Below are 144,179 nucleotides of genomic sequence, written 5' to 3'. Positions count from 1 at the left end.
AATAGATAGAAGGAAGGAAAGAATAAACTTTTACTAAGCACCTACCGTGTGCTAAGCACTGGGTTAAGCACTTTACACATATTATCATATTTAATTAGATAGAGATAATTACTCCCATCTAAGACAGATTAGGGTTTATTCTTAATTCACATATGTTGTAAAAGGATTCTAATACATGTCCAGATTGGACCTGATGCCCTCATATTTCTTTCAGCTCCGAGTCTGTTATTGGAGGAAAGGTTTCTTTTTTGTTTGTTTTCTGAAGCATTTATCAGCCTTCATTGCCTATAATAAAGTAGGAATTGTTCTGTTCAAGAGGCTAACTTGCTGCCTTATGATAATCACGGGCAACTCTATTCCTATGCCTGTAGTTAAGAGAAATATTCCTAATCCTTAGTGACTGCAAAAGCAAGGATTTGGAAACTGTCTAGAAGGTGAAGATGCAAAGACAAAAGAAAAAAAAAATAGCCCTTGTCATAGTTCTGACTGTGCCCAAGGAAAACTGACCACAGGGCTACTCAAAGAAAGGCTGTGGTTAAGCTTTGCTTTAGACAGAGTTTTAGCTAGGGTGTGGTGACCAGAACTTTCTCTTAGGAAGCTTAAATTTAGAGGGCATATAGAAGCAACCCATTGGCAGGAATAATTAGTTAAAAAAAAGGAAACCACCATATATAAAACTACTATATAAAAATGCCAGCTACCACCAAATAATAGTAGCTACCTCCTTCAACCTCCCCAATGCCATGCCCTAAATTGAAAATGATTCCCCTTCAAAGGGGAAAGAAAAGACGTGGAATTCCTACTGACCTACATTTATTCTTGAAAGTTCACCCTTAGTAGTTGATAAATATACCTCTTCCTTGGAGAGTTGTTTTCTGAATCACCTTAGAGATTAGCTATCACAATCCTCTCATTTTAGATAAGGGACTTTAGAGATTATCTAATAACTTTCCCCCTCACTTTAGATAAGGCAGGAAAGATACTACACTCATGACTCCTTACAACACTTTATTTGGGGCCTGTGCTTTCTATACCCCCTTTTAAGTGAATCTGAAGCTACCTTAGAGCTAGGTGGTATCTGTATCTTGGTTTAACTTAGCATTCATTGTGTGTGGTCCACCTAGCATAGCACATTGTCTCAGAAGGATAATAAAGCAAAGAAAGGTCAAGAAATCTGTCCAAGGTCCTCAAGGATGAAACCACAACCCCCAGTTATTAAGTACCTACTTATTGTATAGGAGGCTCTGTGAAAAGCACCTATTGTGTGCAAGGAGAAAAACAAAAATTGAAAAAAAAAACAAAACAAACAAACCAAACTTCCTTGGTCTCTAAGAGCTGAGGGGAAGAGGGAATGCATCAGGGAAACAGATTAAAAAAAATACTAGGTGATTTGAGTAGGTCACTAAGAGCAGAACTGGTATTAAAACCCACATCTTCTAAATCCAATTCTGATGGTTTTTGTTTGTTTGTTTTTTCTTCTGGGAGCATTGGCTTGAACTGATGCAGAGTGAAGAGAGCAGAACCAGAAGAATAATTTATACAATATCAAGGCTTCCATAAAAATGAAGATGAAGCATGTGGCCTACCTCCTGACAGAGAGGAATCTGACTAATGATGCAGAATAAGAGATATTTTTCTGGAAATGGCCAATGTAGGCATTTGTTTTGCTTGACTTTGCATATTTGTTACAAGGGTTTTGGTTTTCTTCCTTCCCAAAATGGGGGAGAGAGGGGAAAAAAAACATAAATTTGTGTTGTTATTGTTCTTGTTCATTGAAAGAAAAAAACGAATTTAAAATAATACATCATAACCTATATCAAATTGTTTACCATTTCAGAGAGGGGAGATTTGTGGGAAGGAAATAGAAAATCTAGAACTCAACATTTTAAAATAAAGAATGTTAAAAAGTGTCTTTATATGTCATTGGGGGAAAAATAAAATATTTTTAAAAGTTAAAAAAATAAAATAAATACATCCACTTTCTCCCCTACGTTATAACACCTCTGCTGTGTGACATACTCTAGTCATCGAAGCCTTAATCCAAAAGACAAAATTCAACAAAATTTAATATTAGGAAAAGTAACTGAGGGAGGGAGACACAGGTTTGAGGGACAAATTTACAATCCCCAGCCGGCTGCACATTGTCACTGGGGCAGACTTGTGAGAGTACGGATGGTTCTGTGTACCAGGTCAAGTTTACTTCTGGCTGCTGGCCAGCCATTTGGCCTAGGGATTGAGTCCATCAATGCTGGCATTTTCTAAGCCAGAGGACCAAGATCAATGTATAAAATGCACACTCTGTTATTTCTTATGGTTATTAGAGGGTCACAATTTACAACTGCACCTCCGTTCAAGGAAAGTAAGGCAATGCTGAATCTGAACAATTGGTTTCCCCATGCCTTTCAGAAAGAGAGAGAAGCCAATTAATAGCTGCTTGTTTTTCTTTTTAATTAAACACGCTAAGTGCAGCCCCACTTGTCTGAGTGCCTTATCTGGCGAGCAGCTGGCTCCTATTACCAGAAGCTGATAATCCCCAGTAGAGAGCTGATTGTCAGCAAAGACAGGATGCTTCTGGACCAAGGACTGGGTACCCAAAATAAGGTAGAGAGTAATTTTTCCTCCTGGTCCCTTGAAAGATCAGGAATATCTTTGAATTTTTCCTCTCCCTTACCTGTACACTCCTCCCATCTAAAACCCGGCTAACATTTATATAACTCTTACTACATGACGCCAGGCACAGTGCTAAGCAACATCTATATATGTCTAAGTGTTCTGCAGCATCTCTCCTATCAGCTTCCTCCCTTTCGCTTTCACTCTGATGATCCTAATCTAGCCCTCATCTGTCCTTTCGTAGACTGTTAACATAACCTCCTATCTATTCTCCCTTACTCCACTCCAGGATTTTTTTTCCCAATTTTAATCCTCATACCAAACCCCAAATAATCTTCCTATAACTTAGAACTCTCAACACATTTTTCCTCCATTCAAAAACTTTCCATAGCTCTCCATTACCTACTGAGGATAATGAAAACCTGAATTCTGACATTCAAGGTCTTCCAAAATCAGGTATCATTGTACCTTCCCAAACTTATATCATTCACCTTCACACTCTCTAGGTTTTGTTAAAACTGTATCATTCAGGGGCAGCTAGGTGGCGCAGTGGATAGAGCACTGGCCCTGGAGTCAGGAATACCTGAGTTCAAATTTGACCTCAGACACTTAACACTTACTAGCTGTGTGACCCTGGGCAAGTCACTTAACCCCAGTTGCCTCACTAAACAAAACAAAACAAAACAAAACAGAACTGTATCATTCAATACCCCTCCCCGCCCCCCCCACACACACACCTCCTTCTTGTCCTGTCCTTGCTCATGTGCCCTCCATACTCAGAATGAGCTCCCCTTCCTCACCACCATTTCCATTGTTGAAATCCTTTGCCTTTCTTTAAGCTAAATTGAGATGCCACCAACCCCAAGAGGCCTTCCCTGATGAGCCCTAGCCTCCAGATGAAAGTGATTTCCTCTTACTCCGATTTGTCTGGACCTCTCTTGTGCCTTGACCGTACTCTTCCTCAAATCCTAGTCATTTGTGTGTATAGACACACACACACACACACACACACACACACATGCCTTATGCCAGAGATGTGCGGGTAAATTTTTAACAACTGCTGCCTGGGAGAAAAAAATATGTACTCACACTTTTAATTTTAATCTGTATTTATTAACATTCTCCCCATCACTTTATTAAGTCCAAACAATCAAGAAAACAAGAAATCAAGGCCTGATTTGGAGCTTTGCTGATTTCAGGTGTAAATGTTCACACTAAAATTTAACAGTGACTCTGGGAGTTGGCTCCAGCAGGCCTCAGTCCTCTTTCCAGATTATAAATCCTTGAGGGCAAGAACTAGGTTGCTTTATTAAGCAATACTAAGTGTAAGACATTGTGGTGGGTGCTAGGGATATAAAGATGTAATAGTTGCTGGACTTGTTGAAAAGGCTACATTCCTTTCTTAAATCCTCTCACTCCTGTCCCAATACCAACATCATCTTTGTAGAATGCCAACCCCTTACTTAGAACAAATACTTAAATACTATATAAAGTTCATATAAAATCCCACCTCCTACAAGAAGCCTTCCCCAATCTCTCTTCATTCCAGTACCTTCCTCCAGTTAATTGCTTCCTATTTATCCTGTATGTAGCTTGGTTTGTATATATTTGTTTGCATGTTGTCTCTCCTATTAGATTGTAAACTCCTTGAAGGCAGGGACTGTCTTTTGCCTTTTTTTGTAAACCCAGCACTTAGCACAACAACGCACATGGTAGGCACTTAATATTTATTGTCTTATAAACTCAATATGCACTTTAAAAAACTACATAGAAGTTCAGTTTTATATGTGTTCCCTTTTTCTGTTCTCTGTATATTAACACATGCATGTATTGATAATTTTTAAGTTCGTTATAATTTTTTAAATAAATTATGTCATTTGGTCCTGACAGTACCCCTGTGAGATAGGTAGTATTATACACACACACATATATAATATATGTAGACATATATTTATTTATGTTTATATTGTATCTATATTATTTATGCTTATATGTGTGTATGATATTCCTTATTACCTCTCTCCTCTTTCCACATCACCCCTACATGTCTGAAGCAGTTCACAGGCTAGGGGAATTTATACTAATAAATAAATTTATACTAATTTATACTAATACTAATTTATAATCCTCGAGCAAAAACAACCACCACCTCTTCCTTATAGAAAGTTTTTGAACAAACCTTCCCTATTCCTTTTCCTCATCTTCAATGTGTTTTTCTGGGTCTCCTTTTTGCCTTCCCAAAGTCATAAATACAGTGCTGGGGGTGATGAGACTTCTTAGTTCTATTAACTTCTCTGAAAGGGACTTTTTTCTATTCTAGATATATTGGTATTGGGCTGAATTGGATTCCAAGAACTGACATCCATTTTCCTCTCACCTTTATTACCCCCACCCCTAACATATCTATCTTCTTATGTCACTTTTCACATTTCTTCTTCCTTATTACAGACTTGCCTCATTTTATTGTGCTTTATTGCACTTTGCAGATATTGCGGGGTGGGGGGGAGAGGAGGGAGGAGTTAGTTTTGGGTTTTTTTTTACATATTAAAAGTTTATGGAAACCCTGCATCAAACAAATCTATGGCATCATTTTTCCGCCAGCATTTGTCCACATTCTGTCTGGGTGCCGTATTTTAGTAATTCTTGCAATATTTCAAACTTTTTATTATTATCATATCTGTTATGATGATCTGTGATCAGTGATCTTTAATGTTACTATTGTAATTGATTTGAGATGCCACAAACTGGCCCATAAAAAGACTGTGAACTTAATCGATAAATATTGTGTATATTCTGACAGCTTCACTAAGCTACAACCTTTTGTCTCTCTCCCTCCCCTCCAGTCTCCCTATTCCCTGAGACACAATAATATGGAAATTAGGCCAATTAATAACCCTACAGTGGCCTCTAAGTGTTCAAGTGAAAGGAAGAGTCGATCGATGAGGCAAACTTCATTGTCTTATTATAAGAAACTGCCATAGCGACCAGGACCTTCAGCAACCATTTCCACCAGCAAAAAAGATTATGACTTGCTGAAGGCTCATAGAACAGTTAGCATTTTTTTTTAGTAATAAAGTATTTTAAATTAAGGTACATACATTGGTTTTTAGACATAAACCCATTGCCTACTTAATAGACTACAGTATAGTGTAAACATAACTTTTATATTTACTGGGAAACCAAAAAATTCATGTGACTCACTTTATTGTGATATTTGCTTTACTGGGGTGGTCTGTAACCAAACCTGCAACATCTCCAAGGTATGCTTGTATTTCTAATACTTCAGACAAGTAGGAATAATACGCCTGCTGGTGATTGGGAGATAGAGGAGGGAGGATTCATTATTGTCTAAGGGTCAATATCCCTTACCCACAGCTGCCCTGGAAAGAGAGAGGTCTTGGCTTTTGTGCCCAGGCAACTCTCTCTGAATACAAAAAGACTGAGCAGCTGGGTAACAGCTGGAAAGAGTTGCTAGTGTTTAGCTAGGGCAGAGTATTGTCTTCCCAAGCTATATGTACGTATGTGAGCAATTATTAATTTTTCTGTCTTTTAATTTTTTCAATTAACAAGCATTTATTTTTCTATCCTCCCCCCATCTGGAAAAAAGAAAAAAAAAAACCCTTGTAATAATCCCAGTCAAGCAAAACAAATTCCCACATTAGCAGTGATTAAAAATGTATGTCTGGGGGCAGCTAGGTGGCACAGTGGATAAAGCACCAGCCCTGAATTCAGGAAGACCTGAATTCAAATCTGGCCTCAGACACTTGACACTTACTAGCTCTGTGACCCTGGGAAAGTCACTTAACTCCCATTGACCCACAAAAAAAACAAACAAACAAAAACAAAAACAACAAAAAAAGTATGTCTCATCGTGAATCTGTCATCTCTCTGTCAGGCTGTGGGTAACACACTTCATCTTCAGTCCTCTGGATTTATGATTGGTCAGTGCATCAATTTGAGTTCTTAAGACTTTCAGAGATGTTTGCCTTTGTACTATGGTTATTGAAAAAAAATTCTTCAGCTGACTTCACTACATCAGTTAATAATCTTCCCAGGTTCTTCTGAAACTGTCCATTTCACAATTTCTTTCAGCACAATAGTAATGCATTATATTCATATACCAAGATTTGTTTAGCCATACCCCAACATATGGGCACCCCCTTAGTTCTTAGTTCATTGATACCTCCAAAAAAAAGCTGCTATACTTTTGTACTACATATGGGACCCAAATATGGGTCCTATTCCTTTTTCTTAAAATCTCTTTGGGACATAAGTCTTAAAGTAACTTCACTGGGTCAAAGGGTGTACGCACAGTTTAGGGAGCTGGGAGGGGGCAGAGTTCCAGATTATATAAATAATTATTTCTCTGAGTCTTTCACCAGTTCTCTTTCCAGGGTCAGGAACAGAAGACTATGAATCCTCCTCCATCATTCTCTCTACCTTTAGATGAACAATTTTATCCACATCGGTTCTTTAAGCCCACCCCCACTGCCGAAAAGCATCTACCTTCAGAGCATATCTTTGGAAAAACTGTACTTCAGGCAGCCTGCTACATGTCTGGATGAAACTCTCCTCCTCTTTCAGAAACAAAGCCAGGTGTTTGGGTCCAACATTTACACTGAGTCTCTCTCCCCACCCCCAACCCAAAGCAGCCCCTTTCACCCACCCTTTGTCAGCTGTCTAGCAGACAGATGGATAGAGTAGAAATGTCTCTCTACCCTCCCCTGCTATACTGGTACCTCAAAAGCAAGGATAATGTGGGCCCCATTCACACCTACGATTGGGCCTCAGGGTATGGAATTAGGCGTGGCCCACCTGGGCCCCAGTCCTTCCTCCATCTGTGGGTCTCCGTCACAGACAGGAGATCAGGCAGGCAGAGTTTAGCTAGTGGGCAGGAGTGAGAAGCTGCCCCTATTCTGGGGATGATAGAGGCCATCTGTGGCTATGCTTCAAGAATTGGGAAGGCTGTGCCCTGGGCCTCTAGAGGCCGGCAGGCTGTGAAGAGATTATGCCAAAGCCCAGGCCCCCACCTACTCCCCTACAGAGTGCGACACCAGCAGCTTACTCTGCCCTCCCCCACCCTCCTGACGCCCAAGAACAAGTGCCAAGCCAATCTAATTTCCAGGAATTCACCCTGGGGAAATCCAGGGTACATTGAAGGAAAGCTGATAAACCCATCTCTTTGATTCTCCAGCTCCTGATAGCTATTCATGCATTTCTGGTTGCTGATTTCTGAGAATGGGGAAGAGGGAGGAAGCTGGGTGAGGGGTTAGGGAGTGCTTATCAGGAGAAAGACCTCGGCTTTTGGGTGCAATCTCACATTCAATCAGTCATTGTACTCCCCAGTTAAGGAAAGCCAGACTCTTGGGTTCATTTTGTTTTTTACTTTTTATCACAATGATGTCACTCTGTCAGCATGGCCTAGTAGATACAGGGCCAGTCTTGGACACAGGAAGGCCTGGGTTCAAGTTATTCCTCTGAAACAAACTAGCTGAGCTGGGTAATCAGCAAGCCACTTAATTTCTTACTGATCCCAGGAAACCCTGTAAACCAGTTATTTACAGTAGAATTGCTGGTATATTGATGGAAGAAGACTTGCCTTTTTTTTGTAGCAGGGAAGGAATGAGGGTTCCTAAATGTTAAAGCACAGGTCCTTAATGAAGATTGGTTGAATTGCCTCAATTTTAATTGAATTAGCTTCTGAAATGAGAACACACAGTAGGAGTTTCACAAATGTTCATTGAATCAACTCCAATAGAACTGAATTGAATTGAATTATACTTGGCAGAACAGCCCAAATGACAACTGCTCACTCACTGTATATCTCCCTGCCACTAGCAAGGACAAGAGAGCTCTCCAAAGCCTTCTTCTCCCTTCCAGAACCAGATATAGTACTGGCAGCTTGCCAGTGGGTTTGGACCTGCTGAGTCCCCTCATAGGCTAAACCTTCCTCAAGCTCTTGGCAAGCAACAGGACCAGGGATATAAACAATGGACTACCACCCTATAGGCCCAGCTTCTGATCTATTTCCAAGCTACCAAAAGAAGAAAGTATGGAGGAGAGCAAGAGGATTGGAAAGATTAGGTACCTGAGGAAAGACTTGTATCAAAACATGTATCACCGGAATCCTTATATATTGAATTTTTAGAGAATATAGAGTTGGAAGGGACTTCAGGGAAATGAAATAAATATGTAGAAGAGGGTTTACATTTGGCTTATTTGGACCCAGATGGTGGCACTAGAAAAGATGGTATGGTTTAGAATTATCTTCAGAAGAGCAGATTTTGACTTAGTCACTATAAGGAAAATCTTAACCATTGTGTTTGAAGAATCCAAGAAGAATTCACCAATTAGAAAAGGGGGCCAATGGAGCAGAGGGATATACTAGAGTGAGGAGGCCTCAAGTGCTAAGGGAACTTTCCACCTTCCAGAGTGGGAAGGAGCAGAGCCATGATGGCAAAATACAGAGAAAACTGTGAGAGAGAACACCAGAGAGCAAGTGCCAGAGACGGAGACAGAAAGAGAAAGGCAGAGACAGAGACAGAAAAAAAACTGGCCAAAGTCCTAAAAACTGCTTTTATACTTGCTTTGCCAGGATCAATACACTTGGGGGCAAAGTTAACCCCAAATATTCTAGTTCTTCCCCACAACTTCCTTGCTTGCAACAATCCTGGCTGGTGTTGTAGGAGTTGGTCGTCTGAGGGGGTGAGGGTGGCAGTTAACTTATGCCTCTCCAGTTCTACCTGTACGCTAGCCCACACTCCTACCTCTTAGAGTGGTTATGATGAAACACTATAGAAATATAAATAATTATTCATCATTGGAGCCATTCAATAATAGAAAAGTCCGAATTGAAAGGCCATAAGCTTCCAACACTAGAGATCTTCAAAAAGAGACTTATTGACCAATTGTTAGGCAAATAGTAGCATGAATTATGCAAGTATGCATCAGTTAGACTAGATGACCCCCCCTTAAGCCTCTTCCAATTCTCTGACTGTAAGGCCAATTCTTTTTTCTTTCTTTTTTTTTTTGGGGGGGGGGGTAATGAGGATTTAGTGATTTTCCCAGGGTCACACAGGTAGTTAAGTGTCAAGTGTCTGAAGCCAGATTTGAACTCAGGTCCTCCTGAATCCAGGGCCGGTGTTTTATCCACTGTGCCACCTGGCTGCCCCCATAAAGATAATTCTAAACCATACCACTACCCTGTTCAAAAACCGTTAATATCTCATCTTAAATTTATGAAGAGCATGTGAAGCTCTTCATAATCTGGCTCCAACCTACTTTCCCAGGATCATTTTGCACAACTCTGCTTCCCCACACTCAATATTCCATCCAATTTAAGTTAATTTTCTTTTCCCTATCCCCTTCCTTCCCTTTCCTTTTGTTGTTGTTCAGTCATTTTCAGTCATGTCACGTCCAACTCATGACCTAATTGGGAGTTTTCTTGGCAAAGATCCTGGAGAGGTTTGCATTTCCTTTTCCAGGTCATTTTACAGATGAAGAAACTGAGGCAAATAGGGTGAAGTGACTTGCCCAGGGTCATACAGCTAGTGTCTGAGACCAGATTTGAACTCAGGAAGATGATGCTTCCTGACTCCAGGCTCAGCACTCTATCCACAGAGCCACTTAGCTACTCCAAAGTAGGTGCCTGGATTTCTCATCTACTCACTCTTTCTGGACTTTCTGGACTATCTACTCACTCCCTTTCCTAAGTCACTGTATTTATTCAGGCTGGTCTTCATTCCTGGAGCACACCCCGTCCACATCTCCACGTGCTGAAGTCCTCTTTTCCCTTCAGGGGCCAGTTCATGAGGGCTGCCACCTCCATGAAGTTTTCCCTTTCCTTCCAGCTGAAAGTCACTTCTCCCTCATCACATTTTCTCCTCTTTGTCCTCAACAAATTGTATCTCACAGGCTACTTGTTTTTGTCATATGTTTTCTATTATAATAGAGGAGCTTCTAGGTGGTGCAGTGGGTAGAACCTGGAGTCTGAAAGACCTGAATTCAAGTCCAAATTTCTATACTTACTAGCTGGGTGACCCTGGGCAAGTTTTGCTTCAGTTTCCTAATCTGTGAAATTGTGATAACAATTGCACTTACCTCTAGGGGTTGTTGTGAGGATCAAATGAGATAATCATTGTAAAACTTAGCACAATGCCTGGCACATAGTAAGCACCATATAAATGTTAGCTGGTAATAGCAGTATCAGCAGAAAGAGGAGGAGAAGGAGGAGGAGGAGGAGGAGGGCAAGGAGGATGACCAGGATAACCAGGACAACGAGGTGGTAGTGGTGGTGGTGGTAGTGGTGGTGGTGGTGGTAGTGGTGGTAGTAATGTGAGCTTCTTGAGGGCAGGGACTATATGATTTTTCATACTGATAGACCTAAGACTTATAGACTACACATCTTGTGCAGAATAGATACTTAATGTTTATTGCATCAAATAAAGAAGAATAAGGGAACACTACATAGTTGGAAAGATTACAAAAACGCTCATGCCTTTTTCTTTCTTTTTTTTTTTTTTACAAAGATTTGCTAAAAGCTACTATGGGAGCAGCAAGGTGGCACAGTGGATAAAGCACCAGCCCTGGAATCATAAGGACCTGAGTTCAAATCCAGCCTCAGGCACTTGACACTTACTAGCTGTGTGACCCTGGGCAAGTCACTTAACCCTCATTGACCTGCAAACAAACAAAAGAATGAATGAATGAATGAATGAATGAATGAATGAATGAATGAATGAATGTTACTATGTTGGTTGCTTTTCCACACTGAGATGGAGATCTGGTTTCAACAATAAGGACTTGCTAAAAGCTTGAAGTCTTTCCCCTCCTAATTTATTTCCTTTGTCTTTTTTTTTTTTTTGCAGGGCAATGAGGATTAAGTGACTTGCCCAGGGTCACACACCTAGTAAGTGTCAAGTGTCTGAGGCCAGATTTGAACTCAGGTCTTCCTGAATTCAGAGCTGGTGCTTTATCCACTGTACCACCTAGCTGCCCCCTCCTTTGTTTTTTGAAAAATAAATCCTTGTTGACAACTTTTGTGTAAAGGAGTATGAGGTAGAGCTGGTAATCAACATGCTCAATTGATCCAATCCCTGACATGGAAGGAGACTGAGGAACCTATTTCCACTGAGGGATGATGGTATATAATGGACATTCCTTGGAAAGATTTAGAGCATGTACAAATATTCTCTAACTGGTTCTGGTCTATTAGCCACTTGCTTAAGAATAGCCTCTTTGGCTATGCAGCTGGAATTGGGCTGCACTTAGAAAGAATCTAGGCTCTTGATGAAGTCTCTTTTTTGAACTTATTTGTGTTGGAAGAGGAGAAGCAGCTGAGGACTTCCATTTAATGTAGCCCAATTGTGGCTCCATCACCAGACAAAAAGGTTCCTACTAGCAGACTGGAACCACTTAGAGACTATCTGTACATGCTCCAAATCTCTCCAAAGTACTTCCATTAAATAGCATGATGTCTCTTAGGAGAAATGTCATCAGACTCTTCCACGTGGCAGATTGTAGCATTTGAGCACACCCACGCCCCCACCAGCCACATCACCTATGCTTCCCAATGTTTCCAACTCCTTACACTTCTAAGAAATCCATACCTTATAAAAAAAAGAAGAAAGAAAAAAGTTCAACAAATCTGTAACAACAACAATAATAAACACTAACATGTATAGGATGTCTGCTGTGTGCCAGGGATTTTATGAATTTTATCTCATTGAATCCTCACAACAGCCCTGGCAGGTGGGTATTATTATATCCCCATGTTAGAGTTAAGGAAACTGAGGCAAACAGAAGTTAAATGAGTTACTCTAAGTCACACAGCTAGTAAATATCTGAGGCTGGATTTGAATGCAGGTCTGCCTCACTCCAGGCCCACTATTCACACTGCTACTTAGGTGCCAACATCAAAAAAGCATGATACTGCGTTTATTGTTTCACACTTATAATCCTCCACCTCTGCAAAGTAGTGGAATGAGGGGGGTCTTCTCATCTCTTCTATGGTGTCAAGTTTGGTCCCTTAACTTACATAACTTATTTTCCCTATGACAACTAAAGCCCACCCTTGACCCCCTTCATAGAGTAAGTTTATATTAATTCCACAAACATTTGTTGAGCTCCAACTCTTTGCAAAGCTCTGTCCTAGGTGCTGGGGAGAGACAAAGTTTAACACCCTACACAGATAAACTGTCGTTCAAAGGAATACATGATAAGTTATTTAGAGGAAGGTAAATAATGGACCATGTACAGTTTGAAGAAGGAAAAGCACTATCAACTGGAGGAAAAGTTTCTTAGAGGAGGAGATTTTTGCATTGAAAGTTAGGAAGGAATTCAACAAACGGGAGGAGGAAGGACATTTCAGGCATACTTAACAACTTTGTGGGAAAGTATAGGGTATCTTTGAGGGATAGTTCATAATACAATTTAGCTGAAGCTTCAAGTATAGGGGGGGAGATTAATAGGCTGGAAGACTGGAAAGAGAGGGGTGTGCCAGATTGTAGAGTACCTTGAATACCAAACAAGAATGAATTCAATTCAGTAGGCAATGGGAAGCCATTGGTATGCAGAAGAGCAACAGGACTAGAGCTATACATAAGAAAAACTTATCTGGCGATTATATGAAGGACAGATGGGAGGGAGAAGAAATGGGAGATTGGAAGACAGATTGGAGGCTTTTGTAATAGTCTAGTTGGGTGCTAATGAAACCTCAGGGTGGCAGTCAAAATAGCAAAAGGGAAAGATGTGGGAATAGAAAGGACTTAGTAATATATAGGATATGAGAAAGATGATAGGGGAAACAGTCCTAGATAATATTAATATTTCAATTAAGATTTATTCAATTCAATTTTAATTAAGAAAAAAATGCACAGGAAGGCAGGCTAGCAGCACCAAATCTGAAGCTTTACTATAAAGAAACAGTCATCAAAACTATTTGGTACTGGCTAAGAAATAGAATAGGTTAGGCACAGGAGACACAGTAGCAAATGACTTTAGTGATCTACTGTTTGATAAACCCAAAGACTCCAGCTTCTGGGATAGGAACTCAGTATTTGACAAAAACTGCTGGGAAAACTGGAAGATAGTATGGCAGAAACTAGGCATAGACTAACATACTAAGATATACTAAAATAAAGTCAAAATGGATACATGATTTAGATCATGGGAAAGGGAAAAGGACCCACATGTACAAAAATATAACTGCTCTTTTTGTGGTGGCAAGGAATTGGAAATTATGGGGATGCCCATCAAATTGGGGAATGGCTGAACAAGTTGTGGTATATGAATGTAATGGAATACTACTTGTGCTGTAAGAAACAGTGAGCAGGTAGATTTCAGAGAAACCTGGAAGGACTTACATGAACTGATGCTGAGTGAGATGAGCACAACCAGGAGAACATTGTACACAGTATCAACAACATTGTGTGTTAATCAACTGGGATAGACTTGACTCTTCTCAGCAGTGTAATGGCCCAAGATAGTTCCAAAGGACTCATGATGGAAAATGCTCTCCAAATCCAGAAAAAAATGAACTGTTGAATCTGAATGCAGATCGAACCAAACTATTTCTGTTGTTTTTCTTGTTGTTGTTTTTCTTTTTTGAGGTTTTCCTTTTTGCTCTGATTCTTCTCTCATTACATGACTAATGCAGAAATATGTTTAATGTGATTGTATATGTATACCCTATATCAGATTGCTTGCTGTCTCGGGGAGGGAGGGAGAAAAACTTGAAACTAGAAATCTTATAAAAATAAATGTTGAAAACTATCTCTACATGTTACTGTAAAAAATAATTTTATGGGAAAAAAATTTTAAAATTAAAAAATTTTTAAAAAAGATTTCCCTTCGATTTCAAGCCAACCAGAATGGGTACTACAATAGAACAATTAAGGAGGTTTAGGGAGACAGAGATAGTTCTCTATACTTTGGCTTTATGGAATACAAAGGAGAGTCCCTCCCAACAATGCTGGCCAGTTGGAATTTCACCCGTATGGACCCCAATAACCCTTTCCTCTCCTGCTCTACTCCTTTGTCTTTCTGCCAGTCCACTGGGCCCCATTAGCCTCTCAGCCTCTCCTCCCTTTCTCCTCTGCCCTTCTTTCACTCTATCTTGGTACCTCCAGCCCTTCTGTTCCATTACTCTAAATATTTACTGGCATTTCATCCTGCCTCTGTACCTCTCTGCCCCACTGTTCTCCAACCCCATCAACTTCTCAGGTTCTCTGCCCCTTAGCCCTTCTGTCTCTCTTCTCAGGCCTACATCCTCATGCCCCTTAGCAACTCTGACCATAGGACTCCTTTATCTAGAGCTCCTCAGGCTCTCAATCACCCTTGTGTATAACCTTCTGCCCCTCTGTCCCTCTGCCTCTCAGTGCCTCTGTCCCTCAACCTAGTGCTGGAGATAAATTATTAAGACCTGAAAAGAGGGAGCCATGCTGCATAATTCAGTGGGAGGAGGACCCAGAGGCATCTGGCCAGTGAAGCAAAGTGTAAAACACAATTTGAGTTAGCCCTGGAGGTGTTGCTTGTTTTGTTTTTTCTTTCCTTCTCTTACTCAACCAAGGAAAGCCAGGGAAATTAACTAAACTGTCCTAGTATGGAAGGAAAAAGAGAGGAGACCAGGGGGGACAAAAAAAAGGGGGGGAAAGGCAGGACTCTGCCTGAAGTAATGCCAGAATGATTGTAGCTTTGGGTAGAGGAGGAGGGGGGAAATACTATGCAAAAAATGCATGTAAAAATCACACACCCTTTGTTGTGATTTTTTAAAAAAGTGAACCTTCAACTAAGCCCTCAAGATATGTGGGTGTCTGATAAAGTAGAGGGAGGAAATAGCATTTTGAGTGGAGTCTAAACTTTTCTGCTTGGCTATTAAGATCCTCCAAAATTGGGGCAGCTAAGTGGCGCAGTGGATAGAGCACTGGCCCCGGATTCAGGAGGACCTGAGTTCAAATCCGGCCTCAGACACTTAACACTAGCTGTGTGACCCTGGGCAAGTCACTTAACCCTAATTGCCTCACCCAAAAAAAAAAAAATCCTCCAAAATCTGTCTGTTCCTCATTTATCTCCTTATTCCCCACTGCCCCCTGCCATGCCTTCTGATCCAGTCAGGGTGTTACTAATGTCCCCATATCTTTGCTATGATGGCCACATATATGCCAATATGCCCTCTATCTGTCTAAATCCATAGGAGTCTATCGAAGCCTCATCCCTTACTCCCAGTTCTTTTCCCTGAGGCCAAGCAAAACAAGTATAATCCTCCTTCCACATAAATATCTTTTTATGATACCCCTGTCTTTTCTTTTCTAGGATTAGCACCCCACTTCTTCCAGTCAGTACTTTTATGATATGCTTTCCAGTTTTCTCATTATACGGGTTGCACTTGACTGGTAACTCTCCAACTTGTCAATGTCCTTCCTAAAATATGGCATCCAAAATTAAACTTAACATACCAGATGTGGTCTGACAAGAACAGAGTGTTTCAGAACTTGCCCATATCTTGCTTGGATGCCATGCCTCTATTAATGCAAAGGAAGATAACATTAACATGGTGCATAATAAGCATTTAAATAATGTTTCCTTCCTTATTTCCTTGCTTCCTTCTTTCCAAATCATAAGGTAAGGTAACATAAGACAATACTTCCTTGGCACTGAGATACCACTGGCTCAGCATAACGTTGAGCTCCATAACATCATAACAGCTACTTGCATCTCACTGTTGTTTCTTATCAAGCTTGTGGTCTACTAAATCCAGCAGACCTTTTTCATATCCATAAATGTATATACAGATTAATTTTGTTAGCATAAGTGTAGGGCTTTACATTTATCCCTCTGTTGTTATAAGGGCTAAAATTCTAGCTATACTGTCTAAAATATCTAATGAATGGTCGCCAATAAATTATAAGCTTTAACAAGAGTTAGACTTTTAAGCACTTATTAAGGAGAATAAGAATTTGGTAAAGAGAGAGAAAAGGCCTAGATTCATCTATTAAAGGGAGAGAGCATTCCTAGCTCTGCTCTCCACCAGAGTCCACACAAAAAAGAGTGAGCCAGTGCTCCAGCCTCCCCCTTCTTCCTCCCACAAGCAAGCATCACTTCCTGATGCCAAAGAAAAGATGCATGGTCCTGCCCTCAGAGGCCCTCTCCTCATGTTGGAGCTTTCCTACAGCAAGTCTCCAGCAGGTGGTGTCATTCCAATCGTTACAGTGTTTAATCTTATTAGATTCCATCCATCATTCTAACTTCTCAAGGTCTTTTTGGACCCCCATTCTATCATCTGGAATGTCGCTTCAACTTCCCAGCTTCATGTCCTATTCATATCAAATAGTTCTGTTCTTTGTGTCTTCATCCATTTCTTCATGCCTACTTCCTAGTTAAGTAAGTGGTGAGGAAGGTAGGACTAAGACCTTTATTTTATACTTCTAGAAACATTTTCACCTTCACCCTTTTCAGTCCATACAACAATGAGAAAAGTAAGGGAGGATCAGGAGAGATATTATCATACCCATTCAACAAGAGAGAAAACTTCAACCCAGAAATTGTACATAGTAATGTGTAGGGCCTAAGGTCACATAAAATCAGTATCAAATACCTGTATTTCGAGTTAGACCAGTCTTTTCAATATACCATTGCTTTTTTGTTGGCTATCTCCCCCATTAGACTGTGAACTCCTTGAGAACCAGGACTGTCTTTTACCTCTTTTTGTATCCCTAGAGCTTACTGAAGAGTTTAGCATAAAGGTACTTTATATATATTCATTGACTGACTACTGCCTCCTAGTCCATGAAGTTACACATAGCAGATGCATGTACCTCTAAATCCTCCCACTGCATATCTATGAAATTCACAACAGGCTTCTCCCCCACCTCACCTGCTATTATTCCTGCTATATCAATGCCATAATTTCTGCATATACCCATCTTTGCAGAAACAATCACATCCATAAGCACGTCCCCATTTACAAGATAGTTATTTCTCTGGTATCTTGTGAAAGGATCACGGAGGCGCTTCTCAGGATTCAAAAACTGTCTTGTGCTAGTAATCATGATAGCCTGAGTCACCACCAAGGTCACTCCTCTGAACTTGGCAGATAATGAATAACAAGGGAAGTTTGAGCAGGTGTGTGTCACCAGGAGAGGAAGCACTGAGCTGGGCCAACACCTGTCGGGCAGGAGAGTCCCAGCAGATAGCAAGCACCCTGTTCTGGACACTGAAGCCTGAACCCCTAGGTGCCGTGGCAATCAGCCCAAAGTTAGGCTTCTTGGTGCCAGGCAAGAATGAAGGCTGCTTTACCTTACCTTACCTTTTCCTGTGTGTTGGGATAAAACCATTTTATTAAAGCGTACAATCCAGAGTGTTCCAAAAGTCACAGTGCAGTTGTAAGCTATTAAAACCATTAAAGTTGAAGACTGCACCAAGAACTTTCTTTCTTCCTTTCTTTCCTTCTTCCCTCCCTCCTTCCCATCCCTCCCTCCCTCCCTCCTTTTTTCCTTCTATCCTTCCTTCCTCCCTCCCTCCTTTCTTTCTTTCTTTCTTTCTTTCTTTTTCTTTCCATCTTTCCTCCTTCCCTCCTTCCTATCCATCCCTCCTTTCTTCCTTCTTTCCTTCCTTCCTCTTCCCTCCCTCCTCCCCATCCCTCCCTACCTCTCTCCCTCCCTTCTTCCTTCCTTCTCTCTTTCCTACCTTCCTTCTTTCCTACCTCCTGTCTGACTGTTATAAATGTTTAACAAACAGCTCTCTGAAAAAAACAACACTATGCATACAACCCACCTTTAAGTTTAACATGAATTTTTTTTATTATAACCTTTAAGTCCAGACAATCAACAAAATAATAAATCAAGGCCTGATTTGTAACATTTTCCAATTTCTGAGATGTAAATGCTCACACTGAAAATATAACAATTGGCTCTTGAGAACAAGTTCAAGCTGGCTCCAGCAAATCTCTGAGTATAACTATGAAACTATAAATACATATATGAATGTTTATAATATGCATATATATATTTATATATAAATGTATGTGCATGTGTTTGATTTATTTTAAAACCTCGAGTTCATGTATCTACCCTTAAGACTTTCCATTTAAATCCCTGGCCAAACCCTCCACTCCAGCCAAAGTGTATCACATAGTACACACTCTTTCCTACCTCTAGTCTTTGCTTCCACTCCTGCCTATAATGCACATCTAATTCCCAACTACCTGCCATCAAGGCCCAGCTCAAATCCCATCTACTCTATGAAGCCTTCCTTAAGGAGTCTGTCAACAAGCATTTATTAAGTACCTACTGTGTGCCATGTACCATGCTAAGCTGTAGGGACACAAAGAAAGGCAAAAGATAGTCCTTGCTCCACAGGAATCCATAGTCTAATGGAGGGGAGGAGGGCAGGCATAGCAGGTAAACAACGACATACAAACAAGACATAGACAAGAAATTGAAGGCAATCTCATAGGGAAGGCACTAAGTTTAAGGACTGGGAAGGGTTACTTGCTGAAAGTGGCATCAGCTAAGACTTGAAGAAGGATCTAGAGAAGCCCAAAGATAGAGATGAAGGGGGAAAGAGTTCCAGATATAGGGTAAAGCCAATATAAATATTCTGAGTTCAGACGTGGAGTGTCTTATGGGAGGAGCAATAATGAGGCCAGTTGTCACTGTAAATGAAAGTCAGTAAGATATGAGACTGGAAAGGTAGGAAAGGAATAGGTTACAGAGGCCTTTAAAAACCAAACAGGATTTTATATTTGATCCTGGAAGTAACAGGGAATTTATTAAATGGGATGTGGGGGAGAAATGTTCAAATCAGCGCTTAAATAAGAACAATATAACAACTGAGTCAGAGAATGGACTGAAATGGGAGGAAGCAGGAAGACCAACCAGCAGGTTATTATTGCAATTGTCCAGGAATGAGGTGATTGAGGGCCTGTGCCAAGGTGATAGTAGTATGGTCAAAAGAGACAAGGGGATATATATATATTGAGAGATGTCATGAAAGTAGAAATGACGGAATTTTGCAAATGATTGAATGTGGGGTTGAAAAAGAGTGAAAAGTTGAGAATGACATCTAGGTTGCAACTCTGGGTAATTCTTGGATGACTCCAAATGTCTAGCCCTAATTCACACTATTACATATCTGATATCATATACTCTAGCAAGACTGAACTGCTCACCATCACCTGAACATGTGTGGTGGGAATAATCCTACCCTATCTCAGTGCATTTATTCTTATATAACCTAGAAAGCCCTACACACATATTTCTCTTATTTGGAGGCAGCTAGAAGGCCCAATGAATAGATGGGCTTGTCATCAGGAAGAATTAAATTCAAATCCTGCCTCAGACACCTTGCTGTATGACCCTGGCAAATCACTTAACCTTTATTTGCCTCAGTTTCCTCAACTGTAGAATGAGGATAATAGCACCTAACTCACAGGTTTGCTGTAAGGATCCAATGAGCTCATATTATTAAAGCTTTTTTTTTTTTTTGGCAGGGCAATGAGGGTTAAGTGACTTGCTCAGGGTCACATAGCTAGTAAGTGTCAAGTGTCTGAGGCTGGATTTGAACTCAGGTCCTCCTGAATCCAGGGCTGGTGCTTTATCCACTGCACCACCTAGCTGCCCCCTGTTAAAGCATATTGCTGGACAGATAGTAGACTCTGTATAGATGCTTATTTCTTCCCTTTCCCCACTCCCCCAGTTGAAAACCCACCAATACTTTAAGAGAAGCACCATAGTATTGGGGGAGGGGGGAAGATTGGTGAATAAGGTTGAGTCAGAAGAACCTGATTTTCGATGTTACTTCTGAACACTGATGAGCTATGAGAATCATGCATATAAAGCATGATATAAATGTCAACTATTATTCAAAGTCCTGGCTCAGATACCATTTTCTCTATCTATCTTTTCCTCAAACAGAGTGATCTTTCCCTCCTTTGAATTCTCATAGTCATTCCTTTCTACTTATTTTTTATACTCAACTTTTGTATTATATCTATATATGTGCATGCCATTTCCACTACTACCACCATCCCTGCTTGTAAGCTTCTTAAGACCATAGACAGTGTCTCATTCATCAGTGTAGAAACTCAATAAATGTTTGGTGAATTGTTGGATTTGTGAAACTGAGACTTGGGGTTGAGAGAGTAAAGTTTGAATCCTAATTCTGAAACTTTCTAACTGCATGAACTTCGGGGAATAAGTCCCTTCCACTTATCCTCTTCAGGTTTTTTCATTTCTGAAATGGAAATAATAAGAGTTTCATGACCTACTTGGCAGAGTTGAAAGAAAAGTCCTTTGTTAAAGTACTATCCCAGTGCAAGTCATTGCTATGATTATATCGTTAGAAGACCATGAACCAGAAAAAAAGCATCTGTTGTATAAAATTGTTTGTTATAGAGAGAGTCGATTGTAACCACAAGAGCAAAGCACCATTTCTTGGGACCGTCCTCCAGAATATGAAAATTCTCCCTTATAGAATGTGCTTTGGTCATGATGTTTGATGTTAAGAGATTAGATTGATATTTCTTCTATGGCCACTCCATCCCCCAATACCTGATGACTATATTCTAAAAATGGTGACTACTAATTAAATATTCTTGGGTGAATGAATGAATGAGTCAGATGTAAGTTTTAGATTTCTATCACTTCTTTCTCTCCACCTTAACTAGGGTCAGAAAAGACCTAGAAAGATGCCTAGGAAGATTTCACTTGGAAGGCAAACTAAGACCACAGGATGGCAGGAAGGGACATAACAGAGAATTCTAGAGATCTAGGTTCTTGTTTCAGCTTTTTCAATAACTAGATAAGTGACCTTGGGCAAGTTTTCCAACTCCCTAAGCCCCAATGTCTTCATTTGGGTTGGAATAATATTAATCATAATAATTGACATTTATATAGTACTTACTAGTTTTCTAAGCACTTTACAATGATTTTCTCATTTGATCCTCACAAAAACCCTGCAAGGTAGGTGCTATTATTATTCCCATTTTGCAGATTAGCAAACTGAGGCAGACAAGAGGTTAAGTGCTTGGGTTCACTTGGCTAGTGAGTATCTGAGTTCAGATTTGAACTGTCTTCCTGACTCTAGGCCTGTCACTCTATCTACTGTGCCACTTAGCTGGATATTTTCAAAGATATAATTCAGACTGCCTAACACATAGAAAACACTTGAGAAGTAGTACTCTTTAAAATTCTATAAACTTGTGGAGCTTTCAATGGATTCTGATGGGGTGGGTGGTGGTGGTGGTGGTTTGTTTCTTTGTTCTTTAGAATGTAAGCTCCTCAGAGGGCAGACTGTTTTCTTTGATTTTATTTGTATACCCAATACTCAGCTGACTACCCAACGTGTAGTAAGTGCTTAATAAATGTTTTATCCATCTGAGTGCTACAGGAGTTTAGAGTGAAGTGAAATCTCCTCTCCTTGAAGTATATAGCAATAGGGAATGATATCCCTTAAGCAGACAGGAGCCAGGAGAGAATTTCTCCCTCAATCATAGATTCATAAAAATATTAGTAATGGAAGGGACTTTTGAGTATATTTAGTCCAGTTCCTTAATTTTTCATATAAGGAAACTGAGCCCCGGGGATTTATTGGAGGTCTTGCCCATGCCACTAGGCAGTGGGAGGTCCAAAACTAGGACCCAAGTTTCTGAGCTCCCAATCCAGCCCTCTTTCCCTTATGCAATACTGCCTCATAAATGTTAAACTGGAAGAAGAAAGATTTATAGTATTGTCGATGATTAATAAGCATTGAAACATGCCAAGAAATCTGTATCCGTGGAGATACAATCCAACCCTATTTTTTTCCACTCTCTCCTCCAAAAAAGAAAATTATCTTTATACCAGAAAGAACATGACATAGTTGAAAGGGAATTGAAGCCCAGCATAGAAGAGAAAATAATCAGAATGCACTTGGTCATTTTAAAGAAGTTTAAGTCATCGAATGTAGATAGGGAGGGATATTAAAGATAATCTAGTAACATCTTCTCCCCTACTCCCATGCCCATTTACCAGTTAAAGAAACTGAGATCCAGATATACTTACCGAAGGTCACATAAGCTTTCATCATTAAAACCCACATCCTTTGGTTCCATGTGGATTTTCACTATAACATTTCATTGTCTCGTAGGAAATTATATAACAACTTGCAGACACAATTGTACAACCACTTTTAGTATTCTTTAAAAAATTATAGAGAACAGGAAAAGTGCCAGAACCTAGAAATAGGTGAATAAGTATTGTTTTACCACAAGGGGCCTGGGGGAAGAAAGATGGACCTCAAGAATTATACATTATTAAGTTTGATGATGTCCCAGGCAACATTCTAGATATAATTGGTAAATCATTTATTTGTGAGTGATGGTCAGTAGAAGTCAGCATGAATTTACTAAGAATTAGCCATGCCAAACTAGTTTTATTTCCTTTTTAAAAATGGCTGACTAGGCTGGTATATCAGGAAATGCTATAAAGCCAGTATATTTTTATTTTAAGAGGGATTGTAACAAAATCTTTCATGATATCTTTGTGGACCAGATAATAGTACCACTGGGTAAAATTGTAGCTGGTTGAATGACTGTAGATAATGAGTATTGATTCATGGATCAGTCAACTTGGTAGGAAGTCTTAAGTGGCATCTCACAAGGCTTTTGTTCTTAGTTCTGTTCAACATTTCTATCAACGACTGAGAGGAAATATAGTAAGCATGCTCTTTGGGGTTTGTGAGAACACAAAGCCAGGAGTGATATGCAATTCTTTGTATGGCAAAATCAGGATTTTCTAAGATTTCGATTGATTGGATTGAGGGCTGAATTTTTTTTTAAAAGATGATTAAATAGGGATAAATACAAAATCCTGTTCACAGGATAAAAACCAAACAAATACAAAAGTATAGAGAAGAGAGAAATGGTTTCATGTGGGAAAGATCTAGGGGAAGATTGCTGAAAAGGATGACACTTTATGGTGATTGACTATAGGTGCTAAGTGATACACACATTTTCAGACACAAACAAGACTGCAAATTTGTTTTTCCTGGACTATACTTATTTTTTTTGTTTTGTTTTTTTGTTTTTTTGGGGTGAGGCAATTGGGGTTAAGTGACTTGCCCAGGGTCACACAGCGAGTACGTGTCAAGTGTCTGAGGCTGGATTTGAACTCAGGTCTTCCTGACTCCAGGGCCAGTGCTCTATCCACTGTGCCACCTAGCTGCCCCAACTATACTTATTTTTACAAAGGAAGACTTATATTTTAGGGAAATGGCAGGATTGGTGGAAAGGGGGAAGTGTTATGGACACAAAATTTATTTTAAAGGAGCAACAATAAAACATTTAAAAGCCACAGAAAATAGGAGAAGGAAGTTCAGAAGGGAACACAGAAAAGCAGGACAATTTTAGTACTAACATGTTGAATTTAATAAATGATGAAAATGAAAGTTATATGTAAATGATTCATAGTTTCACATATAACCTTATTTTTCTGGCCTTTTATATAGAAACATTCATGATTATTGATGATGTTCTAATTCATAATGAAGCAGATTAAAGCAACAAAAAAGACAAAAAAGAGTTGAGGTTTATAGTCAACCACAAGCTTGAAATGAGTTCATAGTGTGGCTTACTTGCTTTAAAAAACAACAACAACAACAAAAACAAAACTGCTATTATCTTAAGATACATTATTAGAAGCATAGTGTCCAAAACAAGGGCCTACAGCAGTCAAGACATGTCAAGAGTATTATAACCAGTTCTGTGTGCAATGCACAAAGAGTCATTGACAAGATTAAGTTTTCCAGAAAATTGTGACCATAATGGTGGAAGCTCTAGAAGCCATACCATATGACAAACAATTGAGGGAACTAAAATGTTTATTTTGAAAAAGAAGAAATTTAAGAAAGCTATAACAGCTGTTTTTAAATCTCTGCAAGCTTGTCATATAAAAAAGAAAGGATATAGACTTTGTATTTTTCCTTAACACTGACCAAAACCAAGAGGTAAAAGGAACAAGAAGGAAGCTTTTAGCTTAAGTACTTGCTTTTCTTCTATTTGCATTTTTTAATTTATATCTTTTGTATTTATATCACCTTTATTTCCTTTTTAAATTTCCTTTTTAGCAAACAAAAATATATTTTTCTCTTCTTTCCACTACTTTATTGGAAAAAATAAAAAAGACTCTTGTAACAAATATATATGGCCAAGCAAAAAAAATTCCTACATTAACCATGTTAAAATATATGTGTGTGTGTTATATTGTGTATATATGTTGAAATATATAGAAATCTCCCTCCCTATATGTGTGTGTATACATACATATGTATGTATAAATAGTGTATATACACATATGCATGTTTGTGTGTGTATATATGTATATGTGTGTAGACAAACACACACACACACACACACACACACACACACACATATATATATATATATTCACCACCCCAATTCCATTTCTATAAGGAGGTGGGTAGCATGTTTCATCATTGGTTCTCTAGAATTGTGGTTGGTTATTGATTGCATTGATCAGGATTCTTAAGACCATCAAAGTTGTTTATCTTTAAAACATAATATTTATTTTTAAAAAACATAATATAAATTGTTCTCTTGGTTCTACTCATTTCATGTAGCATTGGTTCATAAAAGTCTTCCTAGGTTTCTCTGAAACTACCTTCATTTCTTGTGGCACAATAAATATCCCATTATATTCATATAAAGACTTCTTAAAAGTTAGAGAGATGGGGGGGGCAGCTAGGTGGCAAAGTGGATAAAGCACCGGCCCTGGATTCAGGACCTGAGTTCAAATCTGGCTCAGACACTCGACACTAGCTGTGTGACCCTGGGTGGGTCACTTAACCCCCCATTGCCCCACAAAAAAAAAAAAAAGAAAGAAAGAAAGAAAAAATTAGATATAAGACTGTAGTGAGTAGTCCCTGAAAAGCAATTGGATCTCCATCTCTGGAAATTCATAATTCAAGTACAGAGTGGATAACCATCTGTCAGTGGTATCAGAAGGGATTCCTTCCCTGGGAAGAAAGTTGAACTTGATAACCCTTTCAGAATGCCTCTAAGGCCCCTTTCACCTCTAAGATTCTAGTCCTATGATTCCATAGAATCTGTTGGTTCTGTTCACCGCTGTTTATCAACAACTGGAATAGAAAACATGTTGGGGTTTTTTGTTTGTTTGCTTTTGGAGTACACAAAGCTAGGAGAGCCAGAAACTTCATTTTGTGACAAAATCAGAATCAGGTAGGAAGTTGAGGAGGGTAGGAGGATGATAATAACTTGTACCTACTCTTCAGGCTGTGGATTATAGGCTGGAAGCCCAGACAGGATGTGAACCCCAGGAAGGAGAGGCCATGGCTTTGGGAAGAACTCCTGAGAAGTAAGCACTCCTGAGGAATAGCAGAAATCCACAGGGATGAGATCTCCTGATTCCCAGATGAAGATTCCAAGATACAAAAAAAAAAAAAAAAGTAGTATTTTCCCTCAAGTCCCTGGAGACATTCTAAAGGAAGCTGACACATTTCTATGCTCCTCTGCTTGGTGATAATAGGACCATTAGCAATTAGGGTGGTGATAGGGAGGAGGTTGTGGTGAATTCACTTACTGCAGAAACGTCAAGTTCCACTTAACTGGAAGCTAATACATAATGTTTCTTCTCTTTCCCCATGAGTGCAATCCTGTTAAATTATTCTTTTATGCTCACATTATTTTATTTATTTATTTATTTTTTTGCTTTTCAGCTTTCAGGCCTAAAAATAGCATATTCCACCCAACTGCTTTGCCATTTTCAAGGCAACAAGCACAGAACTTGGCATTGTGGGAGCATTTTTGCAAATTGCTGGGGAAGTTGGATGTACTTCAGTGAGAGATCTTCCTCTTCCACCCTCTACCCTCTATGAATTTTTATAGGACCAGTCTTATCATTATAAGTACCTGAATTACTTTGGTATACTTTCCTAAATACTTTAATATCCTTACTTTTAAAACCGCTAACCCTTTGAGGTATGTAAAACTGATACTTTAATCCTCATTTTCCAAATGGGGGGAAAATATTAAGTTAAATGACTGGCCTAGATTTGGAGCTAGAAAGGACCTCAGGGGGTATCTAGGTTAACCCCACCCTCCCCAACCACCAATTTTATATATCAGGAAACTGAGGCCTAGGGAGGTGAAGGTCATATTGCTATTGTTGTTTAGTTGTTTCAGTCATATCCAACTCTTTATGACCCCATTTGGGATTTTCTTGGCAAAGATACTGGAGTGATTTGCCATTTCCTTCTCCAGGTCATTTTATAGAGGAGGAAACTGAGAAACAGGGTTAAGTGACTTGCCCAGGGTCACACAGCTAGTAAGTGTCTGAGTCTGGATTTGAACTCAGGTCTTCCTGACTCCAAATCTGGCACTCTATCCACTTGGCCACATAGCTGTAAATGGCAAAGCCAGGGTCTGTGGGACTAGATCCTGTAACACCAAGCTCAATAGGCAAGTTCAATGTTCTTTCCCTAGCATCATACTTACATCTGTTTGCCAGTGGTGAAACTGGGCCTAGGACTCAGGTCTCTCCCCCTCCAGATGTAGTGGTCTTTCCACCTTTTCATTCAATGCAATAGCCTTTGGCTAGCCCCCCAAGAAGAAAAGCTATATCAATAAATGGTCTTTACCAGCAGAGAGTATCGTCAAGTTCCAGGGTGATGTGTCCGTGAGAGGGAGAAGAATGGAATGAGATAATTAATGTCCAAACTTTGAAACTCCTTGCTTGACTTTTAGAGCTCACCCATTGAGGCAGTCATGATAAGTGGAGGGGGGTGGAAACTAGACTTGGAACAAGACCTGGGTTTTAGTTCTAGCATTTTCTGACCTTTCTTAGTCTCAGTTTTCCCAATTGTAAGAAAGGGATAAGGAGAAAGACACTTATCGGAAAGCATTTAGTAACCACAAAGCTCTAAACAAAAAAGTTAGATTATTATTTTAATATCAGGGAAGACTTGCTCAGATATAGGGATAAGCCAAGAGAGTAGAAAGCACATTGACATTTTCATAGAATCTCATACTAAAGGGAATTAAGCTCAAACAGTAGAATTTCAACCATCAGAGTGAGAACTTGTATCTGTGTGGCAGTAGACACTTCCTGGGGCCCATGGAATGACACTATTAAGGCAGTCCCCACTTTATCAGTATGAAAGGTTTATTCTGGTTGCCTTTTTCAGCAGTTTAACTAGCATCTCTCCACTTTGAGATACAAGGGGCCTTGTCTGCAAAATGAGTTGGAGAAGGAAATAGCAAACCACTCCAGTGTCCTTGCCAAGAAAACTCCAAATGGGATCACGGAAAGTCAGACATGACTGAAAATGACTGAAGAGCAAACCATTTGGAAGTTTGTTGTTGGCTTTCAAAGCTTCTCTGCAACTTTCTGATCATTCATTCATCTATCTACCTATTTAGATGATTCTGTTGCCATATCTATGTCTGGTTCTAGCTTTTAAAACTAGATTGGAATCTCCATACAAAAACTTTTATTCCAGCAAATGACATCTCCAGAAAACCCTCTTAGACAAGAAGCCACTTCCTTCTTCTCTTATATATCTATCCTTTCCCCCAAACCCTCAAAGTTGTGTTGCCCACAATATAGTCACCTTGGTCAATGCAAGACCTGGTTCTGATTCACCCCTTCATTATGCTAAAAACCAACGAGGCAGCCCACACCTCCCTCCTCCTCCTGCTTGCTAGCTTCAGGCAATTAACCCAGGCTGGGGGGGATGGGAAAGAGAGGGAAGAAAGAGGTGGAACAGAAAGAAGAAAGGAGGAGATAGCCTGACAGAGTCCCAGGAAATTTCACGGAATAACAGGGTTGGGCCATGATCTTGTCTCACCCAGGCTTGGGCTAATAGAACTCAGACAGGCAGTCCCTCCTTCTTCCCCAAAGTCTATTACATCCCAAAGAAAGCTTCTCATCCTTAGCAGGGAACCTCAGGCTGCAAGTTGCAACAGGACTCTCAGCCCTCCCCCTCTCCATTAGCCAACCAGGGCTTTAAATAGGATTAATGAGGGAGAACACTCTAAACATTGCTCTGAGCCCCTCAGAGCATTCAAGAAGCGTGAAAGTTGAGAGTTAGAAGAGATCTCATTAAGAATCTGGCCCAAACCATACAGGAATCTGTGGGGTTCTGCACTATTGTTTTGTTGTTGTTGTTCTGTTCTGTTTGACTCTTCATGACCTCATTTGGGGTTTCTTGGCAATGATACTGGAATGGTTTGCTAATCCCTTCTCCAGCTCATTTTACAGATGAAGAAACTGAGGCCAACAAGGTGACTTGCCCATGGTCACACACCTAATAAGTGTCTGAGGCCAGATTTGAACTCAGGAAAATGAGTCTTCCTGCATCCAGGGTCCAACACTGTATCAGCTGAACCACCTAGCTGCCCTATTGTTTATCCAAGTGGTTGTCCAGCCCCTGCTTGAAAGCCTCCAAGGAGGAAGAATCCAACATTTTTCAAGACAACCCACTCCTACTTTGGGACAGCTCAAATTGTTAGGAAGTTTTCCCTGACATCAAACCCCAAACTGCTGGCTCTTTGTACCTTCCACCTATATTACTTATAGATCAGCTCTCTGGGACAAAACAGGACAAGTTGAAAACTCTTTACTGGACGAAATACTTGACGATAGCTCTCATAGCACATCCCCATCCACCCAGGCTTCTCTTCTCCAGGTTAAACAACCCCACTTCCTTTATCCAATCCTTATAGAAAGTGGCCTTGAGGCCCTTCACCAGCCTGGTTGTCTCTCCTGCTGTTCCTTACACTAGATAGTCCATCTCCCGACTCTGGACATCTTCAGTCACTGTCTTCCACACCTAGAATACTCTCCTTGATCACCTCCACCTCCTGGTTTCCCTGGCTTGCTCCACGTCCAGCAAAAATCCCATCTTCTGTAGAAAGTCTTTTCTAATCTCCCTCAGTTCCACTGCTTTCCCTGTTGATTACCAATTTTTTATCCTGTCTATATCTTTTTTGTGCACTGTTATTTCCATTTTGTCCACTTATCCCTTTGAGAACAGGGACTGTCTTCTGCCTTTCTTCCTATCTCTAGCACCTAGCACTATGCCTGGCAAACAGCAGGAGAATAATAAATGCTTGCTGATTGACTCCTGGTCTAGACATTCTCTAGATTAACAACAGTCTTCTTAAACTTGGTGCCTGGAAAGGCACAATACATCCTAAGATGCTGTGTAATACACCTCCCTACTTTAGCATACTGTATCTTGCATGTACTAGATTCCAGATACATTCACGTATTCATTCAAATTTCAACAAACATCTATTAAGCAGCTAGCATGCAGAATACTATGCTATGAACTGAGGAGGTTTGGATACAAAGACTTTGATGGAACTTACTATCTTGTAAGGGAATAAGACAAAATGAAGATCATTTCAATAAATAATATTAAATTAATGCATTAAAGAAATAAAATAAATAAAGTGTAAGATCTAAAGGGAAGGGGAAGGATAATTGACTTGGGGAAGAAGGAAAGTTTCTTAGAAACAGTTGCATTTGAGCTGATTTTTTTTTGTAGTAGGTCAATGAGGGTTAAGTGACTTGCCTGGGGGTCACACGGCTAGTGTCAAGTGTCTGAGGCCAAATTTGAACTCAGGTCCTCCTGAATCCAAGGCTAGAGCTTTATCCACTGTGCCACCTCGCTGTCCCCTGAGCTGAAATTTTAAAAGATGGTCAGGAATTCAAATGACCTAAAGTGGATAGGATGTTCCCCAGAGCACAGAATTTGGCTAGCACAGGGTGCATCCAGGGGGCCATACCCATAAACTCTAGGTGGGACAGAGAGGATATAGGAGACAGTGATACAAGTTAAGCTAGAAAGGTAGGGTAGCAGCCCTGTTGTGGGGTACCTTGAACAGCACACAAGAGAGTTTATATTCTTCTCAGGGGACACTTCAGAGCCACTGAAGTTTTTTTGAACATAAGAGGAATATGACCCTTTCTATGCACAAAGATTTTCTGCCTGTGTCATGAAGGCTGAACAACAGAAGAAAGACCTGTTATGAGGGCATTACATTAGTTCAAGGTGTATGGCAATGAGGGCTTTTCCTAAAGTAGTGGCAGTGAAATATGAGTGGCCTGAAAGTGATGTTCTGGACTAGATAACTGAATGGATATGAGAAGTGAGGGAGAGTGAAAAGTGCATGATAACCCAGGTTATTGAACATGGGATATTGGGTCAATGGTGGCACCTCTCAGAAATAGCAATCATTATAACCATTGACTTAGAGATAGAAGGAACTTTACTGGTCATCAAACCCAATCCCCTCATTTTACTAATGAGGAAAGGAAGGCCCAAACAGATTGAGTGACATGACCAGCATCATACAAATAGTAGGTCCACAAGATGGTATTCGAAACCACATCTTGACTCCATGTTAAGTGCCACATTCTCTATATCATGTTGTCTCAACAAATAATAAAGTCTTAAGGAGAAAAGTAAATAATTAGCTTATTTTTGGACAAGCTGTGGTTGAAGTGCCAGTGTGGCATCACAATAGAGTTGTCCTGTAGGTATTTGGAGATATGAATTTGGAGTTTGGTAAAAAAACAAAACAAAACCATTGAATTTGTGGATCCCTGAGATGCCTCCCAACCTTGAGATTCTATGGCTGAGAAAAAGAACACTTATAGCCCATAAGGTCTACATTTCTATAGGTGAAACTTTATTAGAGTTTAGAGACCAGTTTCTCTCCCAAAATCTTGTAAGGTAGGCAATGTACACATTATCACTCAAGTTTTCTAGATGATAATATTGAGTCCTGGTGGTAAATCAAAAATAATTTACCCAGGATTACAAAGCTAATAGGTGACAGAGCCAGGACCTGATAGCAGAGTATCATATCTCCCAGGCCAGACTTTCTAACATGAAATCTTTAGAGCAAAGTGTGTGTGTGTGTGTGTTTGTGTGTGTGTGCGCTGGAAAGGAGAAGCAGGAAGGGAAGAGAGAATTACCTGAGTAAAGAGAACTTGTAAATTAAATTTCAGCATCCTGGGACTCAACCACCCCCATTTGTTCCTGATTTTCCCTGTCCTGCCCCTAGGGAGGAAGGGGGAGCAGGTGGGGAAAAATGAACACTGAAAATTTCCCCACAAGAGAAATCAATCATTTCCCAGAGCTCCCATCATATGTGTTTTATTTGTTTAAATGAATTTAGCGTTCCAAGAAAGAATAGGGTTGATACAGCTGCTTAGTTCTCTTTTAAATTTTATTGATACCTTTAGCTTTTATGCTATCCTTATTTCCTAATACAAGCCCCTGTGACCAAGTATCATCAATATTACAGGCCTTCGTGAGAAGGAAAAACAGTAAACCCAAACCAACCAATACAGGTCATTAGTGCCCAGCCCCAACTTTCTCATCTCCTACAAAGAAGAGGAAGGTTTGTTTCATTATGTGTCTTCTGGAACCAATAATCTGAGTTCAGTTGCCTTTAGTGTTTTTTTTTTTCGTTTTTATTATTGTGGTCATTGAGTACATTATTCTCATCTTTTGTCTTTCTTCACTTTCCATACATTCATACAGAACTTCTGATGATTCTCTGAATTTCTCATATCCATCATTTGTTACAGTGCTATACTCCCACTAAATTCACATACCATAATTTGTTAACTTATTCCCCAATCAATGGGTACTACTTTGTTCTCTATCCAGAGGATATAAGTTCAAGCCCTAGCTCTGTCATTTACTATCCATGTTGTTTAGGTCAAGTCACTTAACCTCCATGGCACGAATTTTCCTCATCTGTAAAATGACAAATTTTAATTAGATGTCCTCTGTGATTTCTTCTAGCTCTAATCTGTGATCCTAAGGGAAAACTTCCTTCTAAAGCTATCTAAAAAAATACAATGAGGTAAGAAGGACCTGAAGGACTAGCAAAGACATTACTAAAAATGTTTTATATGGGACAAGAGGTCCTGAGTGACTTAATCTATCAAGCATTGGAATAACTGGTCCAGATGGAGCCTTCTGTTCTTTTTGGTGAATCAGCGGGAAGAAAATCACATATATAATGGGTTTCAGTTCCCAGACCATGCTATTTAACAATCCACTCTGGGGGGTTCCTTGGCATCTATCTACCTTTCCTCTCTTTCTATCTCTTCCTCTGAGAATAATCAAATTCATATTATTGTTGCTCATGGAAAGTGTATATGAATCAATTCCTTCTTTGTATCCATTCACCATCCCAGTGAGTTTCCAAACCAAAGCACCCTTTCCAGCCACTGCTCCCTCATATGTGTTGTCTCCCCTAATCAGAATGTAAGTTCACTGAAGGTAGGGATTGGATTGCTTTTGTATTTGTATAGTACTGGGCACTTAATGAGTGCTTAATAAATGATTTTAATTTATTTATTCATTCCACAAGTATTTGTTAAGCACATACAAGTTCAAGGCCTCATACTAAGTGCTGTGGATACAAACAGTGGGCAGTGTGATGTGACCATCAAAAAAACCCAACAACAACTAATTAGATCTTGGACTCCACTAAAAGAGGTCTAGTGTACAGAAATTAGGAGATCATAATCCCCCTGTATCTTGCCCTTACCAGACCATATCTGAAGTATTATGGGCATTTCAGGCTATCACAGTTTTAAAAGGATATTAGTAATTAGCTGTAGAGTTCCCAGAGGATAGCAACCAGGATGGTAAAGGTCCTATGAAGATCAGTCAAAAGAAATAGGGATAATTAGACTAACAAAGATAGATTGGGGCTGGAGGAGTCTGGGTGAAGAGGTTGGCTTTCTTCTGGTATGGGAAGATCTGTTATGTAGAAGAGGTTAGACTTGTCCTATTTGTCCCCAGAAGACAGAACCAAGAGAAATGGGCAGAAGCTGGAAAGGGGCAGTTTTAGGTTTGATACAAGAGTAACTTCCTGAGAATTAGAGCAATCTAGAAGCAGAATGGGTTGCCTGAGAAAGTGGCACCTTACACTTCAATGGACATGGCCGGCCTTAATGTAGATGATAACTCATCAGGTATGGTAGCATGGAACTTCCTTTCCATGTATGGGCTGAACTGGATAGCTGTTGAGATTGATCCACTGAAAAATTAAAATATTGTGATTCTGTAACAAAATGGAAAAACAAAAGAAAATAACCAAAACAATACCTACATTTCCTATGTACTCTAAAGGAGTTTACATTCTATTAGGCAGATTAAAACATGGAAGAGAAAGAGAGATGGGGGTGGAGGGGAATAAAGCGGGGGAGGGAGGGAGAAGGAGACAGATGGAGATGGAGACAGAGACAGAGATAGGGAGACAGACAGAGACAGAGAGGCAGGGATAGAGAGACAGAGACAGAAAGAGAAAAAAATAGAGACAGAGAGAGGGGAGAAAGAGAGAGTGCATGCCTACACAAATATAATACATATGCAAATTTGAGGGGGAAAGACAGAGTAGTAACAAGTAGGGGAAAAACCTTGCCACAGAAGGTAGCATATAGATTGATCTATGTAGGAAGCTAGGGATTGTAAGAGGTTAGGTGATGGGGAGGAAGGAGGGAGTGCATTCCAGGCATAAGGGACTGCCTCTAAAAAGAAATGGAGGCAGGAGATATAATATTGAGTTTAAGTAACAACAAATAGACCGGTTTGACTGGAAGGTAGAGTATATGAAGAAAAGTATTATGCAATAATCCTGGGAAAGTAGTCTGGAGTCAGATTACTTGTTTTTAAGTGCTAACCTGAGGAACTTCTATTTTAAATTAAAAGCAATAGGGAACCACTGATAGATCTTGAGCAGGGCAATGGCATGGGCAGATTAATGCTTTATGATGATTGTTTTAGTGATGGTGTATAGGATGGATTGGGGAGGACAGAGCTGGATTCTTTGAATCCAGGCAAGGCACCTCGTGATATGGGACAAGAACGTAGATCTCAGAGTTACCTGCAAACAGATGATATTTCAATCAATCACTAGGAGTCAATGAGAACAAGAGAGGGGGATCGTAGGATCATGTATTTAGAACTTGGAGGGAAAAAGACATAGAGCAGAAATTTGATATATACCCATATATGGCAATGGATAAAGGAGACTGAGGAGGAGTGGTCAGACAGGTAGGAACAACATCAGGAAAACCAAAAGTGGGCAGCCGGGTCAGGAGGAGGGGGGAGTCAGCAGAGTCAAAACTGCAGAGAGTACAGGAAGGATGAGCAATGAAAACAGACTTTGGAATTCAGTAAATAAGAGGTTGTTGGTAACCTTGGAGAGAGCTGCTTCAGTTGAGCAAAGTGGAAAACCATATTTCAAGGGGTTGATAACTAAGTGGGAGGAGAGGAAGTGGAGGCAAGGAGTAGAAGGTTGTTTCTAGGAGTTTGGCTATAAAAGGGAGAACAGTCTCGGGTAGCAGCTTCCTATTTTAATTAATTATTCTTGTTAAAAAACAAGATGCAAGTTAGGTTATTTATGGCTGGTTCAAACCAGGTAGGGGGTTAAAAAAATACCCCTCAAATGCACTCAGGCCCGCACACAGATCTTATGTACATGTTGATGGTGGGTAAGACTGAGTCCCAAGGCATTAGTAATAAGAATGTGCCTGTCCACCCAACCTAGGCCAAGCAGGCATATGCCCAAATAAATTTACAACTCTTCATGTTTTGAGAGAACAGCAGAAGGAAATGTGTGGTTGCTGGACCACAGGTGGTTCCTCCCACCCAGTTCATAAACACAACATCTTTCTCCTCCTGAGGGAGGGGATGGGAGTTTATGGTGGTGGCTGCTCCAAACGTCACTTCCTGCCCTGGGAGACTACACTGGTTCCACTGCTTTAGGGATCTTCCAGTCTTATCCCCTTACATGGTCCATATCTCTCTGGGGGAGGGGGGAACATGGAGTGTAGCCAGGCACTAAGGTCATTATAATACCAATTGGAAACTAGGAAACCCCATATGTCTTCCCTGTAGCCAGGTACCTAGCTTGTTTTCTTTTCTAAAGGATTAAAGATTTTGTTCATTATCATTTTTATCCCCATCCTTCTTTACCACCATCCCCAGTCTCAACTTGAATGATGGAGCCCAGATTGCTACAAGAGGATGCAGACTTCCAACCTTCCCAAACCTGGTGGAAGGATAATAGTAGCCTGTGCCATGGGGTGATAGGTGACAGATAAACAGCATGGGGAAGACACAAACATTGGTTGCCTTACTTCTATTATTATCCTCCCCAGAATGGGCCCAGAGCCTACTCTTCGTATGTCCACAGGGCCAATACGGTGCTCTTTAAAAACATCTTCTCGTGTCAACAGCCACATACCCTTGGCTTCTTATATTGTAGCTCTGGTAGCTAATGCATTCTCTCTCATTGGAGTCTTCAACTGGAAGCTGAGGACCACTTGTTGCCTATGCTAAAGACAGAATTCCATGTGTCAGGTATGAGTTGGTCTGCATAGCCTCTAAAGTCCTTCTCAAATCTAAATTCCCATGAAAGACAGCAATTGCAAACAGTTCGCGTTGCAAACTGGTTATCACTTTATAAAATACAATCACTGTCTCTTTAGTTTAAAAAAGAAAGCTGGTGGATGTGGGTGTTTGTTGTGGAGAAGACAAAACTTACAGGAGCCCATGATAGCTATCTTTAAGTATTTGAAGATAGAAGGATTGGGCTTTTTCTGCTTAATCTAAGAAGACAGAACTAAGGATGATGGATGGAAATTGAAAAATGCAAGTTGAATAAGAGATATTTGCAAATAATTTAGCATATTTAGCACATTAAGCACTTAGTAGATGCTTAATACTTGTTTTCTTCCTTCCTTCCTTCCTTCCTTCCCTCCTTCCTAGGCATGAGAGGTTGCCAGTAAAAAAGACACAAAGACTGGATATGGATTGTCATATTTGAGGAACATCAAGAATTCCAATTTGGCTGGATCGTAGAATGTGTGAGGGGATGAATATAAAAATGCTGCTTGGTAAGTTTTTGAGGATCTAGGTAGAAAATAAAATCAGATGTCAAAAGTCTGTCCTGTTTCTATCCAATCTACCTCAGTGTTGCTGTTCTATGAAACGGACCATTTACACTATGGGCCCTGCCAGCAGTTGGCAAGGACTGCTAACACACTCCACAGATGGGATTGTTCCATCCCATCCCTGGATCTGAACCAACCACTGTTGCTGGCTGGTCTTCTCCAAGCTCCATGAATGGATTTTGTGCTATTGCCATCATATCCAATGCATAGACATTACGCTGTTTACATGCCATTCACATGCCCTTCCAGGACACGCTTCAGAGTTCTTTCACTTTCTATGAAATGTCAGACAAATCCATCCCTTCCTTCCTCCATGACTTAGTTTTCTTGTGGGAAAGCAAATAGAGTGGCCTTATTTTCTATTCTGACTTTAGTCGTTAGGGCAGTTGTTCCCCAAAGTCAAGGTATGGTAGGGATGAATGGGGAGATAGAGGACCGATGGCAGGAGGTGACTCATTGGATGGAAACCCTGATGTCTGGCGCATCCTTCCCAGTGAATCGGAGGGTGTTTCCACTCCAACCACCTTACCCTAACCACAGGTTAAGCATATAACTAGTACTATATGGCTACTAATAACCCTAGTAATGATAATAATTAATAATCCCTTTAGGGTATGAAGGTGTCTTTATTCTTAGGAAGTAGAAATGCTTCTTGTTTTTAATCTCATTTATCCTTACAATACTCTTGGGATTCAGCGAAAAGGGTAGGGGAATTTCTTCCTATTTTATATGCAGGTAAATTAAAACCCAGAGAATACAGGGTGTTGTGTGGCTAAAGTCACATAAAGGCCAACTCTGTCAAGGGCACCCTGGAGCTTCATACATTCTAGAGGGAGGCTAGACAGAGAGGACCTTTATGTTCTAGGGTGTGTGGAAAAAGAAAGCTGTCTGCCATCCCCTGGAACCTGTATGGAAACAGAAGAACTTCCCCCATGCATCTCATCTCCAGTGTCCAACACTGGATAATGGAAAATCACAAAGGCCCTCTCTTAGTTTCCAAGATAGACCCTTGGGCTATTGGGCTTGGAATAATAATAATCCCTTACATTTGCCCAGTGCCTTGTACTAATATGACTTTCTCATTCATGATCTCATTCAGGACAACCCAGGAAGGTAGATAGGATTGAGATCATTATCACATTTACAGGAGAGGAAAGTATAGAAACAGAAGGGTTACTTGGCTTTCCTAAGGTTATTCAACTCTCTAGTGACGGATCTGGAACTTGTTCTGATTGGTGACTCACAGTAATATTTCATGAGGGGCTCTAACCATGCTTACTTCATTCTCTATTCAACTTACTCTACAGATTGCTCTACCCCCTGAGCACCCATGATCCCCACATGGCTCTCTTTTCCTTCTGCCTTCCTCTGCCCCTCCCCGTTCTTTCTAGCTCTCCTTCCTATTTCTGTCTTCTATTAGAATGCAAACTCATTGTAAGTAGAGACCTTCTTCTTTCTTTATATTTGTATCCCTAGCACTTAGCACAGTGGCTGGTGCATAGCAAGCACTTAATAGATGACTCTATGTGTCTATCTATCTTCCACATTTCCTGTCATTGATTCCACCACACTACACCAGGTTTCAGTGTTCTCAATACAATTCTTTGTACATTTTTCATGTACTAGGGTTGACTGGCTCATTCTTCATTCTGAGATCTGCATCATAAACTTCCTCCACCCCTCCCCAAATCCCAGTGACAAAGAAGTAGAGAACTGAGAAAGGGATTCTACAAAAGCATTTTGTGGCTATCTGGAATTCCAGTGTTGGGTCAGGCCAGGTAGACCCTGAGGCAGAACAGATGATCAGAGTGGAGACCTCTGTCTGCAAGCAGAAACCAAGGAAGCAGGAGAGAGGGCATTTCTCCTTCCTCAGACAATGGGAAGGAAGGGCTGCCTTGGAGCCACCAGGGTGATGGGGTAGACACACCCAGCCATTACGTTAGCACATCCAGCCACTGAATCAGGGAGCTAATTATGGCTTTGCCTCCCACCTGCTGGAACACACATTCCTGAGGTTTTTACAAACAACACCACCACATGCATGTACCATCATGTGCCTTTCTGCTTATATGCCACCCCCTCTACACCCCTCTACCCCATTCTCCCTCCTAAACATCATTAACATATAGTATTGTATGGGGGAGTTCCGTTTTGTTTCAATGGACCACCAAGCGCAAACACTATCCAAACATATTACCTAAAATAGATGCTATCAGAAGACCACATGCCCCTCTCAGTAGCTCTAGTAGGCATGTATCTGACATAGAATCATAGAGTGATGAAGTTGGATCATGGGAGGTCATCCAGCTCAACCCTTTCATTTCACAGATAAGAAAACTGAGTGAAACTCAGTGAAGAGAAATGATTTGCCTAAAGTCATCTGGTGAGTGAATGTTACAGCAGAGAGTAGAATCTAAATCCCCAAGTTGCTAGTTTAATGTTTTTTCTACTCTTCTCTTCCATGGAAGCTTGTAGGAGGATCCATCATTGAGATGTGCTCAATTTTGTATGAAACGAGAACCCTTGAACCTATTACCCATCTTCCAAGAACAATAAAAGTAAACTTGAGGGGCAGCTAGGTGGCACAGTGGATAGAGCACTGGCCCTGGAGTCAGGAGGACCTGAGTTCAAATCCAGCTTCAGACACTTAACACTTACTAGCTGTGTGACCCTGGTCAAGTCACTTAACCCCAATTGCCTCACACACACACACACACACACACACACACACACACACAAAGTAAACTTGATCGCTGCTCCTTTTTCATGCTGGTACGAAATCCAATTCATTTTCTAAAATCCATTCAAAAAGTGTTTGGTCAAGGTGCTGGTCCCCATTCTCAAGGATTTTGTAATCAAGTGTAGAAGAAAAGACACACACATAAATACATATATACACATACATATAGTATATGTGTAAACATATATTTGAAATATACATATTATATATATAATTTATACCTGTGTATGCATGTAAATATATATTCATATATATGTGTGTTTGTATATATATATATATATATATATATATTCCATGACTGGGGCATCAATACACTAAGTAATAAGTAATAAATGGCATCTGAGCAGTATAAACAATGAGTCCCTAAGAGATCAATTTTCTAGCTGGGGTGACATTTGAAATAAGCCCTGAAGGACCTGCTACATTCTGATAAGTGCAGAAGCCAAGGGGAAGCATTCTGCATAAAGAGAAAGGCATGAGCAAAGACACGGGGGTGTGAAAGCACTAGCAGTAGTGAGTCAGTTCAGTACCCGCAATGAAGTAGTAGGAAGTAAGACTGGAAAGGTAAGTTAGGGGTCAGATTGTGAAGGCCCTTGACTGTCAGGCTGAGGAATGTGAACTGCTTCCTATGGACAAAAAAAAAAAAGATTTTTGAATCAGGAATAGGAATCAAGGTAATGTTTATTCCCTCTCCATTTCTCCCCCCCACACCCCCTTTGGGGTAATAAAGGTTAAATGACTTGCCCTGGGTTGTGCAGCTAGTGTCAAGTGTGTGAGGCCAGATTTGAATTCAAGTGCTCCTGAATCCAGGGCCACTGCTTTATCCACTGTACCACCTAGCTGCTCCCCACCCCCATTTCTAAAGAAGGGCCAGATCCAGACTAGGACCCAGTGATAATATTCCCCGAGGAAATCTACCTCTCTCAGGTGCCAGGCCGAGCCTATAAAACTCTCACTAATCCACCTCCTCATCCTCCAGATGAGTCTCAGTCAGACTCACAGATGTCTGAGAACTCTCTCAGCAGTGTGATTATACATTATTATAAACTTCTCCAGCATTTGTAACTTCCAGAATCAGTTCCAGCCTCCATTACTTAGTAATTTCCCACCTGAATTTGAACCATGTCGTATCTTCTGACTCCAGGTCCAGAGCTCCTGTGGCAAGGGGTCAAATCTTGCTTCATTACTTGCTACCTACACAACCTTGAATAAGTCATTTCATCTTCGGGGGCCTTAGTTTCCTCATCTATAAAACGGTACAGTTAGACTAGGTTAGAGGTTGTTAACCTGGGGCCCATGGATAGATTTCAAGAGGTCCATGAACTTGTATAGGGGAAAAGAATTACATCTCTGTTTCAAATATAACTGGATTTCTTTGTAATCCCATGTATTTTATTTTATGCATTTAAAGAACACAACTCTGAGAAGGGGTCTCTGGGCTTCACCAGACTGACCACCAAAGGGGTCAAGGACACAAAAAGGTTAAGAAGCCCTGGACCAGATGATCTCAGTGTTCTCTTCCCATATCTAAATCCTAAAATTCTACAATAGAAGTAGAAGGGAACAGAAATAACGAAGTATAAAGGGAATGGGCAAGAACAATAGCAGCAAAATTTACCATAGAATCTCCAAATTAGGTGGGGCAGCTAGGTGGCACAGTGGATAAAGCACCGGCCCTGGATTCAGGAGGACCTGAGTTCAAATCCAGCCTCAGACACGCACACTTGAGCTGTGTGACCCAGGGCAAGTCACTTAACCCTCATTGCCCCACAAAAAAAAAAAAAAAAAGAATCTCCAAATTGGAAGACATCTCAGAGGTTTTCTCAACCTACCCCTACCGTAATCAGGAATAATGATTATTAAAAAATACATATTATATGATATATAATAATATAATTAATGCTGACAAGTATTCATTTGGCCTCCATCCTAAGACCTCCAGGAATGGGGAATTCACTACCTCATGAAGCAACCACATCTACTTTTGCACAGCTCTAATTGTTAGGAAGGTGGTTTTTTTTTCCCTCCTTATATTGAACCACAATCTGCCTCTTCACAACTCCCACCATTGCTCCTTGTTTTGCCATCTGGGACCAAGGAAAACAAGTCTAATCCCTCTTCCAGATGGCAGGCCTTCAAATACTTGAAGACAAGTCTATTCTCTAGTTTAAACACTCCTGGTTCCTTCAATCAAATCATCTATGGCACGGTCCCCTCCCTGGTCATTCTCCTCTGCGAGTGTTCCTGCTTGTCAATATCCTTCCTAAAATATGGCACACAGAACTGAATGTAGTACTCTAGCTGTCGTCCAACCAATAAGGGGAAAGGGAGGAGGGGAAAGTGACAGGAATTTATTATATGCCTACTGTGTGCCAGGCACTGTGTTAAATGCTTTTTACAAATATGATCTGATTCAATCTTTTTTTTGTGTGTGAGGCAATGAGGGTTAAGTGACTTGCCCAGGGTCACACAGCTAGTAAGTTGTCAAGTGTCTGAGGCCAGCTTTGAACTCAGGTCCTCCTAAATCCAGGGCTGGTGCTTTATCCATTGTACCACCTAGCTGCCTGATCTCATTCAATCTTCACAACAACCCTGAGAGCTAGATGCTGTTATTATCTGATAGTTGAGGAAACTGAGGCAAATAGAAGTTAAGTGACTCGTTCAGAGTTGCCTAGTTAGGAAGTATCTGAGGCTGCATTTGAACTCAGGTCTTCTTGACTACAAGACTGAGCCACCTCATGGCAGAGAATGGCATTTTAATTACCCTCAGACTCTGGATGTTGTGCTTCTATTGCCAAAGACAGTGAAGTACAGAGGAAAATGAAAAGGATTGGAGAGAGGAGAAACCTGGTTTTGAATCCCACCTCCAATACTGCTAGCTGTACAACCCTGGACAAGTGATAGCCTTTCTAACCTTGAGTTTCCTCCTCTGCAAAATAGGGATGTGATTACCTACCTCACAGGATTGTAATATGGATTGAAGGCATACGGTATATAAAATGACTTGCTAACTTTAAAGCTGTATATAAATGTCAACTATTATTAATGCAGCCAAGTATTACATTGACTTTTTGGGCTACTGTCGCATATTGATTAAATTTGCATTCTACTAAATTCTGTAATTCTTTTCCATGAGAATTTCTATCTAGTTATATCTCCCCCATACTAGTGCAGCTGAGTTTTTGTTGTTGTTTTTTTTAATCCAGGGGTAGGACTTTATATTTCTCACTAGTAAATCTCATCTCTTGTAAATTTGGTCCTCTATTCGAGTCTGCCAAGATTTGTTGAACCCAGTCTTGTCATTCATCTCCATGACTTGTGGTCTCCACTTGGACCATCATCTATCTCTACCTTCTTCCCCTGGAACCTTGGGATTCCCCCCCCCCCGACCTTCCCCCAAAAAACAAAACATAACAACAACACCCTGGCTTCAAAGCCTGATTTGGCCTTATATTGATGGGCTCCATCTTCTACACTTCTAATCCATTAACATGACATGCCAAAAGGTCCCTCCCTTTTTCTTCCTCTCCCCCTCCTTTTTTGTGTTGTCTTCCTCCTCACTACAATGTAAATTCCTCAAAGGCTGAGGGGCTGGTACATAGTAAGTATTTAGTAAATCCTCTCTGTGTGTCTCTCTGTCTTTGTCTCTCTGTGTGTCTCTGTTTTTCTCTCCTCTGTCTTTGTGTGTCTCTGTCTCTCTCTGTCTGTCTCTCCTCTGTCTTTGTCTTTCTCTGTCTCTGTCTCTCTTCTGTCTCTCTGTGTATGTCTCTCTATCTCTTTCTGACTTTGTCTCTCTGTGTCTATGTCTCTCTGTCTCTGTCTCTTCCTTTTCTATTCTTATCTACTTTAAAATGAGAAGGATGGACGAGGGCCCCTTCTAGCTCTAAAGCACTATAATTCTTTGAACTTTCTGTAGTATTTAACACTGTAGATCATCCCTCTTCCTTAACACCCTCTCTCCTCTTGGCTTCTGTGATAATGCTTTCTCTCCTGGTCACCTCCTTTCTCTATGACTACACCTCTGTCTTTTGCTGGTTCCGCAATGTTTGTTCCTCCCTCCTGTCCTTCACCCTCTTCTCTCTATATACACTCTCCCTCTTGGTGATCTCACCCACTTTCATGGGTTCAATGATCATTTCTTTGCAAATGACTCACAAATCTATGTCTTCATTTCCAATATCTCCCCAGAAGCTCCAGGCCCATGTTTACAAATGCCTGCTGATATCTTTACCTAGAAAAGCTGCATGGTGCAGAAGAAAAAGTGATAGACTCTCAGAATGGAGCCCCTGGGTTCAGATGATGTTTCTGATATTTTCTAGTCTTGTGAAGATGAATTAGTCACATATCCTCTCTAAGCCTTAGTTTCGCCATCTGAAAAATGAGAATAATAATAATAGAACCTCCTTAGAGATTTGCTAGAATCAAATGATATTGGGGCAGCTAGGTGGCACAGTGGATAAAGCACTGGTCCTGGGTTCAGGAGGACCTGAATTCAAATCCAGCCTCAGATGCTTGCTACTTACTAGCTGTGTGACCATGGACAAGTCACTTAACTCTCATTGCCCTGCAAAATAAATAGATAGATAGATAGATAGATAGATAGATAGATAGATAGATAGATAGATAGATAGATAGATAGATAAATAAACAAATAAATGAATGAATGAATGAAATTATATAAAATATACAAAGTTCTCTATAAAGCACAATAGATTTTCTATTAGCATCTTGAACATAACATTCTCCAAACCAAACTCATCAACTTCTCTATTTCTGTTGATGCCATAAGCTCATTGAGATCAGGAATGGATTCACTTCTGCCTTTATATCCCCTGTGCACAGTGCCTGTGCCACACAGTAGGTGCTTAACAAAAGCTTTTTGATTGTTGAGTGGTTTTCCCACTCACCCAGGCTTGTAACCACTAAGCTCTTTCCTTTCCCTTTAACACGAATCCAAGTAATTGGATTCAATTAAATTCTGTCATTTTTACCACTCCAATCACAATCATCTACTTCAAGCCCTCATCTCTTCTTACTTAAACTAGTGTAATGACCTCCTAACTGGTTTTCCTGCCTTCCTGCCCATTCTTTTTGCAATCTATTCTTCACACCACTTATTCAAGTAATCTTCCTGATGCATTGCTATTATCATTTCCCTCCTCTTCTTTAAAACCTTTATTCATTCCCCATAGCCCACCAAATAAAGCATAACATTTTTATCTTGTTATTCAAATCCCTCTGCAATCTGGCTCCTAGCTACCATTATAGTTTTCTCTCCAATGATCTCTCCCTCCTCAAATGACTTATAATACTGTGCCTCGCCCCACTTTTCAAACTGGTTTCTTTGCCCTCTCTTTTCAGCCTATCTTTGTTCATGAATTTCTTCCATTGTTTGGAACTTACTCTTTTCTCTCTTCCCTCTCCCAGACACAGCTCTTGGAAGTCTTTTCCTTCCTTCAAGGCCTAATTCAATTGTCACCTCTTCTATGAAGATCTCCATAAACTCCTCAGGGAAAACAGGTCTCCCTTTCCACAAATTTCTTTTTTGCATGGGCTTCTCCTTTATTTCTTTCCTCGTCATTTTCATCACAGGTGTTTTCATGAACCTCTTTACCTCCTATTAGATTATTGTCTTATTAGACTGTTTGTCCTTCGTTTCTTGAAGAGGACCACAACATCTGGGTGCTGTCATGCCTTGCAGTGAATTGGATTTAAGTGAGGATGGGCTGTGCAAGGTCACCAACCTCACTTTCTCCTCCAGAGCCATCTGGGTGCAGTGGCAAGATACATATCAGGACAACTGGAGATGGCCCCAGATGTTTAAGGTAATTGGGGTTAAGTGACTTGCCCTGGGTCACACAGCTAGTAAGTTTCTGAGGTGAAATACGAGCTCTTTGAGAACCTGTACTATTAATAATTACACTTTACCACAGGGGCTTAATAAATATTTGCTGAAGAGAAGAGAACCAAATGGATGCCTTCCTTGTACCTTGGCCTTTCACCCAGAACTTTGCCTCTGAGAAGAATGGGTTGGGGAGTGGCTTAGCTGACACCCACCGTGTCCCCCATCCCGTTCCAAAAGGTAAAGGGCGACATGTCTTGGCGATAAACAGAAGAATCCAACATTTTTCCTGGAGGGGTATGAGGTAAGGAGAAAAGAGAGAACTGTAAGAGAGATAGCTAGAAAATGGGGAGGGGAGGAAATAGAAAGACTCATAAAAGGAGAAGGAAAGAAGGAGGGCTGGCAAATAGGGGGTGGGGGGCAAGAAAGGAACAATCACAATGAAAGTGAAAGGGAGATAGAGTGAAGACAGGCTCGATTGAGGGTGGCAGTGGGACCTTGGGTTAAGGAAAGGGAGACCAGCTAGCCGCAAGCAAACGGGAGCGAGCTCGGATCAAGTTGGTGCATATTTGAGATGGGGGGGGGGGGGGTGTTTTGGCGTGGCGGGGGGAGGGGGGGATCCTGACAAATGTACAGCTGTCATGCAGGAAACAAAGGCTTTCTGGAAGGGCTCCCGGACCTCTGCTGCTGCTGGCGCCCGAGCCAATGAACAGGGAGAACGGCGAGGTAGCCCCACCTCCGCCTGCCTGGCTGGGGTTCCTCTAGCCGGGGATGGATTGAGGAACAGAGGCTGGGCTTCGAGCCAAGTTGCCTGTAGGAGCTCTGTGCCTGGGAAAGCTTCCCTCGGAGCTGGCTGGCTGGCTGGCTGTGCCGGAGTGGAGAGAGGCTGGTCTAGAGAAGACACTGAAAGTTTCTCCGCTCCTTACTCCAGGGGTCAGAGAGGGGACCAGCGGACGGATACCATCAGGTAAGCTGAGCAGCAGCCCTGACTGTTGCTCTTGCGGGGAAAGGGCAGGGGGGGGGGGGGGAGAGCCTAAACAAAAATCCTCATCAGCCCCAAGGCGAAGGTGGGGGGGGAGGGGGGAAGAGGTATGATCTGGGCAATGTGGGATCTAGTTACCTTCTGTTAAGTCTGGCTGCTGCTAGTGGCCGTGATCGTCGAAGCTCTGGGGGCAGAGGCGCTCATCTCGGTCAGTCTGTGCGTCTCCCTGACGGGTCTTATCCGTGTGTCTGTGCGTCTGTCTGTCTGTCTGTTCATCTGTCGGTGCCAATCTGTGTGTATGTATGTACGTGCTCAATCTCCTTCCAGCCCCAAGACTAGCCTTGTTCCATAAAAGTACTACTTGGGTGACACTGGCAGCAGCGGCTAGAGCCCAAGCACTGGGTGCGCGTGGTGGGAGCCAGCTGCAGAAGGGAATCTAAGGGCAGCTGGAGGGCTCAAGTGCCTTGAACTTTACTGCCTGCCTATGGTAGTTGTCATATGGGAACGGGTTGGAGAGAGGGAGCAGGATTGCTTGGCGAGCATTCGCAGGGGCTGTGGGGGAACTTGGCTCTTTCCAGAAACTGAATTCCGGGAGAATAAGCTAAGGGAAGGGGCAAGGAATCCGAGGTTTCAGAATCACTTCCCCAGAGCTTCAGGTCAATGGACTTATGGAAGAGGCAAGGGGCAGGGAAGGAAGGAAGGAAGGAAGGAAGGAAGGAAGGAAGGAAGGAAGGAAGGAAGGAAGGAAGGAAGGAAGGAAGGAAGGAAGGAAGGAAGGAAGGAAGGAAGGAAGGAAGGAAGGAAGGAAGGAAGGAAGGAAGGAAGGGAGGGAGGGAGGGAGGGAGGGAGGGAGGGAGGGAGGGAGGGAGGGAGGGAGGGAGACAGGAGAGAAACAGAGAGATAGAGATAGACGAGAGAGACAGAGACAGAGACAGGGCGGGGTGGGGGTGGGAGGGAAAGTGCAGAAGACCCGAAATAAGCGCAAAGCAGCGTTCTTTCCTTTCTCTTAGACACACGCAGCCCTGAGGCGCACACTCCCTACCACATGCTTCCCTCTCACACATCAGACAGACAATACAATAACCCTCCACGGAAGGGGGGGGGGGGAGAGGAGGGAAGCAAAGACCAAGACAGGTGGAGATATTCCAGTTTCTTGCTCCAAATACAAAGGTTGGAGAGTGGGGGCTGGCTGGCTGGCGCACACCCATTTGCTCTAAAACTCGCCCACACTTTCCCTCACCCACGATTGTCTCAAATACTTGAAGAAACTGCCAGTGGGCTGTTTGCTTCAGAGCCCTCAGCCTCCCAGGTAAGAGGGCTTTCTTCTCTTGTCATCTGAATATCTGGGTGGACAACTTCCTATCCTCTCCATCCCCATCCCTATTCATTTCCTCCCACTCCCCAAAATGTCTTTGTTCTGGAGTCTCAGGAAACTTTCTTGGAAGAGGACTGAGTTTTCAAGAGCCCTTGGCAGGCAACATTGTCAGATAAGGGTCTCCTGCCCAGCCCAACATGTAGGCAAATTGTGGGATATACAGCCAAAGCAAGATGAGCCTTTCTGTTTGGTAACTCCTCACTTAGCTTCTTGAGAAGGGTTTTCTAGAGAGACGAAAGGAGTGTTTTTAACTAGAGCTTTCTCTTAGAACAAATTCAATGTTTTAGAGGTACAGATGTGCATGAAGGAAGAATAGGGATATGAGTATGGAAATGACCTTTAGTTTGTATATGAGAGAAAGAAAAGAGGCAGTGAAGGGGGGGAGAGGAGAGGAGAGGGGGAGAGAGGGAGAGAGGGAGAAATGGACCAGAAACATCAGGCTTGCTAGACCTGGGATGTGAAAAAAAGTGGTTTGCCTCTGAGTAAGAGTGCAACATATTCTGTGGGGGAGAGTCTATGGATGATGGGCACATGCAATAATCAACAGAAACATCTCATTGATGAGGAAGTTCAGTGTACTTCTCAGTTGCTATTTCATTTGCTATCTCCATCATCAAAATGTCCCAGAAAATTAAGGATGAGAGCACCCCCATTCCATAGATGAAGGAACTGCAGGCACTGGGAGGAAAAATTACTTGTTCAGGGTCACCTAGCAACTAAGGGACAAAATTAGGTTTAGCACCACCACCACCCCCAATCTTGCCTTTTCTCCCAGGTCTCCATCAGGAAGGACACATTGTCTTTCTACATATAGACATGAATGGAATTGGGAAATATTTTTTGGTGGGAGAAGTAACATCAGTCTCCTTGGAAGGCATGATTATGTGAGGAAGAAGGGCAAGAAGAAAGGATTTAGGTTGTATGCTTGCTAGGGAAATGATGTTCAACAATAAAACATATTAGCAACTGGGAAGCAGCTTCCAAACCAGTAATAAGGGTTGGGTTCAAGACCCACCTTTGGGGACTATTGGCCATGTGACCCTGGATGAGTTCTTTTAACCTCTCAGTTCCCTAGGCCACTCTCTAAGACTCAATTACAGAGAAGGTGCTAATCTGCACTGGTCTACCATTGCTTTCCTATACTGATAAAATGATATGTCCTCTTCTTATTCCTTTTCCCTCTGTTTGTTGGGGTGTGCTATCGATATCATAATTTATATCACCAAACATTTATGAAGCACCAACTATAGGCCATGCCTTATTGCTATGGTACTGGAGAAAAGGGTAGCTGTTGTGAGTGTGTAATAGAGAGGCAGGGAAGAATTGTGTATATGTGGGGGTCAGACAGTGAGTGTTGATATGTTGATCAAAAGGTAAACATCTGTGAGTCTCCCTCAGTCCACAGACATAACACTGTGCTGATTTCTCTCTGCTATCTAGCTGTGGACAGTAGCACTTATCCAAAACAACTTATCTGTGTTAAAAGCCCTGCCTCTAACCAATTTCTATTGGGGATTATAAGGGGAATAGCCATGTTTCATGCTCATTTTTCTGGTCTTGTACTCCCAAAGTCCAGAGAGGCAGGATGGTACAATGGAAAGCCCAATGGACTTTTGAATCAGGTTTGACAAGGTTGGCAAAACCTAGTCCTTAATAACCATATGACTAGGAACCTCTTCAATTTCCTCCCTTGTAAAAATGGAGACAGTGAGACCCGAACTGCCTAGCTTGTTGTTGGGAAGGTTTGTTGTGGGGAAAACCTCGAGATGAGAAATCATTACACTTTTGACTCCCTCTTGGCTAATCAATGTGTATTAAGTACCTAAGATGGTTCCTGTTGTCGAGAAACTTAGATGTCATTTGGGACAATAAAAGTGATAAATAGTATTATTGACAGCTACATAGGCTTTTGTGCTTATAACTTATTTGTACAGGTGATTTCATTTCATCTTTCTAACAACCCTGGGAGGCAGGTAGTGAAAGTATTATCATTCCCATTTTAAGAATGAGACAACTAGGGCTCTTAGAAACAAATGTTCATATGGTTAGCTGAACTTGAACCCCAGCTTCTGATTCCAAGATCAAGATTTGCTTTCAAGTCTAGGCTTGGACATTTACTAGGTGTCTGATCCCACACAAAGCACTCTCTGAACTTTGGTTTCCTTGTCCACAAAATGGGGGTGCTAAAACTGGCACTATCTGATTAGCTGGGTAGTTGGGAGGAAAGCACTTTTTAAACTATCAATAGAGATTCCCCTTCCCCATCACCACCACTTCCTGAAGGATGAGTAGTTGGAGAAGACTTAATAGAGGAGTTGGGCTTTAAAGAATGGGAAAGATGGTCCTTGAGGTGAGAGGAAATTCACACTTTCCAAGCAAAAAGATCAACCTTTTGAGTCAACTGAATTATAGGGTCCTAGACAGTAGGAACCATAGAGATGCTCAATACATATTGATTGGACAAAGAGGGATTCAATCCTATGTTGACAAAACATTTGCCTGAAATGGGAGGGGGGGGGAGGTATGAATTTTTCTCCCAGGAGGAAAATCTGTTTTCTTCACACCATGTGGAGGCAAACTTCAAACTTGCTCTGTCCAACCCCCTGATTGTGAAGTAGCTAACTGGAGGTGAGGACAGTAGCTAATTACTTGGGATATCATAAGAGAGGAGTCTGCAAAGAGACCTAGAGTTCAGGCTCAGGATCTTTAGAGAGGTAGTAGACTCATTGTTCCTGCTGACAGCAAAAAATGGTCCCAGTGGGCATTGGGACAGTAAATTTGTTGTTCTTCAGGGTACCTCTGGGTCACATTATGGTTTTCATTCTATCTAGTAAGACTGCTCACCCTGGACTCAAGTGAATTTAGATAATAGTAAACATTACCTACTCCATTCATTTGTGATGTCCTTGGACTAAGTACTCCCTTCAACTGTGTAGATTGCAATTCCTCTCTAACTTCGTAGGTGCTCTCCATGAATTGCCCTGGCCAAAAATTTGATCACCCTGTGGCCATTTTGGTAATTAGTCTCTCAGTACTCCACCATCCCATACCCAAACCTATCCATAAAGGCTTGATAGGACCTACCAGAGCTCTTGTTACTATCGTAGCCTTGTAGAACCCAGGGAACGTCTTGAACTGGGTATCTTGTAGACATCTCAAAATCAGCCTTTCCAAAACAAAACTCATCTATCCCTCCCCCCCAAAACTTTCCCTTTTGCCCAACATTCCTATTACTGTTGAGGGCACTGTCGTTCTGCCAGTCACCCAGGCTCACTCATACTCACCCCATATAATCAATTTGTTGTCAAATCTTATTATTTCTACCTTTAAAAAATCTCTACCATATGTCATCTCCCCACTGGGAGTTCAGGCCCTCATTACCTCTTGCATGAAGAATTGAAGTAGCTTTTGCTAACTTAATTGTTGTGAGGAGAGCTCCACTCTGATCCATTCTCCATTTAGCTGCCAAAGTGACACTCATCCAATACAATCCCGAAGCTCCCTATATTCTAAGTATCAATTAAGAAGCCCAAACCTGGCCCCCTCCTGTATATACAGGCTTCATACACTTCCCTCCCTTCCATATTCTATGATACAACTACACTAGACTCACTGGTTTTCTAGACTCCTCCCCATTTTTCTGAACTCCTTGCTGTTTTTTCTGGATTCTGCCTTTGCACTAGCTGCCCCCCCAAGTCTGGGCTACTCTCCTTCCTCACCTCCACTTCATGACTTCCATGGTTTCCTTTTGAGCCTCAGATTAAATGCCACCTTCTTCAGGAGGCCTCTTCTGGCTTCTGCCTCATCCCTCTTCTCCCCATTAATTAAGTCCATATATTGTGATCCTCTGAGTATATCCAATATGTACAGATTTATTTTCATGTGGACCCCTGCATTAGAATATGAACTTTGTAAGGGCAGGCACAGTATTTTTGCTTCTCTTTGTAATTCCAGTGCCTACTCCCTTGCCAGACACTTAGTACTTAGTAAATAAATGTGTGTTGACTAACTAACATCATGACATCGGAGAAAAAGTTGGACAATTTTTTTTTTTTTTTAGTGAGGCAGTTGGGGTTAAGTGACTTGCCCGGGGTCACACAGCTAGTAAGTGTCAAGTGCCTGGGGTCGGATTTGAACTCAGGTACTCCTGACTCCAGGACTGGTGCTCTATCCACTGTGCCATCTAGCTGCCCCAAAGTTGGACAAATTTAAAAGACCTTATGCACATTTCACAGATTCCACTAGATTATAAACTCTTAGAGGACAAGGACTGTGTCTCGCCTTCTTTGCTGGTAGTTAGTTGCTAATTTGAATAAAGAAAATGGGCTAGCCAAATTTATCCAAGTAAATAGATAAGCAAGATTTGTGATTAGCATACTAAATGGTGGAATGGGATTGCTCCTGTGGTGTTTAGAGATGGGCTCAGTCTCTTAAGTAGGTTAAGCATTTCCTCTCTGAAATCTCATTTAGCCTCTAGATTTCTTTAGCATTTTCTCCCCAAACATTTCTACGCCAAACTTTTTTTTTTTAGCATAGCCCAGATCCCGTATTGTATCAAATATTGAAACAATGGATTTCTAATTGAATTTTGACAAAAATAATAAAGTTTACTTAGTTCTCAGATTTTTCCCCCTACCTTTATAGTACCAAAATAAGTTCCTAATTTCCGTTACCCAGTAATTCTAGTACCCAATTCAAGTACCTAATAAATTTCTAAACTCTTTTGGCCAGTTTATTTTTTTTTTCTTCATGTTGAAGCCCATATTTAAAGAGATGACAGAGCCTCCTCCCATAGGGAAAGGGAAGGGGAAAAAGAGAAGAGACTAGTAAAGGTGTGAAGTAGAAGAGATAAAAAAACAGAGAAGGGGAGCTAATAGCCAACTCAGTTAATTATTCCAATCAGGCCAGAGAGGCGATTTTGCTTAATAAGGTTAAATTGGATTCTGAACAGATGTGACATGGGTGGAGTCTAGTACCTGGAACAAAAGCAATAAAGAGCCTCTCTGCCCAGATCACCAAATGAGTGGCTCCAACTTGGTAGAAGATAAACGCACACAGAGGGACGCACACGTAACCTCATAGACATTCTCTCACATACTCACGCATCTTTGCTGTGACAGAGACAGTAAAGCTCATGGCCTTCCTCAGAATTATAGAATGTAAGTCATAGAATCAGAGACGTGGTATTACAACCACCAGTATATCCACGGAGTACAGCCTTGCCGTGCCAACCCTCACCCCTAGATATCTCTCACATGCAGGTACCACCATACCTGAAATTCCACCTTTGCTCCCCCCCCCATTCCACTTTTGTCCTTCTTTTGAAATGTAAATGCCTCCTGGGAAAGGTAACAAAATCACTAACACCTTAACGTGAATTAGTTTATCAGTTTGCTTCCTTTCACCACAGGAAAGGCCACAGGGTTTTGGAGTCTTGGTTGGAAGTTTTAGGGAGGGTGGAAAAAAAAAAGTGGAAATGGTGATCATCAGTCAGGCTCGACCAGTCTGAAAGACAGAAAAGAAGCCAGCATTTTGAGTTGGAAGACCTCAGCTCAGCCTCTTACTATACCCACGCGGCCTTGAACAAGGCATTTCCTCTTTCCTAGTCCTGTTTCCTTATAAAGCACATTAGCTTTGGAGTCACAGGACTCGGGTTCTAGTCTCATCTCTGATCCTTCCTCTCTGTGTGCCCGGGGCCAAGCAACTTGACCTCCTTGTGCCTCAGTTTCCTCTATGCAATGGGAGGGATTGACTGAGATTTCCAATTCTAGATCTGTTTCCTATAGAGCAGTTTGAACTGGATGGTCACTAGGGTCCCTCCTAGCTTTAAAACCTGTAACTTCCCAGTTTTGCCCAGGAGCAGTGTGCCCATTTTAGCTTCAGAGACCCCCTCATAAGCACACAAATCCATATGAACACTACCACAGCTTTATATCTAAATGCACACACTGTCCCAGTCACATAGATTCCCAGGTAACCTGTAATTGGTTCCCTCTGCCCAGAGGGGTACATGGTAGACCTGTGCCCTCTGCTATTGTCAGGCTGTTAGCTTTGGGAGCATTTCAATTCTCCCTGCTGTTGCAAACCCATTTGCTGCTAAATCACCCTCCCCTTGGCACCCTGGACTGCTAAATTGGTCTCAACTTGCTGTATTTCCACCCACCACCTTAGTCATTATTCGCTGGCAGAGTTAGGAGAGTGGGTGTAAGGCAGCCGAACATTATATTCCTGCTGAAAAAGAGAAAGAGAAAGAGAGAGAGAGAGACAGAGAGAGAGAGAGACAGAGAGAGAGAGACAGAGACAGAGAGACAGAGACAGAGACAGAAAGACAGAGAGAAACTAGCACATCCATGGAGGGAGGGGGAAAGGGAAAGAGAAAATCAAGAGGAAAATGGCCCCAGGAGACAGGGAAAGAAATGTATGTGCCTTTCACCAGCCAAGGATAAAGGATGTGGAACCTTTTACAGACTGAGAAATCTCAGTTTAGGAGGAAAAGTGAATGAAATCTACCAAAGGGAATCGCCTCCTAATCTCAGATCACAGTGGGGCCATTTTATGGTTTATAAAGTATTGATACCCACAAAAGCCCTGTGAGATAAGTAGAATAGTATTCACCCAGCTCTTCCACCCACGTTCTCCCTTCAGAACCTTTGGGTAAGTCATTTAGTGGGCCTCAGTTTCTCATCTGTAAAATAAGGTGCTTGAATTAGATGATCTTCAAAGTCCCTTCTGGCTCTAAATCAATGATCCTGTGATCTCCACCTCACAGGTTAGGAACCTGAGGTTCAGAGGCTAAGGAACTTCCAGGGGTCACACAGTCAGGAACGACCAGAATCAGGATTTCCACTCAGGTTTCCCAAGCCCAGGTCAGTGTTTTCTCATACCTATGTGCCTCCATAAGCACGGGATGATGCTCCCTGGGTCAAGAGCAATAAATAGGTATTAATTCTTAGGGAGAAGGAAGGTTCCCCTTGAAGGTCTTATCTCTTCATAACCATTTCCTCCTTTGGGTTCCCCTACTACTTAACCATCTGTACCCTTTATTTGGTACTTAAGGCAAGATTAATAATATGGGCCAATGCGGTTTATCTCCCCAGGGGCATTGTAAGCTTCCCAGTGGTACAGCCACCTCTGCATAGTCATGTTGGTTAGGGTTAATGTTAGGGGTTTTTGTTTAAATGAGATTGAATCCCTTGGCAACTCTCCTCTTTCCATTTCCCAAAGCCCCACACCAGCCCAGTGGTCAGAAGTCATCTTTTTTTATTTTTATAAGATTATAATTTATGACTTATAATATATAATTACTATATAATGCATTTATTTAATATAATGCAGTGTATGTTTAAATATGTGATACCTTTAATATGTATGATATAATATATTTTATGTATTAGAGTTATAATATATATAATATATAGTTGTATAATGCATAAGTAATAATATGTTAATATTATAATTTATAAAATACAGGCAGCAGAGAGAAAGAAAGCAAAGAGCAAACATCTAGGGTAACTCCCAACTTCCATCTCTCTGTTGAGACTCTGGGAAAACAGAAATTGCACCAGTTTGGGGTTGGGGGAGAGATGAGAGGATAACTATCTAGAAGGAATGAGTGGATTAGGGTCTCTTCTCTGAAGAAGGCAGTGATGTGGAAAACTTTCCCAAGCTACTCCATTTCTGTCTGGAAATCTCTACCCTTTGGTTCATGGCCACCTAGTCCAGCCATCTGGCCTTGCATAAGAGCAGAGATAATTTATTTCAGACAGTGGCGGGAGGTATCTGGTGCTGGGAGTTGACCTGGTATCATCTGGCAGAGTGGAGTGACCTTGGCTAGAGGTTTTCTGAGTCACTGATAAGGTTCGCTTGGCCTCCAGAGAAGAGGGTAGGAGAAGAAAGGAGATCCTATTATGTGTTGGCTCGGAACCTAATGGACCTGACAATCCCATCTCCTTCTCCACTCCAGCTCCAGGCTGATGGGAAGACATTAGAAATATAAGCCCCACACACTGGGGAGCTAAGGAAGCAAGGGCATTTGAACTATGGAGTGTTTGCCAGTGCTGGGGAGACAGCCTCCCTCCTCACAGATCAGATTCCTCCAATCCTAACGAGCAGGTGAAGAAAACAGGAGAAGAGATCCCTCTAAAGGAAGCTGCTCCACACTCCACCTGCCTTGTAAGGTGAGCTCTCCCCTTAAAGAGGCCTTGGAAGAGTCGCATCTGTAATCATTTTCTACTCCTCTCTTGCCTTGTCTGCAGCTGTCCCTGCTTGAAAAAACTCTAACAGCCATAGTACAAAAATACACAGGTCAAAAGCACCCAGTGAAGACCCAGTTGGGGTGGGGATATGGAAAGAATCCTCTGTTCTCCTGAGACTGGGCTCTCTCTTGAGGCAGGTCAATGTTATTAGGTTACCAGGCTACTCAACCCTTCCTGATAATATTCCTATCCCACAGCCTTTACAGGGAACTGTCCTGACTTTGAGGGGTTTGTGCTGCAGCCCAGCCCAGAAGCCTAGATTCAGCCCTTAAGACCGAAATTAGATACTGCTCTGCTCTGTGGTGGGAAAGATTTTAGTCTTAAATTGGCTAATTTCCTTTGAGCAAGTCATTTAATTTTTCTACGCCTCAGTTCCCTCATCTATTAAATGAAGATAAGACTTTCCTTACCTACTTTACAGGTTGTGAAAATGTATGAATCCATGCTCGCTTCAGCAGCACATACACTAAAATTAGAAAGATAAGGAGAAGAGCATGGCCCCTGTGCAAGCATCCATGAACACAGTTTCATGAAGCATTCCATATTTTTTTCCTCTGGCCCTATCCCTTTGAAACTCCTGAGTGGGAATATGGGAAGCACCCATATGGGTCAGCTTCACGTGTCTCCCCTTAGTGTAACTAAGTCTTCCTGCAAAAGAAGGAAGGAGAGAGGAAGAAAGAAAGAAAGAAAGAGGGAGGGAGGAAGGAAGGAAGGAAGGGAGGGAGGAAGGAAGGAAGGAAGGAAGGAAGGAAGGAAGGAAGGAAGGAAGGAAGGAAGGAAGGAAGGAAGGAAGGAAGGAAGGAAGGAAGGAAGGAAGGAAGGAAGGAAGGAAGGAAGGAAGGAAAGAAAGAAGGAGGAAAGAAGGAGGAAAGAAAGAAAGAAAGAAAATGGAAAGAAAGAAAATTTTAGGATTCATAGAGTGCTCCTGGTGTGTCTTTTTTAATGAGGAACAAAGGTGCAGAAAAGGAAAAAAAATGACTTGCCTAAGGTGCCAGGAAGTTAGTAGAAGAGTCTAGGACCAATATTAAGATAACCAGTCAAGTGTTCTTTCCCCTACAGATGTGGTGCTTCATCTCTCTTCACCGTAGTACAGTCTTTGACCACCCTCTGTGAAAACACTTAGAAAAAATAGTATGTGCTAAACAAATGTTAAGTATTAGGAAGTTTCTTTCAGCATCTGGAAAACTTGTGTTTTGGAGGTAAAAAAATAAAGAGAGAGAACAAGATAGAAACACAGAGAGAGACATACAGAGACAGAGTCAGAGAGGAATTTCGAGAGATTTTCCCTTTGATCAACTGATATTTACCAAGATATTACATGCTCTCTTCCCCCATTGGATTGTACACTTTTTGAAAGCAGGGACTCGTTGTTTGATTATTTGTTTTCCTTATCCTCAGGGTTTACTTAGCACTTTGTCTAGAGCATAGTGTGAGCTTAATAAATGTTTGATGATTGACTGACTGATATGTTCTATGTATTTATTTAACCTTGGCTTTTGAATATGTAGCTCTGGTGTGTTGATAGGGATGCTGTGACTGATCTAGTTGTATCTACAGCTACATTAATGAAACATGTTCTAAAAGGTTCCTATTTGACTTTACTAACCAGTGATGAATTGGTCCACTACTTTGGATTTCTAAAAAAAAATTATTTTGTCTTGAATGCCCCTGTATGTGTTGCCTTTCTCTGTCCCTACCCTCAAGAGACATATTCTGTATAGTTAAGAGTTGGGGTGTTGTCTGCACATAGGTGTTTAAGGCAAAAGCATGCCTTCATGAAAAGGGCATGGAACTTAGAGATCTGTGACTTGGATAAACCCATGGACAAATAATTTCATCATCTCTAAAACAGGGATAAGACTATATGGACTGCAAATCTCACAGGGTCATTGGGAGGAAAACACTTTATGAACCTTAACAGTATTTAGAAATGCCAGCTATCTAGACTGACCACATCATGGTGCACACCTGTACTTCCTGCTCCTAGTTGCTAAAATTGTGGTACATTGTTTGAGTCTGGAGTTCCAAGGGCAAATGCCAATCAGGTATCAATACTTTTTTTTTTTGGCAGGGCAATGAGGGTTAAGTGACTTGCCCAGGGTCACACAGCCAGTAAGTGTCAAGTGTCTGATGCCGGATTTGAACTCAGGTCCTCCTGAATCCAGGGCCTCTGCTCTATCCACTGCACCACTAGCTGCTCCCCAGGTATCAATACTAAATCCAGCACCAATATGGTGGTGGTGGGGAGGCCACCAGACTGCCTGAGGAGGGGCAAACTGGCCCCAGATGAAAATGAAACAGGTCAGAGCTTTTGTTCTCATTAGCACTAGGGTCGGGCTTGTGAGTAGCTTTTGGACTTCCAGCCTAGGTAAGATAGGAAAACTGGGTCTCCAAGAGAAAAAAAAATGGTAGCTATTATTGGTTCATTCTCTTTGATGAAAAAGGAAAAGGCTGACCAATGTCCATATAGTATAGAGGCTAACAGATGCTATAATTTATTAATGGAATTTGCCTGGGGAAGGGGGAAGGGATTTCTGCTTATTCTTGAAACTAATAAGTTTGTCTGCTCTTTAGCATTGCTTACATTTGCATTATTGTAGTCTAAGTGGATACTCTTCTTGGATTTGCTTGCTTCAGTCTGCATGACCCCATGGAAATCTTCCCATGCCCGTCTGAATTCCTCCTGTTGTTTCTTGTGATGCAATAATCTTTAATTACATGAATAGCACTGAATTTGTTCAGCCATTCCTCAAGTGATAGCCCCCTACTTTGCCTTTTTTTTTTTTTTTTTGCTAACATAATCAGAGTGCTGCCGTGAATATTTTGGCATCACCACAGGACTGTTTGTCTTTGTCTTTGTCCTCCTAGGGCTATTTGAACAATTAAGGGATTGCGGGATCAAACTTATAAATAGGTCAATGACATTTTTTTTGCATAATTTCAAATTGATTTTCCAAAACAGAAAATTCTAAAAAAAATGAAAAGTTCAGGAGCTGACTCTTGATCACAAAACAAGAGCTTATAAATCATTTTAGTCCTATGATATAGTTTTTTTTTTTTAATTGTCAATGAAGAACACACCAGGAAACTTAATTAAGAAAAGTATTCTTCCTTTTGGTGGCCTAATGGTAAAAACATTTATCTTCTAAGCCACTTTTGCTGTTATTGGATCCTATTATTTTCTAGTTCCTCTCAATAATGGAGGGAAAAAAGTCATTATCTTTCCCTATAACTCCATTCCTCTACTGGAGGAAACTGGCTTTTCTCTTTACTCCACTTAAACTGTATACTTTCTAAACCCATCATAGTTTCTAAGAACTCTTCCCTTACTTTACTTATCCCCTGCCCCCTAGTACCTCATCTGATCTTTCTATGATGGAGATAAAGGGAGTTTGTGGTAATGATAGGGGTTCTCATTTTTTTTCCTGAAGAAAGAGAGGCACAGAAAAGAGGAAAGGTATGTCCAAGGTCTCACAGGTAGGTATTAGCAGAGTTGGGATTCAAACCCGGGTCTCCTGTGTTCCCCCTTAAATTTCCAGTCTTATGCATCCTTCATGAAACCATGCTGCCTCTCTAGAACTAAAACTTAAATACCACCAATATTCCCCAGGCTTCTCAGGGCCTAAGCATTTGGCCCAGTTGAAAAGCATCTTCAATGGGGCAGATAGGTATCGCAGTGCATAGAGCACCAGCCCTGGAGTCAGGAGGACCTGAGTTCAAATATGGCCTCAGACACTTGACACTTACTAGCTGTGTGACCCTGGGCAAGTCGCTTAACCCCAATTTCCTCACCAAAAAAAAAAAAAAAAGAAAGAAAGAAAAGAAAAGCATCTTCAGGTACTAAAAGAATTAGCAGGTGTGATTGCTGAGCCACCATCAATGATACTGGAAAGATTGTGGTGGCCAGGACAAAAACTGAAGAAAGGCACATGGTCTGATTTTTGTAAAAAGCAAAGAGTTCAAGTTCTAGTGAGATTGACTGATTCCTGGGAAAATTCTAGAAATGATGACTTTATTTTTGTTTTTTTGTTTTTGGGGTTTTTGCGGGGCAATGAGGGTTAAGTGACTTGCCTGAAATGATCACTTTAAAAAAAGATAGCTAGTAAACAACTAGAAAAGGAAACAGTGATTACAAAGGACGAGCATAGCTTCTTCAAAAACAAGTCACACCAGACTAACCTTATTGTCCTTTTGAACAAGCATATTTTGAACAAACTTATGGGCCAGGGAATCTCCAAGGAGATCTACTAAGCTATAGATTGGCTAAATTATCTATTAAGCCTTGGATATAATTTAATGGATCTAGTAGAGCCACACAATCAGGGGGTGTGCTGAAGCCAGCTTGTAGAGCTGATAGTTAAATTGAGTGTGACATTTGTTCTTGGAAATCTGCAGATGCTACAAATTAGGGATTCAAGTTTGGCTGATCATCTAAACTTATGAAATGATGGAGAAAATGTTAATATTGCAGATTAAACTTAAAAGTGTGATACGATACAGTTTTTCCCTTGAGAGCCAGTTGTTAAAAATTACCTACACACCCCTGAAGACAATGAGAGTAAAGAGAGTAGTCGCACAACTGAAACAATGGTAGGTATGGGTTATATAATACTTTAATATTTACAAAGTACTTTACAAATATATCATTTTGTAGAAGGCATTCTTAGATTTGCAGATAATACAAAGCTAGGAGGAATAGCTAACTTATATGAAGACAATCAGGATCCAAAAATTTCTACCAGCTAGAGCAGGGGTCAGCAAACTAGGTGCCACCTGTTTTTCTATGCCCAGAGCTAAGCATGGTTCTTACGTTTTTCAACAAAATATTATTTTACTTAAAAATGTAAAAAACAATCCCCACACTCTTAGCTGGCCTACTATAAGTTGGGCCCTTCGGGCTTTTATTTGCTGACCGCTGGACTATAACATTGATTTGAATCTGATCTATTCTGATGAATTCAGTGGAGAAAAAATGTAAAGTCTTACACTTGAGTTCAGACAATCAATTCCACAATTGTAAGAGAGATGAGGCATGGCTAGATAGCAGTTTGTCTGAAAATATCTGGGGAATTTAAATAGGAGGAAAATGCAACATGAGACAGTAGAGTGATAGTGCAGTCAAAAAAATCTAATGCTGGGGGCAGCTAGGTGGCACAGTGGATAAAGCACTGGTCCTGGATTCAGGAGGACCTGAGTTCAAATCCGGCCTCAGACACTTGAGACTTCCTGGCTGTGTGACCCTGGGCAAGTCACTTAACCCTCATTGCCCTGTCCCCCCCCCAAAAAAATCTAATGCACTCATGGGCTGTTCTAGAAAGCCTTATGTTCCAGATCACATGGTTAGATCACATCTGCAATATATTTGTTCACTACTAGATGCCACAGTTTAGGAATGATAATGATTATAATATTTATAATAACAATGGTTCTCATTTATATAGTACTTTAACTCTTATGAAGTACTTTACAAATATATCATTTTATCTTCATAATAATTCTGGGAAGTAGGTGCTCTTATCACCATTTTACAAATTAGGAAACTGAGGCGGAGGTTAAGTGACTTGCCCAGGGTAACAAAGCTAGTAAGAATCTGAGGTGAGAGTTGAACTCAGGTCTTTCTGACTCCTGCCCCAGTGTTTTATCCACCATTCTACTTAGCTGCTGGAGATCATCAATAAGCCTGATAGTGTCCAGAGAAGGGTGACCAAGATGGTAGAAGGGCCTAAAGTGCAAGTTGCATAAAGGTTAGTTGAAGGAACTGAGGATGCTTACTTGGTCTGAGGAGAGAAGACCTATTGGGCACATGATAGGTATCATGCACAAGAAAGATTCGATTTGTTCTCTTTTGCCCCAGGGGCAAGAACAAAAAGCAATGGGGATGGGGATTTTCCAGGCAGACACTGGTATTTGGCAAACCAGCTGTTATGATGGGGTTTCCTTTTAGGGTATAGTTCACATTAGAAGGCTACAGAGGGGCAGCTAGGTAGCACAGTGGATAAAGCGCTGGCCCTGGATTCAGGGGGACCTGAGTTCAAAGCCGGTCACAGACACTTGACACTTATTAGCTGTGTGACCCTGGGCAAGTCACTTAACCCCAATTGCCTCATTAAAAAAAAAAAAAGGCTGCCAAGTCCCTTTGAACTCCAAAGTTCTGTGATTCTATGATTTTATAAATATCTTCACATGGCTGCAGGGCACTCTTTGAAGACTTATCAGTGGGTGAACAACTAGACAAGAGTTTTCTTCCCTCTAAGGGGACCCTCAGATTGTACTCCTCAGTGATAATAGCTAGAGAACCCTACCTCCTTTCCTTTTTCCTTCTTTTCCTGAGCATTTTAGTGATGTTATATCCCTCCATCTCTCTGCCTTTCACTTCCTCCCAGGGGTTCTAAGAAGCTTGAAGTCACCAGCTGCCTAATTAATGTGACTAGTAACATTTACCTTGTCACTCTCTGGTTGCATTCAGTTCCCTTCTGTGGAAGAGACTTTAAAGGAAAAAGAAAAGGGAATAAAGTCTTTCCCTCCATGAGCTCATGGGGGAAAAAATAAACATAATAAAAGACAAAAAAAAAAAAAGGAAAAATTTACCATGTGACAGTTGGTGCTACCCACCCAGGGTCTATTGGCACCAGTGAGAGAAGGGTTCCCAGACAGGAGGCAGATGACTGGCTCACTGCTAGGCAGGTGGCACAGGACAGAAGGAGCAGGGGAGATGATTAGCTGAGGACCAACCACACAGGGAGGTCCCACAGCCCCAGACAAGAAGGGTTTCTGGGGGCTCCCGCCCACAGATCTGGGTAGGAAGCCGGTTAAAACAGTCCTCATTAGGAGACTGCCAGTTCCTTTACCAGGAAGTTGCCAATGCAGCCAATTTTTCTCCCCACTTGACAGGAAGCAAACTCAGCCAAGTGAGGCAGTGGCTATAGTGATTTCCCTGCCTTGAGCAGGGTGGCTTGTCTCTTCCTGGGATGGACAAAGGGCAGGGTGATGGCACTTGAGGATAATGGATTTTTTAAAGAAAAGCCTCTCAAATATGGACATGGTTTTACTCCAAGATTAAGTTCCTTAAGAACCCCAGGAAGGCTAACTAAGTCTCACCTTGAAACCATTCTCTGAATGATTCTCTTATTCTCTTCCTAGACAGCAGGTAATGTCAGGGAGGTAGAAAGGAAGAAACTATGCTTGTCAACCCTGCTAATAAGAGCTGACTGCCTCTGAAGGCCACTGGACACGGGCTCAGTGACCAAAAAGGTTATATTGATATGCTTACATATTTTAGGGAATAGAGAAGAGGAGAAGCCAGGTCTGCCCTTTCTCAGGCACAGTGGCTTGGCATCTTAGACATTTCCATAGATGAACTTATGGAAGTTGCCTCTCCTTATTACTTTTTTCTCATTTTCCCCTAATTCTTGGGCAAAACGGGGGAGGCAACTTGAAACCCAGAAAAATTTGGAAAAGATTAATTTCTACCTTTGTCACCATGGCACTTAATTGGCCTAAGTCTGATTACATTAATATTACCACATAAAAACAGCAGTTTCCCACAGATCCTTATGCTAGTGATAATGTGGAGCTACCCTCAGCTGAAGCTCATTCAGAAGATCCAGAGGGGATCAGGGTTAGTCCCAAACATTAGGGCATAAGTCCATGAACTTGCTTTTTTTTTTTTTAAATTGAGAACTCAACATCAATATAATTTGTTTCCTTTGTAATCCTGTGTATTTTAATTTATGCATTTAAAATATAATTCTGAGAAGGGTGTCTGTAGACTTCACGATCTTAGCAAAGGAGTCAGTGACACGAAATAGGTTCACAAGAATATCAGCATCATCACTGTGCTGAGGGAATCATCATTTGGAGGGGTTCAGACCTCTTCACCCATATGATTTCATGGGTCAAGGGAAAACTCCACAAACTTCTGAATGAATGTAGTACAATGGGATGACCACTGGGTACAGAATTAGAAGACCTGAGTTTCCAAATTTGGTTCTGACCTTTGGCCAAGCTATTAACCTCCCTAGTCACTGGTTTCTTCATCTGTCAGATGAAGTGGCTGGACTAGGTGATCTCTAAAGGTTCTTTTCTCTTGATCTTACAATCCTTTGAATGAATGAGTGAATGAGTGAATGAATGAATGAGCAAGATTTTCTCCTCTTCTGATGAAGATGGGGTCTGATTCTTCTCTTTTTCCTACATCCTAAAATCATTCCAAATTCCAATTCCATTTGATGTTCTAACCTGCCTGAAACAAGAATAAGCATCTATCTCCTGGTTGCTCTCAATCAAGCAGAACTAGGATGGAAGTGATTACTGAGTGCTACATTACTTTTTTAAAAAAATTTTTATTTTTGCTACATTACTTTAAAGTGAAAGAGCCTGCATAATTCCCATAATCCATCCCTCTACCGCCAGATAGGACCACCATAGACAGATGTAACAGAGAAACTGTTCCTGATGTATAACGGGAGGCATGATTCATAGTTTCCTCTTTTTTCCTTTTACCCAACCACAGATCCAGGTCAGTGCAGTTCAATTCAAATATGTATTAAGGCATTTTTATGCTAGCGCCTTTCCCCACCTACTTCGTTTTTCCCAGACTGTTATACACTGTCAGGGGTGGAAGGAGGAGAGTAACAGGAAACTTGCTCTTTCCTTATTCTATAGGGGAAGAGTTGGGAGAGATTGCACAGGTGTGAAAAGGGCCAAGTCTGGCTTCTTTCCACAAGACAGAAGACAATTTTGCATGAAAACTGAAAGGGATCTTAGAGTTCCTAATTGTTAAGTTGACAAAATTATGGTGAGAGTGGCAGCCAGAGCATACCCAAGAAAACATGATGCTTCACTACATCACCCCCACACATACACACACAACCATGCTGACATGAGATAAGATCTTGTGATTAATAAAAAATTCCCAAAGTTGAATGACAGCTTACTTTCCTTTCCCTCAATTTATAGAGACTGCCTTCTTTCCTTGCTCTTCTTTCTATGCTCTTCTCGAGTAGGTATCCAAATCTTCTGAGAGTGGAAATGGTCAGCATTGCTTCAGAAGTTGTCTTGAAGTATTTGTGTTCTGAAGATTCTTGGTGCAACTCAAGTCTGGACTGTTCCATCACAGGACTAACAAAAATTGAAAAACTTTTGAGATCTGGGCTGAGACCATGAAACTTACTGTTCAAAGGGTTTTTGATTATCTCTTTCCAAAAAGGAGCACCGAGGATTTTCAATTAGATGGGGCAGTCTGAGGGAAGGGGAAGGAGAGAAAAGGATCTACTATATAAGAATATAGGTATATAAAAATAGATAAAAGGTGATTTGGGAAGATCGTTACAAATTGGAGTAGATAAAGAAAGACCAGATATATAAGGTGACACATGAGTTGACAAACAGCTGGCTAACCCTGCCTCACTCATCTTGGAAGTTCGTTTTTATAACCCAAGTGTAAGACTGTACATTTAGTGCTTTTAAATTTTTATTGGATTCAGTCTAATATCATAGCTCAACATCTTTTTCAATCTTTACTTTGTCATCCAGTTGCTGGCTATGTCTCACAGATTTATCTAATCCACAAATTTGATAAGTATAACATCAATGTATGTGTGCATATACTGTTGTCTCTCACATTATAATGTAAGCTCATTGATTTTTTTAAACCAGGTTTTATTTTCTCTCCTTCCCACTCTCCCCCGCCTCCACCATTGAACAATTAAAAGAAAGAAAGAGAACTCTCATATCAAATATGCATACTTAAACAAAACAAATTCCCACATCAACATGTCCCCAAACATATGTCTCATTCTGCATTTTCAGTCCATTACCTCTCTAGAAAGAAGTAGGTAGTATGTTACATCTTTGGTCCTCTGGAATCCTGGCATCAGAGTTCTAAAGTTTTTCAGAGTGCTTTTCTGTATAATTATTGTCATTGTATAAATTGTTCTCCTAATTTTGCTCACTTCACTCTACATCAGTTCATAGAGGTCTTCTCAGTTTTCTTTGAAACTATCCATTCCATCATTTCACCTAGCATAATAACATTCCATCAAAATGTAAATTTATTGTGATCGTGATTGTTTTATTCCTCAGAGCCTAGTATAGTGCCTGGCACATAGCAGGTGCTTAATAAATACTTTGTTAATCAGTTGATTAATCTATGCCTTTTTCTACATCATTGATTAAAGTATTACATGGCATAGAACTAAGCATAGAACCTTTCAAGTTCATGTAGAATCATTAATGAGTACTTTTTAAAGGCCATCCATTCAACCAGTTCCAAATCTAGCTTATTATATTATCATCTTGCCCATACCTAAGTAACAGAGCGCTGTGTCTGGAATCAGTTAAACCTGAGATTAAATGCAGTCTCAGATACTTAATGTGACCCTACAAAAGTCATCTAACTTATGTCAGCATCAGTTTTCTCAATTGTAAAATGGGGATAAGAATAGTACCTACCTCTAAGGACTATTATGAAGATGAAATAAGATAATATTTGAAAAGTGTTTAGCATAGTAACATATAGTAGGTTCTTAAGAAATGTTTTTTCCTCTCCCTCCCACGTCTCCATTTTTTTCTACAAGAATAGCATGCTCTACTACTTTGCTACAATCTAAGTAAACTCTATCCACATCTATATGCTATATCTATAACTATCTTTCTCTGATCTACTAGTTTTGGGAAACAAAAAAAAAAAGAAAAGAAGGTTAGTCTTCATCAGAAAATTATTCTTTTTTTTTTTTTTTTTTAGTGAGGCAATTGGGGTTAAGCGACTTGCCCAGAGTCACACAGCTAGTAAGTGTTAAGTGTCTGAGGCCGGATTTGAACTCAGGTACTCCTGATTCCAGGGCCGGTGCTCTATCCACTTTGCCACCTAGCTGCCCCCATCAGAAAATTATTCTTAATGAAGCTACATTGACTCTTTGTGACCACTGCTTCCTTTTCCAGATATTCATTAGTCATTTATTAAAAACATATCATAGGATTTTGCCAGAAATAAAAGTCAGGATGATTGGCTGGTAGATTATAGATTCCATTCCCTTTCCCTCTTTTGAAAATGAGGAGATTTTTCTTTCTCTGGTGCTATGGCGTCTTTCCTGTTCCAACACAGCCTTTCATATACTATTGTGTACCATAACAATTACATCTGCCATTTCTTTGACTACCTGAGAATGTTTTTCATCTAGGCATAGTTATTAATTACTTGAATTCATCAAGGGCATCTTGTTGTTGCTCAGTCATTTCAGTCATGTCCAACTCTTCTTGAACTCATTTGGGGTGTTCTTGGCAAATATACTGGAGTGGTTTGCCATTTCCTCTCTAGCTCATTTTACAGATGAGGAAACCAAGATAAACAGGGTTAAGTGACTTGCCCAGGGTCACACAGCTATGAAGTATCTGAGGCCAGATTTGAACTCAGGAAGATGAGTCTTCCTGACTTCAGGCCCAGCACTCTATGCACTGTGCCACCTAACTGCCCCCAAAGGCATCTCAATGCTCTACTAATATCACCTTCCTTATTTGGGCCATTAGCTACTTATTAGCTTATTTTCTTCTTTCCTTTGCAATGCAAAAAATTTTTCTTCTTGGCACAAAAAGAAACCAAGCAAAAATCAAAACAACAACAACACAAGCACAGTAAGAATGAAGCAGTTCTTCCTTCATCATCCCATTCACCTCAAGCAGTGGTTCCCTTTTCTGATTCCCATTATTTCCCCAATATAGGGGAAAAAAGAGATTGTTTTGTCATTAGCTTTTTCTGTGAGTCATAGATCATTCTGAGCTTCTTTAGCATTCCTATTCTTACAGTACTATGCCATGCTTTTCTATTTTTGTCTTCTTTCACCTACCTTGCAACCATCTTCTGTGCAAGTCTTTCTAAAACCTAAATTAGTTGGTGAATTCCTTATGCATCTAAATCAGTCTTTTCAGACATCTCCTTATTTTCCTCATCATTGGCATTATTTTTCTGCTTTTAGAATTTTATTCAATAGTTTTTCATCCCTACTGGGTTGGCCTTTCCATGTAGAATTACAAGCCATGGGATTCTACTGTTCTATCTTCTGAACTTTTAAAAACTCCATCCTACCAAAATCTGAGCTGCCTGCTAAAGGATGTCCAGTTTTCCTCTTCCTCTCTATCCCAAACTCTAGGAGTGAATAGTCAAAGATCATTAAAGGAAGTCAAAAAATCATTAACTACTTTTATATGAGAGAGCTTCAGCAGCTTTCAGCAGATAAACTGAAATCTTATATTACTGTTTTTATCATTCCTCTGTGCCAGGTTTGGGATCCATTTTCTAAACCCTTCATCTATTTCCTCTTTATCTAGGTTGTCTAGAGTATACTCTGATAATAGAATTGCTTCTGTTTCTTCTTCATTGACTCTCAACTGAATGTTCCCAGCTGGATAGTCTGTACCCTACATTTCTTCACATGAGTATACCTTCTTATTTTGCAATTCAATACCACCACCAGATCATTTTTCTTGTTCAGTTATTTCAGTCGTGCCTGACTCTTCATGACCCTATTTGGGGTTTTCTTGGCAAAGATACTGGAGTGGTTTGCCACTCGCTTCTCCAGCTTATTTTACAGACGAGGAAACTGAGGCAAACAAAGCTAAGTGACTTGCCCAGGGTCACACAGCTAGTAAGTATCTGATTTAAACTCAGATCCTCCTGACTCCAAGCCTGGTGCTCTACCCACTTTGCCATCTAGCTATCATTTTATCTACTCTACCAAACTTGTATATAAACATTTGAAATCATGAGTTTTAATTACTTGCTCCTTTCTTGAATTTTGTCTCCTGTGAACCTCCAAGTGTCTCAGCTGCTAGCCTTAGTAGGACATAGCTACCCTCTGTGGTATCTACCTTCCTATATATCCATGCATAGTTTTAGCTTCCTTTTTCCTCTCCAGTTTGAAGCCTTTTTAATTGTATTTGAAATTTATCAGGGAAATGTATTTTTAACAGCCTTTGTTGAACAATCTCTATCCTTAGAAGCAGACAAGCAAGCTTGAACTCCTTGGACAAGAAGGAGAGTTCTTATAGATTTCACCCTTCCTCCACCTCCAGCATCAGGGAACCACCAAAATGCTATTGCTCTCTAGCTCCCCTGACTCACAGGATCTTAAGATATTAAATTAAAGCCATGAGGGACATTAAAGGGAGGTTGAGTCCAACCTTCCCATTCTACAGAGGAGGAAACTGAAGTACAGAGAATTTAAATGATGCTAGGGTCACAAAGCTAGCATTGGAGACAGGATTTTAATCCAGGTCTTGCCTTTCTTTATATCCCCAATACCTAGCACAGTTCCTGGGGCATAGTGAGCACCGGATAAATGCTCACTGACTAAATAACAGACTCCATAACATCCTAAGTCTACTGCTGGGGAGGCCACTCAAGGGAGAGGAAGTGAACCATCTGGTAGCTTCCTATTTTAACCAACTATTCTTGATAACTAGGTGTTAAGGGCAGTTGTTTCTTCACACTTAGCATCCAAGAAGCCTGTCTATCAAGAGAGGAGGAGCACTAACCCTGACAGCAACCAGATGCTTTGGAAAAGGAGGCTGAGAATGGGTTTGGAGGTGATCCTGCCCAAACCTTCAAAGGAAAGGATAAAGCCCTACTCCATTTTTTATATAAAAAGTCAAAACATATTCTTTAGGAAATGGGAATCTCATCTAAGTTCTTTCAGTAAACATAACAGAATATACTCCTTTATTTTATAGAGGAGGAAACCAAGACCGCATAAGTGAGTAGGAACTCCACCCAAGTCCCAGATGAAGGCTTGTTTAACTGTTACTGAAACTGAAGCTGGGCTGAAATGTTGTTCATAGAACCCAGATCTTAAAGGCACAGACTATTGGAGCCAGAAGGAACCTCAGAGCCCACATTATCTAACCCCTTCATTTTATAGAAGAAAAAATGAAGGCTTAGCAGGCACTAGAACCCAAGTCTCTTGACTGATCATAGGAGTTAAAGGATTTTCCTAAGACTACATGGCTATTATATGACCAAGCTGGACTGGGGGGCTTGGGTTTTCTGTCTCCACGGTCAATGCTTTAAAAAAAAATTGTGTGGGTGTGTGTTACAACCAATTTTATTTTAATATAATCTAAACACACACCATATAGAAAATACCAAGAAAAATTTATGTCCAGGAGTTGATGCTATTGCATTTGGATAAAGCCGGCAAGTTTTTGCTACTAGCATAGCCCAGGAAATACCACCAAGGAAACCTAATGTATTGGAACAGAAGCATTATGGTATTACCTCTCCCAACAGTTTATCAGACCCTCAAGAGACAAACTAATGGAAGCCCTAACACCAGTGGCTTTTTTATTACGCCATCCTGACTTTCTCTTATCCTACTTTTGCTCCCCCTCAGCTTTGAAGATGACTTTATATGCTGGCCTCCTTTTAGCCTATTCTCCTCTCCTCTGTTCATCTGTCAAGCTGATCCAAAAGTAACTGCTACCTGCCCACTGCCCTGTCAACTCATTCAGATCAGGGAGATGGTAGGAAGTGATATGGTGGTTTAAAACAAGGAAGTTGAGGGAGCAGAGAGAACATGGTCTTGAAAGTAACAGAATAGAAGGAAGTTTCTTCCAGAAATCTAATGACAGTCCATGGAGATGGGGACTGGGGATGGTAGGGGCAGGGGTAGGGAGGAGAGAGAGACACACACACACACACACACACACATATTAGAACCTTTCCACCTGGGTTTGGATCCATCCCTGGGCGTTAGAGGGAGAAAACTGATGAGAGAGAAAAGGGAGAAGCCAACTAGCTGGTGTTTTAAAAGTATTTGAGTATACAGAAAGCATGTGTGTGTGTGTGTGTACATACAAGCATATAGAGACAGAGAGATATATATTGGTCAAGCTATATGTATATCTATACACACACAATTAGCTCCCAAATATGGGTTTCCTTCCTCCTCTCTTCTCTCTTATCTCCTTTCCCCTTTTCTTCCTTCCTCTCTTCTTCTCTCCTTCTCTTCTTCCCTTATTACCTTTGATGCTTATTTTAACCCAACTTCAACTAATTAGATATGTTGGGATCAGAGTCCAGAAGGACAACAGTGTAATATGATTTCTGCTGCTTGAATTAATTTCACTATGCACAATTGTAATCTGAAGACTTCTGGATGACTGTCCTAAATACACCATTGTCCCCATCTCAAAGCAAAAACAAAGTTTAATCAAGGAACCTATACATAAACAGATAAGACTTGATCATTGTCTTCTGGGAGCCTGTAATCCACTCTTAAGACTGAGGCATTTCTAAAGGTTGGAGGTAGTGATAAAATGTGCTACTTAAAATCATTCTTATCTATTTATTAATTCAGTCAGTCGTTTTCAGTGGTGAGCAACTTTTCCTGACTCCATTTGAGATTTTCTTGACAAATATATCAGAGTGGTTTGCCATTTCCTTCTCCAGATCATTTTACAGATGAGGAAACTGAGGCAAACAGGGTTAAGTGACTTGCCCATGGTCACACAGCTACTAGGTGTGTGAGGCCAGATTTGAACTCAGGGAGATGAGTCTTCTTGACTCTAAGTTCAGCACCCTATCCACTGTACCACCTGGCTGCTCTCATCTATTCACTAGTCTATTAAATATAAATCACGAAGGCTTAGCATGTACATAGAATTGCACTTAAACCCAATCATAGAAAGATGAAGGCACCTTCCAAGGTTGTGTGCAGTAAAGTGTCCATCAACCAACCTAGGGTTATAACCTATCTGGCTGGTCTTGTGTTTGGGCCACCAGGTGGCACCAACTCCCAAATCTGGAAAATGATCCTGCTTCTTAGTTTGACCCTTAGGACAGTTCTGCACGGCTACCTGCAGGGACAGGGTAGAGGAAATGAGAAGTTAGACTGAGCTAACATTGAATGAGTGGAATGGCAGCCTAGGGAGGAGGGTGGTGAACGATGCAAAGTTAGAACCAAGAGCCAGAGCAGAAGAAACAGGGTTTTGTTTTTTGTTTGTTTTTTTTTTTTCTATTTCACCACCTAGCTGACCTAGGGCAAGTCACTTACAGTTTAGAATCTAAAGGGACCTTAGAGGTCATCCTAAAACGATCCCTCTCCCTTTGCTTGCCATCCTGAAGATGAGAAACCTGATGCCCAGGGAGAATACAAGGAGGCAACAGTGTTGTCAAAAACCAAACAAAAACCAAAAACAAAAAGAACCTTCTTGATTTAGAGTCCAGATTAAGTTCTCCAGATCAGAAGAGCTGGAATTGAATCTTAGCTGACACTCACTAGCTGAGTTGCCTAGGACAAGTCACTTCATCCCTCTGAGCTATAGTTTCTTTGTTTGTAAAATGGGAATAATTATTATGATGCCATCAACTTCACAGGGCTGTTGTAGGGAAAGCACTTTCTCAACCATAAAGCCCTATATAAATATGAATTATTATTTTGTAATCCAGTTCATGACTATGTACAAAGACAGTACATAGGCTTGCCCCTTACCCCCACCCCAAAGAGATTATCCTGTTTTGGTTTTTGTTTTTCTTCTAGACTGACTATTTCTGGGTCCCTTCCCCTAATCCCTTCATGATCTCCATCTCTCCCTTGGTTTAGAAAATTTAGCATTGTTTGGGAACTCTTCCACCGAGTTCTTGTCTTCTCTCTGCCACCAATATTCTCCCAGAACTAGCAGCTTGGTCATCCAAAGTTCAAAGCCACGTGGGCAGGTTTCCATCCAGGAATCCCTCCACTTCCTGCCATGGATACTCAACTCCACATACTTGACCAAGGACCTCTTTTCCCTTCCATCCCTGTCCCCTGCTGCTCTCTCTGAGGCTATGGGGTTCATCTTCTATAGGGAGCATATGGATTCCCTCATGCACATTATGCCCTAGAAGGGTCACGGGGCCATGTGGCTGTGCTGACTTCCCTCCAGGGAACCAGAGTCTATGTGTGTCCAGCTGTCTTCACTCTGTCTCATCTCTGGTTTTTCTCCATCTCTCTCTCTCCCCTGCTCCCCAGCTCTCCTTTTTTGTTTGTTTGTTTGTTTTTGATGGGCAATTGGGGTTAAGTGACTTGCCCAGGGCCACACAGCTAGTAAGTGTTAAGTGTCTGAAGCCACATTTGAACTCAGGTCCTCCTGACTCCAGGGCCGGTGCTCTATCCACTGCACCACGTAGCTGCCCCCCAGCTCTCCTTTTAAAAGCCTAGTCCAAGGGCCTTTGGTATATGAACTGTCCATGAATGAATGAATCCATCAGCTACCAATGAACAAAGGGCCACTGAGGAATACTGGCTGCAAAGTGACTTCTGAATCTTATTGAATTAAGGAGGCAGCATCACAGCCACAACCAAAGCCTCATAGCTGTTAACTTTGTTTAAAAGGAGTCTTAAAAAAAAAGTGGGGGCAGTTAGTTGGCACAGTGGATAGAGCACCGGCCCTGGAGTCAGGAGGACCTGAGTTCAAATCTGACCTCAGACACTTAACACTTACTAGCTGCATGACCCTGGGCAAGTCACTTAACCCCAATTTGCCTCATCCCCCCCCCAAAAAAAAAAGGAGTCTTGAAAAGGAGTTAACCTTGTCAATTACTAACATCTGTAGTTAAATGACTTGACCAAGCTCACACAACTCAACATTTTAGCATCCTTGGTTTCCTTCAAAACTCAGCTCAAATGCCACTTCCTACATGAGTCCTTTCCTCATGTCCCAAGCTGTGCCACCCATCCCTACTTCATGAGCTGGTATTTATTGTTTATATATGTGGGTACAGATATTCTACATCTACACATACATATAGATGGTATCTCCCCCACAGGATCATAATTTCATTGAGGGCAAGGATGGCTTCATTTTTGCCTTTGTATTCTCCATACCTGACAGTGTTTTGCAATTGTCCAGAATTTAACAAATGCTCATTGAGCTTGTTCTTTGGAACTGATCTTAAATAGGAGGAGTGGGTCCTAAGGTCCTTCCTAGCTCTAAATCCCATGACCTGGATTCAGGTTGGTTTTAGGCTTCTGGGTAGATCACTAGTAAATCAGAGACAGCCAGTTGGATAAGCCAGCATTGGAGGCATCAAGAGGAAGGCTCTTTTAAGCAAAGGAAACAGTAAAGTAACAAGGGTCTGCTGCCACCTTGAAAATTCTGTACTCTGTGGGGAGCTTACCTTATGGCCCAGCTTTGGGGGGGGGTGTCTTGTCACCCTAGTAGGCCCATGCACCTGCTGCTAACACTTAGTGAGGGGGTGAGCTTTCTCCAAGGCTGGGGCTCCCTGACTGCTTGGTAGGAGGTACTGTGATCAGGGCTTTTCAGAGGAGGCTGCTGACAACAATCGGGTCCTGATTCCTTTGTGAGGATGTGATTGAACAATTCCCCAGCTCAGCTGTGTGGGGGAGGCAGTAAGCAGGAAGTCAAGAGCTCAGCCCAGCCATTTGCAGAGGAACACTACAGCTTCATTACCTAACCTCCCTTCAGTGTTCTCTTTTTTTCTTTTTCTTTTTCTTCCATTTTCCTCTCTTTTCTTTTTCTTTCCTTTCCTCTTCTTGGCTTATCTTGTAACTCTTTATGAACCTGAAAGAAGATGAGGCCAAGCTTAGTAGATTCAGTGTTCAGGGATGAGGCCTCACAGTTATTAATCAACTAATTAACAGTCGTATATTAAACACCTATTGTGTGCCAGGTGCCAAGGGTGCAAAGACAACATTTTTAACCTTTTGTTTTGCAGGGCAATAGGGGTTAAGTGATTTGCCCAGGGTCACACAGCTAGTAAGTGTTAAGTGTCTGAGGCTGGATTTGAACTCAGGTACTCCTGAATCCAGGGCCGGTGCTTTATCCACTGCGCCACTTAGCTGCCCCAAGACAACATTTTTAAATGAACTTGTCATTCTATTGAGAAAGGCAGACTTGAATGTATATAAAAATATGTGCAAAATAACAAGTTTTGGAAGAGAAGACGCCCTAGCAGTTGGGGGAGGCAATAAGCAACTTAGGCAATTGAATGGGAGAGTAATATGATGAAAGTCATGTTTTAAGAAGATTGCTGTGGCAGTTAGGTGATGGATTTTTGGAAGGGGGACCACCCAACCAGGTGTTGTGGTTCATCCCGAGGAGGGAGGCTAACATTGGCTGATGTCTCGAGTTCAAGCATTCTGAGCTGCAGTGGGCTAAGCCAATAATGGGTTGTCCACACTAAGTCCATCATGAGTGTGCTAAACCCCAAGGATATGGAGCTTTTAAGGTTGCTTTTAAGGAGGGGTGAACGGGGCCATGATGGAGTATGTCAAGAGCAAGTCAAATTTCTGATTCTAAATAGAGTGGGAGAGGGCCTGTGAGTGGTAACTACACTTCTAGCCTGGGTGAGATAGGGAGCCAGCGAGGCAGGCTGACAGACAGAGACAGAAAGAGATGCAGAGAGAGAAAAAGACAGAGACAAAGAGAACTGGGGGGAGGCAGGTATAAGATGGGGAAGGTAGAGGAGGAGAGAATCTAGAGGTAGTTAGAAGGTGTCTATATTCATCTTTGTCAGAGATGATCAGGGTCTGGATCAATGTGTTAGCTGTAGGAGTAGGGAAGAAAGCATAGATAAGGAATCTATTGCAGAGGAAGCATAGCTCGGATGCCTACTCTTCCCATGCATAGATGGTGCAGGCACACACATCCATAGGTGCAGGTGCATGCACAGGCTGCTGCACTAACATATGCAGCGATAAACAACAGGCAGGGAGCAGTTTTCAGAGCCAGGAGTGCTGCTAGTAGGAGATGGGCAAGCTGCCTATTTACAGTGCCTTGTATTTGGGTTTCAAAACTGCACCCCACCCCAGCTCCTAAAAAACTCCCTCATCCTTTATTGTCAGTAACCCTCAGCCCTGGACCACTGATTCCTACTGCTAATGATTCCCTGAGCTGTTTCTCTATACACAATGCTTTTCCACGATGAACAAAATACTCCGCTCATCTCCCCAGAACCTATGGGATACGGAGGAGGAAGAGTGGAAAAAAGAAAAAGGAGAACTTCTTGTCCCTAAATTACCAAGATCACACCCCTCCACTCCCTTCAGACCTTTGCCTTCTCACACTGGGTTTGGCTTCCCTGAAATCTTACCAGAGGCAAACCTCCTACAAGTAAAGTCACAGGAAAGATTGTTTGGGGTTCCAATACTATTGACGTAGGCTGTCTAGGAATGTCAAAGATGATAAAGATCTATTTCATCAGACCTGATTTCTTCCATTCATTGATAAAAGAGTCTTAGAGGAACTCCATAGTATAGATGAGAAGGTAAGGGGAAGGCCATGGAGAGAAACTGTCTCCTTCTAGTTAAATCACTGTGTCTGATGACTCAAGATTTGTCCAGTGAGTGGTCTCTGCCCTAGGACAAGACAAAGCTCTATTTGCTTCTCTAATCTGTTCAACAACAACAACAACATTCCTAAATAAAGATACCCTAACCTGAGCCAAATCCCAAGTACCTAGAACGTGGCAGGATCAATTAGCAAATATTCTTTGAGCACCTGTCCCCCAGGCTGTCCCTCTTCTGCTCCGAGCACAGACCTCCTTGGCTTCCTTTAAATCACAACTAAAATCCTGCCTTCTACAGAAGGCTTCCCCAATTCATCTTAATTCTAGCGCCTTCCCTCTGTTAATTATTTTCTATTTATCTTGTACAAAGTTTGCTCTGTATATATTTGTTTGCATGTTGCTTCATCCTATTAGATTGTAAGCTCCTTAAAGGCAGGCACAATCTTATCTTTTTTTTTTTTTTTTTGGTATCTCCAACACTTAACACAGTGCTTGGCTCATAGTAGGCACTTAACAAATGTTGATTGATTGATTGATTGATGTAATTCATTGTCAGGAAATGCAGAGAAATACAATAGTCATTCCTAGTTTCAGGGAACTCCCAGTCTTGTTAGGGAAACAGGAGCAGCACACATGGAACGGTAACTAACAGTTTCCCTTTTTTGTTCCAGGTTACTAGACTGAGAGCTGAGGGAAATGTTATAAATATGGTAGACCTAGACTTTAGCAAGATAATCAACACACTCTTCTGTGATATCTTTGTGGACTAGTTGGAGAGATGTGGGCTTAGTCATTGGCACAGTTAGCTAGATTCGGACCTGATTGAATGACTGAACATAATCAGTCAATAAATATTTATTAAGTACCTGGGGTGTATGGATTGTTCAAGGAGAACTAGCACCTCGGTGTGAGGATTCGTGGATGAATGGATAGGTGTATGGATAAATAGATGGAAAGATGGATGGATGGATGGATGGATGGATGGATGGATGGATGGATGGATGGATGGATGGATGGATGGATGGATGGATGGGGTAGATGGATAGATGATGCATGGATGGATGAATAGGTGCATGGGTGCATGGATGGATGTAGATGTAGACAAAGACAGAGACAGATTTTTGTGAGATGCCCCTATGTTTAAACCTGGTCCATATAAACACAGAATGTGGTTCTAAGCCAATTAGTTACTGTAGTATTTAGAGCTGAAAGAGAGATTATCTAGTCTATCACTCTCATGTTACAGATGAGGAGTCTAAATGCCAAACAATTTCACTGGCTGTCCCTCATACTTGGAACGCTCTCCTTCCTTATCTCTGCCTCCTTGGCATCCCCCACTTCCTTCAAGTTCCAGCTAAAATACCACCTTCTACAGGAAGCCTTCACCAATCCCCCTTAATTCTAGTTGCTTATCTCCAACTCATCCTGTATACACTTTGTTTACACATACAAATTTGCATGTTGTCTCCCCCATCAGAGTGTGAGCTTCTTGTTTGCCTTTCTTTGTATCCTCCACACTTAGCAGAGTGCCTGGCACATAGTAGGTACTTAATAAATGTTTGTTGACTGATCAGGTAGTCCCCCAAGAAATGAAGTAGCTTATCCATGATCACACAAGTACTAAGTGACCTGCAGAACTAGGATTTGAACCTAGGTTTTATCCGGTGCCCTTTCCACACCATACAGTCTTTCAGTCTAATAGGGATAAGTGTAAAGAACTACACTTGGATTTTTTTTTAATCCTCAACAACGTACAGGAGCAGAGAGGCACCTTTAGAGAACAATTCCCATGAAAGGGGATTTTAGTAGAAAATGAGCACAGCAGGAAGGCAAAATCACAAAGAAGATAGTCAGCCAGCCTTGGAGTGTGCTGATCATCACTGTGCTGATGTCTTGGCACCATGGGCAGCTTTATTTCTTAGTGACCAGGGCACTGGTGAGTTTTAGATAAGCTGTCCTTCAGCATTGGTGTAGGGAGTTTACATACTGGAAGTTCCGTTTGCTGTTGACATTATAGATTCTTAGGTTTAGCGCTATAAAAAGGACTTAGAAGGCATCTCATCCAAGACTATGCAAATGATGGTCTATGAGTGAGCAGTGCATACCTGTTTTTATACGGCCCCAGAACTAAGAACAGTTTTTTATATATTTAAATAGTTTCAATATCTATTCATTTTCCCAAGAAGAAACTGAAGCCTAGGGAAAGATTGAGTGACTTACCCCTGGCACAGTAGGGGTAGCTAGGTGATGCAGTGGATAGTGTGCCAGGTCTAGAGTCAAAAAGAGTTGGGTTCAAATCCAGCTTCAAACACTTAGCTGTATGACTCTGGGAAAGTCACTTAACCCTGTTTGCCTCAGTTTCCTCATCTGTAAAATGGGAATAATAACAGTACCTACCTCTCAGGGTTGTTGTAAGGATCAAATGAAATATTTGCAATGTACTTAGCACAGTGCATGGGACATAGTATGTGCTATAGAAATGTTACCTTTATCATCATAGGTATTAGTCTAGAAAAGAACTTAGATGGAATTTTCAAGTATCTAAAGTGCTATTATGTAGAAGGGAAATTAGTCTTATTTGTATGGTCCCAGAAGGAAGAACTTTTTGACTCAATAAAAGAAACAGTTTCCTAATAATGAAAGCTATGCAAAAGTGGAATGTGCTGCATTGATAGGGAATGAGTTTCCCTTCCCTGGAGGTCTGCAAAGTGGAGACTTATATGAAAACTTGCTGTTATAGAGGGGTTTGTTGTTGTTGTGTTAAAAGCTGGAATACATGACAATAATAACAATAAAGGTAATAGATACTACAAGTAGACTTAATATGAACACAAATAATAATCTACAAATGATATTAATAATGATAAAAAGATAATAGATAACAATAACTCATGTGTATACATAGCAAATCAAAGTGTTCAAAACCATTCAGATACATTATCTTATTTAATAGGGAACCTTGGGAAGTAGCTCATTTTGCAGGTGAGGAAACTGAGGCAGAAGTTAAATAACTTGCTAAGGGTCACACAGGGCATCTCGAAGGCAGGTTTTGAACTCAAATCTTCCTGACTGCAAGTCCAATATTTTCTCCACTATGTCACTCCGAAATCCCTTCGAGCTCTAAAATTCTGTAATTCTGTGAAAATACAAGCAAGGCTTTCTATATCAAAGACTACAAAAGAGTTACAGACTACTGAAAGAATGGAATAGTTAAGGAATCCTTTGACACGGACAGGGTTTGAGTTGGATCTTGAAGAATGTATTAAGACTTAAATAAAAGGAGGGAGAAACAGTGTGAGGGATATTTGTTATTAATGATAACTGGCTGGGAGTCGGGGGCGGGGGGGGGGGGGCAGCTAGGGTGGTGCAGTGGATACAGCATCGGCCCTGGATTCAGGAGTATCTGAGTTCAAATATGGCCTCAGACACTTGACACTTACTAGCTGTGTGACCCTGGGCAAGTCACTTAACCCCCATTGCCCCGCAAAAAAAATAAATACGTAATAATTTTTTAAATCTGGCATTTACTTACATACCACTATTACGTGCCAGGTACTGTGCTAAGCACTTTGTAAATAAATATTATCTCATTTGATTCTCACAACAACCCTGGGAGGTAGGTCCCATTTTACAGATGAGGAAACTGAGACAAAACAAAAGTTGTGCCTGGAGTCCAACATAACACAACTAGTAGGTAGTCTGAGGCTGGATTTGAACTTTATGACTGCAGGCCTGGAGCTCTATCCACTGCTGCACCTAGCTGCCTAGAGGGAAAGTGAATTAAGTGGTCCATGCATGGTCTGGCTTGACTCTAGTGCCACGTGGAGGATGTGGAGAAGCCCTGTAGCCATCTATCTCTTGGCTCGGGATGCAGGTTAGGATTGCAGGATCAGGGAGGATGCTATGTTTTTAATAGCTTCCCTGATCCTAGACCTAATGAATTGAATTACCAAAGGCACAGTACCACAGGGACTCTTTCCCCCTCCCTTTCTCTCTTTTCCCCTTCTCCCTTCCCCCATCCCAGCAGATTGGAAAGAGAAACAATTGTAGCAAATTCTCCTGGCACGTCCCAAAATGCCATTAGCATCAATGGAGCCCCAGCACTTAGAGAGAAGAGAACGAGGCACAATTCATGCCAGGCTGGCCTTTATCTGAAGGGTCCTCTCTACTAATGGGAAATCAGGACTAAACACATGCGCACGCGCCCCATGTATGGGGCCTCAATGCACTCGTGGCACGGGAATTATCCCAATGAATGTCAATGAATGGACGAGGACAATGCATTACAGTGAATGAATGGGTTGTAATGGGGCCTTTTGCAGGGGCTGAATGACAATTGAACTCCTTTGGAAGGGAGAAGCAGTGACATTATCTACAACCAGAAAATTAGGCTGGGTCTTGGCCTGAGAAAAGACCATGCATGGTAGAAGTAGCTGAAGCCCCTCCAATTAGAGCCATTACTTGTATAGATTGGGATGGGGGGGAGGCAGGGGCGGGGGAGAGGGGGGAGAAGAGGTCTGTGGATCTGAGCTGTATTGTGGGCCACTCTAAGCATGATCACAGGCACTTCTATGAAGGGCTGGAATTAGCCAGCCAGTTCCTAAGAGCTCAGATTGGATTTTCCAGTGAGTTAGAAAAGAGGTCTCCAACACCATCTCTACTCTGAAGAAACCCTGAGGGTTTGGGGAAGAGGAGAGAGTAGCAGGAAATAAAGGAGTTATCATCCCTCTCAGGCTAGAGGGGATGTAGAAAAGCCCCAGGGAGAAAAATCAGATTTAGTCCTGCAGATCCATTCCCTCTATGTGCACCACGCAGCCTCCCACCCACAGAGCCCTAAACCCTCAGTCTGGGGAGAAAGCTGCTTCAGAACAAGGGAATTCTAAGAGCAATCAGAAGGGCACACACACACACACACACACACACACACACACACTCATGCTCTCATATGCATTTATTAGATTCATGTAATAAGCAGCAGAAGCAGAATTTGAACCCAGGTACTCTAATTCCTATTCCTGCATTCTTTAAAGTATATCATGCTCACAGTTTCTCCCTCCCTCCCCGCCTCTTCCCCTCCCTCCCCCTCCCTCCTCCCCCTCTCATCCCTGTCTCCGTCTCTCTCTTTCTCCCTCTCTCCTTTGCTCTCTCCCCATCTCTTTCCCACCCTACCTCTTTGTTTCTCTCCCTTCCTTCTCCTCCCTCGCCCTCTCCCAATCTTCAGTCAGAGATAGTAAAAATAGACTATTACAGTGAGTAACTTTGGTGGAGTGGAATGAAGGCTACCTTTGGAATCACAGGTCCATGAGTACCTTTGTGACCTAAAGTAAAGTGTTTAACCTACCTGGGCCTCAGTTTCCTTATTTGAAAAATGGGGGGGGGGGATTTGAACTTCCCTCTCTTTCTATGATTGTGTCTATATGGCCTGAGGTCTCTTTCAGCTCCATATCTATTGTCCTATGTGCTTTCAGTCTTCATGTTTCTCTGCTAGTTTTCTGGTGGCATTTCTATGGGGCAGTCTCTAGTGAGAGTTGTCCCAGCTCAGTGACTAAGGGTCAAGATGCCTGAATTCTGGTCCTGCCGCTAACAATCTGTCATATTAGGAATAGCCCTCTTCCCTTCCTGGGACTATTTCCTTCTCTGCAGAGTAGAAGCTAGACTAGATCATTTTTACAATTCTTTCCCGCTCTGAAAAATCTTTGAAGATTGAAGATCATCTGGTTGTAGCTGTCCAGGGAGGAAGCTTCATACTCTGCCCCACCCCCAATCTCCACTTGGATGATGGAATTCTCAAGCCCCATGCCAGACACTGGCACTCATGGGACCATGCTGGGGTATTGCCAGGATGCTAACAAGCATGATTCTTGGCTCTGGGCTGGTAACAGATAAAATGAGTTTTTAGGGCAGGTTGCCTATTCCTAAGGGTTTTCCCACCATTCCCAAATACTGAGCACAACTGAGCCTTTTCAAATGCAGTTGTTTAAGTCAACCATATTCTCTCCTCTCACCCTCAGGCAACTGGAATGTGGACTCATCCTTCCACTGGATCAATCAATCACCAAACAAGTATTTATTAAGTACACATTGTGTGTCAGACACTGCTGGGTACTGGACTATTAGAAGCCTCTCCTATAAACTTCAGATATGTGAGGGACTTGCATTTTAAATGAATTTAAATAAATTGACTACCCCATAGTGATTCCTTAGTCCTCTTGATTTAAAGTCCCAGTGACCTAATATTTCCAAAGCTATCCCCACCCCCCTACCGGCACATGAAATCATCTTCCCACTAAAATATACCCTGGCCCCAAGAAGCCCCTCCTCTGTGGTTTCATCTCAGCAGGAATGAACAGCTTCTGAAAACTAGACTAAAGAAGACACAGCCATACACTTACTCGCTTCTAAACCCTGACTTCTTCCAGTTAATAACGGGCTCACCCTTCTTTGTGGCAGACACACAAAAGGAGAGCTCAGGTCTCCATAACCACCAGCTATGATATAATCTTCTCTACATTCAGCTCACACCACTGTTCTTACAGCTTACCCTTCACCCCCTTTCTCTATGCACTCCTTTCTCTCCCCCACCTCTCCGATCACTTCATTTGCATCATAATTGAAAGTGTTCCCCCTCCCATTCTAGTCTCTTGCTCCTATAGCCCCCATCCCTACCCCAACCTCCTCTTCACCCTCCCCATTTCTTTGTCCCTCTCTCTTCCTTCCCCCCCCCCTTTTCTCATTCTCAATACTATTTTGTCTTCCCTCAGTCTCCCTTTTATTCTCCCTAATTCTCTTTTTTGGTCCTTTCTTGCTTTCCTTTTCCCCTATTTCAGTCTATTCTCCCTCTCTGTGTGTCTCTGCCTCTGTCTCTCTCTCCCTTCTATTCCCTATTCCCTACTCCCTCTTCTCCCTGTCTGTCTTCTCTCTCCTTTGTCTCCCCATTCTCTCTCCTTTCTCCCCTGTCTTTTGTCTCCCTCTCTTTTCTTATCCTCTCTCCCCATCCTCTTCTCCCTCCCCCTTTTATCTGATCTCCCTGTTCTCTTTCCTTATCTCCCCTTTCCTTTCTCTCCCTTCTCCCCTTCCTCCCTTTTGTCTACTTTTCCCCTTTCCGTTTGCCCCTGATAGAAAATTAGACTCTGGGAAACAGGCCACTAGTTCTGTTGGGTAAGAACAAGCTTCCCACCTCTTTAGCCATCCCAGGACCACTCCCAAAGCTCATCCCTGCTCCCCAAGCAAACCCAAAGATGATACACAATAGAACGAATAATCTCCGGCATCTTTTCTTTGCTTCTAATAACAGAACCCCAGGGGGCTGTCGGTAGCAGAGTGACAGGGCATCAGGGTATATTAATTCTCTCCATTTAATACAAATGACAGTCTCCCTACCCCCCCACTCCTTTTACTACATAGGCTGCTGGTGGTGATGACTAATATCTCTGATGCTAGAAAAGGTTAATGACTGAAGGGAAATTGAATCCAGTATCCTTGCTTACATCCAACCCTTTTTGTCATTCACTTGTAATCTTATCTCTTGGCAGGCAGTCTTCTCCACATACAGACACTTCAACATAATCCAGCACAGCTACAGAGTCAAACATAGTCAGACTCAAGTTTATACAAACCTACAGACAAGAACTAGGGTGGTTAGCTACTGTGTAGCAAATCTCACATTGAAAAACTATTTTAGCAAATCTCATATTGAAAAACTAGCTACTCTGGGATATTGCCAGGGCAGAAAGAAGATAACCCATTTTAGGCCAGACCCCCATGGAATATGATTTTTAGATGGAATATGATTTTTAAATGAGCTGCTCTGGGTAAAATATCAAATAGTTACTGAGAAAAAAAAACAAGAAAAAAAAGTTATCGAGCAATCTATCATGTGCAAACCACCATACTTGGGGGCAGGGGAGGATACAGGAAAAAATAAGCCATAATCTTGGACTTCTATTACCAGGGCTATGGCTTCCAGTCTAATTAGGGAGATAAGAGATATACATAAAAAAAGATAAATAACACTAGCTAGCATTTGCATAGTCTAGTTGGCTTAGAGTATAGTCGGGGAAATATATATAGACATACAGAAAGATAAATAATAATAGCATTTGTCTAGTGCTTTAAGATTTGCAAAACATTGGGGCAGCTAGGTGGCGCAGTGGATAGAGCACCGGTCCTGGAGTCAGGAGTACCTGAGTTCAAATCTGGCCTCAGACACTTAACACTTACTAGCTGTGTGACCCTAGGCAAGTCACTTAACCCCAATTGCCTCACCAAAAAAAAAAAAAAAAAAAAAGAAAGAAAGAAAAGATTTGCAAAATATTTTTACATTTGTTATCTCATTTTACTGTTTCAACCCTGTGAAGTAGGCGCTTTTATTAAACAAATGTGGAAACTGAGGTTGAGAGATTAAGTGATGCCCTCATCACATCAGTATCTAAGGCCAGATGTAAACTCATCTTCCTGGCTCTAGGCCCAGTGTGATCTATCTGCAGAGCCAACTAGCTTTCTCTAGGCAAGAGAGGTATTACAGTTCTCTTGTCCCATTGCCATCCTTGAAATTCCTCCTCCAAAGTCCAACTCCGATAGCCTTTTGTGAACTTTTCACAAAGTGATTTCTCCCTCCTCAAATTTCTCATTGCATTTTGCCTGAGTTTCTCCTTTGTGTTTATCTCATTCCCCCTTGGATACATGATCTAATGAGTAGACTATCTAGCCATGCTTGGTTGTCCTACCAACTCAATCCACTTGTTGACCAGCTTTTCACCCATCTACCATCCATTGCATCCTTGATTCAAATCCTTTTTCAGGATGCTTTGGTAAAGTGGGAAGAGTGATAGGGGGCCCATCTTCCTTCATCTGTAAAAAGACAAAATTGGACTCAATGACCTTCCAGCTTTCTACATACGATCCTAGGATCTATGGATGTCTTTGGAGTGATAGCTCACAGGTATCAAGTACTTTCCTCCCAATAGCTGGAGGGTGAGGCGAATGTTTTGGTAGTAGGGAGGATGCAGTGCTTGCAAGTATCATTGCCTCTGTTTTATAGGTGAGGAAAATGAGGCTTAGAAAGATTAAGTGGTTCACCCAAGGCATCCAGTTGGTAAGTGTTAAAGCCAGGATTTGAAATCAGAGCTTTTCTGATTCTGGGCCCATTCCTCACTGAATTAGTATCATGGCTTTACAGTGGACTAGAACTTAGGAGACCTATCTATTCCAATTCCCGCATCTTAAAAGTGAGGAAAGAGGTGAATGACTTGTTCAAGGTCACATGGGTAGTCAGTGGTAGATCCAGAAGGAAGGAAATCAACATTTATTAAGTGCCTACTACGTGCTAGGTGCTTTACAATATTATTTTATTTGATCCTCAAAACAACGCTGGGAGATAAGTGCTATTATCATCTGGAGGAAACCAAGGCAGACTTAAGTTAAATGGCTTGCCCAGGGTCACACAGCTAGTAAGTGTCTGAGGCTAGATTTGAACTCAGGCCTTCCTGACTCCAGGCCCAGCACTCTAACCACTGAGACATCTAGTTGCCTCTAAAGTTCTAGTTACCCCCAATTCACTTTTCTGGCTCTCTTCTTGGACTTTTGTACTAGATGGAGAGAGAAATATAGGCCAAATGAACACAGGATTCAAGGGAGAGAAACTATAGGCAACTTCTGGTATCTCAAAGAGACAAGACATTGGGCCAGTCTTGGCTTCAGGAAATAACCTAATTATCTTGCTTCTCATCTTCCCCAGGGGGTGACTGGGGCTACAGGCAGGGAGGTTAAAGGCATTAGTTAATGTCTACAGGGAGCCCTATTAAATGCTGAGGGTTCTATTTTATTTAACAAGGGGGAGGGCAGGGATGGGGCCAGTGGCCTCACACTGTGGCATGAAGCCAGAAGGGTGAGAATTCAGGACAGTAAGTGATGGAGGCATTCAAAACACCCAGCCAGACACATTAAATAGCTTTGAGACTAGAAGGAAGCACCTTTTGGTAAGGATGGATTAACTAGGGCAAGCAGAGACCAGCCAGAGACCTCCAATGAACTCAGGCATGCACACACATACCTTAGAGACAGCCAGACACTGTGGAACTGCTCTCAGTGCAGACAGATGGGTAGCCTATCTACAGACCCCCTCATACCAGACCCTAGCCCCTTCCAGAAAAAGACACCCAAGCCTGTGCAGACACACGTACACACAATTGAAAAGAATGCTGCAGGGAATTCAGGTTGACTCTTACCCCCAATTCTTACTGAAACCCTTACCTTCCAAACCACCTCTGAATTGAAAAAAAACACAACAACAACATTTATTAAGGGCTCTAAATACAAAAAGAAGATGGAAAACAGGTTACAACAACATGGTACAGTTCCAAGAGGGAGTTAGAAAGCCAGAGTTCAGATCTCAGCTTTGCTATTTATTGACTCTGTAACAAGAAAGCAGCTGGGTGGCCAGTGGATAGAGCATTGGGCCTGAGTTCAAATTCAGCTTCAGACACTTACTAGCTATGTGACTCTGGGCAAGTCACTTAGCCCTGTTTCCCTCAGTTTCCTCATCTATAAAATGGGCAGGAGAAGGAAATGGCAAACCACTCCAGTATCTTTGCCAAGAAAACCCCATCCAGGATCACAAAGAGTCAGACAGGGCAGAACAACAACAAATCTTGAACAAATTACTTCCCCTCTCTATTTCTCAATTTCCTTATCTTTAAGTAAGAAAATAAATATTATGTGATTAATATATGCCAGGTCCTTTACAGGTATTATCTCATTTGATCCTCACAACAACACTGGAAGGTAAGGTTTATTATTATCCTTATTTAGCAGTTGAGGAAACTAAGGCAGACAGATAAGTAAGTGACTTGCTCAGGGTCACACAGCTAGAAAATGTAAAGTTGAATTTGAACTCAAGACTTCCTGAATTCAGGCCCATCTAGCTGCCTCTAAAATGCCTGTGAAGGGAAGGAATGAAAGAACTTTCATTTCCCTCTACCTCTGAACTCTACCAATTTTTCTTCCTTATGGGGGGCTGTATGTGGGTGAGTAGTTCTAGATTACTTGGGAGTAAAATGAAGGGTCTTCAGTGCTGTCTTCTCTTTCTCTCTCATCCTCCCCTCCCCACTGTCCCCTCTCCCCTCCTCCAGGAGTCATTTCTCTAGGTTGTTTCCTTGTTTTCTCTCCTTTCCTTCCTTCACTCCCCCAAAGCTGCTGCTGCACAGGGGTAGAATGGGTGGTGTGGGCGGGAGAGGCTGTCTGCTATACCTGCTCCTTAGCAGGCAGAAAACACACGCGCGTGCACACACACACACACACACACACACACACATTTTGCAAAGCCCTTATTTTCCATTAATATCTCATGGAAAAATACCACCCTGCAGAGACTTTATTGGCCATTGGTGCTTATTAAATCCAAAACAGGCTAAACACCTGGCAGGGAGGGGAAGAAAAGAGACTTCTGGGAGTTTGAGACCAGACTTCACCTTTCCAGAGTTTGTTGTTCTCCCATGACTTCTTGCCCCATTAATAGGAATATTTCTTTTACTTCTCTTTAAAAAATAACTGATAGCCTGGTCAAATCACCTTCATTTCCTAGTGGAATTCCTCTTCCCCTACCCAGTAAGCCATCCCTTAGTGTTTTTTTTTTCCTTTTTTTTTCTTTTGCAGGGCAATGAGGGTTAAGTGACTTGCCCAGGGTCACACAGCTAGTACATGTCAAGTGTCTGAGGTCAAATTTGAACTCAGGTCCTCCTGAATCCAGGACCAGTGCTTTATCCACTGTGCCACCTAGCTGCCCCAGGGTGTTTGTTTGTTTGGCTTTTTTTTTTCAAGAAAAATTTAAACAGAAAAAAAAAAAAGAAGTAGTTCTGTATAAGCAGCCATTACATCAACTCTATCTGCCAGTGGATGAATGCACTGTTCTATACCAATAGTGGGCCCCTTCTTCAAAGAAGAAATGGAGGTACATTTTCTCAACTTTTCTTCAAAGCCAAGCTTGGTCATGAAAATTGTATCATATTCAAGTTCACGGTTTTTTTCTGTTACTTTTGCAAATATCATAGTGGAAATTGTGTATATTATTTTCTTGGCATTACTTCACTTTGTATCATCATTTCATCTAAGTCTTCCCTGATTTTTTTTACAAACGTTTATTAAGTGCCTACTATGTACCAGGCACTATGCTAACTGCTTTACAGGTGTCTCATTTGATCCTCACAACAACCCTGGGAGATAGTACCTCCATTATATAATTGAGGAAACTGAGGCAGACGGCGGTGAAGTGCTTTCCCAAGTTCAAAAAGCTAATAAGTGTATAAAAGTGGATTTGAATGCAGGTCTTCCCGACTCCAGGCCTACCCACTGTATACATTTGGTTGTTCAGTCATGTTCAAGTCTTCCTAACCCCATTTGGGGTTTGTCTGGCAAAGATACTGGAGTGGTTTGCCATTTCCTTCTCCAGCTCATTTTACAGATGAGGAAACTGAGGCAAACAGGGTGAAGTGACTTACCCAGGTGACACAGCTAGTAAATGTCTGTGGCCAGATTTGTTTGTAAATGTTTGTAGCCAGACCTGTGAACTCAGGTCTTTCTGATTCCAGGCCTGGCACTCTATCCACTGTTCCCCCTTGCTGGCCCTCTGCACACTTATATTCAGCATTTCTGACAGATCATCAATTGCACTCTTGGTTCCACAGTTTGTTTAGCTGTTACCCAGCTAATGGGCATCTACTTTATTCCTACTTCTTTACCATGGCAAACATCAGTCAAGCAGTCAAAAAGCATATATTAGGGTCGGTTTCATGTGTTAGGCATAGGGAACACAAAAATCAAGCAATCTCTGCTCTACACGTGCTTAAATTCTACCTGAAGAGACAACTGGTCTACATAGAAATTTATTAAAAGTGTATACAAAATAAATACAATTAAATTTGAGGCAGCATTAATATGATCTGGGTAAGATCAGGCAAGACCAAAGAAGAGTTGGACCAAATTTCCAACTAATCTGGGTATTTTTTGTTTGGTTTGGTTTTTTTTGTTTTTTTTTTAGTGAGGCAATTGGGGTTAAGTGACTTGCCCAGGGTCACACAGCTAGTAAGTGTTAAGTGTCTGAGGCCAGATTTGAACTCAGGTCCTCCTGACTCCAGGACTGGTGCTCTATCCACTGCGCCATCTAGCTGCCCCAAATCTGGGTATTTTTAAAGTGTTTTTTCTCACAACATGACTACCTACCCTGGTCCACTTCTTCATTTTGTAGTTGGTATGATCTTAGATTGAAAAATGGAAAGAACTTTAGGGACTCATGTAATCCAACTCCCCGTTTTAGATATGAGGAAGCAGAGGCCTGGAAAGGAGAAGTGACTAACCATCACAGTCAGAACCTACATTCCACCCTGAAAAAGCCAGCTTGGTATGATGGAACTAGATGTCAACTAGGAGCTGGGAGTCATGGGTTTAGTCTTAGCTCTGCCACTAAATTACTATATAACCATACGTGAGTCACTTAAAATATTTTAGACATTTTTTTTTATTTTGAATTCTGTGGGGACCAATTTTAAATTGGGGAGTGCTAGCTAAGCAGCTCTCCGCAATATTGGGGCAGGGAAGGAGACTTGCGGCCTCCCTCAAAACAGAACAAGATTTATTTTAACAAGAACGAACTTTATAAAAAACACAGGGGCAGCTAGGTGGCACAGTGGATAGAGCACCGGCCCTGAATTCAGGAGGACCTGAGTTCAAATCCGGTCTCAGACACTTGACACTTACTAGCTGTGTGACCCTGGGCAAGTCACTTAACCCCAAGTGCCTCACCAAAAAAATAAAATTTAAAAAAATTTTAAAAAATAATATGTGCATAGTGAAAAAAAAAAACACAAACAGGATAAGTACGATCAAGGGAAAGGAAATAAAATGGAGAAAGGGAAATTATAATACCTGAAAAATACCACCGCCCAGGAATCCACTGAAAATACACAGCAGACTGCCTGTCGCTCTCCAGCTTCCACCTAGAATGCCCAATTCGCCTCCCCCAAACCTAGAAACACCCCACACAGCCCCAGCCAATGGGATGGCCGCTCTGACAGTCACAAGACTGCCCTCACTAGGCTTCCAATCATTATAATTTTGCCAGGCCTATGTAGGCGTCGGGGAGTGGTGATGACGTGAGGTGCCAGAGCCCTGGCAAAGGTTACAACCAGTGGGTGGAGCACCATGCGGTTTGCAGAGCATCAGGCCAGTGTGCACCGAGGCATAAAAACCTCAAATAACAATTAATTCTTTACAATTCCAAATTCTCTCCCTTTCTCCGGCCCTTCCCCCACCCACTTTGAAGTCAAGTGATATGATACCCATTATACATGTGAAGTCATACAAAACGTATTTTCATATTAGCCATGTTGGAGGAGGAGGAAAAACAGGACAAGGAAAAGAAGAAAAGGAAAGAAGGAAGGAAGGAAGGAAGGAAGGAAGGAAGGAAGGAAGGAAGGAAGGAAGGAAGGAAGGAAGGAAGGAAGGAAGGAAGGAAGGAAGGAAGGAAGGAAGGAAGGAAGAAAGAAAGAAAGAAAGAAAGAAAGAAAGAAAGAAAGAAAATATACCTCGATCTGTCCTCAGAGTTCATCAGTTCTTTCTCTGGGGATGGATAGCATTTTTCATCATGAGTCCTTCATAATTGTCTTGGATCACTGTGAGTCATTCAGAGTTGAGCATCATACAATATTGCTATTACTGTATACAATGAGAACATGGTTCTGCTTACTTCATTTGGCAACAGTTCACATAAATCTTCCCAGGTTTTTCTAAAACCATTCCCCTCATCATTTTTATAGCATAATGGTTCAGACATTATCCAATTGATGGACATTCCCTTTGCCACCACACACACACACACACACACACACACACACCTCTGCTATAAATATTTTTGTACATATAAGTCCTTACCCCTTTTCTTTGGGATACAGACCTAGAAGTTGTATTGATGGGTCAAAGGGCATGCACAGTCTTATAGCCCTTTGGCTATAGCTCCAAATTGCTCTCCATAACGGTTGGACGAGTTTACAGCTCCACCAACAATGTGTACCTATTTTCCCACATCCTTGGTTAAGTCACTTAACTTCTTTAAAATTCAGTTTTGTCATCTAAAAACCAGAAGACTTGAATGGATTGGCCTTTTTTCAAATTAATTTGGTTGTACAATATTTTGAGGCTTGGAATACAATGGCAGAACTTTGTACATACTAATCCAGAGTACCTGGAGGATATTTCCCCTGGACAAAGCCTAAAGTCAATAAAAATGTGGAAAAATCAAGTCTGATACTGCTAGAGGAGTTGGCATTTTAATCCTAGAGGGCAGGTAGGTGTTGCAGTGGAAAGAGCACCATGCCTGGAGTCTGGAATACCTAGATTCAAATCCAGGCTCAAACACTTACTAGCTGTGCAACCCTGGGCAAGTCATTTAACCCTGTCTTCCTCAGTTTTCTTACTTGTAAAATGAGTTAGAGAAAGAAATGGTATGCCACTCTAATATCTTTGCCAAGAAAACCCCAAATGGGGTCATGAAGTGTCTGACATGACTGAAACAAGTGAACAGAAACAAAAAAGACCAGAAAGTTTGAGAACTTCTGCTTTAGACCAATCACTTCATTTTTCTGTCAGACAACAAGCACTGACTATGTGCCAGGTGCTGTACTAAGTGCTAGAGATACAAAGAAAGGCAAAAACACCAACCCTGTCTTCAAAGGGTTCGTTCACATTTTAATGGGAGAAACAATATGTAAGAAAATAAGTACTTGAGAGATATTTACAGAGTTAAGAGGAAGATAACCTCAAAGGAGAAAGCTAAGGGAGCAGGGAAAACTCTCTTACAGAAAGATGGTTTGGGGCTGAGACTTAAAGAGAACCGGGGGAACTAAGAAGCAGAGGTGAGGAGAGAAAACATGCCAGGCATGGGAGACGACTGGTTCAAAGGCCCATCTCAATAGATGGGAGATGGAGTGTCATGTATTTGAAACAACCAGCAGGCCAGCATAGCTGGATTGTAGAATACCTGGTGGGTATTCTATGGGATTCTGGAGGTAATAGAACACCAATGGACTTTATTGAGCAGCAGGCTGACATGGTCAGGACCTATGCTTTAAAAAAAAAGTAACCTTGACAACTGAGTAGAAGATGGATTGGAGTGGGGAGAGACTTGAGGCAGGGAAATGGGTTAAAAGGCGATTGCGGTAGTCCAAGTGCGAGGTGATAAAGGCCTGCATTAGGGTGGTCTCTGTGTGAGTGGGAAGAAGGGAACAAATGTTATGAAGGTAGAAACAAGATTTGATGGCATATGTGGGATGAGTGCAAAGGAAGAGTCCAAGATAATAACGAGGCAGTGTTCCTGCATGACTCCTGGGAGATGCCTTCAACAGCAACGGAAGAGTTGGGAAGAGGTTTGGTTTGGGGGGAAAGATGAGGAGTTCCATCTTGGACATGTTGTGTTCGAGATGCTGGGCCTCTGTTCTCTCCTCCAGTAAAATGAAGGGTTTTGGAATAGGGAGATACCTTCCAGCTCTCTTCCTGTGATGTTATGCTCTTTCCCTATCTAAGGTCTGAATCCTTGGTCTATAATTAGTTGCTCTGTTGGACTAAAAGGGGTGCTCTGCCTTTTAATTAAGCTGCCTGATGCTGTGCAGCAAGGGCTAGTCCAGTTCACTGCCTTGGGCCTGAAGAAGCAATTGCCTTCTGGTCTCCTTGACAGGTGATGGAGGGAGAGGGGAGGGTACAAGGAGGGGGAGCAGCAGCAGGGGTTGAATTTGCATTAGCTTTGCATGCAATTGTGGCTTTATTTTTGGAAAGAATGGGGAAGAAGGGTTGAAGTTGTTTGGTAAAACATATTCTTGGGCAGATGTCAATCAGCACAGAGAAAGCAGGAGGTACCCACAGATGCCTGAGGGATGGGGGGGGGGTGAGGAGACTGACTGACATCCAGGGCCAGCCACAGCATGAATGTTGAAGAAGATCAGCTCACACACAAAAATGGGCAAGCAACATCATGGCTCTGTTTTTTTCTGAAGTAGTAGGAGGCAGATTGGTCACCATAATGGAATGACTTAGGCATGGACCGTTTTCTCTTTCACTTTCTGCCTCTTTCCACCAGTCTCCAGTGCTACTTAAAAGTGGGCTGAGTGAGTGGGCCATGCTGCCAACCCACCAGCAACCTGGATTCCCTGATGAAGTTCAAGGCTCTACCTCCACCTCTCTGTCTCTGCTCTGTCCCTGCTGTGCCCCGATCTGAACTTCTTCATTGGCTCTGCCCCTGCCCCTTGTTCTATCCTGCAACTGATCTGTATTCTTTCATCTGCTCTGTCTCTCCTTCCTCTGCTCTGTCACCAACTGCCCCATCTCTCTTCTGCCCCTATTCCTTGCTCTATCCTTGTCCTCTGCTGTGCCTCTACTCTAAGCTCTCCATCTGTGTTCATCCCCGGCTCTGTCCTCACTCTGGTGCTCCTTTTCATCTCTTCACCTTTTGTGTTTCCCCCAACCCCACCTGGTAAAGCATTCCATCTGAATCCAACCAACCAAGATACTTTTGTTCTGGCATCATGGAGTGGATGGGAGGGAAAAAGGAAAGTTTGTGTCTGTGTGTGGGTAGGTGATTGTGTGGAGGATGTCATTTCTGGGATGGATTAGCTAGCTCTCCAGTATATGCCACTGTATCCCTCTGGGCTCTCATCAGAAGTGCAGCCAAGTCTACACTGTGGTACAATGGAAAGAACGTTGGATTTGGCATCAAATGACCTGGGATTCTCCCTCTTGTCTGTGTAACTTTGGGAAAATCAATTTGCCTTTCTGACCCTCAGTTTTTCCCTTATTAAAATAAAGATATTGGACAAGATCCTTTCTATGGAAGCTCTCAGCTTTAAAACATAGGACTCTCTTAAATCTTCATATGGAGCTGGGAGCTCATTTGTTTGAAAATTTCCTCTCATTATGAAACTCACAACCCAGCCATGCCTGCCAGTTCTGTTTGACTCATCCATGTCAGTAAGTCTTCCATGGCTGGCTCACTCAAGATGCTGGGAGCCTGCTTTGCTTTCTCTTGACATCACAAATGTCCCAAAGAAGCTCTTCGGCTCCTGGACCTATTACCCCTCATGCCTTGCCATATGACCAAGCCCACCATTTTAAAAAATCATCCATTTCTCTAAAAATTTCCACTTCTCAATTTAAATGGGATAATGGGCAAGACGAAGATGAGAAATACCAGCAAGAGAAGGTGCTTGGAGAGGATTACTAAGTAAGGAAAGCCAGAAAGCTTGGTCAGTTTCAAGGGAAAAGAAGGGGTCAGAGGAGAGTCATCAAGGATGGTGGTTGATTAATCCTGGGCAAGACCTCCTTTGAGCCCTCTGAAGAGGCCTCGGTGGTATACCCTGGTTCAGTGCTGCCATTTTACTATCAGGGTCTCTGCAGTAAAACCTTAGAATGATGTCGTGTAATTCAGAGCTCTCCAAAAGCATCTTGGTCAGTAGATTTCAGAACGATTTACAAGCCGAGTTGGGGGAGAGGGAATAACAGAAGAGTAAAGGGAAGAAGATGGTTAAATTTAGGGCAGAGCAAGGAGAGAAGATTTAAAGTAGGGACACCAGAGCCACAGAATTTCAGTGACCATTTAGTACACTCCCCCAAAACACACAAATCCTGCTGCAATATATCTGACAAGTGGTCATCCAATCTTTGTTTAAAGGCCTCCATTGAACCATGGGAAACCTTGGAGGGAAAGAATGCTAAATTTAGAGTCAATTCTGCTATAAGGTAATATATGCATCCTGAAAAAATCACATTGTGTACAAAGTCACACAATAAGAACCACAACCTATTTAATCAGCTTGAGATTGGGACACACACTCAAAAATTTCATCAGTAACACATAAAAAAGTTGTTGTTGTTCAGTTTTTATCCGACTCTTTGTGACCTTGTTTGGGGTTTTCTAGGCAAAGATTCTAAAATGTGTTGCCATTTCCTATTCCAGTAGATTAAGGCAAATAGAAGGTAACTTACCCAGGGTCATACAGGAGGTCAGAATTGAATTCAGGTATTTCTGACTCCAGGCCCATCCCTTCATCCACTGCACCACTTAGCAGCCTACACACACACACACACACACACACACACACACACACAAATAGGAAACTAATAAAAATGATAGAAAAGTTTTGTTTATGTTAAATGCTTAAAAACACATAAGCATCGGGGCAGCTAGGTGGCACAGTGGTTAAAGCACTGGCCCTGGATTCAGGAGGACCTGAGTTCAAATTCAGCCTCAAACACTTGACACTTACTAACTGTGTGACCCTGGGCAAGTCACTTAACCCTCATTGTCCTGCAAAAGAACCCAAAAAACGAAACAAAACAAAAAAAAAAAAAACACATAAGCATCAAATTACATCCACAAGGTTATAGAGGCAAATGGGAGTGGGATGTGCAGATCAGTTCTCTGCTACCCATAGCTCCTACTACACCAAAAGATATATAATAAACATGGAAATGTACCATGAAAAAGACCTGAAGTTTGTTCTTGGAAATGGGAGTCAAAAGGATGGCAACTTACAAGTTATTTTTAAGCGGTATGGTTTTCTGAATTTTCACTATTTCTTGGGGGTAAAAATCACAATAAGCAAACTCGAAATTTGAGTTATGCTAAAAATCATTCCCTAATATATCAATCATTTTAAGACAAGTATTATAGCAGAACTGATTGTATTCTACTTATTGCCACTGCAACATTGGGCATGTCATTCAAGCTCTCTGGGCCTCAGTTTCCTCATCTTCAAAATCATAAACTTGGACTAGATGACCTGTGAGGTCCCTTTCACGTTTAGATCTAGCAACCTCTGACCTCTGACCTCTTCCAAGCATTTCAAGAGTTTGTGGCCAAGCTCAGACCAGAATCCAGTTCTTCTAATATCTAGTTCAAGTTTCTTTCAGCGGTAGTACAATATCTCCACAAATCATTAGCAGTCAAAACAATCCTAATACCTTGATATAAACAAAATAAAAATGTTGGTAACGATCTCTCTACTGGTTCTCCTCATACCTATCTAACCACACTTCAGTCTCTTTTGCTGATTCGTCATCCATTTAATTCCCTCTAACCATGAGTCCCCTAAGGTTACCATCTTTGTACAGATAACCGCCAGTTATGTATAGACAGATATTTGCATACAGAAATATCTAAGTATGTATACATGTATATATACACGTATACATATTCACATACATACATATAGATATAGATATACTGCACATATACACACATATTTAGACACCTCAGAATCAATATTCCAAAATGGAGCTTTCTCCCAAGCCTACTTACTCATCTTTCAAATTTCCCTTTTCCTGTCAAGGGTATCACTATCTTTTCAGTTGCCATATCTCTTCATTTTTACCTCTTCAACATCTCTCATCTAAGGCCCCTCCTCAGCCACCATGATAGTCCAGGACCTCATCACCAAGATTATTGTCATAGTTTACTAATTGTTCTCTCTGAATCAAGATATCTGTGCCCCCCCCATTTATCCCCAGGACAACCAAAGTAGCCCAAGTCTCATCATGTCTACTCCCCACAAATACCCCATACCCCTCCCAAAACTCAATTAACCTCATTGGTTCTTCACTATTTCTTGGATCAAATATAAATATCTCTTTTTGCCATTTAAATCACTTGCCAATTGGTCCCATTATATGTTTATTGCCTTCTAATACAGTACTCCTATTTAGATGCTTTATGGTCTAGCTATAATGACCTACTTGTGGTTTCACAGACATGGTGCCATGTTCTATCTGTGTCATTGAGATGGCACAGCCAGGTGGCACAGTGGATAGAACACTGGGCTTGGAGTTGGAAAGACCTGAGTTCAAATCTAGCCTCACTAGCTATGTGACTCTGAGCAAGTCACGTAAAAGCCTTTTTGTCTCAGTCTTCCTCTGTAAAATAAGCTTGGGAAGTAAATAGCAAACCATTCCAATGCCAAGAAAACCTCAAATGGGGTCATGAAGAGTTGGATATGACCGAAATGACTGAACAAGAAGAAGCCATTGCCCATCCCCATCCCTGCAATGCATTCCATCTTTCCCCTCTGTGTTTTGGAATCCCTTCAAGACTCAGCATAAGGGAAACCTTTAAAGGAAGCCTTTCTTTTTCCTACCACCTGCTAGTGCCCCCTTCCCCCCTCCGTAGCTACTTTGTATTTATTTTGCAAATATCATGTGTATCCTTTTGTGCTGATTGTTGTGTCCCCTTAGAATGTAAGTTCCTTGAGGGCATCTTTCTATTTCCAGCCTCAGTTCTTAGCACAGTGCCTATCACATAGTAAGTTTAATAAATGTTTACTGATTGTTGCTATCCAGAATCTTGTCTCCATCTCCCCAGTTCTGGTTTGGGGAGAAAGAGGGCAGGCTGAGGTCCCCTAGGCTTGGCTGGTTTCAATTCATTCTAAAGGACTGAGCCTTGGTCTAAGAATTGGGAGACTTGGATTCTAATGCAGAGTCTGGGTGTGAACTTACTGCACAACTTTTGGCAAGTCTGGCATCCTCTGCCTCATTTTCTCCTTCCATAAAATACATAGTAACTTCCAACTAGAATGTAAACTCCTTGAAAGCAAGAATGCATTATCTTAACTTTGCATCTCCTCCTCATACTTGACTTGCCTCTGTACAAAATGGAGTGCTTAAGATTTTTTTGTTAAAGGAATGAATGAAGGTATGATTACTGTGCCCTGAGGGCCCCCCACTGAGTTAGGAGCTATGGAGGATGTGAATACACAGTTCCAGGCCTTGAGAGGCTTTAAAATTTGATTCTAAATTAACATACGCTACATATTTGAAAAGTTAAATCCTGGCTGACTTAATTATGTGGCTGGTATTGCTATTTAACTGCTTAATGAGTAATTCTAGCAATGAGAAAGAAGAATCCAGAGAAGGGATGGTTCATTGTGGAGCTAGGTAGCCTGGGAAGGCTCCCTGGAAGAAGGGAAGTTTGGAGCTAAACCTTTAAGAATGGGTAGGTTATGAATGGTGGGAGGGTGGTAGTGAGGTGTGCATGCCTGATGATGCTCCTGAGGCCTGCAGAAAAAAGGTGCTATATGAACACAAACAGCAACAATAAGAAGGTCCTATTTCTATAGTGGTTTAAGGTTTGCAAAGTACTTTCCTCACAAAGATATCCTGTAAGGTTCAGGTATTATTATACTAATTTTACAGATGGGGAAGCTGAGTCTCTGAAAATTAATTTCACTTGCCCAGAATCACACAGCTAGTTGGATCTCCTGATTCCAATTCCCCCACATGCTCCAGCTTGCCAAACCACCTTTCTGTAACTTCCCAGGGTGTTGTAAGAAAGAATTTTTGTAAACCTTAAAAGTGCCATTAAAAAAAAAGACACAGAAATATTATTGATAACATTAAGAATTGTTGTTGAGTTGTGTCCAACTCTGTGACCCCATTGGGGATTTTCATGGCAAAAATACTAGAGTGCAATTATTTCCTTCTCCCGCTCATTTTGACAGATGAGAAAAACTGAGGTAAACAGGGTTAAATGACTTGCCCAGGGTCACACAGCTAGTAAGTGCCTGAGACCAGATTTGAACCCAGGAAGATGAGTCTTTCTGATTCTGAGACTGGCACTCTATCCACTGAACCATGGGAAAGAACCCTGGCTAACCTCTTCTGAAGGCATCCAAATCTCTCCTGAAAAGGCCAGGAGGGTGGAGCTGGTCCCTGGTCTTGCCTTCCCTGCTACCTCCCATTTCCAGGGAGCCAGATGCTATTTTCCTATTAGGGACCAGAGAATTCATGCAGAACAATAATGTCTGAAGAGCTTAGCAACAGCCTAGAAACACACATTGAGAATCCCAGGTACAGTGAGCATTTCAGGCTGATGGTGTGTCTGGCAGCATCACACACACACACATACAGTTCCTGCCACCCATTTCCTCTGTATTAAGGCACACACTGTCCTCTACCACCAGGGATCCATCCCTCAGAGTAATAAGTTACTAGCATTTATGGAGTAATTTAAGGCTTACAAAACACCTCACATCCACGATCTCAGGATTGTGGTGGATCAAATGAGATAATATTTGTAAAGCACTTAGCACAGTACCTGGCATGCAGGAGGGACTATATAAAGGATATCGAACAGAGAAGGGACTTAATGGAGTTATTAGGGGTCTAGCTTAGTACAAAGAGTATTAATTTGGAGTCAGAACACCCAGATTCTACTCCTGACATTGAGGCAATCATTTCTTCTCTCTAGGCCTCAGTCTCCTCATTTGTAAAGTGAAGGGGTTGGATTATCTAGGTTGTTGTTGTTGTATGTCCTTCATATTCAAAGAGGACCGTGACATCAGGAGGTGATGTCATGACTTGCTGTGAATTGAATTTAAGTGAGGGAGGGCTGTGCAAAGTCACTAGCTTCACTCTCCCCTCCAGAGCCATCTGGGTCCAGTGGCAAGATATACATCAAGACAACCGGAGATAACCCAGGATGTTTGAATCAATTGGAGTTAAGTGACTTGCCCAGGGTCACACAGCTAGTAAGTGTCAAATGTCTAAGGCCAAATTTGAACTTGGGTCCTCTTGACTCCAGGGCCAGTGCTCTATCCACTGTGCCAACTACTTGCCTCTGGCTTATCTAACTTAATCTCTAAAGTCCTTTCTATACCCAGGGGTGTGCTGGTAAATGTTTAACCATCAGCTCTCTGTTTTGGGGGAAAATTATGTACCCGTGACAGACTTTTAAATTTTATCTGTATTATCAACATTTTACCCATCATTTTCTTAAAGCAATGAACACAATAATAAATCAAGTCCTAAGCTATAGCTTTTACTAATTTCTGCAGTGTAAATGCTCACACTGGAAATTTAATCAGCAGCTCCTGAGCTGATGCTTATAGATCTAAATCTATGCTTCTATAATAATAACAACACACAAATAACTCATGTGTATATAGATCATTCTGGTTGGCAATGAACTTGTTGGGGAGGGACTGCACATTACTATCACATTAGGGGGAGACAAAGATGAATTTTGTAATTCTTATTATGGTGTAGTGCCCTGCCACCATTTCTATTTGAATTTAACATCACTGATCTAGTCTCGTCCCCTCGTTTTTTAGCTGAAGAAATAGGTGCAGAGAAGTTAGTTAAATTACTTTTCCCAGGGTCACACAGATTGTAGACTACAGTGTCTGGATTCCAACCCAGGTCCTCTGACTCCAACTCCAGTGCCATGGAAAGAGTGCTATAGTTAGCTCCCTTCCAGTGTTTCTTGACTTGGAAAATGACATATTAACATTATCTATGTTTTGTTGTATTTTTATATACTTTGTTAAATATTTCCCACTTTTTCTTTTTTGTGGGGCAATGAGGGTTAAGTGACTTGCCCAGGGGCACACAGCTAGTAAGTGTCCAGTGTCTGAGGTCAGTTTGAATTCAGGTCCTCCCTCCTAAATTCAGGGCCAGGGCTTTATCCATTGCACTACCTAGCCACCCTTCCCACTTTCATTTTAATCCAGTTCAGGCCACCTGGTTTGTTTAACACCCCAGCCTTAATCTACTGCCTAAAGCGTTCTGCTACTACATAGGGCTCAGGAAGTCAATTCAGGTCCATGGGATTCAAGTAGAGCAGGATGGGGCAGCTGAATAAGATGACCTTCAGTTTTTCAGCTGAAGCCCTGTGGGATCCATGAGGTGAAAATGAAGAGGTCTGGTTTGAGAACCTCTCTTCCCCATGTCCATGACCCTTATCGACTCCCTCAACTTCCTCCCTTCATCTCTAGAGAGAACTTGGGAGTCATTAGGGTTAAGTCAATGGTTAAATCAACAACCCAAGTCCATATTATTTGTACCTCTCCAAGAGGCCACAGAGTTCATGGGCTGATTAAACAGGATGGGGGTTGCCATCAGATCAGAGACTATTAAAAGTGGAAACAACTTTAAAGTTCCCAGTTCTCAAATGGGTGATTTAAAGATCATCTCATCCAGGGGTGCTTACTTTTTTATGTCATGGACTCCTATGGCTATCTGGTGAAACCTGCCATTTACGGAATGATTTTTTTAAATTCATAATTGAAAGAAGTGCTAATTCTTAGTTAGAGATTTGTCAAAATAAGCTCATGGTCCTCTAAATAAGCCCATTCAAGATCACGGTCCTCAGGTTAAGAAATCCTGACCCCGGGGCAGCTAGGATCCTGGGAATCCTGATTTCAGAGCCAAGGGCTCTTTATTGCCAGGGCAATACTGTCTCCTCCAAAATGAAGTTCCAGATGCATATAAAAGAAATTGACTTGGGGGCAGCTAGGTGGTACAGTGGATAAAACACTGGCCCTAGATTCAGGAGGACCTGAGTTCAAATCGGTCCTCAGACACTTCACACTTACTAGCTGTGTGACCCTGGACAAGTCACTTAACCCTCATGATGCCCGCCCGCCCCCCCCACACACAAAGAAATTGACTTTATAATGCCATTTGAACTCCTTGGATAACTCCACTTAAGCAAGAAAAATAACATTAATAATAATGTATTACTTTATGACCCTTGAAACTTTTCAAAGTGCTTGCACATAAATTTTTCTTTTGGCCTCATAGCATCACTTTGAGGCAGGAAGGGCAGATATAATTATCTCCTTTTTAACCGAAGAGAAAGCTAAAACGGAATTTAAATGATTTGCCCAATGCCATAAAAGAGGTGAATGACAGAAATGGGATTAGAACCTCAGAGACCATTGGTTCCTGTACTGATTAACCTGAGTTGGAGATATTATTGGAGAATCAAAATAATGGGAGGCAAGCCAGGAAGCATGGATTTCCTTACAGGCTACTTTGCATGACAGTTATCAAGCAGAAGTCTGATAGACAATGTGTGTGTGTGTGTGTGTGAGTGTGTGTGAGTGTGTGTGAGTGTGTGTGAGTGTGTGTGAGTGTGTGTGAGTGTGTGTGAGTGAGTGTGAGTGAGTGTGTGTGAGTGTGTGTGAGTGTGTGTGAGGGAGGGAGAGAGAGAGAGACAAAGAGAGAGAGAGAGAGACAGAGAGAGAGAGAGAGACAGAGAGAGAGAGAGAGAGAGAGACAGAGAGAGAGAGAGAGACAGAGAGAGACAGAGAGAGAGAGAGAGAGAGAGAGAGACAGAGAGAGAGAGAGACAGAGACAGAGACAGAGAGAGAGACAGAGAGAGAGACAGAGAGAGCGAGAGAGCGAGCGAGAGCGAGAGAGCGAGAGCGAGAGAGCGAGAGCGAGAGAGCGAGAGCGAGAGAGCGAGAGCGAGAGAGAGAGAGCGAGAGAGAGAGAGCGCAGAAAAACAGCATGAAATTGATCCTGGTGAGTGGGGAGAGGCAGGGCATCCCTCTCTCCGTTTATTGCTCTCAGGTCTCTGATTGTCAGTGTTGTAATTCAGCATTTTTCTTGGCTCCTGCTTTGCCATGTGGCAGCAGTGGTGGCAGCAGCAACAGCAGGGCTGGCAAGATTAACAAAGGCAATAGGGAGGCAGTGCCAGGTGCCAGGCAAGCAGCAGTGCCAGGAAGGGAAGACAGTGCTTGTGCCACTCTCCAATGAATGTCCTCTGGCTATCTGTGTCATCTCCCTACTCCCCTAGACTTGAAGAAGAGAGGGAATAAGTAACAAGAGGAGGAAGGGAGAAGAAGTGGAAAGAAAGAGAGAGGCAAAGAGGCAGCGTGTAGGGGGTTGAGGAAGAGTGTGGGACAAGAGACTCTGATGGGCTGGGCTTAGGTCATTTCTCATGAGCTGTACCTGTATCTTAGGCACACAAGAGACCCAGAATTTTCCCCACAGAGGGAAAAAAAAGCTTTACTGCCTTCCATGACCTGGGACTCCTGATGGAATTAATTTCAGTCACTGTTCCTTTTATCTATTGCCTTTATAGAAAAATGGGCAATAGGGGCTCCATGTGTGTGGTTTATCGGGTAGTTGCCCTTTGTTGTGTTGTTGTTCAGTCATTTCAGTCGTGTCTTACTCTTCATTACACCCTTTGGAGTTTTCTTGGCAAAGATACTGGAGTAGGTTGCTGTTTCCTTCTCCAGCTCATTTTACAGATGAGGAAACTGAGGCAAACAGGGTTGTGTTTTCCCCAGGGTCACACTTCCAGGAAGTGTCTGAGGCTGGATTTGAACTCACGAAGATGAGTCTTCCTTGTTCCCAGCCCAGTGCTCTATCTGCTTTGTCACCTATCAGCTCCCTTGTTAAGGGTTTTAAGAAAGAAATGTCTAGACTTTGTTAAAAGCAGAAAGAAAGAAAATCACAGAGTCCAGACTGATTTCTGTCCAACTTTACTTTGGGATATCCTTTTCTAAGAAACAGGCAACGCAAGGGAGAATATCATTTAGTGACTTGCTTAGCTCTCTGTATAAAGCTAGTGATGAATTGGGAAACCAGTTTAGAAGACAGAGATGCATCCTAGAGCCTTGGGGAGTGGAGGGGGAGGGAAGGTGGGAGGAGTTGTTTCCCATCACTGTCCCTGTTTTAGAGTATCAGAAGTTCCAAGGTGAGCCTTTGACTTGCCATTCATTGGGGAAGCTCACACTGTTTTAGTGTGGGGCTGGAGAGGCTGAAGCATCACAATGAAGACAGATTCTAAGGAAGATCTCAGAATAGTTTGGACCTTGCATTACACCATCTCTCTAGTTTTCCTGGGTGTCCAGTGATTGAAGGGAAAAGGACACAAGACAGGTACCACTTGCCATAGTTCATAGTTATATGCTTCTTCTCTAATTCTCACTTCTCTCTCTCTCTCTCTCTCTCTCTCTCTCTCTCTCTCTCTCTCTCTCTCTCTCTCTCTCTCCCTCCCTCCATTTCTCTGTCTTTGTATCTGTCTCTCTCTCTCTGTCTCTTTCTCTCTCTTTTTCCCTCTCCTAGAGGCCTTGATTCTAGTTCTGGCTCCACTACTAATTTACAATTATCCTTTCCACATCATGAGTTTTTCCATCACAGCTTTAATGTACCTCAGGTCAGCATAAGAAGTTAAATAGGAACTTGGGGGGAGTTTTGTAGAAGCTGAAGACAACACATGAAGGCCAGCAGACAACACAGAAAAAGTTTAGAAACTCAGAAATGCTTAAAATGTATGAATAATATTGTATAACATCAACATGTTTTCTTTTCAATACCATAATAATTCAGACTTCTCTGGGGCAAAGGGAGGGTCAAAGAATTTTCCATGGATTTTCCAGATCACGGGGGCACCCTACTGTTACACCCTCAGTGTATAACTGTACTGTGTGACCTTAGGCAAATAATTTCACCTTTCTAGGTTTTGGATTCCCCATCTGTAAAATGGAGATTAAACAGGTGATCTCAAGGCTCTTTTCCCCAGTTCCTTCCCACAGAGGAAGGAAGAAAACCCATTGACCTAAGATGGAGCCCAACTGACTTCCATTTGCTTGTCCATTCTAGTCTCTAATTCTGAGTCACTTCCTCTTCTCTGTACCTCAGTTTTCCCTTCTGTTAAAATGAAAGTTTATAAGACCCTAAGATTTAGAATTGGAAGGGAACATAGAGGTCAATTAGTCCAACCCTCACACATTTTACAGATGAGAAAACTGAGGTCAAGGGTGACTTGCCCAACATCTTATAGGTAGTGAATGACAGCCTATGTTTTGAAACAAGGCCTTCTGATGCCAAATCTAACCCTTTTCCTACTCTATCACAATAGAGTATCACTTGGATTAGATGATTTCTGAAGTGCCCTCCAGCTATAGCATTCTTAAATCCTATCATTTTATGAATCTGTTTTTTCTTCCCTTATATTGGTCTTTCTTTTATTTTTCCTCATTCCTTTCTTAGCCCTCGGATATTGCATAACACCCTTCTAACTGCCAGAGAGAAGGGGTATCGGGGTCAGGGGGAGAGCACAAGGGTCATGAAACATCAGTGTTTGCTATCACATTACACATCTGGGCTAGATGGTTCAATGAGCTATATCACTTGGCAGACTGGGGAGGAAGTTACTTTGGAGACTCACGGAGCCAGCCAGCTTCCAAGGGATTGCAAAACAAAGCTTATCTTCAAAGTTTTCCTCTGTGTCATCAAAGGTAGCTGAGCTCCAAGGAACAAGGAGGAGTCTTTCCCAGGCTTAGGGACATCCCTTCTCTCTGCAAGTCAAAGGTAATATTCTTATAAATTCTCCTATCCCTTCTCCCATTATTTCCCCCCTGTTGTACAAGAATAGTCAATTCAGTGTTACGTATAGAGTTAGAGCTGGAAGGGAATGCAGAAATGATCAGGTCCAGTTCTTTCATTTTACAGATGAGGAAATGGAAACAAAGATGTTAAGTGACTTTCTCAAGGTCAGAAAGGTAGCAAATATTAGAAGCAAGATTTGAACCCAGGTCCTCTGTTCCATACCCAGCATTTTTTCCCCACTGTACCAGCTTGGTTTTGACTCCTAGCTCTGCCACTTCCTACCTCTGTGAATTTGAGCAAATCTAACTTCCCTGGCCCTCACAAAATGAGGGAATTGGGCCAGATGACTTTAAAGTTCCCATCTAAATCTGAATCTATAATCCTATTCCCAAGAGTAAACAGAGAGTAAGGAATAGAGAGCTGGACTTGGAATGTGGAACATTTGACTTCAGATCCTGATTCTGACAATTACTAGCTCTGTAATTAGGGTCAAGTCAGTTAATATCCTTGCGTCTCAGTTTCCTCACTTGCAAAATAGAGACTATATGTGGAACATATCTCACAGGATTAACACGAGGTTCCAATGAAAATATATGTGAAGCATTATACAAATGAGTTATTATTATGGATCTGTGATTGGAGTCACTTCTACCCCACCAAGTGCTTGTCAGTGCTGCATGTGGGAGATGGAAGAGTGAGTAGAGGATTACGACTTTGGATCCTTACCTAGACTCCACCTCTGACTCACCACAAGGCCTTCAGCAAGTCACTGATGAAATGAAGAGAATTTCCCTTCCACCTGCTCCACCTGCCCAGGAGGCTGTGGGGCTGAAGGAAACAGTGCCTAGGAGACAGCTCAGAACTCGGCCACATCTCAGCATTTCTTGGAACAATTTGCCAGTGTGGGAGTTAAGTCAGGCAGCTTGGATGTTCCAGTTTCCTGGTGCACAGCCCATAGGGCATTTTGCTGTTATCCTTGGCTCTGATCCTCTGCTGGAGGAGGTTGGAGGAGGGGGATAAGTATTGTCTGAACTTCCAGAATGAATAAGCACAGTGGAAAATCGGGTTGTATCCAACCGTGGTTTTGAACTGGATAATCCTATTACTTTTGAAACTGCTCCTCCTTGATTTGCCATGGACATTCTTCGAAGCCCCATTGCAATCTTACCTCCTCCATGAGGTCTTCCTTGGCCATCAGCTGTGAGGCTGATGAATGGTGCTCTAATGGTATTTGGACCACCCTAGGCACAGGAGATCAATCCCCTTTTGTCCCATTAGATCTCAGCAGGGAGGCACTGCCTGTCTCTCCTTTGCTTCCTCCCAATGCCCTACACATAGTAGGCTCTTAGTGAATGAATGAACAAATGAGGAGGCAGCTGCTTCCCTGATGTGACCCTAATAGACTAGTCTGCCAAGTATCTCTCCCGCCATCTTGCCACAGAGCCTCAAATTCACTCTTAATCATCTTTCAGCTAAGGCATTGGAGCCCTGAGGTAAAATCACCCTTTGTTTTCTGGTGTGTGGGCAGCACATTCCGCTGTCAGAGATCACTTTCGATTCTAGTTCCCAGTGGAGGCCTCCTGAAATAGGGCATATGACCAGTAGATGGACATTAGGGAGCATCAAGATGAAAAGCATAAAGATTTAAGGTTAACAGGTAGGTCCGGAATATAGGCCGTGAGCCGCCAAAGGGAAGTGAGCTGGGTGGGGGTTGGGCAGGGAAGGGCAGAGAGAAGGAGGGGAAGGTCCTGTGCTGAGGGGGGAAGGGAAGCCCACCAAAGGCAGATGGAAATACATTTAGGTCACTGTTCTGCCTCCAGGCAGACCATAAACTTGAAATAAATGCTCTTTAAAATAGCTCACATTTATGTAATGGTTTGTTGTTTGCAAATGAAAACCAGTGTGGCATTAAAAGGCTGTGTAGTGTGGTCGAAAGAGACCTAGCCTCTGAGTCAGAAGGACTTGGGTTCAAGTCCTGACACAGAGGTACTGTGTGAATTTAGGAAAGTCATTTAACCTTTGAGGATTATAGACAACTCTAATCCTGTTGTGTTACAGACACTGTATCAAAACCTACACTGATCCAGGAGCTCCCTATAATAATAACAATAATTAGCATTCAAGGTTTACAAAGTACTTTAGGTGTATTATCTCAGCTGAATCTTACAATAACCCTATGTTATTATTATTCCCATTTGATGAAGGGGGAAACTGAAGCTGAAAGGGACTAAGTAACTTGCCCAGTCTTACAGCTATTTAGGGATGAGGAAGAATTCGAAATCAGGTCTTCCTGACTCCAAGTCCAGAACTATTCACTACACTATATAGCTTCCTACATCAGTGTAATACTCATGGGTCCAGTACCAATCTCAATTCCTATGGCTTTGCTATTTACTAAGTACTACCCTTACAATAGCCCTATGAGATAGGCAGTAAAAGTAATGTTACACCCATTTCATAGATGAAACAATTCATTCAAAGAGGATAAAACGTTACCTATGACTGTACCCATTTAAATCCTACCTTGTGTCTCTCTCTGTCTCCCCCTGCAGGTCTGAGGCTTTTGCTATGACCGAAGCCTTCCCACAGAGCCAGGACGTGCCCCTGCACCCGGATCAGCATCAGGCTCTCTTCCAGGCCTCCCAGCCTTTGGACCCTTGTGACCATGGGCAGCGTCAGCAGCCTCATCTCAGGCCACAGCTTCCAGGGCAAGCACTGCCGAGCCTCCCAGTACAAGCTTCGTAAGTCCTCCCATCTAAAGAAGCTCAACAGGTATTCGGATGGGCTGTTGAGATTTGGCTTCTCCCAGGACTCTGGTCATGGCAAGTCAAGTTCTAAAATAGGCAAGAGTGAGGATTTCTTCTACATCAAGGTCAGTCAGAAGGCCCGGGGCTCCCACCGAACAGACTACACCTCATTGTCCAGCGGGGAGATGGGAGGCCAAGCTGTGTTGGAATTTGGAACACCCCCGAAGCTTATGCCTTTCTCCAATCAGCTAGAACTGGTTAGTAGGGGTCTCCAAGGGTGGGAGGGCAGAGGAAGGGTGATTGGGAGGGCTTGCTTTTTAGACCTATAAGGAAGGTACTTGATGGTGGTAGTAGTGGTAGTACTATCATGCCACACTCCACAAATCATAATTTGATCAGTTTTTCATTTAAATTTCTCATATTAAAGCCTTGATCACCCATCACAACCATGAACAATTATGTCACCTATGACTTGTTCTTTTGTTTTTTTGTTTTTGTGGGTTTTTGGGTTTTTTGCAGGGCAATGGGGGTTAAGTGACTTGCCCAGGGTCACACAGCTAGTAAGTGTCAAGTGTCTGAGGATGGATTTGAACTCAGGTACTCCTGAATCCAGGGCTGGTGCTTTATCCACTGCGCCACCTAGCCACCCCCACCTATGACTTGTTCTTGATGTCCAGCATACTATAGTTTGTTTCCCCCGGGTCCATGATTCTTGGTAGATAGGACCACGAATTTCCATTGCCTCCAGCCCACATACAGCATCTGTTCCTAAGAAATGGGAAATGCCACATGAGTCAGGTTCATAGTCTACCCAACACAAGGCTCCATCTCTGACAGGAATATAGGGGATGTGGTGTAGAAGGGAAAGCTAGAGGTATACCCCATCTGGAAGTTAATGATACCACTTCCACATGGGAAAAAGAAAGGATACTCTTAAAATGATCTTCAGATTTAAACCTGGGTTTCCTAGGTGATAGGTGGGAATATTCACTATCCAGCTAATAAGAAGCAATTTCTTAGAAAACTGGTCCCCATCCTTCCACTGAATAAAAGTTTGCCCCCTTGAAAACTTCTTATGTGATCCTGAGTGAGATATGGAGAAAAAGTCCATAGACATTTCAGAGAAAAAGTTAACAACAAAACGGTAGCCTTAAATGGTTCTAAGGAGGGAAAAGACATCTTTCATTTCAAGATTTTAGTGATAGAATCCACAGGATTATAAAATTTAGAGTTAGAAGGAATGGTAAAGATTGACCCCCTACCCATTCATTTTACAGAGGAAGAAAACGAGGCTCAGGAAAGTGAAGTTGCCCAAGGTCATGTAACCTTGGTAGACAAGTCCAAGTCCAAGACAAGATCAAGGTAGACAAGGTCAGGGTTTTAGATCTTCAGATCCTTTGACTCAAAAACTGGAAGGCGGGTAATAGGTGGACATCTCACAGGGCAGATACCATTAAGTCCTTCTGGACACAAAGCATTTTCCCTCCTGAAACAGTCTTGAAACATATGATCCCTCCTATATGTCAGTCCACTTCATCCACAAAGGTATCTCTAGATAAATAATCCCAATATGGACAGGAACAGCATTTGCAATGACACTCTAATCTAGGAATTATTATGGTACCAAAGAAAGAACAATTGTCCTGAAGTTGGAAGACCTGGGTTTAAATACCACCACTGACACCTACTACCTGTGTAATCTTGGACAAATCATTCAATTCCACAAGCCTCGGTTCCCTCATATAGAAAATGAGAGTGGGACTAGGTGGTCTTTGAGGTCCCTTCTAGCTCTCAGTCTATGATCCCATTATCCTTCTAGCTCTATGATCCTGTAATAGACCCTTACTGACGTATTCCTCTTTCTCCAAGAGGTCAGTCCAGAAGATCTGAGGGTCTTTCCCCTCCTAGATTAATATCTTTGTGATGAATTGGAACATCTTTTGTCTCAATTCTTACCTAGCCCTTAGTCTTTGAATGGGTGTTGCTGCAGACAAACTGAGACCTGGGAAAGACCTTAATTTAGAAAGGCCAAAGTCACTCACTGACTTTTTTTTTTTAATAAATTAGAAATTCTCTAAGGTCCCTGTTTGTTTGTTGTTTTGTTTTGTGGGGCAATGAGGGTTAAGTGACTTGCCCAGGGTCACACAAGCTAGTGTCAAGTGTCTGAGGCTGGATTTGAACTCAGGTCCTCCTGAATCCAAGGCCAGTACCTTATCCACTGTGCCACCTAGCTGCCCCATTCACTGACTTTTGTCTTGCCACTGGCCTGGTAGGACTGTGGAGGAGGGAGTGAGGTTGAGGACTTTGAGCAACTCTGCCTCTCTTAAATCCAATTCATGACTAGTCAAGAAATCATCCTAGGGATGTCCTTGGTCCTCTTCAAGAACGAAGGACAAACAGCAACAGGTGAGGTGGTGGATAGAGCATCTGGCCTGGAGTCAGGAAGATCTGAGTTCTAATCTGAAATCAGACATGTGGTAGCTATATGACCCTGGGCAAGTCATTTAACTCCTATTTGCCTCAGGTCCAACTGTAAAATGGGAACACACTGGAGAAGGAAATGGCAAACCACTCCAGTATCTTTGCCAAGAAAATCCCATGGACAACATCCATGGGGTCACATAGAGTCGGGCAGGACTAAACAACAACTTTCATACTCCAAGGACAACCCTTTATTGACTATATCATGCTGTTTTTCATTATTATCACAAACTCTTCAAGTATATCATCATTATTATTTCTAATCAGAGAGGGAGGAAAGAAAGAGAAATACTGAGGGGAGAAACTGTTAAAGAATCTGGGTTTTTTCTCTTTCCTAGGGCTCGGAAAAGAGCATTGCAAGGCCGACAGCATTCAAGCCTGTGTTGCCACGGTCAGGGGCCATTCTCCACTCCTCCCCCCCAGAAAATGCCAGCCACCAACTGCACGCAGCTCCTCTGGATAAAGGCAAGGATCAGGAGCTAAAACCTGCCCTGTGCTCAGGGGCACTGTCTGACTCAGGCCGGAACTCTATGTCCAGCCTCCCCACTCACAGCACCAGTAGCAGCTACCAGCTGGACCCCCTGGTGACCCCCGTGGGGCCCATCAATCGCTTTGGAGGCTCCGCCCACAACATCACCCAGGGTGCCATGCTTCAGGACAGCAACATGATGAGCCTGAAGGCTCTGTCCTTTTCCGATGGGGGCAACAAGATTGGCAACCCGAGCAAAGCCGACAAGGCTGCCTGCATCCGCTCACCCCTCTCCACGGATGAGTGTACCATCCAAGAGCTGGAGCAGAAGCTACTGGAGAGAGAGGGAGAGCTGCAAAAGCTACAGTGCAGCTTGGAGGAGAAGGAGCTGGCCTCCAGCCAGGCCTATGAGGAGAAGCAGCGGCGCTGTCAGGAGGAGCTGGATGGACTCAAACAGAAATGCAGCAACAAGCTGAGGCAGGCCTCCCAGAAGAGCCAGCGCACCCAGCAGGCTCTGCAGCTCCAGGTATTTCAGCTGCAGCAGGAGAAGAAACAGCTCCGGGGGGAGCTGGAAAATCTCATGAAGGAACAAGACTTGCTGGAGACCAAGCTGAGGTCCTATGAGAAGGAGAAGACCAACTTTGCTCCTGCCCTGGAGGAGACCCAGTGGGAGGTGAGGCCAGGTCACCTGGCATGCTGGAGGTGCTGGGGAGGGGGATTCTTGCCTGCAAATCAGACCGTCAGAGCATCACATGTTTAGAGCTGGGAAGACTTTCAGGGTGCCCTGAATCCTGCTCAGGTACCCCTTCCTCCACGAGGCCTTCTGTGAAGAGCAAATGGAATAATAATAATAATAATAATAATAATAATAATAGCTAACATTTATATAGCACTTACTATATTCCAGGCATTGTGCCAAGTGCTTTATAATTATTATCTCGTTTGGTCCTCACAACAGCCCTGAGAGGTAGGTGCTATTATTATCCCTATATTACAGTTGAGAAACCCAAGGCAAGCAGAGCTTAAGTGGCTTGGCCGGGGTCACACAGTTAGTAAGTGTCTGAAACCAGATTTGAACTTAGATCTTCCTGATTCCAGGTCTGATACTCTATCCATTTTACCACCTAGATGCCCCATGATATTTGTAAAGCCTTTATTGCAATGCCTGACACATAGCAGACATTTAAAAATTGCTTGTTCCCTTCTCCTGCTGTTGTTGTTTGGTCATTTTTTCAGTCAAGTCTGACTCTTTGTGACTCAATTTGGGGTTTTCTTGACAAAGATACTGGAATGGTTTGCCATTTCCTTCTCCAACTCAATTTACAGATTGAGGAAGTGTGGCAAATGAGGTTAAGTGACTTTCCCAGGGTCACCCAGGTAGTAAATGTCTGAGGTCAAATTTGAACTCAGGTCTTCCTGACTCAAAGCCTGGCACTCTATCCACTGTGACAACCCCCTAACCATCTTTGAAGCCACCAAGTCTAACTCTTTCATTTTACAAATAAGGAAACTGAGTCAGAGAGTGCTTATATGACTTACCCAGAGTCACACACCTAGCAAGCATCTGAGGCAGAATTCAAATTCAGGCTTTTCTAACCCCAAAGCCAGCCACACCATCTACTCTATCACCTAGCTGCCTCCTATATCATCTTGAGTTACATCCATACCCCAAGCAGCCCAGTGAGTATGTCTATACTCAGTTCTGAAGAAGACCATGTAGGAGAGGGCTGAAGGTAAAATGACAACTTTGTGATGTCTCCAAATCTAAAAATCCCAAGAGGTCGGCAATCCTCCAGGTAGCATTACCTCCAGACTTCCAATGGCCCAGTTCTGGGAATCTTTTAGAATCCTTTTTCCTAGAAGTGGATGAGAATGACAGTAGGAACTACAGGACAAAGAATCAGAGTATAAAGGTACAGAGGGTCTGGGAGACAACATTTCTCTTGCTTCAGTCAGGTCTCCCACTGATTGGTGCATGTCCTTTTTCTTTTTCTGGACCATAGCAAAATGGCATTACCTAGGCAGGCCCCTATTTCCTACTAGTGTCCAGGGATGTCTGTGGTGTGCTATACTTATGTTGGCTTTCTTACTGACCTGTGCCATTTTATTTGGATAAACTTTTGGTTTTATTATGAACTTAATAAACACCAAATAGAATGGTCACTTTACATATATATATATATATATACATATATATATATATACACACACACACACACACACATATATATGAGAGAGAGAGAGAGAGAGAGAGAGAGAGAGAGAGAGAGAGAGAGAGAGAAGGATAGAAGTAGGGAGGGACAGAGAGATTAAAATGGAGGAAGACAATTGTACATGAAACTGCAGGTCTGTACTATGTGTAGCTTTCTTTTTCTTTTTGAAGTATATAATAAGATCAACCTGTGGCTTTCAAAGCTTTTCTGTTTGTCTGGTCTTCTTTCTGACCTTCCTTCTGTCCTTTTGTCTCTATTTTTAAAGAAAGATGTCTCAATGACCCTCTTTTCTTTTTTTTGTTTCTGTTTTTGGCTCTATCCTCTCTCTCTCCTCCATTGCCTTCTTATTCCCCACCCTACTGGGGGGAAAAAAAGGAAGAACAAAGTTCTTGTAACAATTATACAGTTAAACAAATTCCTATTTTGGCTGTGTCATTTCTTCATCTTGGGTCCGTTGTCTCTATGTCAAGAAGTGGGTAGCAATCCTATGCCTATTGTAGAGCAGAGCATGGAAGGTTAGAGAAGGTTGGTGTAATGATAGAGAGGAGAGAAGATGGCTGATGGAGGTGGGTATATGAATAGGTATAGGTGATACTGTATTTTGTTGTTGTTTTTGTTTTGTTTTGTTTTAGGTGATATTGTGGTAAAGGATACAGATAACCATCTACTGAAGTATCACTCAGATGCCTCATCATAGAGTAGGAAGAGCACTCGTTAGTGGAGTCTTCCATTGGAGCAGAAGCCATGGCAGGTCCTATCAGGCTGAGACACATTTTAAATATACAAGTGTTTAGATAGATTCTGCACTTGGCATTTGAAGGCCAGACTAGCTAAATCGTGAGAGGTTAGCTGCAGAATGATGGGGGAGAGGAAGGGAGGGGAGGGGAAGGGAAAGGAGAAGGGAGGGAAGGTGGGGCGCGAGAAACACAGAAACACTGGTGTGGGCAGTAGCGGCATTAACAAGATCAGAGCTCCTTCAAGTGAAATGAATCTGAGGAGGTTGGACTAAATCAGGGATTATTCACTTTTATTTTTTATGTTAAGGACCCCTTTGGCAGTCTAAAGTCTGCAGAGTAAACCCTTCTCAGAGTAATGTTTTTAACTGCATAAATTAAATAGTATTTCAAAGGAAAAGTTATATGGAAATAAACATGCATGTTTTTTCTATCTGAGTTCATGAACTCCTTAAAATCTATCCACAGACTATAGACCCTTTTGTCTAGGTGTTCTCACAGGTCCCTTCTACCTCTAAATCCTATGACCTTAAAAGATATGGATAATAAGTCTCTTTAATATATAATATATAATAGATAAGACATAGACATAGAACTGTATTTAGATATAGAGATACTATTATAGTTCTGGAGATTGGGTATAGATGATAAACATTTAAGCGTATGTAAAGATATATAGGACACAGCTAAGTGGCACAATGAATAGCACACTGGACTTCTAATGAAGAGGACTGACATTCATATTCTTCTTAGGACACTTGCTAACTGTATGTGACCCTGGGTAAATCACAACCTCTCAGGCTCAGTTTCTTCATCTCTAAAATAGGGCTAATAATAGCAAATATTCACATGGTTGATTTGAGGATCCAATGTAATAACATACATGTAGCATTTTTTTTTTGGGTGAGACAATGAGGGTTAAGTGACTTGCCCAGGGTCACACAGCTAGTAAGTGTCAAGCGTCTGAGGCCGGATTTGAACTCAGGTCCTCCTGAATTCAGGGCCAGTGCTTTATCCACTGTGCCACCTAGCTGCCCTTGCATGGCACACTTCTAAGTTGAATCTTCATCATTAGTATTTTATCCATTGCTTTCATAAGTCTAGACAATCAACAAAACAATAAATCAAGCCCTGATTGGCAGTGTTTGCTGGTTTCCAAGGTGTAAACGCTCACACTGAATGTTAACCAGTTTGCTTGTTGGAGGTGGCTACTTCACCACCCCTGCCTTAAAGCACTATATCAACTATTATTATTAGATAATAGAACATAGAATGTCAGAGCTGCAAGGAAACTTCAAAACCATCAAGTTCAGCTTTCTAGGTGTATCATCTCAATAGTTAGTAAGGGTCAGAACAGAGATTCAAAACCCAAGTTATCTGGTTCAAATCCTAATCTTTGTCATAGCTATCCATGCAGATAGAGGTGATCATCTTAATAATGACAACTGAAATTTACATAGACCTTTAAGTGCTGTGATGCATTTTATACTTTTTTAAAAATTTCATTTGATCCTCACAAAAATCCTACAAGGTAAATCCTATAGATAGCATGACCTCCATTTTACAGACGAATAAATTAAAGCTACAGGACTCAAGAAATTATGTGACTCAGGGACAGCGAGGTGGTGCAGTGGATAAAACACTGGCCTTGGATTCAGGAGGACCTGAGTTCAAATCCAGCCTCAGACACTTGACACTTAACAGCTGTGTGACCTTGGGCAAGTCACTTAACCCTCATTGTCCAAGGGGGAAGAAATTATGTGACTTGCTACTGGGCACACTTAGTTTTTAAGTAATGAATTTGGATTTGATTCCAAGACCAGCATTCTCTCCCCTAGGTCATATAAATACCCCCTAGAAATCATTTAGGGCAGTTAGGTGGCACAGTGGATAGAGCCCTAGAGTCAGGAGGACCTGAGTTCAAATTTTACCTCAGACACTAGCTGTGTGACCTTGAGTAAGTCACTTAACCCCCCTTCCCCCACCAAAAAAATTTAGTTCAAATATTTTACTTTACAGAAACACACTTAGTTGGGGGTGAAGTAGGTGTATGGATACAACAGTGCCTGAGTCTGAGAGCCAAGTGAACTTCCCAGTTTATCCCACAGGCTGAAAAAAGCTGGGGAATATCAGCTACTATCAGCTACTACTGAGACAGCTAGGTGGCACACTAGATAGAGTCCTGGGCCAGAAGGTAGTATAGACCTGAGTTCAAATCCAGCCTTAAGCACTTACTACTTGTGTGACTCCTGGCAAGCCATTAACCTCCGACTCCGTTTCCTCAAGTGTAATATAGGGATAATATTAGCACCTACCTCCCCATTTTTTTTTTTTTTGGTGCAGGGCAATGAGGGTTAAGTGACTTGCCCAGGGTCACAGCTAGTGTCAAGTGTCTGAGGTCGAATTTGAACTCAGGTCCCCCTGAATCCAGGGCCGGTGCTTTATCCACTATGCCACCTAGCTGTTCCCCCCTCCCAGAATTTCTGGGAGAGATATTTGTAAACCCTTAAGCGCGGTGTCTGGCACATAGCAAGGCGTTTTATAAATAAATACTTGTTTGCTTCCTTTTGGAAAAGGGTGCAACTTTTCAGAAGGCAGGGACTCCCCCTGAACCCAGGCTTTTCTTTTCTCACCCTGCCCCGCTGGGCCAGCTAAGGTATCTCTTTCGTAAATTTCCCCGGTTTTCCTCTCTTGGCAGGTATGCCAGAAGTCAGGTGAGATCTCCCTCCTGAAGCAGCAGCTGAAGGAGTCCCAGACGGAGGTGAACGCCAAGGCCAGCGAGATCCTCAGCCTTAAGGCACAGCTGAAGGACACTCGGGGGAAGCTCGAAGCCATGGAGCTGCAGACCCAAGACCTGGAAAGCGCCTTACGGACCAAGAGCCTGGAGCTGGAGGTGTGCGAGAACGAGCTGCAGCGCAAGAAGAACGAGGCGGAGCTGCTGCGGGAGAAGGTGAACCTGCTGGAGCAGGAACTGCTGGAGCTGCGGACTGAGGCCGGCCTCCTCCGCCAGGAGCGCGGCCGCAGGGGCGAAGCCGAGTGGGACGGCGCCGCCCCAGGGCCCACCGGCCCAGAGGACATCCCCGCCTTGCAGAGGGAGCTGGAGAGGCTTCGGGCTGAGCTGAAGGAGGAGCGGCAGGGCCACGACCAGATGTCCTCCGGCTTCCAGCACGAGCGGCTGGTGTGGAGGGAAGAGAAGGAGAAGGTGATCCATTATCAGAAGCAGCTGCAGCAGAGCTACCTGGCCATGTACCAGCGCAATCAGAGGCTGGAGAAAGCCCTGCAGCAGTTGTCCAGGGGGGAGGGGGGCGCCGAGCCCTTGGAGATCGACATCCAGGGGGCTGATGTCCCCTACGAAGATATCATTGCCACCGAGATCTGAGGGCTCTGGGAGGGGAAAGAGAGGGGTACCCAACTGAGACATCGCAGCCCTCGCCATTGCTCAGCTGTGCTGTACTTGGGGAAGCCCTTTCTTCTACAATCTTGGCCAAGCTGCTCCCATCTCCCCCATCCCTCTCCCTCTTCCCCACCCAGCCACCAGAGGTAGCATGTCACTTGCCCACTCCTCCAAAAGAGAAGAGATACGTGAGACTTGATGCTGTGGCCAAACCATCACCAAGGTGTCTGCATTGGGGGAGGAGAGGGTACCCTGAGTTGAGCTGGTCATCATCCCCCTCACTGCCCTCCCAGGGGTATTATAGCCATCCCAACCTCACCTCTATCTTTGTGGACACCCATAATTCTCCTCTTGCCCTGAGAAGATTTTTTGTTTTCTCATGAAGACACTAATTTGCCTTGGGATGGAGAAAAGCCATTTCTGACCAGGAGCCTTTGGAATCGGATGCCCTTGCTAGGGAGAAGCTCTTGAGGACATCCTGAATGATTTCATAAGAAGCTTCCTCAGTGATTCCAGAATTCTTTGGATTCCCAAAGACCCGCCCCTGCCCCTGAGAAAAAGATTTGATAGGAAGAATGGCTCCAAGGATGCCAGGGATAAAGTTAGGGAAGAAGCCTTAGGATTTAGGGAAACCTATGATGAATGAAAGAGGAAGGTGAATAAATCATAGCGAGCAGTAGTAGGAATGACAAAGCTAAAGGCCAAGGGCTCACTCATGCCAACTCTAGTTCACCTCTCCTGGTCAGAGATGGTTGGTCTCTTTCCAAAGATGGCTGCTAAGCTTTGACTTGGGTGACACCAGTGTCTCCAAAGCTATAGAAACCAAGGGACTGGACTTCAGAGTTTAGTATCTCCCCTAGAATTCTGAAGCAAGGATTTGTACTACTTTTCCAGTGTCCCTAAGAGAGCTGCCATTTTTTTCCAGGCAGAACAGGGGAATGGATTTCTCTGCTGGTTCTAAGCTATAAACCTGCTGCCTTTGACCATTCTTCCAACCCATCTGGAAGTATTCCCTTAGCGTCCAGAATCATCGATGGATACCACCATTTCCCATGTAACAATGGAGCTTCTGGTCTTGGCTCCATGTCCCCTGGCCTTATAAATTCTCCTATACCCAACCTGGCCCAATTTTTGGGTGGTATCTTCAGTGCCAATTCTTAACAAGTTTCAGTACCAGGCCCAAAGTTCCATTGGACCAGTGGTGCTGGAGCTGAAGTTGGAAGACAACTTCACATCTATCATCCCCAAGTCCATCAAATAAACCGACAAACACTCCCCTGATCCTTCTTCCACGTCACAGACACATGGAGACCAAAAAGCCAGGCCAGCAGGGTCAGCCAGAATCCAAGAGATCTGGAAATCAGAAAACTTGGACTCTGGTCCTAGTGCTGCTGCTAGCTAGCTGTGTGACCTTGGAGAAATTATTTCCCTTCTCCTGGACTTCAACTTCCTCTTCCGTAAAAGGAAAGGAGTAGAATAGGTGATTGTGAAGTTTCCTTCCAGCTTTAAAAATCTGTGAGCTATTTCTCCCCCACTCCCCACCCCCCTTCATTTTCTAGGACATCAAATTGCTTGGCTTGGAAGTTGTTGAAGGATATTTTCCCCCTTCTCAGAAGCAAACAGCAGACCTAGCAGGCAGCCGGCTGTTCCCCAGTCTATTTTTGCCTCTAGCTGCAGATGCTGTACTTGTAACAGGCATCTCCCTCCAAATCTCAGAACTGTATGCCCAACCCTTCCCAGGGAGAGGTTTCCTAGGGAAGCAGTAGGGAGGCAGTAATTGGGGTTCTGGAAATTTTGAGGTTAGGCAGCTCTCTCTACTCCCTCATCTCCTCAGCATTAACCTGCTTCTTCCAGAGAAACGCCTCCTAGTTTCTACCCTAGTGCCACTCACAGTTTCCTCCTTGTTTTTTTAAGGAATCATTCCCTCAATCCAAGGGCCAAGATGGAAGATTAGGAGCCTGGTTCCCCATTGTCTGTCCTTGGAGTGCCCAACATTCCTTTGAGTCCCTGATGGCAGGTATCGTAAACTAGAGCAGGTGGATTAGGGCTATGAGTGAATAACCTGTTAGGAGAGGACAGACTCACCTTCCCCAAGCCCACACACACTATGGCCCTTGACATAGGAAGAATTTACTCAGGAGGTCATTTCTTGCTGAGCTTTACAGTCATGGCTGGTTTGGGACTCAATTTGAACCTAGAATTCCAAGACCAAATATCCTGCCCCACTGACGGATACTCAGGTCCCAACCAGCAAGTAAAAGACCTCACCTTCCCAATCCCAAATCCTTTCAAGCCAACCTGTGCCTTGTATAATTCCAAATCTTCCCACTCAATCTTAGAGCAAAAGCAAAAACAAACAAAACATTGGCTAGAAAGAGAAAGCCAGTATTTCCTCCTTGGATTGAGGTCTGCCTAGGAGAAAACAGCCCCCAAAACACAAGGATTCTTTGTGCCAGACCTCATCAATCGACTAATAAGTATGTATTAGTACCTACTATGTGCCAGACAAGAAGCTAGGCCCTGAGGGCATAAATACAAAGAAGAAGCCTTGGGAACAGTTTCTCTGAACCCAAAGACAAAGATCTTAACAAACCCTCAAAAAATATGATAGTTCTCCCAGTCTCCCCAATAGCCATACTCCAAGCTCTACCAGCGATTTGGGCCTTTGAAACTGTTAGCTCCAACATTCCTGGGTACAAATATGCCTTTCTTTGAGGGCATGGCCCAGTGCTAAGGTCTGTGTCCTTTGTCAGGACACAGTCTCTTCTGCTTTCTGTAATATAGCTAAGTCAGGTGGACTTGGTTTCCCTTTTCTTAGTACTGGATGAAAAGTCCTTAATGTCCTTGGACTGTGTCAACCTGGGCATCTCTAAAATAGAGAGAACCGAGGAAGGTGGGCAAGCATCCTGTCCTTTGGGAAGTCAAGGATGGGAGGGGGCAAGAGGGTTAACTGTTCTGTTTCCTTTTTACAGTGTGAAATGTCCACCCTATGGCCCTTCCTTCTGACAATATTCTTGCTCCTCCTATCCCCCACTGCTTGCTTGTTTTCTCCAAACCTGTCCCATGCTCCCAGAGGAATGAGGATGGATGGCCAGAGAATAAATGCTTATCTTCAAAGCCATAACCCAGAAAGCCCATCTTCTCACCAAGAAGGGGACTTTGCCTATATGCTTTGGAAACTGACTCTGTCTTCGCTGCAGTGACTGGATGTCTTTCCTGAATGTCTTGCCCTCTCCCTTGTGACCTACAGCTATGGGCACCTGGCTCCAACAGGCCCCTAACATATATAGGTTGAACTTGAGATGGGCTGCCTTAGGAGGCTGCCTCTGCCCAGAGATGCAGAAGTTGGGAACTTGAAGGCCTCTCAGGCCAGCCCCAGCTGCAGAGGGCAAAGTACCTAAGTGAATGTCTAGGATAAATGCCCAATAAGCCAGGACCGTTTGCTCCTTAAAGTTCTCTCCAGGAGCCTGGTGAGACAATAGGCAGGAAGAATTATTGGAACTGTCCCTAGAGGAGGCACCTGGGTGCAGAATCTCCTGCCTGCCCAAAAGCTGTAATCTGAGCCAAAGCCCCAGAGCTGTGTGGGCAGTGCCTGCAGGGTACCCCAAAGCCTTTGTGTCTGCCCTGGCACCAGCTGCCATCACTGCAGGCTGTGCAGGGGACTGCCCCGGGGGGGATATTCCCCCTCCCCCAACCCCACCTCCAACTTCTGGAGGCCCATGTTTTATTGGACAATGACAATGTAAATAGACTTTGTTCCCTTTGTCATTTTTTGTTTTGGGCAACTCTCTTTTATTCTATTTTTCATGTCTTTTTCTGGTCATGTAAATGGTTCCTTGTAATTTTATGTTTTAATTTATAAATAAAGAATGCCATATCTCCCTCTAGGATGTGTCTGCTTCTCACACTTTCTAGTTCCATCTCTGCTACCCCTTACTGAACTTGTTCCTGGGTTGCTGCCATAGAGATATTTAGTGGTCATAAAGAAAGTACTGGTGGCTGTGTGGCATGGCTACCCCAACTGCCTTGCTAGGATCCAACTGGGCCTTTATTTGGGGTACTCATCTCAGAACCCATACCTCATAAAAATAATATTTTCAGTCTGTAAGGGAATTTGTTGTTTGTCCTTCATTCTTCTTCTTCTTTTTTTTTTTTTGGCAGGGCAATGAGGGTTAAGTGACTTGCCCAGGGTCATATAGCTAGTAAGTGTCAAGTGTCTAAGGTCAAATTTGAACTCAGGTCCTCCTGAATCCAGGGCTGGTGCTTTATCCACTGCGCCACCTAGTTGCCCCCATTTGTCCTTCATTCTTGAAGAGGATCAATGACATCAGGATGGTGATGTCTTGACTTTTGCAAGTGAGGGGAGCCTGTGCAAAGTCACCAACCTCACTCCTCCAGAGTCATTGGAGTCCAGTGACAAGGTAGAGGACAAGATGACGGGCTGGGCTATGGCCCAGATGCAGTGGGAGCCCCTGACCTTTTTAAACTAAGTTCTTTCCCAGGTCTCAGTTTGTGAGGCAACACCCATTCAGTGATTAAGGGGCTAGGTAAGAATTGAGGCAAAAGATGGCCTAGTTTAAGTTTCCAAAAGAATCAGTCCCCCAAAACAAACAAACAAAAAGAATCCATCTAGTAGGGGAAGACCCTTAGAGTTTCTGGCCAGAACAGAAACAATTGCACTGAGCCATCCAAACTCTTCCAGGGAAATAAAACTATGTTGGAGGAAAGAGAGACTCCTTTCTAGTGGTTTGAAAAGAGCTTGGGAAAATTCCTCTGAGATTAGTATTCAAAGGGTTAACCTGGTTTTGTTGTTTGTTTGTTTTAAAGCAGACCTGTGTGTTCATCTGGGGCAAATTGAGAAGGAAATAAAAGAAGGGGGGTATAAAGTGATTTCAGTGGATCCCATCCTCCTTCCTCTAATCCCAACCCAACACTCAAAACATACTGATTTCTTACCTTCTTGGCCAACTTGTTGGGCTATTTGCATGAGAAAGCACCCCTGGTTTGGCCAGAGGCTTTGTTGGGGCTTCTGGTCCTCCCTTAGCCAAAACCCTTTTGTCCTGGAAGGGAATGGAGGTGTCTGGGGCAGGCGGGGGCGGGGAGGGGGGGGAGGTAACAGCACCAGCCATCTGTTCTGCCTGCCTAACTGAGCTGCCCAGCCAACTCTTTGGCTTTGTCAGCATCTCTTGAGCAGCTGCCCCTGCACCGGGGCCCAGGCTCAGCTGGGGGGGGGGGGGGCCGCGGTGCAGATATAGGATATAGGCCCTGACTTTAAGGAGCTCAGAGTATAATTGGGAAATAGAATATGGACATAAAAAGTTAAAATAAATGGGACTATAAGCATGGTTATAGACAGTGAGTTTATTGGAGGAGGGAGTTGTCCCTTTGGATTGGAGCATTCTCATGAAGACGCAGCTTGGCCTTGTAGATAGAACATTGGCCTAATAGGCAAGAAGCCCTGGGTTATAATCCTGCCTGAATGATAGTTCAGTTTCTCCATCTGTAAAGTGGGGATGATAATAATATCTATTACATGGAATAGTAGTGGGGACCAAATAAAATAATCGATTTAGATATGGAAGGAATCTCAGAAGTCATCTAGCCCAGTCCAATTATTTTACAGATGAGGAATTGAAGCACAGGAGGAAACTACATGGGATAGTACATAGAGCATTGGCCCTGGAGTCAGAAGGACCCGAGTTCAAACCTGGCTTCAGACACTTGCTAGCTGTGTAACCCTGGGCAAGTCATGTTGTTATTTGGAGGCAATCAGAGTTCCAACAACATCTACCTCCCACAGCTGTGAAGATCAAATGAGATAATTTCATAAAGCACTTAGCACAATGCCTGGTACACAGTAGGCATTTCATAAATGCTTATTTCCTTCCTTCTTTTTAGACTTTCTAAAAGTCCTGCACTTGGATTCAAACACACACTTCACAAATACAGAAAGGGGGAGGCATGGCTAGATCCCAGAATATCATAGTCCTGCTGTCTTTTGCCCTGGGTTGACTATGTCTAGAGAGCTGTGTTTTGCTCATGGCACCTCATTTTAGGATGAACATTGGTGGCCTGGAGCATGTTTAGAGAAGAGAATGATCAAGATATTAAGGAGACTGAAAACCATGTTGTAAAAACATCATTTGAAAGGACTGCAAATGGTTTAGTCTGCAGGAAAGGAGACTTAGGGAGGATCAGAGAACTGTAAAATTAAATCTGGAAGGAACCTCTGAGGTCATCCAGTCCAAGCCCGTCCCTTTACAGCCGAGTACATGATAGATGTCTTCAAGAATTAAAAGTGCTCTCTCATGTGGGAGAGGGATTAGTTTTATTCCCCTTGGCCCCAGAAGGCAGCACCAAGGAGCAATGGGGTGAGTCTGCCCAGAGGCAGATTTCAGCTCCATATAAGGGAAAACTGCCTAACTTGGATCAGGGAGGGTTACTAGGAGAGGTTGTCTGACCATTTGTCAAGGGTGATGTAAATAGGATTCCTGTTGAATGGCAAGTTGGCCTAGATTGCCTCTGATTCCCCTTCAAACTCTAAGAGTCTGACAGTTCATGCAATGAACTCCCAGGACTCTATTCCCTTAACTGATGGAGAGGGAGGTTGGTTCTAGACTTTGGATTTCCTTGAAGGCCTGGATGAGAAGTTTGGAATTTATTCTTTAAGGAACAGGAAGCTTTTCCCTCTCCTTCATTCCTTGCTTCTTTCTTCTGCTTCCTTCCATACAGGTCTCTAAGACCAAGCTACCCCAAAGTGACATATTCTAGGGAATCTTTCCAAGAGATAATAGTGAGTGTAGAAGCAACATGGCAGTGGTGAGTGGACTGGCCTTGGTGGTAGAAAGATCTCAGTGTACATGAAGGTATACTTAATTAACAATGGTCATGGGGGCTCAGCTAGGTGGTACAGTGGATAAAGCACTGGCCTTGGATTCAGGAGGACCCGAGTTCAAATCCAGCCTCAGACACTTGACACTAGCTGTGTGACCCTGAGCAAGTCACTTAACACTCATTGCCCTGCCAAAAAAAAAAAAAAAAACCAACACAATAAAAAAAAACCCAATGGCCATGGAAAAATCACTGCATTTGCCCACAGGCAAACATACAGGGCTACCTGTGTGGCGGTGTTTTGTGGTTCAGTGGTTTTAGTTGTGTCCAACACTTTGTGACCCCATTTGGGGTTTTCTTGGCAAAGATACTGGAGTACTTTGCTATTTCCTTCTCCAGTTCATTTTATAGACAAGGAAACTGAGGCAAATGGTCTTAAGTGACTTTCCCAGGTTCACACAGGTAGTATGTGTTTGGGGGCCAGATTTGAACTCAGGAAGATGATTCTTCCTGACTCCAGGCCTGCCCCTTTATCCACTGTGCTGTCCTTAGGAGTGGTGTTGTATTACTTGAAGAACTTAAGTTCTATTTTTGACACTCTCAGTATGTGCCAATGTGTAAGTAAGTCACTGAACCTCATTAATCCAGGTGCTAAAACCATAAGCTGCAGAAGAGTTGGTGATTTACATGTGTTTAAGGAATTTCTCCCATTGAAGAAATTATGGATCTGGACCCCCAAAAGAAAAGGAAACAAGGATAGAGTCAGTCAGTTAATAAATGTTTATCAAACACCTACTATATTCCAGGCAGTGGGGATACAAAGAAAGGCAAAAGACAATCCTTGTTTCAAGGAGCTCACAGTCTAATGGAAAAGACAATATGCAAACCACTATGTGCAAATGAGCTATTTACAGGACAAATTGGAGAAAATCAACAGGAGGAGGACAATAGACTTGAAAGGGGGATTGGAAAGGCTTCTTGGAGAACATAGGCTCTTAGTTGTGACTTGAAGGAAGCCAGGAAACAGAAATGAGGAGGAATAGTATTCCAGACATGGGGAGCAGCTAGTAAAATGATTCCAAGTCCAAAAATGGAGTGCCTTGTTTGAGAGACGGCAAGGAAGCCAATATCACTGGATTGCAGAGTATGTGGCATAAAGTGTAAGAAGATTGGAAACGTGGGAGGGAGGCAGTTTATGAAAGGCTTTGAACACGAGAGGATTTTATATATGATCCTAGAGGTAATAGGGAGCCACTGGAGTTTATTGGGTAAATTAGGGGGAGTGGAGATTGTAATGGCACTATGTGCTTAAAATGTTGCCCAATAGTTTGATTTCAAGCCAAATACACTCTTCACTTTGCCATGTAACTCATTTAACACATGAACCAGAACTAAATGTCACCATTTAAGACCAGAGTCACATTGTTGGTAAACAGTGGGGCTAGAACTAGAACCCAGAGCTCTTTCAACTTTGTGTCAGTGAATGATGGGTAGGGAAAGGGTATTATAGGAGCTTGGAGGCAGCTGATGTGGACTGGGGTGAACATGGAAGACTGAGAAATTGAGATTTGAATTGAGCTTTGAAGAAATGTGGAGGATTCAAATAAAAGGGTGTCATGCATTCCAAGGAGAGGGAAAGGCATGAACAAAGACTGAGAATATGTCAAGTGTATTTGGGAGACAATATGATAGGATTCATATCTGGATCATACAACAACATGGGAAAAAGAAGTTTGGCTCTTTGTTTTTCTGTTGACAGCCTTAATTCTGCTCCTGAATTTTTTAACTTTTGCTAATTCTTCCTTAACTGGAGGAACTCAACTGGTACCCTTTGTTTCCCCTTCCTATCTAATATGGGAGAAGTTGGGGGTGCAGGGAGGTGTAAGAGGGAAAGAAGATAGGTACTCCAGTTTTTCCTTCTTGACAGCTTGACAACTTTAAACCTTGAGTGTATGAATTACCACCTCCCAGAATTATGCCCATTCAAGTCACTCAAACTCCTCTGGATCCATTTCTACTTTTGTAAAATGAGGAAATTGGACTAGATGACCTTTATGGTCCATTTCAGCCATAGATCTATGATCCAAGTTCCAAGGGTAAGTTGGAGCTAACTGGGACTGGCTAGTGAGAGTCACTTATTAAATTTTCAGTGTGAGCATTTAGACCTTGGAAATTAGCAGATGCTACAAATCAGGGCTTTATTTTTGTTCTTTTAATGGTCTAGGCTTAAGAAAGTGATGGATAAAGTGTTAATAATAGAGTTTGTATAGATAGATATGGACATTTCCCCCAGAGATTCAGATGCCAAATTATGTCTTCTTGAAATGGTGTTATAAAGATAGGGTCCCTCTCTCCAGGCTAAAAGGGCTGGAAATGGGCAGAAGGCTTCCCCTCAGCCTCATCAGAGAAGACACTGTTCTTCTCCCCAGATCTATATTTAAAACCTATTGCTTTTAATGATAGTGTGTACTGTTGAGGATACAAGCTTTCAATGGAATTCCCCAAACCTGCTTACTAATTTGGGGGTGGGGAGATGTCAAGGAGTGGGATTGAGGAAAGGAGGAGGGAAAATGGAAGAGAGAAAAAGAAAAAAATTTACATAAAAAATGGACCATTTTTCACTCTCTGTTGGAATTGGAAGCATATGTTTACAATAGGGTGGGGGTTGCATCTTTACAGAATTGTGAGACCTCAGTACACATGAAAGGGCAATACTGATAATGGATATGCTATATCATACCAATAGGCCAAGTACATACATGACCTTCTTGGTGATGTTACTTGAATGATTCCTGGGAAGTCTCCCTGCCTCTAAACCTGAAGTTAGGTACCAAGGTGTGAGAAAGCCTACCATCACAGAGGTTGACTTTTTCACCATTTCATCTTGCCCTTGAGCAGGAGCTACCAAGACCTGGCTTTAAATCCTGTCTCAGATACTTAGTAACCTTCTTGGTGCTCAGTGTCTCCATGGGTATGACAAAGAGGTTGAACTCACCTGAATTCAAAGGCCCTTTTCAGTTCTAAATCCTTGATCCTATGAGAACTCCCTATTAAAATATGCATGTAACAAAAACAAAAACAAAATATGCACACGCCCTGTGAAGGCTAACACCATAGGAAGTGATAGATGGAGTCAGGGAGAAGGCTGCTGGGAGGAAAGATTGGAGACCACCAACTGTACTTAAGATTTTGAAAGAGCCCTGGATGCTCGGTTTCTCCTTAATCTACCTCTGTCAGTCCCCACCCCCAAAGGAAAGAGAACTTCCTCCTATAAGGGATACAAAGAATTCTACCTTCAAACAAACAACCTCTCTTTATTACTATCTCTAGAAGTACCGAGAGTGCCCTTCTTGGTCAAGGAGATGGGGGCTGTTCTACCAGTCAGTAAACATTAATAAATGCCTAAGGGGGCAGCTAGGTGGTACAGTGGATAAAGCACTGGCCCTGGAGTCAGGAGTACCTGAGTTCAAATCCGGCCTCAGACACTTAATACTTACTAGCTGTGTAACCCTGGGCAAGTCACTTAACCCCAATTGCCTCACTAAAAAAAAAAAAAAAAAAGCCTAAGATGAGCCAGGCACCATGCTAAGAGCTTGGGATACAGACAAAAGCAAAAGGTAGTCTCTGACCTCAAAGAGCTCACAATCTACCAGCCGCTGGAGTTGCACCAGAGGCTCATTTCAGGGGCCACATCCTATCTGAAGCTTTGCCTAACTTCCCTCCCCATCCACAGTTGCTGGGTCTTTCTCCCACTTCCAGCTACTTATATTTACTTATTGTGCACATGTTTCTATTTCCATTGTCTATACATAGCAGATACTTGATAGAGCTGTTGAATTGAATTAAATTGAATAGAAGCATTAAATTGGATAAGGTCACCTGAAAAAGTACTAATGACCCCCTTCACCAGTCCTTCTGCTCCTTCATTTCTTTAGCAGTTCCTCTGTGTAGAGGGCATTATGTGGTTGTGGTGGGCATGGAGTGGAGGAGAAATTGGGGGAAGGTTTCAAAAGTCACTGACGGTAGGCCTCAAAGAAATCAAGCACTGGACCACCAAATGCCTCTGCCAAGAATGAGGTTAAGGTGGATTTGGTCCAGGGGGACCACTCACCCCCAAGTCCAAGCATCTCATAATCTTGAGAATAAAGGCTATTCAGTCTCATGAAGAAACATGAGTGACTCAATGATCCTGTTTATATTCAGCATCAGCATTCAGATATACTGATCATTCTTGATCAGATCCTGTTCTCCCCCCAAAATCCCTTAACTTCTTGTTTTAAAGGCCAGGTAAAATATAGTTATTCTTTTTAGCCAGCCAATGCCATTCTTATAGGGGCCTAAGTTACCTAGCTCCCTATTGGAGGACTGAGCACCAAAAGGAATCAAATATTTGTGTCAAAACAAAGAGTTTTAAGTGGTTGTTAGGGCCCAAGTGGATAAAGGAATAAAATCTAGCCTCAAGTTCAACAATCCCTAAACATAACTTTGCCTCTTAGGTCAATGACTCCTTATTTTTCCCCTACTAGATTGTAACTAGCTTCCTCCCCACCCAAAAACTATTTTGCTTAGACAGGAACATGTCAGGGAGGAGATTCCTGTTCAGGTAGGGGTTGCACTTGATAGCTTCCAAAGTCCCTCCTAAATCTGAGACTCTAATTCTAAGAGGGAAGGAGCATTGGATGGAGGATAGCATGAAGGTAGAGAGTATAGTAGGAATGTGGCTCCAGAAAGAGTTTGGAAACAGCCTGGAAATAAAAACACCAGGAGACTAAAAAGCTCATAAACAGGAGCCAATTAGAACCCAAATTCACCAACAGTCTCTGGACAAAAACCAAACCCTTGCCTAATTCTTTGCCCCCACCCTATGCCCATGGCCTCCTCCCCCTCCTGTATCTCTTGCCTTCTCTCGGCTCCTCTCTCCCCTTCGGCTCCCCTCCCTTATGTTCTCCCCTGCTGCCTCAATTATGGGTAATTGAGCCTTAAGCAGGCTCACGACAACCTTGGTAATCAGTGACAGGTGAAACAAATTAAATTCCTCACACCAAAAATAACAGCACAATTTGCCTGCCGTGATCTGTCACTCCAATCCCCTCCCCCACCTTGGATTGCTAGGGGCAAGTGGAGGGAAGAGATAAGAGGATGTGTAGTTGGGAGAGGAGCCCGAAAGGAAAGGAGATAGAAGACAGAGGGTTTGGTGGGCTTGGACTCAGAAAACACCCAAGCTTGGATCCACTCAGCCTCTTTCTAGTCTAAAAACCTATAGTGTCAATCAATCAATCAATCAACATTAAGCTCCTATAATGTGTCAGGAACAGTGCTATAAACAAGGGAGGCTATGACCAAAAAAAATGACAGTCCTGCCCTTAAAGTGCTTGTGTTCTAAACAGGGAAACAACATGTGTACACGTGTTATCATTCAGTCATGTCCAATTCTTCAAAGATCCCAATTAGAGTTTTCTTAGCAGAGATATTGGAGTGGTTTGCCATTTCATTCGCTAGTTCATTTTACAGAAAACTGAGGCGAACAGGGTTAAGTGACTTGCTCAGGGTCACACAGTTAGGAAGTATCTGAGGTTGAATTTGAACTCAAGTCTTTCTGTCTCCAGCTGGATGCTCTATCTATTGTGCCACCTAGCTACAGATTAATCTTAAAAGTGTGCTGAGTATGCCTTTTATTTTTTTTCCTAAAGAGTTGGTTTTTAAATGTTTACCAGCACACCCCTGGTGTTCTCAACAAAAACAGAGAAGTTAGGAAAAAAGATATGGGGGTTTTGGGACAAAGATAATGAGTCTATTTGCACATGTTAAATTTTGGGTGCCTACAGGAAATTCAGTAAGAAATGTATTATTGGTAGTTTTTAACATGCATTTGGAATTTGGAGCAAGACTAGGGCTATATAGATAGACTTAGCGATCATGTGCATAGAAATGATTCTTGAACCCATGGAAGCAGATGAGATCCCTGATAGGTTATAAGAGAGAAGACAGCCCAAGAAAGATCTCAGCAAAGGGGCACAATATGGATGAAGGTCTCCAAAAGATGACTGACAAGAAGTAGACAGGTAGAAGGAGAAACAACAGTGCCACAAAAACCCTAGAGGTTTTTCCATAGGGAAAGGGTAGTCAACAGTGTCATATGATGCACAAAAGTAAAAAAGGCTAAGGACTGAGGAAAGACCATTGGGTCAGGCAATTAAAAGGTCACTGGTAACTTTAGAGAGAGAAGTTTCAGTTAAGTAATAAGGTCAGAAACCTGAATGCAAAGGATTGAGAAATGAAAGGAAAGGAAATAGAAACAACCAGTGTGGAAAGCAATTTTTTTTTTCTTCTAGGAGTTTGGCTATGAAAAAGAAGGGAGATATAAAAGTATAGCTGGAGAGGATAATGAAGTTAAGTGAAGGGGTTTTATTACTGTTGGGTTTTTTTAATAGAATAGAGGAAAGCTGTGTATGTTTGTAGGCAGCAGTAAAGGAACCAGTACATAGGGAGAGTTTAAATATTCCTGGAGGGGCCAGGGAGGATTTTCAAGGCAATCTTCAGGAGGAGAAAAGAAATCTTGAGATCAAAGATTCAGGTACACATAGAGATAAGGCCACCTATTCATCAGAGACTGGAGTAAAGGAGGAGAGTATAAATCTACAGTAATATTACCAGTGTTGTTGCTGATATCATTTGACTGTGAGAGTGTATATAAATAATGTTCTTGGGAATGATAGAAAACAGTGACGTGAGCCACATACTCTTCTAAACAGATCTAGATAATGTAACATACAGAATCCTGATGGGGAAAGCCAGAAAAGGTCCCAATGAATCCTTTGTTCAGCCCAGCTCAGCATGGAGAGACAGATATGTCTTCAGACACTAGGGCCATAGTTGTCTAGGAGCATGCTACATGAGGACCATGTCAGCAGTTAAGGAAAAGCTGTGCACCAGGGCAAGATGAGGCCCCTCACCCATATACGCCTGGACCCAGAGGGCCCCTTTTGTTGCCTGTTACTGTAAAGAATTAATTGTTATTTGAGGTTTTTATGCCTCGGTGCGCACTGGCCTGATGCTCTGCAAACCGCAAGGAGCTCCACCCACTGGATGTAACCTTTGCCAGGGCTCTGGCACCTCACATCATCACCACTCTCCCATGGGCCTGACAAAATTATAATGATTGGAAGCCTAGTGAGGGCAGTCATGTGACTGTCAGAGCAGCCATCCCATTGGCTGCAGCTGTGTGGGGTGTTTCTAGGTTTGGGGGAGGAGAATTGGGCATTCTAGGTGGAAGCTGGAAAGCGGCAGGCGTTGTGCTGCATATTTTCCGCTGATTCCTGGGCGGTGGTATTTTTTCAGGTATTATAATTTCCTTTTCCCCATTTTATTTCCTTTCCCTTGATCCTACTGATCCTATTTGTGGGGGTTTTTTTTGTTTTTTTTTTAAAGTTCGTTCTTGTTAAAATAAATCTTGTTCTGTTTTGAGGAAGGCTGCCGGTCTCCTTCCTTGCCCCAATACTGCGGTGAGCTGCTTAGCTAGCACTCCCCAATTAAAAATTGGTCCCCACACTACCAAATTCATGCTCATTAATCCAGTGCAAATGGAAAGAGGGACCTGCTCAAGGAATTAGCATCCCTTGGTAGGGAGTAACTGGGTTGAGTGCGGAGAAAGGAGAAAGTTCAGAAGCCAGTCGCAGCAGGGGTTCAGTTTATAACTGAAGCTCAGATCATTTACCCCAGCCTGAAGAGAAATAACTAAGGCAGGAATCCCAGACCAACAGGGACTATGCAGTTCTGACACTTTGAACTAGGAGAGCTTTCCAAATAATAGATGGGTGGAATTATGCAGCAAACTACTCTTGCACAGATCTGAACCCAGGTTAAGCTCAGACAGATTGGGGGATGATGGGGGGGGGGGGTAATCAGACTGTGCCCTGGATCAGACCACTTTGAGACCACTGAAAGCTTGCAGAATTCAGTCTGTCCCTGAGATCCGAGAATAACATGTCATTCAATATGCCAAGTAAGAAACAAGAACCCCAAGCCTCCAGAGGTATAGCAGAGCCTAGCTGTGACATCAGATCCAAAGTCAGGAAGTAGCTTGGGAGAATGAGCAAACAAAAAAAGACATACACCATTATGAGATACTGTGGAGGCACGGACATTCAAGACACAAACACAGAGGAAAAGAATGACTCCAAAAACATTTACAAGTAATGCTTCAGAGAAAAACACAGCTTGAGCATACTAAACTAGAATTTCTGGAAGAGAAAATAAGTTATAAAATGTTTTGTTGGGGTTTTTTTTAATAAATGAAATGAGGTCACTTGAGGGAAAATGGAAAAGAAATATGAGCTATAGAAGAAAGAATTAGAAAATAAATTGATACCTTAGCTAAGAGATACAAAACCGAATGGATCAAGCAGAAGCCAATGACTCCATAAGATAACAAGAAATACTAAAACAAAGTCAAAAGACTGAAAAAATAGGGGGAAAGATAAGACAAAAACATAAAAAACAACTGACCTAGAAAACAGATCAAGGAGAAAGAAATGAAGAATTATTGAACCATCTGAATTCCATAACCAAAGAAAAAAGCCTAGATATTATATTTCAATAAATATGAAAAGAAACTGCCCAGATTTCTGAGAACTAGAGGATGAAGTGAAACATAGAAGATTAAGAAATAGAAAGAATTCACTAGTGATCTTCTGAAAGAAACTCCAAAATGAAAACTCCCAGGAATAACATAGCCAAAATCCAGAGCTTTTGGGTCAAAGGAAAAATACTGCAAACAACCAGAAAGAAATAATTCAAGTACAGAGAAGCCACTGTCATAATCACATAATTTAGCAGCCACCACTATAAAGGAGCTGAGAATTTGGAATATAAAACTCCAATAGCCAAAAATATGGACTTATAGCTAAGAATAATTTACCTAGAAAAATTGAATATGATGCTACAGGGGGGAAATGTATCTTTAATGAAATAGAGGACTTCCAAATATTCTTGATAAAAAAGATCAGGGCTATGGAAAGTTCAACTGCTGAAATGAAAAGAGACAGAAAAGGTAAACATCTATGAACAATAGTGAAGTACTAAAAAGGGATAAATTACTTACATTCAAATATGAAGAGATGATACTTGTATATGCTCTGAACCCTATCATTATCAGGGCATATAGAGGGAATCAAAACTTAGGAATGGTTCTTTTATGTTTTGATGTTCTTAAGAAAAGAATTTTGGAAAGAAAAAAGAGTAATAGATTTATGGGGAAGGGAGAGAGGGAAAGGAAGATTAGGGGAAATTATCCAATAATTAGCGTGTACACATAGAGATTTCACTCAACAAGGAAATAGAAGGAAAAGAGAAGAAGGGGAAGGAGGAATTAGGAGGATAAATTAAGGGAGGGATTAGTTCTAAGGAAAACAAATTATAAGGATGGACAGAAATGTTTATAGCTCTTTTTGAGGTGACAAAGAAAAGGAATCTAAGGTGGTGCCCATAAATTGGGGAATGGATTAACACATTATTGTAGGTATATATTTTCTAATTTTACAGATGTGGAAATTGAGGCCAAAAAATGTTAAGTGGCATCTAGCAAAGCCAGGATTAAAACAAGACCTCCTTTGTAAAAACAAGAAACAGTTAACCAAAACCAGGGGACAGAGTTATCTCAGCTTACATGTATCATTCCAAACTTGCAGCCCCCAATCCTCCTGTGCTAAGAGGATAGAGGCAGGCTTTATCACCTCTTCTCTTAGACAGAGATTATGATTAATACACTTAAATGGGGTTTACTGAACATTCACATTATCATGTTTATTGTTATAGTCATGTATATTTTTGTTTTGCCTTTTTTTCTCTATATCAGTTTATACAAATTTCCGCATACTTTTTTGGATTCCACATATTCATCCTTTCATTTAACCCAACATTCCTTAAACTGCCACTTATATTTAAGTATATATGCTTACATGTTTACATGTGTGTGTATATATACATAACTGTATATGTATATACACACATGTGTATACACATGTAAATATGGGTGTGTATATATATATACACACATGTTCACAAGTTACTATTTTTTAAAGTTTATCATCAGGATTTTTTTTTTAATTTTTAAAAGTTTAAACTGACCATTCACATAGGAGAGACCAAGTGGATGAAGAATGTCTATTGACCAGACTGTCAGGAAGGTCTCAGTTCAAATTTTGCCTCAGATACTCACTAGCTATAGGACCCTGGGCAAGTCACTTAGCCTCTGCCTGCCTCCATTTCAGTATCTGTAAAATAGGGTTAATAACAGCACCAATATCCTGTAGTATAAAATGAGATAATGTTTGTAAAACATTTTGCAAACCTTAAAGTGCATATTAATTTTACCTACTATTACAAGGCCCAGAATTAAATAGGAAAAGAGTGACCAGATTGCTTTCAGAGAAATGAAGTTATTTTAATGATCCCAAAGCTCTCCCATAAACAAAGATCCATTTTTAATACCAAGATTCCCAATATTAGTGTATAATGGGGAGACATGAAACCCAGCAATCTTGAAAGCAAGAATATCACACAGAGAGCAATGGAGAAGTGTGTGGTAGATGTGAGCAACCCACAACATATAACCAATGAAGAATGAAAAACAAAGATTATGTCACAGAAATGCACAAGAAGAAAAAAAATATGGGTTTGTCCTTGCCATGTGGTGGAGAACAAGATGGAAAGCCCAAGTGTACCATTGGCATCCTCACAATGTCAGGAGCAATTGAAAGAGGCCTCCAGCAAATAGTGCCCACTTCAATTCAGACAAGAGCTGAACAGGATGGGTACTCATGAATGGGTTCAATATGCATCATTGAAAGGAAGAGGTGAGATTACAGATCCATTTGAGTACTCAACAGCAATAACAATAGGAATAGCTAGCATGTATGTAGCGCTTTAAGGCTTGCAAAGAACTTACATGGGTTATCTTAATCCTCATGGGAAGTAGATGTTATTATCCATTTTATAGAAAACTGATGCTGAGAAAGGTTAAGTGACTTATCCAATATCACACAGCTAGTAAGTGTCTGAGGTGGCATTTGAACTCAGGTCTTTCTGGTTCCATGTTCCATTTTCCATCTACTTTGCCATCTAGCTGCCCAAGTAAGGAAGAACTTTTTAGACATTAGACCTGTCCAAAGATAATGGGCTACCTTGCTAGATAGTGAATTCCTTATGACAGGAAGTCTTCAAGCAGAGGCTATCTGACCACTTGTAAGGGATTTTAGAGCAGGGGTTCCTGTTTAGGCATAGTACAGACTGTATCTGATCTCTCAGGTGCCTTATAGCTCTTTAGGATGGGATGAAGATATTGAGGAAGGTCAGCCATAGAAGCAGGGAAAGAAAGAAAAAGAAAGAGGACCACACTAAGGGTCTCAATCCTAAATTGTTTAATCCATCAAGATTTCCTCCTTTCACTACAGAAACAGATACTTTCCAGGAAAACTCAGGCAGGCTCCATTCTCTTGGCTCAACCTCAAGGACTATATTTAGAAATGTGGGGACTGGCCAGAGGGATGCCAGTTGGCCACCTGTTAATGAAATCTGGCATTATGAAGAGATACAACTTAAAACCAAACCCCAAAATAAACTTTCTCTCATCCTTCCTCTTTACATAGAGGCCCAAAGAGTCAGGTCTCTTTTTTTGTATTGATTCTTTCCCCACTCCCACAATCTTTACCATGTTCTGCCTTCTCCCACTTCACTGCCAAGAAGTCAGTCAATCTGATATTCCCTTTAATTAGGGCATTTTCCCTACTTAGATTTACTAGAAAGATCAATCCTTCAAAAAAGAAAAATTCCATCAAGCTTATTTTCTGCCTTTATACATTACTTACTATCTGTCAGCATCTGTCTATGTGAAACCAGGGGGAGATGTTAAATGGAGAAATGGAAGAGGGAGGGTATCCGGGTTTCTAATACTGACTCACTGTTACTGGTATGACCTTGAACAAATCACTTCATATCTCTAGGTCTCTTTTTCCTTTTTGATCTAAGAAGAGGGTTTAACTAGATGTGCATTGTCAGCTATAGATTTTAAGTTCATCTCTTTAGTACATGTCCGCTAGGGCAGCAAGGTGATGCAATGTATAGATTGTCAAAACTAGAATCAAAAAGATTCCTATTCCTTAGTTCAAATCTGCTCTCAGACTCTTACTAGCAGTGTGACCCTGGGCAAGTTGCTTCACCCTGTTTGCCTCAGTTTCCTCATCTGTAAAATAATCTAGAGAAGGAAATGACAAACCACTCCAGTATTTTTGCCAGGAAAACCTCAAATAGGGTCATGGAGAATTGGACACAATTGAAACAGCTAAACAACAACGGATGTACCTGGCACTATGCTAAATGATTTACAAATATTATCTCATTTGATCCTCCCAACAACCCTGCGTGGTTGGTGTCATTATTATCCCCATTTTACAGGAAACCAAGGCAGAAGTAAAATGAATTGCCCAGGGTCCAACAACTAGCGAGAGTCTGAGGTCGAATTTGTACTCAGGGCTTCCCAACTCCCAGCCCCATATATCACCTAAATGTCTCTAGGCAATACTTCCCCAAACCCTTCTCATTATGTTTTCTCTCTTTCTTCCCTCTCAAATGAACATTTCAGGTGGGGAGATAGAAATGATCCACTCCATTCTTCTCCACTGTTGTTTGCTCTTCAGTAGCTCACCAAAAACTATGCCCTTCCCATTTGGGGGACACTAAATCAAATGCAAACTAGCCAGGCCTGTCATTAGCAAAATTGTCTAGTGAGAGGTGGTGGGTACAGTGGTACCCTAAAGAACCAATTCTCCAACTGTTCTCTGAGGGGGAATCCTGGTATTCCATGAGGAGAGAGGCTTAATTAGAGAAGTTTGAATCTATCTCTATTTTCTCTTATAAAATATCATATGTATGCATAAAAATATTTTTCTACATGACAATTTGTAACATATGAAAATGAGCCAGGAGTTGTGGTGGAAAGAGCTTTTGGATATGGGACAGGAAGACCTGTGCTCAGGGCGAATTTCTGCTACTTATTGCCTGTGAGACTTTGGGTGAATCACTTCGCTTCTTAACTGCAAAAGGTGGGGTTTGGACCAAATGATTTCTAAGATCTCTCCCATCTTTTTATCCTATAATTTTAGACTTAATTTCTCCTACAATATTTCAAAGTTGCTCTAAGACTCTCATCTTCTTTCCTTGAAAGGATCTAGGTGGCATATTGGAGAGAGTGCTAGACTTGGAATTAGGAAGATCAGAGTTCAAATCCTCTCCCAGATATTTTTTACCTGTGGGACATTTGGGAAATTCTCCTTGCCTCGGTTTCCTCATCTGTAAAATGACAGAACTGGAGTTTATGGCCTCTGTCTTTTCCAACTCCAGATCTATAATCCACCACTAGTATTTGTGGATTCTCTCAAATATGTTTCTTTCCATTTTTTGCTGGGCAGTTAGGGTTAAGTGACTTGCCCAAAGTCACACAGCTAGTAAGTGTCAAGTGTCTGAGACCAGATTTGAACTCAGGTCCTCCTGAATCCAGGACCTGTGCTTTATCCACCGCACCATCTAGCTGCCCCTCAAATATGTTTCAAACCTAAAAATGTCTTTCTGGACAAATAAGTGTGTAGAGGCACAGGGAGGCCCTGAAAGGACAGTGGTGAAGATCTTGGTACAACAGAATGTGTACTAGACTTGGATGCAGAACCCAGAGTCTCAATTCCAAGTTCCCAGGATAACTAGCCTGCATTTTATTTCAATACATAATTGGTTTCCTTTGTACTTTGTGGTATTTTATTTTGTGCCTTTTAAAACATTCTGAGAAGGGATGTTTAGGCTTTATCAGACTACCAGAGAAGTCTAAAAAAAAGTATACAAAAAAAAGAAAAGTTAAGAACCCTTAATATAAACCCATTTTACAGATGAGGAAACTGAACAGAGCCATAACCAGGAATGTTAGTGTCTGAGGCAAATTTAGCTGAGGAGAGATGGGGCAGAAGGGAGGAGGTTTAAGGTTTGACCACTTCTGTGGTTGAAGTACCCTGGAGAGATTTCAAAAGTGTGAATTCAAGTTGAAGAGTAGAGAAAAAAAAGATTGTGAACTGGGTACTGAAATTATAGGGAAGGGGGCAGACCCTGAGGTCTTTAAATGCTAGCCACAAGGGTCTGGACAGCCTGTGGTGAGCTTTCAAGATGGCTGACTGGTGGGTGATAGTGGCAGAGGGAGGATCTGGGAAGCAAAACAGACTCCTCCTGGTCCTGGATTCCAGGAGGTATGTGAGAAGGAGCTGTCTACCTTGGAGAGATGCTCTAGAGGTATGGCATCATCAGGTTTCAGTGAGTGCCAAAAGAATACCAAAGGAAAAAAATCTAGGATCACAGATTTAGAGCTAGGAGAGATGGTGGAGGGAATCCAGTTTAACCCTGTCATTTTATAAATGGGGAAACTAAGGCCTAGAGAGAAGCAAAGTGACTTGCACAAGGTTGTTTAGGCAGAAAGCAGCAGGTCTAGGATTCAGGCCTGGGTCTCTCTGACTCCGAATCCACCAAATCCCATTGCCTCCTTCCAATGGCAGGCCTGAATAACCAACCCCTCAGTGAATGGACGGTTGGACACAGGACAGTGAAGGGAGGCCCAGCCATGCCAGCAGGACACAGGGAGGAAGAACTGGTCTTTTCCAGCCCCATTGTCTTTCTCACAGAAGAGGCCCTTCAGTTCTGGGACAACACAAAGAGGACTGTGAGAGGAGACAATTGGGCTCAGACAATGACAAGGGGGGGCTGGAGGGCTTTCTATTAAGCTGCCTTAATGAGGCAAGTGGAGATCATTAAAGCATGCTTCAGCCCTGATAGATAGAGATGGGCAAAGAAAGCCAGGAGCCTTATCAGATCAGGGAAGTGGTCCTGCCAGGCACCCTACAAGAGGCTCAATCTGAGACTCCCTCTCTCATCTTAGTAACATGCGTAGTATGAAAGAGATGCACAGACCCAAAAAGAGAAATACATAGGAACAGATGTTAATATTTATAGCTAGCATTTATGGGTGTGTTGGGGGGGCTTTATGTTTTGCAAAGTAATTTACATATGTCATCTCATTTGATCCTCATAATAACCTACTTACAGATGGGGAAACTGAAAATAAGAGAAATGACTTGCCTAAGATCACACAGTGGGTAAGTATCTGAGGCAGGATTTGAACTCAGGTCTTCTTGTCTCCAAATCCAATACTCCATCCACTATGGCAGAGATATCAAAACTATAGCCTGGAGCCCACATGTGGCCACAATAACCCCAGTTTGGCTGAACCAGATTAAAATGGATTTGGGAAATATTTAACAAAATAAACAAAAATACAATAAACCATATATAATATTACATTTTAAAACAAAGTCAATATGCCCCCTTAAGGTGTGGTTCTGTGGCCCCGTTTCTATTTGAATGTAATACACCATACTGTATCACCTAGCAGTTTCATTATTGTTATTGCTACTATTATTTTCATTACCAGACAGCCAGTCACCAAGTAATGAATTTTTCTGGCCTCAGTAATTCCTGAAGACCATTTATTAAGGCTTGGAATCTGCTTCAGCAAAAGGATTATGGGATCATATATTTAAAGTTGAAAGGGACCTTGAAGGTACATCTAGTCTAGCTCCCCTTCCCCGATTTTACAGATGAGGAAATTTGAGGTGCAGAGAAATTTACCAACTTGTCCGGGGTCACACAAGTGCTAAGTGAGCCTAGAATCCTTATTGTATTATAAAGTATTGAAATTTTCTTTGTTATTGTTAATTCAAAGTATAAGAATGATACTTCATATTTGTATAATGATTTAAAGTTTACAAAGAACTTCCTTCACAATAACTTTGCAAATATTATTGTAGATTCTGTGAGAAAATAATGGGATTTGCCAATGCCCAAAGGAGATTGATTTGGACTGATTGAATTAAGTGAGAGTGATTGACTTCACTGATTAACCTACTTAAAGTTGACTTGATTGAAGCCACACCTGCCTGGCCCTCAAGAGTATTGTTCTCAGAAGCTATAGACTCAGAACAACCCCCCCTGCCCCGCCCCACACACAGGAACTCCTAATTCACTAAAGGAAATTAACTAATTTAAGACCGCCTTCAATTCATGTCAATCAATGGGCTTGAATGCTACCAGCCAATTAGCTTGGAGCAGTGTGTGGGGACTGCCTCTCTTCTGGACACACAGGGAGCTTCCACTCTGACAGGCACAGGATCTTCCTCTTTGTGGGTGGTACTCTGAGGTGGTGGCAGGAGATCCAGGGGAAGAAGAGCAGGCCAGGTTGAACCCTTATCTCTCCTCTAGGGTAGATAGGTTTCTTAACTACCTGAACTCCATGTGTTTTCTCTTTACTCTTTAATAAATACTTAATGCCCAAAACTGGTGCTAATGCTTCTAATTTATAAGGAAACCCTAGCTAGTTTTCCCTACACTAGGGACAGGAATAGGCTTCCACACATTTAGTTTTAGTCCTCACAATTCTACAGACTGAGCAACTAAGGCTCAGAGAGTTGGTATAATTTGACCAAGGTCACATAGCTGATTTAGTAATACGGCTCAGTGAAGCTCTGCCTTCTGATGTCTGATTCAAGTCTCTTCCAGTTTCACCAGAGAACTTTTCTTTTCTTTTTCTTTTTCTTTTTGGAGGCAATTGGAGTTAAGTGACTTGCCCAGGGTCAAACAGCTAATAAGTATATGAGTGGATTTGAACTCCTGCCTCTGGGGCAAGTGCACTATCCATTCTTCCCCACCCGAGCAAGATTTTTTTAAAGAACTATTATCTAACCAGCTCTCCCCAGCTTGTACTTGTGACAGTTTAACCAAATTAAATTTCATGATGTTAGCTCCAGGCCTGTGAGATCCTCTTGACTCCTAATCATCCATCATGAATGTGATATCTATCTTTCCCAACCTTGTCATCTGTATATATAATAAGCAAGTAAGGCATTGAAGTTAGTGAGAAGGGACTTGAATCTTGCCTCTGCATATTCACTGACTCTGTGACCTTGCACAAATCTCTTTAGGTATCAGTTTCCTCATTTATAAAATGAGGTACTAGATAACCTCTGAGGTCTACTCCAACAGGAAATTCCTAGATCCCAGAGTCTTTGTTTTCTTCATTACTAAAAATGTTAAACATGCTGAGTGAAGTGAGCAGAACCAGGAGAACATTGTACACAGTAACAGCAACATTGTATGATTAGCTGTGATTGACTTAGTTCTTCTCAGCAATACAATGATCTAAGACAGTTCCAAAGGACTCATGATGGAAAATGCTCCCCACATCCATAAAAAGAACTGTGGAATCTGAATGCAGATTGAACCATACTATTTTTACTTTTTTGGTTTTTTTTTCTTTCTTGTGGTTTTTCCCTTTTATTCTGATTCTTCTTTCATAGCATGACTAATGTGGAAATATGTTTAGTGTGATTGTACATATATAACCTATATCACATTGCTTTCTTCTTGGGAAGGGGGGAGGGAAGTGAGAGAGGGAGAAAAATTTGGAACTCAAAATCTTATAGAAACAAATGCTGAAAACTATCTTTACATGTACTGGGAAAAAAGAAAATACTATTAAGATTAAAAATAGATAGATAGATGATAAAAATTTTTTAAATGTTAAACAGTACCAAACCATGTACAGATAGAGCCCTAGGGCACTCAGAAGAGACCTCCTGGAGATCTTCCTCTAGGAAGAGAGTTCCTTCTAAGCTAACTTTGTCCTCTTAATGACTCCTCTTTGAGACAGACATTTCAACAGTTCCAAATTCACTTAATCATACAATCATCTAGCCCATATCTCAAGATCAGGTCCAGAAGCATAGTATTAAAAGCCTTATCAAATGCTGTGCTAGAATCTAAATGAACTGTTTTCTCCATTTTTCCTTTGATCTACCAATCTGTTAACTTTGTCAAAAAAGGAAAGGGTGCAGTGAGTTAGTGCAGTGTTGTCAAATTCAAATAGAAACAGATCCCTGCCAACTGCATGTTGAGTTTTTAAAATCCACAAATTTACATTATCTATGTTGCATTGTATGTTTTATTTATGTTGTTAAACATTTCCCATTTACATTTTAATTTTAACTCTACTTGGGAGTTTTGTAACTGCTTATGGTTGACACCTCTGGTTTAGGGGATGTTGGATTGTAAAGTCACTCTGATTCAACCATATATTGGGGACAGAATTCTTGAAAGAAAGGAAAAGTGATGTGTGTATTCTTGACCACTGGGCAAGCTCACATGACTCCAGAGGTCAGCAGGCACTGTTGTACAAGAGGGAAATCCAGAACCAGGATTCTTGTTTAGTACAATTAGGGCTGGACATAAGGAAGCCAAGAGTCTCCTGGGCAGACAAAGGAGCTCAGAAGTATCACAGACCACTAGCAAATTAGAGCAGAAATTAGCAAAAAGGAGCAATTTACTGCTGCCATCTCACAGGAGCTGGGAGAGCTGCAAGCAGAGTGACCTGCTGGATTACCCAAAAAATCTAAAAGATCAGTGGAAGGGAAGGCCAACATGTGTAGCTCCCCAGTACACTAAAGGCAAAACCTGTGTGGAGCCTGACCCTAAGTAACTACAGGCCTCTCAGGGGTGGTTTCCCTTAGGCCAGAGTACTGACATTCTATGAGTTCTGTTGTGAGCCCTATTTAGTTTTTGACCTATAAACAAAAATCTTATTCCTCCTCTGAGCTTTGTGAATAGTGTGCTTGCAAAGGGGAGCTGATGACCACATGTTAAGGGATATCTGAGAGTGGAGTTCCCAGATTATCTGAGTAGAGGCAACAGCAGAGGTGTAAGAAATGTTCCATTGTGTACCCTGACCTTTTGTGTCATCTGAGAACCTCTGATTGAGAAGCCAGGAGGAAGAGTGGGTTTTATTAGAAAGGTGTCTCAAACATGGTGAGCTTAAGATACAGTCAGGATTTTAGTATGAAGTGCTCAACAAATGGTTGGAAATGTGATTCTAAAGCTCAAAATAGTGGTGATTCTGGAGATTCAAATTTAGAACACCTATCCACCTAGAAATGAGTTGAAATTGTGGGAGTGGATAAGAACAAGGGAGACTCCTTCCTTCAAGATTTAGCTCAAGGAGGGCAGCTAGCTGATACAGTGGATAAAGCACTGGCCCTGGATTCAGAAGGGCCTGAGTTCAAATCCAGCCTCAGACACTTGATACTTACTAGCTGTGTGACCCTGGGCAAGTCATTTAACCCTCATTGCCCCCCCCCAAAAAAAAGGTTTAGCTCAAATTTTATCCTCTGCCAGAGGCTTTTCCTTGTCCCTCCACATAGGTTACCAAACTGCTTGTGAGATTACTTCCTTTTTTACACCTTTGTACATCCATAGTTGTCTGCATATTGTCTTCCCCATTAGATTATATATGGTCAGAGACCATATTTTTGCCTTTCTTAATATTAAAAGACCTTAGCACAGTGTCTGGCATATAATAGATGCTTAATAAATGCTTAATGATGATAATGAAAATGAAAATGATGATACTGGTGGTGGTGCTGGTGGCGAATGGTCAAAGGACACAAAGAAATAAGAGACCAGAAGTAGAGGACCCAGGAGTGAATGAATTGACAAAACCCAAGTTAGGAGAGGATCTCAAGAATTCCATCTGCAGTGAACAGTTTTGCAGAAAAGGACAAAGAGAATGAGAACTCAGAAGAGGCAGCTAGAGTGGGCTATTAGGTCACCAATAACCTCAGAGAACTTTCAGTAGCATTCAAGAGTTTTAGCCTAAAATTCCAAAGACCAGTCAAAGAGCATTTATAAATGTACATTATGCACCAGACTCTGTGCTAAACTCTGGAGATACAAAGAAATAGAGGGGGAAAACAATCCAGTTCCTTCATATTCTAATAAGAGAAAACTTACAATTCAGACAAGCTATATACTACAGGAAAAAGAGGAGGTCATTGCTGGAGTGGAGGCACTAAGATTAAAAATGACTGGGATAAGTTTCTTTTAGAAGGGGACACTTGAAGGAAGCCTAAGAGTCTAGTCCTAATCTTGCCAGTC

At 42.0% G+C, this 144,179-nt stretch overlaps 1 protein-coding gene and 1 non-coding gene across 7 annotated transcripts; both read left to right on the top strand.

Moving 5' to 3' along the window:
• Positions 1 to 45,841: 45,841 nt before the first annotated feature.
• LZTS1 (leucine zipper tumor suppressor 1) lies at positions 45,842 to 121,166 on the top strand. Of its 6 annotated transcripts, none has more exons than XM_043988121.1 (6): positions 45,842 to 46,166; positions 105,053 to 105,225; positions 107,796 to 108,247; positions 110,810 to 111,613; positions 116,586 to 117,089; positions 120,254 to 121,166. In XM_043988121.1, the coding sequence occupies exons 3-6, from the start codon at positions 107,909 to 107,911 to the stop codon at positions 120,482 to 120,484; spliced, it is 1,878 nt and encodes a 625-aa protein (XP_043844056.1). In that variant the 5' UTR covers positions 45,842 to 46,166; positions 105,053 to 105,225; positions 107,796 to 107,908; the 3' UTR covers positions 120,485 to 121,166. The 6 variants fall into 6 exon arrangements, with proteins under 6 accessions (XP_043844056.1, XP_043844058.1, XP_043844055.1 ...); XM_043988123.1 differs by lacking the exon at positions 105,053 to 105,225 and adding an exon at positions 54,326 to 54,422; XM_043988120.1 differs by lacking the exon at positions 105,053 to 105,225.
• Positions 56,254 to 56,360, top strand: LOC122745029. Its single transcript, XR_006355333.1, has one exon. It is a non-coding gene; the product is annotated as a U6 spliceosomal RNA (small nuclear RNA).
• Positions 121,167 to 144,179: the final 23,013 nt, after the last annotated feature.

This window comes from Dromiciops gliroides, chromosome 2 (assembly GCF_019393635.1).
Source record: "Dromiciops gliroides isolate mDroGli1 chromosome 2, mDroGli1.pri, whole genome shotgun sequence".
NCBI classification, from domain to species: domain Eukaryota; kingdom Metazoa; phylum Chordata; class Mammalia; order Microbiotheria; family Microbiotheriidae; genus Dromiciops; species Dromiciops gliroides.
Note: the sequence above shows the minus strand (reverse complement) of the source record. Positions and strands in the feature narration are given on the sequence as shown.

What these genes read in the sequence shown, in the direction of transcription:
- LZTS1 (XM_043988120.1), top strand. Translation starts at nt 107,909, where the DNA reads ATGGGCAGCGTCAGCAGCCTCATCTCAGGCCACAGCTTCCAGGGCAAG. An exon ending in TCTCCAATCAGCTAGAACTG is followed by an intron (nt 108,248 to 110,809) that starts GTTAGTAGGGGT and finishes TCTCTTTCCTAG; the next exon opens with GGCTCGGAAAAGAGCATTGC. An exon ending in TGGAGGAGACCCAGTGGGAG is followed by an intron (nt 111,614 to 116,585) that starts GTGAGGCCAGGT and finishes CTCTCTTGGCAG; the next exon opens with GTATGCCAGAAGTCAGGTGA.